Below are 144,179 nucleotides of genomic sequence, written 5' to 3'. Positions count from 1 at the left end.
GATAACATCGCAAGAGAATCTTATTCACAATTTTATTGGTAGGGGCCCTCAATAGTTACTTGCCCTGGGGCCCCACAAACCTTAATCCAGCCCTGATTTTAAAACAAATTCATATAACAAGTGTAATCATATTAAAACAAATGTTAAAACAGTTTTATTTTGATCTCTAAAAACAAATACCACATGTGATTTTTGGGCCTGATTCAGAGTAGTTGAGAAACCCAATGGTTTGCGTACTACTCCGATGTTAGAAGATCGGTGCATGCGTAGGATCTGTGCTGCGCATGCATCGTGCTTCAAAGCTACAGGCTGATTGACAGGACGCTGCCATTTGGGGGCGGGGAGTGGGCGGCACTGGTCTCCTTTCTAAAAAATGGGGCACATTGCCCTGTTTCCTAGGAGCGCTGAGGCCAGGATCTGCGTCTTCCAACGCGGACCTCCTGGCCTCAGCTACAGAGCTGCAAGGGGTAATCTGAGTACTCTCACTGTTACTCAGATTGGCGATGGTGTCACAGAAGATCTGATGCTGCGTGTTAGGGTGCAGCACTCGGATCTGCGAAGCTGTCATGAAGCTTCTATTTACACCAGGCACCTGCTGCTGCATTAGCATATTAGTTGTACAGTATTGTGCAATCGCCTCCCTGCATCTGTCCAATACTGTATAACTCTGAATCAGGCCCTTTGTGTCTCGGGGGAGAGGTCTGGTGTGCCGTTAGAGAGAGGTCAGGGATAGTGGCGTAACTAGGGGGGGTCTAGCAGTGCTTGTGCCATGGGCGCCGTGGCAAGCCCTGCAGAGGGTGTGCTGCCGCCAGGGCATCAAACCCACTCTCCCACCCCCTTCCCCACCACCATTGTGTCCTGTCTCTCTTTTAACAAGCAGACAAGTGTGCCTGCTAGCCTGATACTGCCTGTAGGGGGAGCTGCAACGGAAGTGCGCAGCCCCTCCTATGCAGTCTTCTTCCTGGACTAGAGCTGCCTGTCGTCTGCGCCGGGTGAGGACTTGGACTGAGTTTTCCTCCCCCGCTGCTCCCTCTCCCACAGGTGAGTTACTTCTAGGGGGGGATTCGAGTGGATGGCTAAGCTGCCGTGCGGGGCTGTCGGCGGCTGGATGGCTAAGCTGCCGCGGGGTTGATGTGTCGGCGGGTGGATGGCTAAATTGCCGCAGGGGGTGTTAATTGTTGTGCCGGGGGAGGGGGTATGGGGGTGGGGGCTGCTTCGTGCATTTGGGTGAAATAAGTGCGTGTATCTGTATAATGTGTATGTGTCTGTGTGTGTGTCAGTGTATGTGTCAGTCTGTGTATATATGTGTCTGTGTGTGTGTCAGTGTGTGTATATATGTGACAGTGTATGTGTCAGTGTGTGTATATATTAGGGATGAGCAGGTTCGGATTTCTGAAATCTGAACCACCCCCGAGCACCCCGATCTGAGTCGTATCCGAGTCAGGCTCGACTTTTCCCGTCTGACTCGGCACTGAAATCGAGGGAAAACATCATCGTCCCAACTTCCGGATCTCGCGGGTTTTGGATTCTATAAAAGGTCCCCGCGTCGGCGCCATTTCTCACTTCTGTGGACAGTGAAGAGGGAGGGTGGGAGTTAGGGCTGGCTGGGCTGTTTTGTGCTGCTGTTGTCCATAGGGGCTGGCTAGGCTGTGTTGTGCTGCAGTCATAGGGGCTGGCTGGACTGTGTTGTGCAGTGTCCCATAAAGGCTGTAGTCCTAGAGGGGTGCTGTAGTGTTGTCCAGGGGGTGATCTGTGCATCAGGGGTGCTACCCCAAAGTGCACTGCAAAAAAATTTTTTTTTTTCTGTGTTTGTGAATTGTGTGCGTAGTAGCCGCACGTGCATCAACAAAGTAACGCCAACCTTGCGCCTGTGTCATAAGTAAAGGGCCTGCTAATTTGACCGTTAAAGGGTGTTGTAACCCCCAAAGTACACTCCAAAAAAAATAAGAAAATATATTTTTTTGTGTTTGTGAATTGTGTGCACAGTAGCCGTACGTGCATCAACAAAGTTGCACCAAGCGTGCGCCTGTGTCCCATAAGTAAAGGGCCGGCTGGCTTGTCCGTTAAAGGGTGCTGTAACCCCCAAAGTGCACTCCAAAAAAAATAAGAAAATATATTTTTTTGTGTTTGTGAATTGTGTGCACAGTAGCCGTACGTGCATCAACAAAGTAGCACCAAGCGTGCGCCTGTGTCATAAGTAAAGGGCCGGCTGGCTTGTCCGTTAAAGGGTGCTGTAACCCCCAAAAGTGCACTCCAAACAAAATAAAAAATTATTTTCTGTGTTTGTGAATTGGCTGCACGTGCATCAACAAAGGAGCAGCGCCAAGCATGTGCCTGTGTCCCATAAGTAAAGGGCTGGCTGGCTTGTCCGTTAAAGCGTGCTGTAACCCCCAAAGTGCACTGCAAAAAAAAATATTTTTTTGTGTTTATGAATTGTGTGCACAGTAGCCGCACGTGCATCAACAAAGTAGCGTCAAGTGTGTGCCTGTGTCATAAGTAAAGAGCCAGCTGGCTTGACCGTTAAAGGGTGCTGTAACCCCCAAAGTGCACTCAAAAAAAAAAAAATAGATATTTTTTTGTGTTTGTGAATTGTTTGCACAGTAGCCCCATGTGCATCAACAAAGTAGCGTCAAGTGTGCGCCTGTGTCCCATAAGTCTGTTAAAGGGTGGTGTAACCCCCAAAGTGCACTCCTCAAAAATAAACAATTCTTTTTTTCCTGTGTTTGTGTGCGAAATGTATGTGCAGTAGCCGCACGTGCATCAACACAGCAGCAGCGCCAAGCGTGCGCCTGTGTCATAAGTCAAGGGCCGGTTTGGACATCTGGTCGTGCCAACAATGTCAATTTCTGACATGTCTACTGTCACTGCATATGATGCTGCCACCACTGACAGAATGGTGGTGGAATTATTTTCTGTGTTTGTGAAGTGTGTGCACTGTGGCACGTGCATCAACAAAGGAGCAGCGCCAAGCATGCGCCTGTGTCATAAGTAAAGGGCCGGATGGCTTGTCCGTTAAAGGGTGCTGTAACCCCCAAAGTGCGCTCCACAAAAAATAAAAAAAAATTTTTTCTGTCTTTGTGAATTGTGTGGGCTGTAGCCGCACCTGCATCCTCAAAGCAGCAGCGACAAGCGTGCGTCTGTCTGTAAACGGTGGTGTAACCCCCAAACTGCGCTCCAACCAAAATAAAATAATCTTTTTTTCTGCGTTTGTGTGTGAAATGTATGTGCAGTAGCCGCACCTGCATCCTCAAAGCAGCAGCGACAAGCCTGGGTCTGTCTGGTAAAGGGTGGCGTAACCCCCAAAGTGCGCTTCAACCAAAATAAAATAATCTTCTTTTTTTCTGTATTTATGTGTAAAATGTATGCGCAGTAGCCGCACCTGCATCCTCAAAGCAGCAGCGACAAGCATGCATCTGTCTGTTAAAGGGTGGTGTAACCCTCAAAGTGCACTCCACAAAAAATAAAAAATTCTTTTTTTTTCTGTCTTTGTGAATTGTGTGGGCTGTAGCCGCACCTGCATCCTCAAAGCAGCAGCGACAAGCGTGCGTCTGTCTGTTAAAGGGTGGTGTAACCCCCAAAGTGCGCTCCAACCAAAATAAAATAATCTTCTTTTTTTCTGTATTTGTGTGTGAAATGTATGCGCAGTAGCCGCACCTGCATCCTCAAAGCAGCAGCGACAAGCGTGCGTCTGTCTGTTAAAGGGTGGTGTAACCTTCAAAGTGCGCTCCACAAAAAATAAAAAATTCTTTTTTTTTCTGTCTTTGTGAATTGTGTGTGCTGTAGCCGCATTGCATCCTCAAAGCAGCAGCGACAAGCGTGCGTCTGTCTGTTAAAGGATTACATCCGTGACAGCATCCAAGTAGGCATGTCAGACAGTCTGTACCTGTACTGGCAGGAAAAAGAGGCAATTTTGAGGCCCCTGTACAAACTTGCTCTATTTTACCTGAGTTGCCCCCTCTCCAGTGTGTACTCCAAAAGAGTGTTTAGTGCAGCCGGGAACGTTGTCAGCGAAAGGCGTAGGAGGTTGCTTCCACAAAATGTGGAGAAGATGATGTTCATAAAAATGAATTATCAACTCTTCCAGTGAGACCAGCCTCCAGAACGTACAGAGGGACCTGTGGTGGTGGATTCCAGCGGGGACGAATTAATACTCTGTGAGGATGAGGATGTACACAACACTGAAGAGGGTGAGGAATCGGTGGATGAGGAGGATGAGGACGACATCTTGCCTCCGTAGAGCCAGTTTGTGCAGGGACAGATTAATTACCAGCTTGTTTTGTGGGGGCCCAAACGAACCAATCATTTCAGCCACAGTCATGTGGCAGACCCTGGCGCTGAAATGATTGGTTTGCTAAAGTGTGCATGTCCTGTTTATACAACATAAGGGTGGGTGGGAGGGTCTAAGGACAATTCCATCTTGCACCTCTTTTTTTTCATTGCATTATGTACTGTTTGGGGCCTAGTTTTTCAAACTGCCATCCTGTCTGCCACTGCAGTGTCACTCCTAGATGGGCCACGTGTGTGTGCCGCCCACTCATGTCGCTTAGCATAGTCATCCATCTACCTCGGTGCAACCTTTTGGACATACAAACACTATTGTGAGGTGTGAGGTGCTCAGAATAGACTGGAAATGAGTGGAAATTAAGGTTATTGAGGTTAATAATAGCATAGGAGCAGAAAAACCCACAAATTCTGTGATTTGAGCTGTTTTTATGCTTTTTTTAAAAAAAAATACAGATCCAAAACCCAGAACCCAAAACACGGAAGGGTGGTTTTGGCAAAACCAATCCAGATCCAAAACACGAAGAAAGATCCAGATCCAAAACACGAAAAGTGGCCGGTGCATGCCCCTAGTGTATATATATATATATATATATATATATATTGTTGATTTTAAAATGAACCTCTATATACCCCTGCCTATACCTTCTAAAATCCTTCCTATAAACCTCTAAGAATAATGCCAATTTGCGTAAATAAAGACAGGAGTGGAATCTGTGGTTCCAAAGCACAAGTATTATTCAGGTAAAAGTTCAGTCAGTTACACGCAATTGATACATACACAATTTAGGTGTAAAAGGAAATTATACAGACCCAAGTACAGTATACATACGCTGCGCCTCCGGACACGGAGATAGGCATCAGTAAGAGACCCTCAGTTCATACAGCATTCAGCATGGACTAAAAAAACAGTATCCGGGCACACATATTTATCCCCCCCCAGACTAAAACAGGACAATGGGAAAGTTTCTTGCTGATGTCATTGGTTCCCAGAGGAGAAACATATGTTACAGCACATTTAACAGGCTGGTTCAAATAGACTCTCCCTGCCTCTAACAGCAGGGGAATCTTTCTAGTAACGCCCTCTGTAACATTCTAACATTTAAACACTTTGTTGCTTGTAAGTTCTGCGATCCATAACTTGAGTTTGCATGATGCGATCTCTCCACCGATAACACCAGAATGCTGTAAAAAACGTACGCATCGGAACAAAACCAAACACAACTTGCTTATCATGTATAATACCTTAGTTATCAAATACCTTTATTTATCATCATTTAATCTAACTAAACCAACTTAAATCATACATTTTGATGCTTATTGAACCATATGAGTGAATATGAAATGTGTGGGTATTCAGGGTTTGGTATAAAGACGTATTAATATGTGTATGAAGAAGGGTGCAGTTAACTCTCACTGAGTGAACATTTTAGCAGTGTGACATGCTGGGCTAGATAGTTCTACATGCCTTCTGTCAGCAGGCCCCCACTTGTCCTGTGTTCAAAGGGAAAAACCTATTTTGTTCTCCTAGACTCTTGTGTGAAATGCAAATGTATTATCACCTCAAGCTGTGAAGTTTGGGGCCATCCTGTCTAGGATTCAGACAAATCCAATTGTGTATATCAATGCCTGGATTATATTACAATTGCCACAACTTTACTTTATCTGCATCCAGGGATTCCCAATTTGTATGTAAAAATACCCATTGTCTATTTCTACTTACTTTTACTCAGAAAGCTTGTTTTTCCAGTTGCCCTTGGTAGATTAACATTGCCATCTGTTCTTAGCTCCTGAGTTGTAACTTGAAATGACGCTGGTCATAAAATGGAATCTAGCTGCCATTTTCAAGATGGCGTCGTGCAGGCTTCAATTTTAAACTGATCTTGTCTCAGCTAATAATCCAGTTTTGACAGTCCACCCTTTGATAGCGAACAACATGCTATCACAATCTGCAATTAGAATAAATTTAGGCTTACATTTACATATTAGTTGGTGTTATTATGGGATGGCACAAGGTGGTTTTTAATACATAATACATAAGACTACTATTATATGCACACCACGGATCTTGGAAGATCATGTGAAAGGTGTGGGAATGCACCACTTATAATAGCAGTCTTGAAGGGGAATTGAGACTTTACATTGTCTGAGGTGTTCTATAAATAACATCTTAATAATACATTCTATGCATGTCTAAATATAATACATTCAACGATTGTATTTCTTAGCTCAGGGTTGTAATGCAGTTCTGTATCTACCTCGGTATTCATACTGGCCACTATCATGATTTCATTCTTTCGTTTTACTCTATTTTTTTTTTTACATTTTCCACACTTCAACACAATAGGAACACACCGGTCGCATCATATTTCTTTTGCCTCTGTGTTCTTATTGTGTGTGAAGATAGCGTGACGGTGTGTTTTTATGTATACCCAGCATTTCAACATGTGTGAGGGTCATAACTTCTGGAAGTATTTTTCCCAAATAACATAACAATTACAATACTAAAATTGGTCAGAAACTCCCCTGATTGGCATTGCACTCCTCCTGACTCCACTCCATCAGCTCCGCCATCAGCTCACATCTCCTTTATCGGTCCCCCATCACAGACACTGAGTATCCCCAAACAGATCATCATGACAAAAACTCTGGAAAGAAAAAGAACTAGGATGACAACAGCAGACCACTCCATTGCTGGAAGCACTGATCTACACATTTCTTTAGTTCAGATATCTCACCGTCACCTTTTTAATCCTTCCAACACAAGCTCGCAATCGACAGGTTCACGTTATCGGCCTTGTCTCTGCCTTGTATCTCCACTGGTTGGTTAACCTCCCTATAGTGAGTGGAATGGACCCACGTATCTTCCCCGGCCACCCTTTGAGGATGCTGTATCGTCAGATATGAACCTTTCCACCGATCAGCCAAACGACCTTAGCTAAAAAATTTTTTGGATCATAACAAATTCTTCCAGATTTGACATCATGACAGTTTGCATTAGACAAGTTAGTTAATAACACTTTCAATTTCGGTTATTCTCATTCATCTTCATGAGACCCTGCACAGTAACCTCATTATCATATTTTCACATGAGGCTGCCTGTTTGAACAGTATCTCAAAGGGGGGGCAAATAAAGGAAAAGACAGTCTGGGATAAGCTCAGTGTTGTTACCCATCATCTTACACATGTTCTTGGAAACGTCACCTGTAAAATAAGTCCCCCTATTATTTTTAATAATTCTAGGGATATAGTATCTGCATACAGGTTCCTGCGATTAAATCTTGTTATTAATAGCTACTGCTGTAAGTAATGCCTGTGCCACTGGGTTGGGTAGTATTCCGAATAGTCGACCTCAGCCTGGCATGGCTGCCGTTTATCCTTAGCAACCTTGTGTCCTATGAGTGGGAAATAAAGCACAACAGTTTAATATCATTAATACATGACCTAAAATACAACAATAAATCGTCCACATTTACATTAGAATAGATACATTGGCAGGTTGCAAAGATTGTAAACAGTCATATAAGGCCTGGGAGAAGATACTGGGGTTACCTATGAACCCATGGGAAACTCGTGTTCCTGTGTGGTGTTCTTCACTTTGCAGTACTTACTTATGTGTCCCACTTGGTGACAGTTAAAACATAATTTTGAACGGGGTGGATGAAAAGATTGTTGTGGGATTTGAGCAAGAGGGAAAGATGGTGGGTATGGGTAAGGATAGGGAGGGTAAGGATGTGAAGGATAAGGGTATTGTGGGAGGTATGAAGTTTGTGGGTAGTATGGGGCCTGTGGTTGTGTATGATATGTGGGGTAAGGATGTGTTTGCTGTGGTGTGGGATTGGTGAGGATGTATAATTGTTCAGGTGCAGGTGTGTGTGTGGGTGCAGGTGTGTCGGTTGGCTGTGATGTTATTGTCATTCCTTCCAGAGCTTGGATACTGACAGCCATTAGTTTTTCACTCTGGGTCTCTCTCTTCTTTGTGATATTTTTATCATGTTCTATGGCAGACTCTATGAGGTTATCTATTGTGAGTCCCCTCCAGCCAGGTTGTGAGGTCTGAACCCGAATCTTTAAATCATCTTTCAGACCGTCCATGAGTACCGTGACTATCATTCCCCTGTGGTGAGTGCTATCTTTAATATCTTCTATCCCAGTGTACTGGGTAATAGCCTGCAGAGCACGGTCGCAATAGTCTTCTGCAGTTTCACTCTCCTTTTGCTTAATTGTGAAAATTTTGTTCCAGTTAACTACTACTGGAAAATATACACTCAATTGAGTCACAATGCGGGAAATGTTACCTTGGTTTACTTGGTCTGTTAAGGGAACGTCGCCATCCAATACACAGTCCGTGATAAATTTTGTCACGTCGGTATTGCGTGGCAGACAGGCCCTTAACACCACACACCAATCTTTATTAGTGGGCTCATGAGAACTACCCAAATTTCTCAAAAATCTTTGACATTTGGCTAGTTCCTTTTTGGGATCGGGGAAATCATTTATGATGGAATTTAGTTCTGCTCTTGTCCATGGACAATGCATTACTACTTCCCTCGTGGGCACTACACCGTTTGCATCCACATTTCCATTCGGAACAGTTATTATCCGAATGGGATGCAGACCGGCAGCGTTGCTACCTCTGACCTGGTTACCTGGCTGGGGGTTTAATCTGCTGCTGCTATGTATGGTATTTACAACTTCCTCTATGGGTGCAGAGTGTGTTAACACTTCCCTTGCTGTTACCGATGGAGATGGCGGCACCACCCGTGATTGTGGTGATGCAGCATCTATCATCTGCACAGCATGGGAAATGGCAGACATTACAATAGGCTCATCATCCACATCATAAACATTTTCTTTATGGTTGCTTAAGAGAAGGTACAAATTGGTTGTTAAATTTTTATGGGTATTTTTGGTAACTGTACTTGCACCTCCATCCACATAAGGTGGGGGAGGTGAGCGTGAACTGCTTGCAATACTCTCCACTACGCTACCTTGCCGCACATGCGCGCCATTTTGCGGCTCGCCCGTATTGCAATTTAGCGTCGCGGATGTATTTTCTGGCAATGTGCTCACGACGCTAGTTTGTGTTGTTTGCACATTTTTAATAAAGATTTAAACTGGTGAAAGACAATCTAGATACTCTCACTTACCTACGGAAGAAATTTCTAGAAGCCCCCGCTCACCTACGGAAGAAATTCTAGATGCCCCGCTCACCTATGGAAGAAATTCCAGATGCCCCCACTCACCTATTATCTCTCAGCTCACAATCACACCTAGTGCGGCTCAACTACAATGCTCAAATATGATTGAACACTGCAGTCACACTGAGAGCTGGTCCCTAACAAAAATAACAAACCATACACCTGCTCTCTGTACTGAACGGTAAGCTGCTTACCAAGCGGCTAGGCTAACCCTTGCACCTAGCCCTTAAGGATCATACGATACCCTTAACTTTAGGGAACAAATTACCCCTACCAATAATACACTCACTGTTACACACTTTTTCCTGCGCAGAAAAATAAACGTTAACCCAGATATTGGTACTAATTGAAAAACGTAAACCTCAACGGCTTTGTTAAAACACGTGGCAGCAGAACCGGAAGTGCGTATACGCTTTTGTGCGACCAGCCGCATACACAATAATGCGACTACCGCACAACCGTATAATGACTTTTTAACTGCGTACGCAAAAAATGCGTCCCAGCCGCGTACTCAATACTGCGGCACCCCTCTAAGCGTTAGGTTCTATCAACAAAGGAAAACAAACGTTTTCCTTTCTTGTCCCTAGATTCTAGTCAGCTTCCTTGGCTCACACGAAAACGGATAGTGATCTTTCAGCACAAAGCGGTTACAGGAAAACCCTGTATGTGGCCACTCCACCCTTTGCTGAGATATCGCTAGACGTATGTGCCATGTGAGTAGGTAAGTGACTTCACTGGATAAGCCCCCATCTGTTGATTTTAAAATGAACCTCTATATACCCCTGCCTATACCTTCTAAAATCCTTCCTATAAACCTCTAAGAATAACGCCAATTTGCGTACGCAGTCTGACCGCAAATAAAGACAGGAGTGGAATCTGTGGTTCCAAAGCACAAGTATTATTCAGGTAAAAGTTCAGTCAGTTACGCGCAATTGATACATACACAATTTAGGAGTAAAAGGAAATAATACAGACCCAAGTACAGTATACATACGCTGCGCCTTCGGACACGGAGATAGGCATCAGTAAGAGACCCTCAGTTCATACAGCATTCAGCATGGACTAAAAAACCAGTATCCGGGCACACATATTTATCCCCCCCAGACTAAAACAGGACAATGGGGAAGTTTCTTGCTGATGTCATTGGTTCCCAGAGGAGAAGCAGATGTTACAGCACATTTAACAGGCTGGTTCAAATAGACTCTCCCTGCCTCTAACAGCAGGGGAATCTTTCTAGTAACGCCCTCTGTAACATTCTAACATTTAAACATACATAAGACTACTATTATATGCACACCACGGATCTTGGAAGATCATGTGAAAGGTGTGGGAATGCACCAGTCTTATAATAGCAGTCTTGAAGGGGAATTGAGACTTTACATTGTCTGAGGTGTTCTATAAATAACATCTTAATAATACATTCTATGCATGTCTAAATATAATACATTCAACGATTGTATTTCTTAGCTCAGGGTTGTAATGCAGTTCTGTATCTACCTCGGTATTCATACTGGCCACTATCATGATTTCATTCTTTCGTTTTACTCTATTTTTTTTTTTACATTTTCCACACTTCAACACAATAGGAACACACCGGTCGCATCATATTTCTTTTGCCTCTGTGTTCTTATTGTGTGTGAAGATAGCGTGACGGTGTGTTTTTATGTATACCCAGCATTTCAACATGTGTGAGGGTCATAACTTCTGGAAGTATTTTTCCCAAATAACATAACAATTACAATACTAAAATTGGTCAGAAACTCCCCTGATTGGCATTGCACTCCTCCTGACTCCACTCCATCAGCTCCGCCATCAGCTCACATCTCCTTTATCGGTCCCCCATCACAGACACTGAGTATCCCCAAACAGATCATCATGACAAAAACTCTGGAAAGAAAAAGAACTAGGTTGACAACAGCAGACCACTCCATTGCTGGAAGCACTGATCTACACATTTCTTTAGTTCAGATATCTCACCGTCACCTTTTTAATCCTTCCAACACAAGCTCGCAATCGACAGGTTCACGTTATCGGCCTTGTCTCTGCCTTGTATCTCCACTGGTTGGTTAACCTCCCTATAGTGAGTGGAATGGACCCACGTATCTTCCGCGGCCACCCTTTGAGGATGCTGTATCGTCAGATATGAACCTTTCCACCGATCAGCCAAACGACCTGAGCTAAAAAATTTTTTGGATCATAACAAATTCTTCCAGATTTGACATCATGACAGTTTGCATTAGACAAGTTAGTTAATAACACTTTCAATTTCGGTTATTCTCATTCATCTTCATGAGACCCTGCACAGTAACCTCATTATCATATTTTCACATGAGGCTGCCTGTTTGAACAGTATCTCAAAGGGGGGGCAAATAAAGGAAAAGACAGTCTGGGATAAGCTCAGTGTTGTTACCCATCATCTTACACATGTTCTTGGAAACGTCACCTGTAAAATAAGTCCCCCTATTATTTTTAATAATTCTAGGGATATAGTATCTGCATACAGGTTCCTGCGATTAAATCTTGTTATTAATAGCTACTGCTGTAAGTAATGCCTGTGCCACTGGGTTGGGTAGTATTCCGAATAGTCGACCTCAGTCTGGCATGGCTGCCGTTTATCCTTAGCAACCTTGTGTCCTATGAGTGGGAAATAAAGCACAACAGTTTAATATCATTAATACATGACCTAAAATACAACAATAAATCGTCCACATTTTACATTAGAATAGATACATTGGCAGGTTGCAAAGATTGTAAACAGTCATATAAGGCCTGGGAGAAGATACTGGGGTTACCTATGAACCCATGGGAAACTCGTGTTCCTGTGTGGTGTTCTTCACTTTGCAGTACTTACTTATGTGTCCCACTTGGTGACAGTTAAAACATAATTTTGAACGGGGTGGATGAAAAGATTGTTGTGGGATTTGAGCAAGAGGGAAAGATGGTGGGTATGGGTAAGGATAGGGAGGGTAAGGATGTGAAGGATAAGGGTATTGTGGGAGGTATGAAGTTTGTGGGTAGTATGGGGCCTGTGGTTGTGTATGATATGTGTTTGCTGTGGTGTGGGATTGGTGAGGATGTATAATTGTTCAGGTGCAGGTGTGTGTGTGGGTGCAGGTGTGTCGGTTGGCTGTGATGTTATTGTCATTCCTTCCAGAGCTTGGATACTGACAGCCATTAGTTTTTCACTCTGGGTCTCTCTCTTCTTTGTGATATTTTTATCATGTTCTATGGCAGACTCTATGAGGTTATCTATTGTGAGTCCCCTCCAGCCAGGTTGTGAGGTCTGAACCCGAATCTTTAAATCATCTTTCAGACCGTCCATGAGTACCGTGACTATCATTCCCCTGTGGTGAGTGCTATCTTTAATATCTTCTATCCCAGTGTACTGGGTAATAGCCTGCAGAGCACGGTCGCAATAGTCTTCTGCAGTTTCACTCTCCTTTTGCTTAATTGTGAAAATTTTGTTCCAGTTAACTACTACTGGAAAATATACACTCAATTGAGTCACAATGCGGGAAATGTTACCTTGGTTTACTTGGTCTGTTAAGGGAACGTCGCCATCCAATACACAGTCCGTGATAAATTTTGTCACGTCGGTATTGCGTGGCAGACAGGCCCTTAACACCACACGCCAATCTTTATTAGTGGGCTCATGAGAACTACCCAAATTTCTCAAAAATCTTTGACATTTGGCTAGTTCCTTTTTGGGATCGGGGAAATCATTTATGATGGAATTTAGTTCTGCTCTTGTCCATGGACAATGCATTACTACTTCCCTCGTGGGCACTACACCGTTTGCATCCGCATTTCCATTCGGAACAGTTATTATCCGAATGGGATGCAGACCGGCAGCGTTGCTACCTCTGACCTGGTTACCTGGCTGGGGGTTTAATCTGCTGCTGCTACGTATGGTATTAACAACTTCCTCTATGGGTGCAGAGTGTATTAACACTTCCCTTGCTGTTACCGATGGAGATGGCGGCACCACCCGTGATTGTGGTGATGCAGCATCTATCATCTGCACAGCATGGGAAATGGCAGACATTACAATAGGCTCATCATCCACATCATAAACATTTTCTTTATGGTTGCTTAAGAGAAGTAATTGGTTGTTACATTTTTATGGGTATTTTTGGTAACTGTACTTGCACCTCCATCCACATGAGGTGGGGGAGGTGAGCGTGAACTGCTTGCAATACTCTCCACTACGCTACCTTGCCGCACATGCGCGCCATTTTGCGGCTCGCCCGTATTGCAATTTAGCGTCGCGGATGTATTTTCTGGCAATGTGCTCACGACGCTAGTTTGCGTTGTTTGCACATTTTTTATAAAGATTTAAACTGGTGAAAGACAATCTAGATACTCTCACTTACCTACGGAAGAAATTTCTAGAAGCCCCCGCTCACCTACGGAAGAAATTCTAGATGCCCCGCTCACCTATGGAAGAAATTCCAGATGCCCCCACTCACCTATTATCTCTCAGCTCACAATCACACCTAGTGCGGCTCAACTACAATGCTCAAATATGATTGAACACTGCAGTCACACTGAGAGCTGGTCCCTAACAAAAATAACAAACCATACACCTGCTCTCTGTACTGAACGGTAAGCTGCTTACCAAGCGGCTAGGCTAACCCTTGCACCTAGCCCTTAAGGATCATACGATACCCTTAACTTTAGGGAACAAATTACCCCTACCAATAATACACTCACTGTTACACACTTTTTCCTGCGCAGAAAAATAAACGTTAACCCAGATATTGGTACTAATTGAAAAACGTAAACCTCAACGGCTTTGTTAAAACACGTGGCAGCAGAACCGGAAGTGCGTATACGCTTTTGTGCGACCAGCCGCATACACAATAATGCGACTACCGCACAACCGTATAATGACTTTTTAACTGCGTACGCAAAAATGCGTCTCAGCCGCGTACTCAATACTGCGGCACCCCTCTAAGCGTTAGGTTCTATCAACAAAGGAAAACAAACGTTTTCCTTTGTTGTCCCTAGATTCTAGTCAGCTTCCTTGGCTCACACGAAAACGGATAGTGATCTTTCAGCACAAAGCGGTTACAGGAAAACCCTGTATGTGGCCACTCCACCCTTTGCTGAGATATCGCTAGACGTATGTGCCATGTGAGTAGGTAAGTGACTTCACTGGATGAGCCCCCATCTGTTGATTTTAAAATGAACCTCTATATACCCCTGCCTATACCTTCTAAAATCCTTCCTATAAACCTCTAAGAATAACGCCAATTTGCGTACGCAGTCGGACCGCAAATAAAGACAGGAGTGGAATCTGTGGTTCCAAAGCACAAGTATTATTCAGGTAAAAGTTCAGTCAGTTACACGCAATTGATACATACACAATTTAGGAGTAAAAGGAAATAATACAGACCCAAGTACAGTATACATACAGAGATAGGCATCAGTAAGAGACCCTCAGTTCATACAGCATTCAGCATGGACTAAAAAACCAGTATCCGGGCACACATATTTATCCCCCCCAGACTAAAACAGGACAATGGGGAAGTTTCTTGCTGATGTCATTGGTTCCCAGAGGAGAAGCAGATGTTACAGCACATTTAACAGGCTGGTTCAAATAGACTCTCCCTGCCTCTAACAGCAGGGGAATCTTTCTAGTAACGCCCTCTGTAACATTCTAACATTTAAACATTTTGTTGCTTGTAAGTTCTGCGATCCATAACTTGAGTTTGCATGATGCGATCTCTCCACCGATAACACCAGAATGCTGTAAAAAACGTACGCATCAGAACAAAACCAAACACAACTTGCTTATTATGTATAATACTTTAGTTATCAAATACCTTTATTTCTCAGCATTTAAACTAACTAAACCAACTTAAATCATACATTTTGATGCTTATTGAACCTTATGAGTGAATATGAAATGTGTGGGTATTCAGGGTTTGGTATAAAGACGTATTAATATGTGTATGAAGAAGGGTGCAGTTAACTCTCACTGAGTGAACATTTTAGCAGTGTGACATGCTGGGCTAGATAGTTCTACATGCCTTCTGTCAGCAGGCCCCCACTTGTCCTGTGTTCAAAGGGAAAAACCTATTTTGTTCTCCTAGACTCTTGTGTGTAATGCAAATGTATTATCACCTCAAGCTGTGAAGTTTGGGGCCATCCTGTCTAGGATTCAGACAACTTGAAATGACGCTGGTCATAAAATGGCGTCTTGCAGATTCTTGTTTCTAAAATGGAATCTAGCTGCCATTTGCAAGATGGCGTCGTGCACACTTCAATTTTAAACTGATCTTGTCTCAGCTAATAATCCAGTTTTGACAATATGTGTGTCAGAGTGTGTGCGTGTGTGCATGTGTGTATATATATGTCCGTGTGTGTGTATGTGTGTCAGTGTTTGTGTGTATGTGTATCTGGGTCAGTATGTGTCTGTGTGCTGAGAGACAATGCAGGGGAGAGCTGATTGCATGTCTGAGAGATGACACAGGAGGTGGAGGTGATGTTGCACTGAGAGATGATGCGGGGGGAGGTGATGGTGCATTGAGAGACGACGCAGGGAGGTGATGGTGTGTAGAGAGATTTCGTGGAGGGTGATGGTGTGGCTGAAAGATGACACAGTAGGGAGATGATGGTGTGCTGAGTATTGACGCAGGGGGGGTGGTGACGGTGTGCTGAGAGATGATGCAGGGGGTGATAGTGTGGCTGACAGTTGACACAGGGGTGGAGGTGACGGTGTGCTGAGAGACGATGCAGGGGGGGTAATAGTGTGGCTGAGAGTTGATGCAGGGGGGGTGGTGACGGTGTGCTGAGAGATGATGCAGGGAGGGAGATGATGGTGTGGCTAAGAGACGATGCAGTGAGATGATGGTGTGGCTGAAAGACGCAGGGGGAAGGAAGTTACACAGGGGGCACGAGTCTGGTTGAACCGCTGTTGTATGATGATGACCATATTAATATTCCTACACAAACAGGCATCTTCCGGACGATGTGACCTACATGAATATTAAATACTGACTGAAGACGTCGTCGTCCCAGGGAGGATGTATTTCTTCAGAGCTTTCACATTGTAAGAATCCACCATATAAGTAAGGTGCATATGGAATGGAAAGGAATGTGGTGTTTCATGTTGGCACGCCCCATTTTCACTAGCCACGCCCTTCCGGTATGTGACACGCCCATTTTATTGGTAAGCAAAAAAAATGCCCTGGGCTTCGAAGACCCTAGTTACGCCACTGGTCAGGGGTGTCACGAGAGGAGAAGAGGAGGTTGGGGGTGCTGCGGGGGTGCTGCGGGGAGGAGTAGTGGCAGACTGTCAGATGCACTAAGGGCAATAACAGGGGAGGAAGCCGATGGGAGAGGAGAGAAGCAGGAGGGGTGAGAACTGATTAGCACCGCCCCTTGCGTGTCACAGTGTGACTGCCAGTGTTTTACTTGGGGGGGGAAGGGTGTCAGTGGGCGGGGATTCTGCTGGACGGCTGCAGCCTGTCATAGGGAAAAAAGATTCATGTCTACAGGCGCAGCAAGCAGTTTAAAAAGTATTAATATGTGCTGCAGCCCCGTTTTATCTGTCCATGATGCTCGGGCCCAGGGGGGAAGTCGAGGAAGGCATGTGCCCTGGGCACCATGGCAGGCCCGGTAGAGGAGAGCACCACCAGCCAGGGGGCAGCGTACTTGGAAGTCCCGTTATAGAAGAAGCATCCCTCGGCAATGTAGCTTCCTGCTCTGTGAGTCCCGATATCTCCTCTCTGTGTCCGATCACATCTCCTTCCCTTAAGTCATATTCATATTTCAGTCATAGGGCAGTATTCAATCAGTTTCGCACCCGCGGTAAAGTTTCGCCCGCCGGACTTTTCACCTACATCGCGTATTTTAGCGCGGAAACTATCGTGCGCATCCCCGCTATTTGCCGTATTCAATTTCAAAAGACGCAAAAACGGAGACACGCGAAGTCAGAACAGGCGAAAAGTGGTTGCAGAATCGGGGAAATCAGCCTGAACACCCCAATAAGCTGCAGAAACATTGGGGATCAATGTAGTAGTGCCTGATTAACCCTAGTAAAACTGTTTGGGGTACTTAAGTTCGCACAATTGCCACTAATTAGCGTAAAGCAGTGTTTTTTGGTGAAAATAAGTAGTCCTGTCAAATTTGGGGTACATGAAAATTAGGGGTGAGCGGGTTCGGATTTCTGAAATCCGAACCCCCCCGAGCCCCTCCGATCCGAGTCCGATCCGAATCAGGCTCGACTTTTCCCGCCTGACTCGGATCTGAAATCGAGGCAAAACGTCATCATCCCGCCTTCCGAGTCTCGCGGGTTTTGGATCCTATATAAGGTACCCGCGTCGGCGCCATTTTCTCACTCGGCTGTGGACAGTGAAGAGGGAGGGTGGGAGTTAGGGCTGTGTAGTGTAGTGTAGTGTAGTGCTGCTGTTGTCCACTACTTCAAAGTCCATAGGGGCTGGCTGTGTTGTGCTGTGCTGCTGTTGTTAATAGGGGCTGTGTCCACTACTTCAAAGTCCATAGGGGCTGGCTGGACTGTGTTGTGCAGTCAGTTCTCCATAGGGGCTGTGTCCACTCCAAAGTCCTGTGCAGTGTCCCAGTCCTAAAGGGGTGCTGTAGTGTTGTCCAGGGGGTGCTCTGTCCATCAGGGGTGCTCCCCCCAAGTGCTAAAAAAATTATATATTTTCTGTGTTTGTGAATTGTGTGCGCAGTAGCCGCACGTGCATAAACAAAGTAGTGCCAAGCGTGCGCCTGTGTCATAAGTAAAGGGCCGGCTGGCTTGACCGTTAAGGGTGCTGTAACCCCCGAAAGTACACTCCAGTCCAAACCAAAAAAAAAATTATTTTCTGTGTTTGTGAATTGTGTGCGCAGTAGCCGCACGAGCATCAACAAAGTAGTGCCAAGCGTGCGCCTGTGTCATAAGTAAAGGGCCGGCTGGCTTGACCGTTAAGGGTGCTGTAACCCCCGAAAGTACACTCCAGTCCAAACCAAAAAAAAAATTATTTTCTGTGTTTGTGAATTGTGTGCGCAGTAGCCGCATGTGCATCAACAAAGTAGTGCCAAGCGTGCACCTGTGTCATAAGTAAAGGGCCGGCTGGCTTGACCGTTAAAGGGTGCTGTAACCCCCAAAGTACACTCCAGTCCAAACCAAAAAAAAAATTATTTTCTGTGTTTGTGAATTGTGTGCGCAGGAGCCGCACGTGCATCAACAAAGTAGTGCCAAGCGTGCGCCTGTGTCATAAGTAAAGGGCCGGCTGGCTTGACCGTTAAGGGTGCTGTAACCCCCGAAAGTACACTCCAGTCCAAACCAAAAAAAAAATTATTTTCTGTGTTTGTGAATTGTGTGCGCAGTAGCCGCACGTGCATCAACAAAGTAGTGCCAAGCGTGCGCCTGTGTCATAAGTAAAGGGCCGGCTGGCTTGACCGTTAAGGGTGCTGTAACCCCCGAAAGTACACTCCAGTCCAAACCAAAAAAAAAATTATTTTCTGTGTTTGTGAATTGTGTGCGCAGTAGCCGCATGTGCATCAACAAAGTAGTGCCAAGCGTGTGCCTGTGTCATAAGTAAAGGGCCGGCTGGCTTGACCGTTAAAGGGTGCTGTAACCCCCAAAGTACACTCCAGTCCAAACCAAAAAAAAAATTATTTTCTGTGTTTGTGAATTGTGTGCGCAGTAGCCGCACGTGCATCAACAAAGTAGTGCCAAGCGTGCGCCTGTGTCATAAGTAAAGGGCCGGCTGGCTTGACCGTTAAAGGGTGCTGTAACCCCCAAAGTACACTCCAGTCCAAACCAAAAAAAAAATTATTTTCTGTGTTTGTGAATTGTGTGCGCAGTAGCCGCACGTGCATCAACAAAGTAGTGCCAAGCGTGCGCCTGTGTCATAAGTAAAGGGCCGGCTGGCTAGACCGTTAAAGGGTGCTGTAACCCCCGAAAGTACACTCCAGTCCAAACCAAAAAAAAAATTATTTTCTGTATTTGTGAATTGTGTGCGCAGTAGCCGCACGTGCATCAACAAAGTAGTGCCAAGCGTGCGCCTGTGTCATAAGTAAAGGGCCAGCTGGCTTGACCGTTAAAGGGTTCTGTAACCCCCAAAGTACACTCCAAACCAAAAAAATATATATTTTCTGTGTTTGTGACTTGTGTGCACTGTGGCTGCACGTGCATCAACAAAGGAGCAGCGCCAAGCGTGCGCCTGTGTCCCATAAGTAAAGAGCCGGCTGGCTCATTTCTTAAAGGGTGGTGTAACCCACAAAGTGCACTACTCTCCAGCAAAAATAAAAAAATATTTTGTGTGTTTGTGTGCGCTTTAGCCGCACGTATATATATCAATATAACATAAATGGAGGACCAAACTTTCTCCGATAAAAATAAAATAGGGAAAGATCAAGAACCACTTCCTCCTAGTGCTGTTGCTGCTGCTGGGAGTTGTTCATCATCCCAGAGAGGAAGTAGGAACATCACTACTTTTACTAAACAATTGACCCTCCAACAGTCCCTAGCGATGAGGATGAAGTACGACAGCAGTCATCCTGAAGCAAAACGTATAACTGAGGCCTTGACTGCTATGTTGGTGTTAGACGTGCGTCCGGTATCCGACATTAGTGCAGTGGGATTTAGACAATTGATGGAGGTAGTGTGTCCTCGGTTCCAAATCCCGTCTAGATTCCACCTGCATCCTCAAAGCAGCAGCGACAAGCGTGCGTCTGTTAAAGGGTGGTGACACCCTCAAAGTGTGCTACACAAACAATTAAAATATTGTTCTTTTTTTTTCTGTCTTTGTGAATTGTGTGGGCTGTAGCCGCACCTGCATCCTTAAAGCAGCAGCGACAAGCGTGCGTCTGTCTGTTAAAGGGTGGTGACACCCTCACAGTGTGCTACACAAACAATTAAAATATTGTTCTTTTTTTTTTGGTCTTTGTCAAATGTGTGGGCTGTAGCCGCACCTGCATCCTTAAAGCAGCAGCGACAAGCGTGCGTCTGTCTGTTAAAGGGTGGTGTAACTCTCAAAGTGCTCCAAAAAATAAAAAACTATTTTTTTTATGTGTTTGTGACTTGTGTGCGATGTAGCCGCACTTGCATCCTCAAAGCAGCAGCGACAAGCGTGCGTCTGTCTGTTGAAGGGTGGTGACACCCTCAAAGTGTGCTACACAAACAATAAAAATATTCTTCTTCTTTTTTCTGTCTTTGTGAATTGTGTGGGCTGTAGCCGCACCTGCATCCTTAAAGCAGCAGCGACAAGCGTGCGTCTGTCTGTTAAAGGGTGGTGACACCCTCAAAGTGTGCTACACAAACAATTAAAATATTGTTCTTTTTTCTGTCTTTGTGAATTGTGTGGGCTGTAGCCGCACCTGCATCCTTAAAGCAGCAGCGACAAGCGTGCGTCTGTCTGTTAAAGGGTGGTGACACCCTCAAAGTGTGCTACACAAACAATTAAAATATTGTTCTTTTTTTTTTGGTCTTTGTGAAATGTGTGGGCTGTAGCCGCACCTGCATCCTTAAAGCAGCAGCGACAAGCGTGCGTCTGTCTGTTAAAGGGTGGTGACACCCTCAAAGTGTGCTACACAAACAATAAAAATATTCTTCTTCTTTTTTCTGTCTATGTGAATTGTGTGGGCTGTAGCCGCACCTGCATCCTTAAAGCAGCAGCGACAAGCGTGCGTCTGTCTGTTAAAGGGTGGTGACACCCTCAAAGTGTGCTACACAAACAATAAAAATATTCTTCTTCTTTTTTCTGTCTATGTGAATTGTGTGGGCTGTAGCCGCACCTGCATCCTTAAAGCAGCAGCGACAAGCGTGCATCTGTCTGTTAAAGGGTGGTGACACCTCAAAGTGTTCTACACAAACAATTAAAATATTGTTCTTTTTTTTTCGGTCTTTGTGAAATGTGTGGGCTGTAGCCGCACCTGCATCCTTAAAGCAGCAGCGACAAGCGTGCGTCTGTCTGTTAAAGGGTGGTGTAACTCTCAAAGTGCTCCAAAAAATAAAAAACTATTTTTTTAATGTGTTTGTGACTTGTGTGCGATGTAGCCGCACTTGCATCCTCAAAGCAGCAGCGACAAGCGTGCGTCTGTCTGTTAAAGGGTGGTGACACCCTCAAAGTGTGCTACACAAACAATAAAAATATTCTTTTTTCTGTCTTTGTGAATTGTGTGGGCTGTAGCCGCACCTGCATCCTTAAAGCAGCAGCGACAAGCGTGCGTCTGTCTGTTAAAGGGTGGTGACACCCTCAAAGTGTGCTACACAAACAATTAAAATATTGTTCTTTTTTTTTCGGTCTTTGTGAAATGTGTGGGCTGTAGCCGCACCTGCATCCTTAAAGCAGCAGCGACAAGCGTGCGTCTGTCTGTTAAAGGGTGGTGACACCCTCAAAGTGTGCTACACAAACAATAAAAATATTCTTCTGCTTTTTTCTGTCTTTGTGAATTGTGTGGGCTGTAGCCGCACTTGCATCCTCAAAGCAGCAGCGACAAGCGTGCGTCTGTCTGTTAAAGGGTGGTGTAACCCTCAAAGTGTGCTCCACAAACAATAAAAATATTCTTTTTTTTTTTCTGTCTTTGTGAATTGTGTGGGCTGTAGCCGCACTTGAATCCTCAAAGCAGCAGCGACAAGCGTGCGTCTGTCTGTTAAAGGATTACATCGGTGACAGCATCCAAGTAGGCATGTCAGACAGTCCGTACCTGTACTGGCAGGAAAAAGAAGCAATTTGGAGGTCCCTGTACAAACTGGCTCTATTTTACCTGAGTTGCCCCCCCTCCAGTGTGTACTCCAAAAGAGTGTTTAGTGCAGCCGGGAACCTTGTCAGCGAAAGGCGTAGGAGGTTGCTTCCACAAAATGTGGAGAAGATGATGTTCATAAAATGAATTATCAACTCTTCCAGGGAGACCAGCCTCCAGAACGTACAGAGGGACCTGTGGTTCCAGCAGGGACGAATTAATACTCTGTGAGGATGAGGATGTACACACTGAAGAGGGTGAGGAATCGGTGGATGAGGAGGATGAGGATGACATCTTGCCTCCGTAGAGCCAGTTTGTGCAGGGACAGATAAATTGCCAGCTTGTTTTGTGGGGGCCCAAACGAACCAATCATTTCAGCCACAGTTGTGTGGCAGACCCTGGCGCTGAAATGATTGGTTTGTTAAAGTGTGCATGTCCTGTTTATACAACATAAGGGTGGGTGGGAGGGCCCAAGGACAATTCCATCTTGCACCTCTTTTTTTTCTTTGCATTATGTACAGTTTGGGGCCTAGTTTTTCAATGCCATCCTGTCTGCCACTGCAGTTTCACGCCTAGATGGGTCACGTGTTTGTGCCGCCCACTCGTGTCGCTTAGCATAGTCATCCAGCTACCTCGGTGCAACCTTTTGGACATAAAAACACTATTGTGAGGTGTGAGGTATTCAGAATAGACTGGAAATGAGTGGAAATTAAGGTTATTGAGGTTAATAATAGCATAGGAGCAGAAAAACCTACAAATTCTGTGATTTTAGCTGTTTTTATGCTTTTTTTCAAAAAAATACAGATCCAAAACACAAAACCCAGAACTCAAAACACGGAAGGGTGGTTTTGGCAAAACCAATCCAGATCCAAAACACGAAGAAAGATCCAGATCCAAAACCAAAACACAAAACACGAAAAGTGGCCGGTGCACACCCCTAATGAAAATGAGTGCAAGCATCTTTTAATGTCTGTAAAGTGAACTTTTAAATAAAGTGAAATTATACCTGCAATCCCCAAAACACTTGACCCCTTCTTAGTGCACCCCCAGAACCTTATTTTGCTACTTTGCGAACTTCTCCCCCCAATTTGCACTTTTTTGCCTCCAAATTAAAAGTCATTTTTTGGGGTGTTCTTCAGTTTTTTTTTTAGGAAACTTTTGACGCAGTTGTCCATTGGGGGCCTGTCCCAAGGGTTCTCAGTGGTTTCCCCATCTTTGCACCCCCAAACTAAAACTTTGCATTTCTTTTCTCCACCTATTCAGAGGCAAATTGTTTATTACATTGACTTTCTGCGTACACGAAGAGCGGATGGAATACAGTGATACTTTTTCACAGCTCTCAACTTTTCACTTCTAATTGAATACAGCCCATAGGTGGGAATTGAACCTGTCACTTCATGATTTTTGGTCAGACAGCTTACCAATAGGCCATCTGCTATTAGAAGGGAAGTCTGAATTATAGATATATCAAGCTACTTCACATTCTTTATTTTCATATTAATCTGAATTACAGTCATACGTAGGATTCAAACTTAGCACCTCATGCTTTGCAGTCAGTCACCTTACCAATGGAGCCACCTGCTACTACAGTGCAAGCATAGGCAAACGCAGGGGGGGGGGTTCCGGTTGCCTGGAAACCCCCCTCCCCAACCCACACCATGACCACAATAGAAATAGTAAAATAGAATTTTACTAGTGCTGCATGTCCTTCTCAGTATCACAAATGAAATAATTAGCACCACCTGTGGATCTTTTAACACGTGTTAAAAGATCCACAGGTGGTGCTAATTATTTCTTGTTAGCCAGTAATAAATACACCTGTGCACCAACTAGGAGTTCTGGAAACCATGCACTGTTAGGGGTGCACTGCTATAGACCATCAATAGGGTTAATTATTAATACCATATAATAATACACTATCCAGTGCATGATGAGACCAATATCTACATATATGTCCAGGGCAGTGCTAGGTTCTTCTGCTGCTCCCCCAGACTTGCTCCAGTGCTCTGGAATGGAGACCACATCTGAGATAAAGACATTCAGCTCAGACAGGATGGCCCTACTGCCGTATTTAATGGCTTATTGTGATCACTGGTCCTGTATATGCTGGAATTATGACACACAATACACTTTGTATGATGCATATTAAAGCTGGTTAAGTGCTAATTGTGCCCTCTTCATGGACTGGCCACACTCGCTCTAAAATCAAGCATTTGGAAACCCCCCTCTAGAAATCCTGCGTTTGCCACTGAGTGCAAGCCTGTGATTTCTAACTATATCAAACTACTTTACATTCTCCATAATCTAAAATACAGTCTTACCTGGGATTGAAACTGGAATGGAAAGGAATATTCCCAGAGTGACGAGAAGTTGTGGTGTATCATGTTGACACGTCCCCATTTTCCAGTGGCCACACTCTTTGTGGCATGTGGCCACGCCCATTTTTTCCACACACAGTTGGGGGGTGCCATTTCTCATCTTGCCCTGGGCACCACATACCCTAGTTACGCCTCTGCAAATTGGATTGCAAAATGATTTTGCAATGCGAATTCGCAAAGAGAAAACGGCAACTTGCATCTCGCAATTCGCACCTAATTGGATTGACCCCTATGTTACCCAAATGTAACCACTGATACACATTGTGCTCTGTTGGCCTGATTCAGCAAGGATCGCAATTGCAAAGCTGCATGCAGGCAGCTTTGCAATTGTGATCCTTGCAATAATGCAAAAGCAGCAGGAGGCTGCATTTGTGGCTGGGATCACCATCTCGACCATCGGTGGTCAATGGTCGCAATGGTGGATGGCGCTGGGCGGTCCTTACTCAGGCTGGCCGGCTTGTGAGCCCAGCAGACTGCGTACATCCATGCAGTCCCTGGGCTGGCCACTCCCAGAAAACAGGGCGGACACGCCCCGTTTCCGGGAACGCTGGCCGACCTTGCCCCCGCACTGCCCCTTAAATGCCTCTGCCTGTCAATCAGGCAGAGGCATTCAATGGCTTGCGTGCATCTTAGCAGGACCCATTCTGCACACTCGCCGGCGAAGGTCATGTGATCATTGGACGCATGTGCAGAGTGGAGTCTGGACGTGTCCGCGAGATCATGACACTCGCTGGACTGTGATGCCGTCCCGTAGACTAGCTCAACATCGGCGTCTATAATATGAAGCGTGCGTCACTTCCGGTGGATACCTCTTGCATTCCACAGTGAGGAACGCATGTAAAGTTACTTGTAATGTACAGCGAAGGCAGCTACTGACATCCCCTGTATTAGGAAGTATAGAAGGGGATGTTGGAAGAACTCTGGAAATACCAGTAAAAATACATTTTGGAAGTTTTAAAGTGATTTATTGTCCTTAATAGATGACTCCGCCCCTTATAGGAGGGATACTTGTTCAGTAGGTATATAAGTCCTAGGGCCCTGTATGTTACACCTTGATAAAGACTACAAGTTGAAACGCGTTGATGGAAGGGTCTGAACAAAGGGTGACATACAAGGAACCGATTGCCTGCTGTGGAACGGTCCGGACTGTGTTTCCACATCAGGTTTAACACCTTTTTTTCCATCTTTTCCTTGTTTTTCACCCATATGCTGGACTATGGTTTTAATATTATTTTTTGATTGTAAATGTGTATCTGAACTACTCCTTCCTGATGAGACCCCTTGTTCATTTACATGTATTATTGACCTTGATGGTGCATGGGGAGGAGAATTAATCAGTAGAAGGAGAGAATGTTCCAAAGATTTTAAAGAAACCTTTATGAACACCTCAACACATGCTTTACTGAAAGTAGGGTATGTCCCTCTTTGTTTGGAAATTTGCCACATGGGAGTTGAATATCACCCTGAATATCACAAGTGGGAGAAGGTGTCCTTCGTATAAAGATACCATTATAGGAGTATATTTCTGTTGTACAGAGTGGGTGTGGTACGCCCTATCATCTGAGATACAACCCAGAAAAAATCCTTCCCTGTTGGAAATAACATACTACACTATTGGTTTCCTTTCCCTATCTTCTCGCCCCTCTCTGAGGATCATCTATCAGAGGGATTTCTGAGAAGAATTTTTGGGACACACACAGGAAAACTTTTCCTTTCATAGATGAATTTATGGACTAATCAGGAATTGTTGTAACTATACAACACTGAGCTGTTATTTGGGGGTTTTAAAAAAAGCTTATGATAAATCATTGAAAATAGATAGGGAGACTCTACTAATTTCCAAAAAAGAACATATGGTAAATGGTGGTGATCAAGGGGCACCCTTCAAACAGACTGGTTCAGAACTACTGTTCATTTAAAAATATAATAATAAATCTAATCAAATTAAAACAGCGCTAACAAAAATTTCAATATACTGAAGGAGGATCCAATATTGAACGGTTCAATTGATTCTAAGATCTAAGAAAAGTTGTATTTAAGACAAATAAAAATCTTAAAAATATCTTAGCACCAAGTGTCCCTAAAAAAGCGAAAATTCAGAATAACAGTATAAGGCCAACATGGTTACCTGCATTCACCGAAGGTAGTTATAAATGTGGCAAAAATAGATGTATTACATGTGAGTATATGGGGAACAAGATACATGAGATCACTGCATGTTACAAAAGAGATGTTTAAAATCCGAGAGTTCATTAACTGTGATACATCTTATTGTATCTATATATTGCAGTGCCCTTGCAGCCTGCAATATGTGCGTAGAACTACCAGATCGTTAAAAACCAGATTTAGAGAACATAGACTTAATATCCTGAAGAAGTTCAACCTTCATAGTGTATCAAAACATTTCTCTTTATGCCATAATGGCAATCCGCTAGGTTTGACTCTCATAGGAGCCCAACATATCCCTAATACCAAACGGGGGAAGATAGATATAGGACCTTGTGTGCTAAGGAAGCCTTTTGGATATTTCCATTACAAACTTTATTTCCTCTAGGACTCAACGATAATATAGACTTTGAGTCTTTTGCATAGGGTTCAATGTGGTGTGAGTACAATCCATCTCAATATCCATTATGAGTTGTATATTAGGATAATTAGAAATAACACACAATGTTATTATGATGTCGTTAGCTTTAAACATCCAATATGGATTAAATAGTGATAGGATTGGGTATATATAGGTTTATGTTTTCACTATACTTACAATTTGCTAGTTTCTACTTTGCATTCCAACGTTCTATTTCTTATAATTACTTATTAAATTGATGTGTTTCAACTACATATGAGGGAGACCCGAGTTCTATTCTCAGTAAGGGGCTAAGGTATTATCATGTTAATTTTTTGTTATTTATATTGGATTCTTTGCATTATATTGAATACAGATACAATTGGGTACATATAATTACATGTTTTTAATATACTTACTATTTGTTATCTAGTTTCTGTTATCCATTCCAATGTACTATTCAATATAAATATTCACTAAGTTGATGTGCTAACTAAAAGGTCTCTGGAAGTGTAGAGGAAAGGTTTCAACTACACATGTGGGAAACCTGAGTTCTATTCCCAGTAAGGGACTTAGGGGGAGTATTAATAAAGCTTGGAGATAAATATCACCAACCAATCAGCTCCTGTCACTTTACAGGCTGTGTTTGAAAAATGACAGTTAGGAGCTGATTGGTTGGTGCTATTTATCTCTCTGCAAGCTTTATTAAATCTCCCCCTCAGACATTATCATGTTTATTTTTTGTTTTATTTATATTGGCCATCTTTTACTATATGCGATTTTCTCTAATTAATGCACACCTAGCTCGGATAGAATGGAGGTAGTGTGTCGAACTTGAATGTATGCAACATAGGTTCAAATATAGGTCAGGTAGAATTATATTTATTTTGAATGTCTATATTTATCTTGTTTATTTTTTTCTTTCTGTATTTTTGTCTTTATATTATAATAATACCCAAGATACAGTGATGTTACAAATAGTTGTCTATTGAAACATTTTATAGCATATACAAAAAGTGATGTTATAGTGAATGTGTTTTTTATTACTATGTCCAGGTTTTAATGCAGTTTGTCCAGAGCAGCTAATGATCCAACTGGATAAATCTGGAGTGACGGGTGCTAGCAATAATTACTCAATAACAAAAGAAATGCTGGTATATAAAGAGCACTAGTTTGGAAGTCCTTCACTCTTTGATATAGCTCCCATAATAGGAGCGAAACATGTCAGAATAATAGGACTTCATTGCTTCTATTGTGTGGACTGATCTAAAGGACCCTAGCTATATTTCTACGGACATGTTAAAGATCTTACTACTCAATACCTGCATACTACGTCAGTGCTGACATCACTCTGATAAAGCCCATAAACAACAGATGGCTGGAGACCTCAGCTGAACACTGCCATTAGCTCCGGAGAGCCAGGTAACAGTGTGAGCCCTCTATACGCTGGGACAGTTCCTATTTATGTTCACAACATTGCGGCTCCATAGATTGTGGACTGTGGATATCATATTGTTTGTCCCAGGAGCACCTGTTTTTACCACACTTCAGGTGGGTTCAGATCAAGAGATCCCAGATGGGTGAATTTATATACTGAAATCCATTTATTACAGCTTATGGAACGTTGATACATAAAGGATTCTCCCTACTACACATCTTTTTTTCTGGATAATGAATTTTTATGGAACTCTTTTTTTTTTTCATTAATTCCCCAGTGGAATATTAAAATGTGTATTGTACTGTCTTTTTTGAATATAGGAATTGATTATTAGAAAAATTCATGTGCAATTTTTTTTTATTATTTGTATATTCAATGTTTATAAATAATCACAAAGGTAATTAGATAATAATTATATAAAAATAATATAAAATCAAACAAATTGTGAATAAATTTTTTGAAAATAACATAAAGAAATAAGAATAAATAGAAATATCAAGAAGGGGAAAGGGAAAGAAGGGATGTAGGAAAACACATATGTGCAATCCTTTTTATATATGCATTAGATTTATATTATATATTTTTAGATGGAATAAAATTGTTCCCTTATTTATATACATACCTGTGTCTTGGTGTCAGTTATTTCTGCCATAGTAGACTCTTTTTATAAGCGCATTACCAATTTTTCTTTTCTGAATATTTTCTAAGCACCCTGATGAAAAGACTGCAGAAATCTTGAAACGTTGGAATAAACACCAGATTTATTGTTATAAGAGGTCCGAGGAGTGTCGCATCTTCCTTTCGGCATGGGACACTCTCTATCTATTTATCTATCTATCTATCTATCTTTCTCCAATCCATCCCCGATTTTGGCGGGACAGTCTGGGATATGAGGGAAGAGGCATCGGCTGCTGTAGTGATATGGTAAGGAGGGGGGCTTAGACTGCTGCAGAGACACCTTTTTGGATTTACCTCCTCTCTGGAAACCTAGGCGCACTTCTTGTTTGCAGAGTAATATTCCAAGGAAAGGAAGGCACACATATAAAGCGCACTGGGTGAGTCATCTAGGTACACTGGTGCAATGCTACCTTGTTTTCATCGAATGCGCTTGGTAAATGACGTCTTGAAGTATAACACAAGTCAGTGTTAAAATTCAAATTTTGGGGCCTATATATCAAAGCTTGATGAGAGATAAAATTGTGAGAGAAAAGTATTACCCAATCAGCTCCTAACTGTCATTTTTCAAACACAGTCTATAAAATGTAAGTTAGAAGCTGATTGGTGGGTGATTTATAGCTCACAATTGTTTCTCTCATCAAGCTTTGATACATAGGCTCCTTTATCTCTACACAAATCCTTTCCATTCACTCCTCAGCTGTGGGCCAATCCCTGTTCTACAGTAGTTCCACTCATGAACCAAATAAGTTTAAAGTTTCCTGAGTGTTAAATGATCAGACTCTGAATTTTATCATGTAACTGAGAGATGTGCTGACATTTCATACAATGTTTGTACCCAATACAACCACAAACATAATAAGGCAACAGTATGAGAAAGAGCAGACAGACAGACTGAGAATTATCACATCATTGTATCCTACTCAGATATATATCTGCACAAGTTTGGGGATTTGTCAGTTTGCAATCTAAATACGCCTAGCAGTGGGAAAAACCAGGCTGTATTTTGAGCAAAATGACCTTTCCACATGATACAACCCCATAAACTTTTGTTTTTAGAGATGAGCAGTACTCAGACTGGGACAGGTCCCAGAACATGTGTGTACAATTAGGCCACTAAACTTATAAACTGCTGGATTTTAAAGGAAGAAATTCCCTAATCAGCAATTTTTGCAAATGTGTACAGCAGCCAATGGGTCTAGAGAAAATAAATCCAAAAATAGTTAGTGTAGTTTTACATGGATTGCTTGTTACTTCTTCATGAGGATATGTGGCTGTACAGTATAGCGATCATTTGTTGCTATTTAATGCAGGATGAATGGTGTCCTGTTCTATACTCACAGTGACAAATGTGCTCAGGGAGAGAATAACCCACCAGCCATTTCTGGGAACACTTTTCTATAAGATAAATGTAATACTTGTACCATACACCACCTCAGAGATTGTGCAACGGCTTTTAAGGTAACAATGCGTACAGGGGAAATAAAAGAACATTTATGGATAATTGAGTTAGCCATCTGATAAAGCTTTTAAATAGTCCATAAACAGCAGGTAGAAAAATACAAGATTAGGAAATACAGGGCACGATTCCTCATGGATTGCATTTGCAACAGCGTACGCAGATGGTGCGTTCTGCACATGTGTAAGTACCGCAGTGTGCAGGTCAGTATTGTGATCGCACTGTGATCACGTATGCAGATACAGAGCCATCGCAGAGTGAGTGACGGGACGTCAGCGTTTGGAGGTGGTGATGGGGGAGTGGTCGGAGAAATGCAGGTGTGTCTGTTCATTTCAGCGTTGTTGCATGGGCGTGCATAATTAGCCACTGCGACGGCATACGCAGCTTGTGTACTCACTGCGTGCGACGAGACTTGCAATTTATGAGACAGGTCAGACTTGCTGTAATTCTGTGTGTGTCCAATGTTACTTGATGTTCCCGATGTGTACGCAGGATTGCGACTTCTTGCGGATGTGAGAAAGCGGTAGTGGGTGTCTCTAGGCTGACTGAGCATATTTTCTCAGCAGAACTGCATGCGATCGCAATAGCAATCCGTAATGAATCAGGCCCACAATCCATGTGTATAATGGATACTTGCCTACTTTTGCACTTTCTTCTCCAGGAGAAGCCCAGAGGAGAAATGGATCTGACTGGAGGTGAGGGCGGGGCCCAGTGCTACGTGTCACTAGGCACTGCCCCTTTGCGGGGAATGCAGCATGTAGCTGGCCACTCGAGGTGGGGGTTGGCAATATGATGTGATTTTCATAGAAACAAATCCTATTGACCCCTCCCTGTTTACCCACGATTCATGACATATCTTCCCTATTATGCCCACTGCTAGCAAGTGGGCAGGATGCAGAACGGGCACCTCTTCATCCAGGACAGCCCGCAAATTTCTGCAAATTCGGGAGTCTTGCAACTTCCAGGAGAATAGGCAAGTATGGTATAATGTTGCTAAGGATGTAAGCTAATGTCACCGCTGCTGCAAATTTGTATGCAGAGGCTGTGATAAATATGCAAGTGTAGCCACCAGGATTTCTATTGAGACACCCAGTGGTGGCTTTGCTAAGCCAAGCAACTGCGTACAAAGACCCAGCATCGGTCGCAGATCACTCGATTATCGGAGTTGTAAGTAATCATATGGTGACTCAGAATGGCTTCCGGAACGCCGCAGCCATTTTTAATGCGTACAAGATTGAAGTCGCAGGCTGAGACCCCCCCAAAATGGCCGCGACATGCCTGTGTTTGAGTTGTCACCCCCCCCATTGCCTCCCACAAATGGTCCCTGCCTGTCAATCACTTTGTAAATAAATGCTCCCTGCAATGGTAATGGAACTTGACGCATGTCAGTGCCACTCAGACACATGCGCAGATAACTGATATAAATGCTTAACTGCATGGACATTGGTATTGCCTCCATCTCTGAATCAGGTACATAGTGCAAAGAAAAATAATATATATGTGCAAGTTGTAGGCAGCGACAAGATGTCATCAGTGATTTAGCTCTTAGGGATCTATGTACTAAGCAGTGATAAGTGACAGAGTGAAAAGTGATAAGTCTGTGATAAGTGCCAGCCAATCAGCTTCCAACTGTCATCTAACAGGCTGTGTTTGAAAAATGACAGTTGGGAGCTGATTGGCTGGCACTTATCACAGACTTATAATTTTTCACTCTGTCACTTATCACTGCTTAGTACATAGACCCCATAGACTTAAAGCAGCAATTTTTAAAAAGACAAAACCAGGTTGGTCATACGTATATTTTATTAAGGATAACTGTTTCAGGTGGGTTCAGATCAAGAGATCTCAGATGGGTGAATTACCAGAAATGATACTTAAACAAACAAGTTGAATATAAAAGTGTAAATTTATTATAATACTTGGCCACAATCGTCGATTAATTTAGTAGATACAGCAATCACATCAGCAAATCCAGGAGTCCTTCTCTCAGCATCTAGAGACTGGATTATGTTCAAACGTCCTAGCACTTCTGCAGTCAGTGTTGTTCCAGGAATAAGGCTGACTCTACAATGACAAATTACAGTTTATATAGGCTGCTCTCTAAGAGATAAACTCCCGAATAAGCATTTTAACAGGTATAAAGGTAATTTTTAGAAATATACATAAATATTAATAGACAGTAGGGGGCACTGTTGCCTCAATTATGAATATTGGAAATAACATCTCAATAACAAGTTTTATGGTGTGTATTTTGGATTAACTGAAGGTACACAATGTTTAGGATTAAGTATGTCTGGTCACATAACTAAACAGTGATCTTTGTCCTTTTTTAGCTTCTCTGTCAAAAACTCCTTAAGGTTAGCTTATACATAGAATATATATACATATATATTTCTCCATACCTGTCCCTTAAAATACACCATTTATATTTGTATAACAAACCACCATTCTTAAACGTGTATTGTATACAAAACAAAACATATACATAATTACAAAATGACATTATGAACATAAATGAAACTGCTGATTGACTATAGTCAGTTGTATAACCTGACATTTGTAATAACTAGCTATCATTCTAACGCATGTTGACATATACTGGACTTTATCACAATCTGTATATGATGCAAAACCGACTGAGAGTACTGAACAACAAAATGGCTTGGAAACTCCATTTTGTTCACTCCTGATACAATAACCTATTATCTGTCCTCTATAAACAAAATAGCTTGCTGAAAGCTGTGATTCCCTTAAAATTGAGAGAAGGTTTATTGGCCGGCCAGGCTTCGCTCCATTAGTGGGGAAGTTTGTCTAATGAGGACATGGACTTTCAGTTGGGTCTCGTTATTTGCACAGCCTTTTATGAGGATGTCCAATTAATTGACAAATCTAGACTTAATGCATGTTAGCATTCTGTTACTTTAGATATATCAAACCATGCCAACTAGTAGGTGTTGCCCAAATAGCAAATGGCTGTGATGATCACAATATGCCATCTGTGTATATGACCACACATTTTAAAAACCTGTGACATGGCACGCATCAATGCCAACTGTAGAAATTACAATGAGGCTACATCATGCACATTAATCAGGGCATATCATGGGCAAGCGTATAATTTCTGAGGTAAGGCTCCAACAGCACTACAGTACAAGGGGAAATTCAAAAAATAATAACTAGATTGTGTAAGGAAAAAAACCTAGTTAGTGACAGCACAGTAGTATTTTTTATCATTAGGCCATAATTAAAATAAACAGATGACAGGGATACACCCCACAACATGTAGATAACATGTATCCTAGGAAATACTAATAATCAGGGCCGATGCAAGGTTTCCGGGCACCATAGGCAAATCTTAAGCTTACCCCCCCCCCCCAAGACCAACCTCACTACTTTCCTCCCATGCCACGTGCAGCCTGCCAGCTACTATCTCACATATCCCTGTGCCCAGCAGCTCATTTCTCTCATGCACATCTGCCCTCCAACATTTCCCTCACATGTACATATGCCCTCCAACATTTCCCTCAAATGCACTTCTGCCCTCCAACAATTCCCTCACATGCACATCTGCCCTCCAATCCGGTTCCTGCTCCTCTCTCATATGCAGAGATAGTTAGAGCCATTAAAGAAACAGTGGAACCACTACTGCAAAACCAAGCGGATAAATTCATGGGAGCACTGGCGGGTATTAAGACACAAATGTCTTCTATCTCACAACAAGTGCATGAGAATGAAAATAGGATCGGAGTCAACTTTCATGATCTTTCCGAACTAAAACAACAAGTTGCTACCATGTCGACCACTCAACAACAATTACTATCAAAGGTAGACGATCTGGAAAATAGGTCCAGACGCAACAACCTGCGACTTCTGGGTCTTAAGGAAATGATTAAAGGCACTGATCTCACTAAATTTTTCAAACCGATCTCCCTGAGCTACTCGGCATCTCAGCTGAACTAAATAATTTTGAGATCGAACGAGCACATAGATTAGGTCCCTTTCGAGATTTTAACACCATACGCCCTAGAGCTGTTATCTTCAAGTGCTTAAATTTTCGTCACAAGGATCTTATATGGTCAACTGCTCGACAGAAGGGCCCTCTTCAGTGGGATGGCCAACGTATCCTCTTGTTCCAAGACTACTCCGCGGAGGTTGCCAGAGCACGCAGAAATATGTCCCATGTCTGTTCTCAGCTCATCAAATCAGGGACTCGCTTCGCTCTCCTTTTCCCAGCTAGACTTTGCATTTTCTCATCTCAAGGCCCTAAAGACTTCACAGAGGTTGCTGACGCCCAAGCTTTCCTTAATGAAGAAAAAGAGTCCTCAGATCCTTCCACGATGGATCATAATGACTGATACAGGAAAGGTGTCCCATACCTATTTTGATGCTTTTATCAGGTTTTACCTTACTCTTCAAAATATGTTTATAGTCCGATTTAGGATTATACTTACATATATACTTGTGATGTTGCTTTACAGTTATTATTAATATTACTGTTTTTTTTCAATAGGCTGAGATCAATGACCATAGTTTTGGTTATATGTTTGCATTTGACTTGCAATCTTTGCACATATGTGTTTATTTTTATTTTCTTTTTACGTCTATGTCTATCTGTCTATTTGTTCTTTTACATTGTATGAATCACGAAGCTCATGACCTTTATAGCTTGTTTATGATTCACACTAGGGCCGACATTCATATTATCATGAACATGCTTAGTTCCAACCGGTATTATGGGGAGTACATTAACATTTATACTACACTTTTTTACTATTTGCATTATCTAATTTCCACATCTTGCGATGCCTTCCCACCTTAGGTTTTGCACCTGGAACGTCAGGGGGATTCACTCACCAGTGAAAAGAAAGCGCATACTGACATATCTTAATAAGCTTAAATCCGATATCACTTATTTGCAGGAGACTCATTTAACTCCCACAGAACACGCCAAGCTAAACACACTACACCACCAGGTATTGGCGTCATCATCATTTGGTTCTAAGTCACGTGGAGTGGTAATCCTAATACGCAAGGGTATTCAGTTTGATATTCATTCTTCTGATGTAGATCAAGGGGGCCGATACATTCTTATGGATGTTACGCTAGACGGCACTAGATATTGTTTATGTAATGTTTATGGTCCCAATATATATGATAAATCTTTTTTCCTAGGATTGATTAACAAATTATATTCTTTTGCAGATTCTAAGATTATTTTAGGGGGTGATTTCAATCTGGGTGCTTCCCCAACCTTGGATAGGAAAACTCTATCTCATTTCTCCCCCAAACAACCAAAAATAGGTTTAAATTATATGGCCAAAGAATTTAATTTATTAGATGTGTGGAGAATGAGACACCCCACTGATCTGGAATACACGTACTACTCAGCCACCCATAACGCCTTTTCTAGGCTTGATTATTTTTACTTATCTAACTCAATATCCCCAATGATTATTGATACATCGATTGAAACTATAGCTATTTCGGATCATGCACCGGTGTGGGTAGATGTACAGGGGAAATTCCTTTTGGGTTCCCACTCCCAGTGGCGATTTCCGGCAAAATTAGCCTCATCTCTTAAATTTAAGTCGATGCTAGAGTCCGCTTGGGCCAGTTACGAAATGAACAACCAAATACATAATTTAAAATTTAAACTGCCAAGGTGGTGATAAGGGGGGAAATTATCTCCTTTATGACAAAATATAAGGCTGAACAGGACGCCACTTATAGATCTGCACAGACGGCCTTAACATCTGCATTTCAAGCTCTAAAAGCTTCACCCTCACCGGTGACTAGAACCGCATATGGTGAGTGCAAGTTACACTTTGACCAAGTCCTCACTCAAATGGATGATAAATATGTATATTCAGGTAAATTACATTTCTTTAGATACGGCAATAAACCTAGCTGACTCTTATCAAATATGCTGAGAGGAACCAAGCCACATAATAATATTGCAGCGCTCAAAGATGAAAGCTCTGTCATACAATTCAATGGCAAAGATATTGCGAATATCTTTTTCCGTTACTACCAAAACCTCTACTCCCAAGACCCAATAGATATCACTAAAAAAGAGGCTTTTTGGGATTCACATATTCTGCCACAGATTTCATCTATACAGGCTGATATATTGATTGGCAAAATTACACATGAAGAGGTAGACCAAGCTGTTAGATCTCTCAAGACGTTTAAAGCCCCAGGCCCAGATGGTCTGAGTGGGGAGTTTTTCAAAATATTACGACCCCAAATCACAGAGACTTTAACCAATGTATTTAACTCCATAATGGATAGTAAAATAATCCCTCACTATTTTAATTCGGCCATTATAAAAGTTCTGCCGAAGTCGGGCAGAGACCCCCTTTTGCCTTCGTCATACAGACCCATTTCTCTACTTAACGTAGACTATAAATTATTGACAAAAATTTTAGCAGAGCGGTTGAAGTCGATTCTCCCGTCCATCATACACCCGGACCAAACCGGGTTTATTTGTGGCAGAAACTCTGTCACAAACATTAGGAAGGTCCTTACGGTGCTGCAGTCTCTGCATATGGGCGAGATGGGTGATCCCAGGTTCTTGCTGTCTTTAGACGCAGAAAAAGCATTTGATCTGGTAACCTGGGATCACCTGTTTGAGTCTCTGCATCGGTTCGACATACCCACCCTTTTTGTTGAGATCATACGGTCCTTATATACTTCTCCCCTTACTCAGATTCTCACTAATAGATATTTGTCACCTGTATTTTGTACACAGAGAGGGACGAGACAGGGTTGCCCGCTCTCTCCACTTTTGTTTGCAATTGCGCTAGAGCCATTGGCGATAGCAATAAGACAGGAAACGGAGGTAAAGGGTATGACTATCAGAAACCAAACATGTAAATTGTCTTTATTTGCAGACGATATGATGCTTTTTATATCCGATCCCCTACGATCCATCCCTACACTTCTGGATCTAATTACCACATTTGGCTCATTTGCAGGTTATCGCATCAATGTGAGTAAATCTGAATTGCTCCCTATTGATGCAGCTACATTTTTAGCCACATATCCCCACATAGCCTCTCTTTTCACAATTGCAACACATAAATTAAAATATTTAGGTATATTTATACCAACCCAATTATCCTCTCTATATGCTTTTAATTTCTCTCCATTGCTAAATAGATTAAACTCCCAACTCCAGAATTGAAAGATCTTAAACTCTCTCTACTCGGACGAGTAACTGTAATAAAGAGTGTGGTGTTCCCGAAACTAGCCTATCTTTTACAAACTTTACCCATTACTTTAACGAAGGCGGATGTACTGAAGTTTACGCAGATCTTCTTTACATTTATTTGGCAGTACAAGAAACCCAGAATGCCGCGTTCCCGGGCTTATTTACTGAAAAAAAATGGAGGGCTGAGCGTCCCAAGCATCTCTGCCTTTGCAAAGGCTGCAATATTCCGATATATAACTGACTGGCTGTTACATACCGACAACTATACTAATCCTGACTTGGAGGAAGCGTTATTTCACCCATATGCCCCAGCAGCCTTGTTACACACCCCCAAAATACACATTCCTAAGATATTTCGCTCTAATATTTTATTCTGGGACACTTACACTACGTGGCTGAAGGTTAATACACATCTGAGGAAAAATCCTTTTTCGTCCCCGTACATCCCCTTATGGGGTAACCCATGTTTTCCCCCTTCACTTGACATTCCTCTTTTTAAAATGTGGAATCAAAAAGGAATCATGTCCATCAAAGATGTATTTGATCCGGGTGGCAATTTGTTCTCCTTTGTACAATTACAGGATAAATATGACATCCCTCGTACACAATTTTTTATGTTCCTACAAGTACGTCATTTCATTCAATCCTTAGATAATCCTTTATGGATCTCAGTTAACACAGACACAATGGGTTGCATTCTACTTTTATGTCGATCAACCAAATTCAGAATAGCTCATTTATATAAATACCTGATTGAAATTCCTATACATGCTTGGGCAGCAGTTGTGGAAGCTTGGCATACAGAGATACCCGAATTGTGTGACTTGGAGCCATTTATTGTGAATCTGGATTGTGTTTTACCCTGCCTTAAGTCAGCGAGACTTCAAGAAATTCATCTTAGAATTTTAAATCGTACATATATGTCTCCGGCCCAACGGAGACATTTTGTGCCACTGGAGGAGGGAAATTGTGTGAAATGTGACTGCTCTAATGCCTCTCTCTCGCATAACCTCTGGTACTGCAGAAAGATCCATAGATTTTGGAATAAAATTTTGTATTATCTAAATAATACGATACATCTTAAATTATCCAAAAATGCGGCAGCTCTTATTTTCGCAGAATTTTCAATATGGGAGACTGAGTCCTCCTTGGACTCATGGAAACCTGCTCTGAGAGTCATGGTTACAGTAGCTAAACAACTTATCCTTAATTACTGGATCTCGAAATCAGCACCTACACTAACGGAATGGAAAACTGCGCTGCTGGAGGTTATTTATGCAGAGAGACGTATGGCTATCTTTCACAACGAAAGAGGGGTGCAGATTTTTTCCAAAAAGTGGGAACCATACGTACAATGTTTACCGGTCCAGATTCAGATTAACATATGGAAAGTCTTTGATCACACGGAATGGTTTATGCTAAGAAATATCACTTAAAATGACCCCAATTGTTGCTATTTATGTGTCTCTCTCTGTGAATCCCCCCAGACAAGGTATCTCTCACCTTTTGTCAGTGATTTCCCCTCTTATTTCACCTTTCTTTCTTCTGTTTCTTTTATTACTTTATTCTAACTATCCCCTTTTTCTAATATAATCCTACATTGATGTAGATTATATTGATGTAACGATTGACTGATATACCGAAGCTGATGTGATAATTTGTTAACTCAAAATTCAATCTCTGCTTATACTGGCTCTATAAGTTGTATAGTTTGAGCGACATCGATTGTATATTTACTTGCATTTCTATACGGTGTACTATATCGATTTTTTATACAGTATTTGTAATTTTGTAATTTTCTATATTATATTATATTCAAGTACTTTGTTTCTTTGTACTTTGACATAATTTCAATCTATATTTGTACTACTTTCTAAAAAAGTTTGAAAAGATTAACAGTAGTTTGTATATTGTTTGTTCCAAGAAACAGACTAGTCGCTTATCAGATAATTTTATTTTACTTAATTCTTGGATTGTGCAATGTATAATTGTTTTATTGCTGTTCAATAAAAATATATTTAAAAAAAAAAAAAAAAAAAGTTACGTTGACATTATATGTTACGAATACATTGTAAACTTGTGCTTCATCAAGTTGAAGTATACTGTAGCTTCCCTGGATGCAAGATGTGTGCGTCCAGTTTATTGTTCTCTTTATGTGTCTGGACATTTAAATGTTCCCGGCGCTGATAATTCTGGTTGTCAGAATCCCAGTAGGCTGGAAATCCCTATGCATGCAGGTAAGTATTGTAACCCTAACCCTTACCGACCTTTTCTGTAGCCGAATCCTAACCCTCCCCTCCCACAGCCTAACCCTCCCCCTAGTGGCAGTGCCTAACCCTAATAATCACTGTCCAGATCGCAGCCATCAGTATTCTGGAGCCGGGATTCTGACTGCTGTTGGGAATCTGACAGCTGGCAGTTTGTACGCTAGGATACCGATTACATCCCCTTGGATGGTATCTCCTGTAAAAATATTTGTAACTTTTTTCATTTAAAATGCTTTGTGTATAATGTCAAACTTCTAAAATACAGTGATCTAATCTTATGCAAATAAATAAATATATACCATGTTTCAAATGAGATATGTAATGAGCTTAAATGACCCCTAGTGACCAAGTCAGGCATAGCAGCAAGATAATGCAAATGATAACAAGAAGAATTACATTGAGAAGTGTAACCACAGCACTTCCTGCTCTAGTCAAGCTGACAATCTAATTTCATTACAACAGAATTGACTTGTTGGTTAATGTGCTCAGAATTTATTTGATACTTGATTTGATTATTTCCCACACACAGTAACCTTGCATTTAATTGTTACATGTTTCAATCTATCAGTACACAACCAAAGGGAAAAAAGATGAATATAGTATATTACCCCACAAAACACTATAATGACAATTCAAGGTCACCTTACCACAGCAAACTAAGATTTTGCTCTTTAGACCTTAGGAGAATTATTATTTCTTAAGAGACTGTCACTTTCTATGGAGGATGTGGTCAATATCCCAACCGCGGGGATTCCGGCAGTTGTCAGAATCCCGGCGCTGGCATGCAAACCGCCGGAATCCCCAAGGTAAGTAGCAGGGTTAGGCACTAGGGGGAGGATTAGGGTGCGGGGAGGGGGAGGTTAGGTTCAGCACTAGGGGGGAGGTTAAGTTCACGAAACTGGGGAGGGAGGGTTAGGATAGGGACAGGGGGAGGGTTAGGATAACTACTGAGAGGTTTCTGTATCCTAACCCTGTCGGGATGCCATAGTCGGGATTGTGACTGCCGGGATCCCGAGCGCAGGCATCCCATACCCAACCTGTTCCATCGACCAACAGGCTTGTGACGAGACCCTTGTGGTAGGGTCTTGGCCCCCGCAAGCCCGAGTGAACTTCCTGCTCTAATAGAGCAGGAAGTTCACTACTGACATCACAAATTATGTCAGTATGGCCGCCCACAAATGGCAGGCATTCCTTCGGGAACGCCTCCATTTGTCCAGCCACCCCCTTCCCTGCCTACAAAATGGGGTGAGCTGTCGATCAACATTGACAGCCGCCCCGTTTTGTAGCGAGCCCCGGAGCAAGTGAGGTTCTCACTTGCTCCGGGGCTCGTGCGTGCGCACTGGCTGACCATCGACCGGTCTGAATCAGGCCCACAGTCTCATGTGAAATACCCCTCAGTATCTGTAGGTAAGTCACGGCACTTCAGGATTTATAGATACACACACACATAAAGTACAGTAGATGATAACCTTGGCTTCTAATAACTAATGACCACTCAGAAAATAATAAAGTGAAAATAATAAAATGTGGTGAACCAATCTATAGTGAACAATAACTGCACTCCCTAAAAGTGATAGGACGTTTTAGGAAGTCTAAACGTCCTTTTTTCAAGGCTGCATACAGAACAAAAACATACTAAAGCCTTGAAAAAAAAGACGCCTAGACATCATGGAACGTCAGCTAGCGGGTAGTGAGCCGGTTCTCTCTTGTTTTGCATTAACCATTCACCATGATACTTGCAATTAGATCTTGTTAAGTTTTTCATGTGATGCAATTTATAATATGAAAAGGTGTTTCTGGGTGATGCATTTTTATCACAAGATCCACAAGGACTGCTGATTGTTTGATACAATTGACTGTTATACCTTTGGATAGGAATGGGTTTGTAATCCCGGCTGTCAGGATGCCTCCTGTCAGAATACCGACAGCGGCATGCAGATGGTTGGTATCCCGACAGGGGTCGGTTAAGTATACTTACCCTCCCCCCTACCACCCCCTAACCCTCCCTTCTTGTAGCCTAACTATAACCCTGCACCCTAACCCTCCCCGATAGTGCCTAAACCTAACCCTCATCACCGCCCAGTGGTGCCTAACCCTAACCCCCCCAAAAATCTAACCCTAACTCTGCTCCCTAAACCTAACCCCGTCCCCCTGCACGCGGCTAACGCTAAGGGTGCCCCGGACTTACCTCGTTCGGGCTGGCGTCCTTCGGCGTTCTGGCGTCGGGATTAAATTAGGCGTTGGTATTTCGACACCTATCTTAAGTCCCTTGTCAGGATTTCGATGACGCAGCCGGTCTCATAACTACATCCCCTTTGGATAGTGTTGCACTTGCTGGATATGATCTATACTTCTGTACGGCCGCAGTCACAAACACAATATAGGCATGCCGCATATGATTCTAATCATTAGAAGCTGCTTGTGCGTCATATTCACTTAAATTTGCGAATAAGACACATTTGACAGTAAAAATTTGCACAACAAGAAGCTCGGCACTACTGAGTCACGCCACGGTAAGGCTCGCTGAGAAGGACTGTTTGATGCACAAGGCAGTAAGATGTATGTGGACACATCTGCAATCTTCTTTTATTCGGGAATTCCTGGAGGTCTCATGTTTCAGATTGTCCCCTGAAAGCAATAAATAATTACGCTGTTTCCCCACCCAACAATATAAATCCACCCTAAGGGGTATATTTACTGAAGTGCGGGCTTTTAGAAGTGGAGATGTTTGTCCATAGCAACCATTTGGATTCTAGCTATTATCTTCAAGAAGGTGCTAAATAAATGTTATGTAGAATCTGATTGGCTGCTATAGGCAGCATCTCCACTTCTAAAAACTAACACTTTAGTAAATATATCTCTTAGTCCAGAGTGTGGCACCGCTGGATACTATAGCCCCTGTTTGCAGGGCCGGATCAAGGCTTGTGGGGTCCCCAGGAGAACTAAGTTGTGGTGGCCCCCTCCAATAAAATGTACACCCTGCCACTATGTCCCTTATCTTCTTCCACAGTGTGCCCCCTATATGATTACTCACCTCCTGTGGCCAACTCCTCACACAGAGACTCTACAGCACCCCCGACTGGGAACAGGTGACTCTGGGTACCTGTTTTTAGCATTTGCAGGGCCACACTGATCCAGAGTCTGGGGATGCGTCTGTGTGGGGACCCCGCAGCGACCGCTCCTGTCACTCCCCCCACCTCTTAATCAGGCCCTGCCTGTGTGTGAATGTGTAGGGTCCTAAGGTAAGTCGCTGTCACCATGTCACTAGATTTCCCAGTCAGACAGGAGGATGGTAAGGTACCTGCTTCTGTTATTGTTTGTATTGTGACTGAGGTCTATTTACTAAGCTATGTTAGGAGATAAAGTGAACAGTGATAAGGTACCAGCCAATCAGCTCCTAACTGCCATTTTTCAAACACAGCCTGTGACAAGGCAGTTAGGAGCTGATTGGCTGGTACCTTATCACTGTTCACTTTATCTCCTAACACAGCTTAGTAAATAGACCCGTATCATTGAGGAATACAGTATCAGTGTGTTAGTGATAGGTTGGTGCACTACTCCCAGCCTGTGGTTATCATTGTTGTTCCATCGGGTCACTTAGTATTGTACGCACAGTGAAAATAGTTACCTGTAATTGATTTCAGCATGCGTGGAATGAATATGACACTTACAACTCTGTAAGCTATATATTTATGACGATGTAGGTGTATTTTGTTAAATACTAGGGAATTATGACATCTAGAGAATATATAGGTTGGCAAACCTGAATACAGGAATGCTGAGTCATTGTAGGGCATGTTTTATCCATTGTCTGCGTATAGCTTGCATCAAGGTTATGAGTGATGTTCCTTTCAGTTGTTTGAGTTTTGTGGTTAGAATATACAGTGCATCCGGAAAGTATTCACAACGATTCACTTTTTCCACATTTTGTTATGTTACAGCCTTATTCCAAAATGGAATAAATTAATTTTTGTCCTCAAAATTATACACACAATACCCCATAATGACAACGTGTAAAATGTTTTGAGATTTTTGCAAATTTAATAAAATAAAACCACTAAGAAATCACATGTGCATAAGTATTCACAGCCTTTGCCATGAAACTCAAAATTGAGCTCAGGTGCATCCTGTTTCCACTGATCATCCTTGAGATGTTCCTACAGCTTAATTGGAGTGCACCTGTGGTAAATTCAGTTGATTGGACATGATTTTGAAAGGCATACACCTGTCTATATAAGGTCCCACACTTGACAGTGCATATCAGAGCACAAACCAAGTATGAAGTCCAAGGAATTGTCTGTAGACCTCCGAGACAGGATTGTCTCGAGGCACAAATCTGGGGAAGGGTACAGAAAAATATCTGCTGCTTTGAAGCACAGTGGCATCCATTATCCGTAAATAATGGAAGAAGTTCGGGAACCACCATGACTCTTCCTAGAGTTGGCCGGTCGTTTAAGCTGAGCGATTGAGGGAGAAGGGCGCTAGTCAGGGAAGTGACCAAGAACCTGATGGTCACTCTGTGAGAGCTACAAGCATTCCTCTGTGGAGAGAGGAGAACCTTCCAGAAGGACAACCATCTCTGCAGCAATCCACCAATCAGGCCTGTATATTAGAGTTGCCAGACAGAAGCCACTCCTTAGTAAAAAGCACATGGCAGTCCACCTGGAGTTTGCCAAAATAAACCTGAAGGATTCTCTGGTCTGATGAGACAAAGATTGAACTCTTTGGCGTGAATGCCAGTCGTTATTTTTAGAGGAAACCAGGCACCGCTCATCACCAGGCCAATACCATTCCTACAGTGAAGCATGGTGGTTGCAGCATCATGCTGTGGGGATGTTTTTCAGCGGCAGGAACTGGGAGCCTAGTCAGGATAGAGGGAAAGATGAATGCACCAATGTACAGAGACATCCTGGATGAAAACCTGCTCAAGAGCGCTCTTGACCTCAGACTGGGGCGACGTTTCATCATTCAGCAGGACAACGACCCTAAGCACATAGCCAAGATATCAAAGGAGTGGCTTCAAGACAACTCTGTGAATGTCCTTGAGTGGCCCAGCCAGAGCCCAGACTTGAATCCAATTGAACATCTCTGGAGAGATCCGAAAATTGCTATGCACCGATGCTTCCCATCCACCCTGATGGAGCTTGAGAGGTGCTGCAAAGAGGAATGAGCGAAACTGCCCAAAGATAGGTGTGCCAAGCTTGTGGCATCGTATTCAAAAAGACTTGAGGCTGTAATTGCTGCCAAAGGTGCATCAACAAAGTATTGAGCAAAGGCTGTGAATACTTATGTACATGTGATTTCTTAGTTTTTTTTTTTTTTTATTAAATTTGCAAAAATTGCAAAAAAAACTTTTTACACGTTGTCATTATGGGGTATTGTGTGTAGAATTTAGAAGATAAAAAATGAATTTATTCCATTTTGGAGTAAGGCTGTAACATAACAAAATGTGGAAAAATTGAAGTGTTGTGAATACTTTCCGGATGCACTGTATGTTAAAAGCTAGGATGCCATGTAAATGTGCTAACATTGCTGCCAATTTCTGTTGTGTGTGTGCTGATGTGCCATTTTCCACCCAGAAACGCCAAATTACTCCACTCGTGAAACAGCCTACTGTTATTATTGCTTCAAGTTGGGTGAACAGGACAAACCCTGGGCACCTCATATTTGCTGCAATACATGTGCTGTGAATATACGTGGATGGTTGAATAGAAAGAGGACGTTCAATGCATTTTGACATCCCAATGATCATCAATGCAGCATGTCACTCGAAATCCACTTTGTCGACTTCTTCCCTGACAGCTGCAGTGCAGTGATCAATGAACACGGCGAGCGATTCCACCAAGACATTTCAGCAATGGAATGAAAATTATCAGGGTAGGTTGGAACGCTTCTATGCTTTCTGACTGCTGTAGGGCAGTGACAAGAGATGCCCCAGAAGAGGAGGACAAGCGACAAGCAAAGGGAAAGCACGTTTATGAATAGGCCATTATTTGAGATAGTACTTTCGGTTGCTGTATGTTATTTAATTTTCTGTTCATGTTTGCAATTGATTGAATTGAAAATTGTTATTTATGTTGTATCAAGAAAATATCAATTATTTTAAAATTGCTTTTCACTACGACTATGTTACTTAAGTACATATAGCGCTAGTAGTGCAGCTCAAAGACTAGAACTAATAAAAACATTCTGAGGTCATTCAATTTTCTTGACCCCATATTAGTAAAGTATCACTATTTTTAGAAAGCAAACAAATTAAAAGTATTTCTTTGTTGTACAGTGTTAATTGCAGGAACTCAGGAGCTCATTCAGACCAGTTTGCAGCGCAGCGCACTTTCGCAGCCGACATGGGCCGGGTATGCAAATTCCGCGATCGCACGACCAGGCTTAAGAACGCCCTATATGTCTTACAGAGAGACGGCAGAGTGAGCGCACGCCGGTGTAATGACGCCCACTTTTCTTTCTTAGGACACGTCATCTCCAGGAAGTGTATGATTAAACAGTAACATCGAGAGCCATCGGAGCTGTACGCAGCCCTTGAGGTAGACCCTATCTCGCCGTAAGCACTGCGATCACTGCAGGCTGACATACAACCAGGTGACGTGTACAATGACGCTGCAATGCTAATTATGTACGCCTAAAGAACAGCGTTTTGACGCTCAGATACGCCTGCGTTCAATCATCCACTCCCCCGTTTTCCTGGACCTTCCCGTTACCACCCACAAACAGCATTGTCACTCAAAGTAGCGTTCAGTGTTTGTGCTACGAGCGCACGATTCTCGTTTGTAGTGACTGGCTCACGCACTGCAACGCAGACGGGTGACTATCGGCCATAGCGTGCTATCGCGACCGGGTCTGAATCAGGCCCTGAGATTGTGACCAACTGTCTATCAACTGTCTTGACAAGAGTACCATCGGTGAGCGTAATCTGTGTTGTTTGTTATCCCTACCCCCTTTATTTTCCTTGGGGGTTTCAAGTGGTGCATCCACATGTTTTACACCGGAATGTAGTCAAGTCTGAGGCCAAAAGTGCCAATTATTATCTTACACTGACCCCCCGTAGGACATCCAGACTTAGCTCATCTGTCTTCCTTTGCAGGGTCCAGACATCAAGATTTTCCTCATCTACATCTTGTAGCCGTGTTCCAGGACCGTCACTACATTGGTGGCTTGAAGGTGAGAGCGGTCAGGGGAAAGGTAAGCCGCAGACTATGGCAGCAGGCTTACACCACCCTCCATGCACCTCTCCCAGGAGTATACCTCATCTACACTCTCCACCAGATGGTTAGTGTAAAAACCTTTGGTACGGATTGGCCCAGTCACTGGACCTGAAAGCTGTCAGTGGACCACAGTCAGAATATGATTTGTGTGAGTGTTATACCTCATCTCTAGAATGATGTTTTCAATCTGGCATGTAGGTATTACATGTACATAAGGTGCCAAGGGACTAAAACCAATTTTTGCAGTATCACCATCTTTTTTTTTTTATCATAGCTGACCAACAATATTTTTGCTCCCTCCTCACTTACCACTCAACACTTTGTGGAATGTTTATTTTGTTTTATTACGGTTTCCATTATACTATCCATGTCTTCCTCCAGTCTGTCTCCTGTAATGGAATACCCCATTTCTACAATATAACACTTCTTTAGCCCTTGGTAAGTCCTCTATGAGATCATACATTCTCCAGTTCAGGGTTAAGCAACGTGTAACGCTCCAGCTGCTGTGGAACTACACATGCCAGCATGCCTTAACAGCACAACTGTGTCAGGGCATGCTGGGATGTGTAGTTCCACATCAGCTGGAGTGCTGGACCCTGCCTACCCCGGCTAGTTTAACATTTCTATTTATCCTGCTACATCCAGTAAGTAGGACTAACGAAAATAAAAAGTATATGTAGTGATAACAAGAGAAATATTTTCTTTTAAAGTTAAAGGTGACTTTATTGCACTGTGATAAACCACTATGTTTCTTTTAAACTGTGCAAGGTTTTCCACTATGTTCTTGGGTATTTCTAGCAGGCCATGTTTTCTTTGAACATATCCATTCTTATACGCTCCTTTCCTTAGAAATAAACTGAAGAGTATATCTATCGGAGTGGTGGCATTGATAGGTGGAAGCCATCATACTAACGGTTGAAAATAAAATATGCAAACTTTAACTATAATCAATTTGAAGTTTTCTATAACCACATCATATAATAAACAAAGGGCCTGATTAAGAGCTGGGAATAGAGAGTGAGATATCTCTCTCAACTGATCATCTTGGTGAAACCATGCTGCGCTGCAGGGGGGCAGATTTAAAATGTTCAGAGAGATTTAGATTTGGGAGGGAGGTGTCCAAACTGACATCTATTATTGTAGAGTAATAATAAAGCCGTGCAGTATTTGTGGGCTTACATGTAAAAAAATGTATGCATTTACACCCCTTGCATTGCAATATGTTTTGTCCAGGTACACAGTTAAGTGCCTTCTCTTTCTCTATTCTCAACTCTGAATCAGTCCCAATGTGTGCTGATTACAATTCATTGGTGAACTTAAGAAGCAGAACATAAAGGATTGTTTAAAATAAACAAACACAGTTTGTGGCCCTTGACTCAAATTGGGTACACACTGACAGATATATTGATCGGTCAATATATCTGGTGCCCGTGGGCTAATATGTACCAGCGATATGTCTGATTTCGTTCACAGACATATTGAGTCGGCTGTGCTGCACAGCCGATGGACAGATATATCTGCAGACATATCTGTCCATTGGCAAGTGTGTACGGGCGATCAGCCGCCCACACACAAGCAGCAGTAGCCGCGGGGAGGGACCCGCAGCTGCCTGGAAAATGATGGTTGTTCAGTGTATATGAACGACCATCTACAGATATCTGCAGATCACTCGTTCCGCAGTTATGTCTGCTACGTGTGTACTAAGCTTTACAATATGTGGTTTATGTTAGAAAATATATTGTACATTTTAAAAAAAAAAGGGCTTTTCGCACAATGCTTGAAAATAAAACTTTGATTTGTTTAGAAGCACGGTTTATGGTGTACAATATATTGTTTCAGGCTTTGTAGAGTGGGTTGCACATATAAAATTATTATTGCAGTTGTGCATTAGATTTAATATCCACCGTATTGTGTGTATTACTTATATTACATGTGTTCTCAGTGACAAGATTGGCTGACCACAATGGACAGTTTGTTGTAATGTACAGCTACAAGAGCCTTTATCAGATCTGCAGACACACATCCTGTGATAGACACTGAACTATATTGTGTAGGAGAAAATGTTCCAGTTCGTTTTAAGACTGTTTTAATTCTTTGCATATGCTGAATTGTTTTTAGTAAGAAATTATGTGTCATGTTAGGTGGCTCACATGGTACAGTTCATCCGGAAAGTATTCACAGCGCTTCACTTTTTCCACATTTTGTTACGTTACAGCCTTATTCCAAAATGGAATAAAGTCATTTTTGTCCTCAAAATTCTCACACAATACACCATGACAACATGTAAAAAGTTTTTTTTTAGATTTTTGCAAATTTAATAAAAAAAAAGAATATCACATGAATGTAAGTATTTACAGCCTTTGCTCAATACTTTGTTGATGCACCTTTGGCAGCAACTACAGCCTCAATGTCTTTTTGAATATGATGCCACAAGCTTGGCACACCTATCTTTGGGTAGTTTCACCCATTCTTCTTTGCAGCACCTCTCAAGCTCAATCAGGTTGGATGGGAAGCGTCAGTGCACAGCCATATTCAGATCTCTCCAGAGATGTTCAATCGGATTCAAGTCTGGGCTCTGGCTGGGTCACTCAAGGACATTTACAGAGTTGTCCTGAAGTCACTCCTTTGATACCTTGGCTGTGTGCTTAGGGTCATTGTCCTGCTGAAAGATGAACTGTCGCCCCAGTCTGAGGTCAAGTGCGCTCTGGAGCAGGTTTCCATCCAGGATGTCTCTGTACATTGCTGCATTCATCTTTCCCTCTATCCTGACTAGTCTCCCAGCAGTGTTGATGCCACATGCAGTTGGTCACTATTTTAAGTCTGTGCAGGCGTCTGAGTGGCACTGCGCATGTATGCTGACGGTTACAGCAGGGAGAGACAGACCGAATTTGTACCCAAGAGCCGTGGATTTCAGTGGGCGTTAGGCAGACAAGGGCGTGCCACTCACAGAGACGGTCTCTACAGACACAGGAGGCCATGTTCAGACACAGAAATAGCACCTGTCATAGGGCTGCTGCAAGTTCCATGGTGCAGCTATAGACACACAGAGACTGATTCGCGCTGCTACACTTGGGCATCTCAGTATGAACCGAATCGGTCACGGCATTAGCATAGACGCAGCTGCATCCACCTCGGAATCAGCCCATGAGTCTTTTACATTGGCTGTGGATCACCATTGGATTGCAGAGCACAAGTGCTATTACATATTATCTAATAGTTTAAGGACTGGTATTTAGCTGGTCCACTCAAGGACATCACTTTCTTGAGTGACTAAGCGATGCCGGCATTTGCTGTGGCTGCAAGTTTTACATCATAGCCGCTAGCTTTGTAAATAAAGCCCAAAGTATGAAACTTCAACTGAAACATTAAAGGTCACTCTATTAATTAAAAAACTGCCCTAATACAAACAATGATATCTTCCCAGAATCCTTTGTGTGTCCCATGAACTGTGCTTCAGTGTAAAAGTCACTTATGAACCGCAAAACTGCAGAGCAAATGATTTAGTTCTGCTACTATTGAGCCATTACATGGGGACACCTGGATTTCTAGCAGAAATTGCAGCTTGCTCAGGTGAGCTGAAGTGTCACTGGCCAATGGGAGGACTCGGGCTCATTATGGAGTTTCTTGCTGTGTGCCAATAAGGGCATCAGTGCACCTACTTCTGACCAACATATTCTTGCGACAGTAAGGACAGTGAAAATATACTTGCACAATGCAGCATTGGGTGTCCATCATTTTTGCAATTTCTAAATGAATCATTATATTATATAAATGAAATACAGATTATAGCATATTACTTTTTATTGTGATTTCTGTAATACCTCCTGTATAATGCGTGCATTGATATCAGTATGTGTACAGTAAACACCCATAGACACAGGCTGGAGTCCCAGCTATTGAACGGTCTCTTCCTTGACTCTCCACTCTCACTGCAGCAGTAACACGATCGGGGACTACTGTACAGCTGTGGTGGAGATGGAGTTGGGGAGAGAACGGCATATTAGGTAGCTGTAACAACGTTATGCATTTGTGTTTTGTTAAAGTTCACCTTTTTGTTGTCAAATGAGCAAAATAAAATAACACCAAATCTCCTGTTACTAGTATTTGTATAATCACACTTAGGGGTTTATTTATGAAGCAACAGGTTTTCAAACCCAGCACTTCTGATCGTTTTTATGCCCATATTTAAAAGAGCAGTGCTTTTACTAGCTACAAACTGCTAGTAAAAGCATTGCCCTTTTAAATATCAGGCATAAACACGATCAGAAGCGTCGGGTTTTATAATCCAACAGTTTGTAATTACACCTCTCAGCGAAATGCCTTACGCCGAACACCCCCTTTTTCCATGGGACTGGCTAATACAGTCACCATCACCATAGGGCCATATTCAGTTAGGTACTTAAAGCCCATTTCTGCGGAAAGGTATCAACGGTGACATCATTTCGCCAGGCGAAAACTTATCCCCGTATTCAATTCCAAAGACTCTTCGCCGGTGCGGAAAGTCAATGCATTGGAATAGGCGAAAAAGATTCGCCTATGAAAGCTGTTGAAATAAAAGTGCAGAATTGGGTGGTTTTGGGGTGCAAACTTGTGGGAACCACCCTGCACCCTTGGGACAGTCCCTCTAAAAAAGGTTAAAAAAATATTTAAGAACACCCCAAAACATGACTTTAAAAAAGGGGGCGAAAAAGTACAAAGTTGGGGGACAAACTTAAATCTAGTGAAATAGACTCCCGGGGGGTCCCCAAGTTTGCCCCAGGTGTTTTCAAGTTTGCAAGTGGTTGTGGCAGGTGGATTTTTGTATGTTTTTTTTAATACTTCAACTTTAAAATATGCCATCACCCATTTTCATGTACCCCAAATTTGCTGATACAAAAAACAGCAAAATGCTATTCTTCACCACTTGTGCAAAGAGGCTAATTAGCAGCTATTAAGATCTTTAAGTACCACAAATAGCTTCAGTAGACCTATTCGGGGGTATCTATAGTGATCCCCAATTCAGTGCATCTTTTGGGGGGGGTGTCAGGCGGATTTCCCCAAATCTGACAGGACTTTTCGCTAGGTCCGATTTCTAATTGAAAACGGGGATAAGCGGGGACAAGCTCGATACTTTTTCCCATGGAAAACCAGTGATGTTGGTGAAAAGTCCAGCATGCGAAAAGTACGGGTTTTTTCACCTAATTGAATATGCCCCATAATATATGCCTGACATCAGTGGTGTGAAGATCTACTTACAGTAGTAATTTCAAAACCAATATAACACAAGAAAAAAGCCTTAACTACCATCTTCTATACAGTGACAATGTGGTGTCTCTTCCTAAAGCTCACAAGTAATTAGTCTTGATGACATCTTGGAGTGATGTCACCTGACATGAGACCAAAGCAGAGACACTAAACAATTCAGGCACTTTATTACATTAATACACAAACTCCCCAACATAAACATTTCTATAACCAACAAAAGAAATCTGGAAAAAAAAAAAGGAATAAAACAAAACATGCTTTTGTTAAGGAAAATGCATAATAAATAAGACACCCCAACATAAGGGATGACCTCTCCTTGAAAAATGTGTTTCTGTTATTTTCATTAAGTCTTCTGCAAAAAACGTGTTACGGGGAAATTAGCAATTTTCCGTCTGAATACTGTCATTAAAAAACCTTGAAATCCGTAAAAAAAAGTTGTGCAGCATTCCACTACTGAAAAATAGTAACTTTTTTATCAAGACTATTGTATCTTCAATGCTGATGCTCACAGTTGCCCTGGAAAGTCAAGCATTAACCAATACGGTAATAGAGTCTTCATCAGGCTCAGGGAAATACGTTATATTCTGGTGGCGGGGTTCCCCCATCCCTGTGGAGAGAAATGACAGAAGACGACATGCTTGAATTGTTTTTCTATTAGGACACAATCCTGACATGGTGACTCATTTCTGTTACAGTCTGTGTGTTCTGTATTAAGGTGTACACACTGAGGGGGAGCAAGAGCTGGGCAGAATGAGTAATACTAACATGACTAATACCAGCAGCCCAATGGTACAATGCTGATTAACTCTATGTTGTAACTGCAATCCCTGTATAAACAAGAAATGTGTGGCATAATGAAGACACACAGTAAGCATTTTGATAAAGCTCTCGTGTACCTCTTTTACACTAAATTCCCGGGTCTGACCCGGTATTTGGAACAAGACTCCAAACCGGGTCAGACCCGGGACAGATCCCCTTCAGACTGCGGCAGGAATAACCATGGTCGGTGCCGTTCACACTGCAGTGGAACTGGTCTGCCCGCGCTTGGAGATGACATCATCTCCAAGTGACATAAAATCCAGGGGGGCAGGGACTGTAGAGCGCTGCATAATATGTGTAAGCTTGTACACTGCACTGGGGCAGGGACTGTAGAGCGCTGCACAATATGTGTAAGCTTGTACACTGCACTGGGGCAGGGACTGTAGAGCGCTGCACAATATGTGTAAGCTTGTACACTGCACTGGGGCAGGGACTGTAGAGCGCTGCATAATATGTGTAAGCTTGTACACTGCACTGGGGCAGGGACTGTAGAGCGCTGCATAATATGTGTAAGCTTGTACACTGCACTGGGGCAAGGACTGTAGAGCGCTGCATAATATGTGTAAGCTTGTACACTGCACTGTGGCAGGGACTGTAGAGCGCTGCACAATATGTGTAAGCTTGTACACTGCACTGGGGCAGGGACTGTAGAGCGCTGCACAATATGTGTAAGCTTGTACACTGCACTGGGGCAGGGACTGTAGAGCGCTGCATAATATGTGTAAGCTTGTACACTGCACTGGGGCAGGGACTGTAGAGCGCTGCATAATATGTGTAAGCTTGTACACTGCACTGGGGCAGGGACTGTAGAGCGCTGCATAATATGTGTAAGCTTGTACACTGCACTGGGCCAGGGACTGTAGAGCGCTGCACAATATGTGTAAGCTTGTACACTGCACTTGGCCAGGGACTGTAGAGCGCTGCACAATATGCGTAAGCTTGTACACTGCACTGGGCCAGGGACTGTAGAGCGCTGCATAATATGCGTAAGCTTGTACACTGCACTTGGCCAGGGACTGTAGAGCGCTGCATAATATGTGTAAGCTTGTACACTGCACTGGGGCAGGGACTGTAGAGCGCTGCATAATATGTGTAAGCTTGTACACTGCACTTGGCCAGGGACTGTAGAGCGCTGCATAATATGTGTAAACTTGTACACTGCACTTGGCCAGGGACTGTAGAGCGCTGCATAATATGTGTAAGCTTGTACACAAGACTGGGCCAGGGACTGTAGAGCGCTGCATAATATGTGTAAGCTTGTACACTGCACTGGGCCAGGGACTGTAGAGCGCTGCATAATATGTGTAAGCTTGTACACTGCACTGGGGCAGGGACTGTAGAGCGCTGCATAATATGTGTAAGCTTGTACACTGCACTGGGGCAGGGACTGTAGAGCGCTGCATAATATGTGTAAGCTTGTACACTGCACTGGGGCAGGGACTGTAGAGCGCTGCATAATATGTGTAAGCTTGTACACTGCACTGGGGCAGAGACTGTAGAGCGCTGCATAATATGTGTAAGCTTGTACACTGCACTGGGGCAGAGACTGTAGAGCGCTGCATAGTATGTGTAAGCTTGTACACTGCACTGGGGCAGGGACTGTAGAGCGCTGCATAATATGTGTAAGCTTGTACACTGCACTGGGGCAGAGACTGTAGAGCGCTGCATAATATGTGTAAGCTTGTACCCTGCACTGGGGCAGAGACTGTAGAGCGCTGCATAATATGTGTAAGCTTGTACACTGCACTGGGGCAGAGACTGTAGAGCGCTGCATAATATGTGTAAGCTTGTACACTGCACTGGGGCAGAGACTGTAGAGCGCTGCATAATATGTGTACACTGTATAAATAACTGTTATAAGATAAACATACTAAAACCTAGACGTTTGCCCCTTGGCAGTAAGGCGACATTACCGCATACATGCATGATGATCTCACTTGATAAGTGGAGTTGCTGCCATAAATTTGGCTGTATCCTGGTAAGCATCCAAGTGAAATTATATTTAAGAATAAAATATATGTAAAGTAAAGCATGTTAGCAAGTGCAGCATGATGTAATAAATGTTTTGTCCATACTATATTGTGGGGAAAACATAAGCACATATTATAACGTTAGCCATGACCATTGGGTCACTGTTTAATTGGAGTTTATGTATTTTGGCTGTGTGGAATGATGGCTTCCATTTCTATTTATAAACAAAAAGTACATAAATGAGGTTCTATCTATTCTATATATCTATCTACTGTATCTATCTACCTACCTATCTCTGGTCTTTGTAAGCTTCATGCAAAAATTCTACACATCTGCTTGTAACATTTACTAAACTATTTAAATGGCTGTCTGAATGATTATATAAAGGCACGGCTGAAAAGCATAGCAAGCAGAGTGGTTTGTTCATATGACACAATGCAATATGAATACAACTGTATTCTAAGTAGATAGTACAGCAGAGCTTAGTAAAAAGGACAAAACAGAACTATATAATATGAGAGAGAGCAATTTCCAGTACAATAACAGAGCTTCCGCTGTGAATCTTGTGTTCGCTGCAGGCTGGAATGAAGACCTGTGCGATGATTGCTCACTATTGGCTGTGACTCCTATGTCCTTCACACAATCAATCTATATACCTATGTGTTTCACTAGTCATTTTTGGGAAAAAAAACATGCATTACAGGTAGTCCCTTTAGAAGTACTGTACATATTTGGAATATATTTTACAGGGACTTGAGCTTCTTATAGTCTTATTTACCATTTGAATAAGTATTGATTGCCGATCATGCAATTGTTTCCTAGGGGTGATAGGGAACATACAGGTGTCTGGCAGCCAGCACAATTCAGCCAAATGAAATCCTCGCTTTAAAAATGTTTGTACATAGTGCCATCTACTGGCAGTATGTAATATTTACACCTGGCATTTTCTCCTCAAATAATCCATTGTTATAATACTGTATGTAATGCCTTCAAACTGATATGTGGGAACATTTTCCCATCATTTGCTATATTATTTAGTATTTCATGTAATCTAGTGTAATTACAGAGATATGAGTGAAGAGTTCTAACACCATATCACATTTATAATGTTGATTGTAGTAAAGCAATATTCAGAGCCGTCCATTCTGGGGAGCTGCTTTCCAAACAGTGGTAACTACTTACAGTCAGGTGCATAAATATTGGGACATTGACAGAATTTTCATATTTTGGCCTCTATTCACCACCACAATGGCTTTGAAATGAAACAAACAAGATGTGCTTTAACTGCAGACTTTCAGATTTAATTTGAGGGTAATTACATCCAAATCAGGTGAACGGTGTAGGAATTACAACAGTTTCTATATGTGTCTCCCACTTTTTAAGGGGCCAAAAGTAATGGGACAAACTAAACAGGGGCAGAACTATGGTAGACAATGGAGGCGCCTGCCGCCGGGCTCCAGCACTGAAGGGGTACCTCCTCAATTGTTCACAACATATTTAACCCACTTAGGGTTGTAATTATATACCCAGAGTATACCGTCACGGCCGTCCCCAATACATGGCACCGCTTCCCGGCACCTGAGAAGCCACCATACACTAGTGGAGAGCTCCGTGTCAGACCATCAGCTGTTGCCTTCTTCTATCTATAGCCTTTCTACATTCGAATTGTTACATTACAGTGTCAGCAGCTGTGACAGGAGGGGCAACAACTTATAGCTTGCCTCCGGGCGTCTGGTATGAATTTATGCCACTGAAACTAAACAAGCCTAAATCTAACTTTCACTTTTTAATACTTTGTTGCAAATCCTTTGCAGGCAATTACAGCCTGAAGTCTGGAACGCATAGACATCACCAGACGCTGGGTGTCATCCCTGGTGATGCTCTGCCAGGCCTCTACTGCAAATGTCTTCAGTTCCTGCTTGTTCTTGGGGCATTTTCCCTTCAGTTTTGTCTTCATCAAGTGAAATGCATGCTCAATCGGATTCAGGTCAGGGGATTGACTTGGCCATTGCATAACATTCCACTTTTTAGTCTTAAAAAACTCTTTGGTTGCTTTTGCAGTATGCTTCGGGTCATTGTCCATCTGCACTGTGAAGCACCGTCCAATGAGTTCTGAAGCATTTGACTGAATATGAGCATATAATATTGCCCAAAACACTTCATTAGTGCCTTGCCGGGGTTAGACAGTCGGGAAGCCGGCGGTCAGGATTACGTCCGTCTGCTTCCCTCGTAAAATACAGCTGATTCCATGACAGGAACCAACTCACTGTTTGTAGGAGCTGAAAATATATGGAGCAGCTCATAGAGCAAATTGGATTCTAGTAATATAGCTCTACATACAGGTTAGTAATCCTCAATATGACAGAATGTCAGAGTTCCTAAGGGTGTAACTGCTTGTTTATCACTTACATATTACACAAACGGTGGCTTGTCTAGAATAGGTGTAAGGTGTGTAATCCCTGGGTTAAGTGGAGGTCCACACCACTCACACTGCATTTACTTACCGGTCTGTCCTGCCGGCTCTCCACACCACTATTTCAGTGATTTATTTGGAAGTATGGCCCCGGAGTTATATTCCTGAAGAAATCGCACAGAAATATTTGCGATTTCATATATACACACACATATATATATATATATATATATACACACACACACACACACACACACACACACACACACACATTAAAAAGTCTGCTAGTAAATGTGTGATTTAGCCGCCTAAAACACAGCATCGATGTTGTTCAATTTAGATTGCATTTAAATTGATTAAAATTAATTAAATCGACCTTTAGTAAGCTTACCCCCAGATGTAGCTCTGGAAAAAAAGAGTTAAGACGTAAATAAACTTGTCTGCAGTGTCACAAACGCTGCTACAGGGATGTGTGGTTCTTGCCTGCAGTGCCACAAGCACGGATACAGAGGTGTGTGCTTCTTACCTGCAGTGCCAAAAGTGCTGCTGCAGGGATGTGTGGTTCTTGCATGTCATGCCATAAGTGGCTGCTGCAGTTGTATGTGGTTCTTGCATGTCATGCCACAAGCACTGGTGCAGGGCTGTGCAGTGGTGCACAGCTGTGTGGTTCTTGCATGTCATGCCATAAGTGGCTGCTGCAGTTGTATGTGGTTCTTGCATGTCATGCCACAAGCACTGGTGCAGGGCTGTGCAGTGGTGCACAGCTGTGTGGTTCTTGCATGTCATGCCATAAGTGGCTGCTGTAGTTGTATGTGGTTCTTGCACGTAATGCCACAAGCACTGGTGCAGGGCTGTGTGGTTCTTGCATGCCATGTCTCAATTGTTGCTGCAGGGGTGTGTAGTTCTCTCCTACCGTGCCACAAGTGCTGGTGCAGGAGTATGTGGGTCTTGTCTGTGCTGGTGCAGGAGTGTGTGGGTCTTGTCCGTGCTGGTGCAGGAGTGTGTGGGTCTTGTCCGTGCTGGTGCAGGAGTGTGTGGGTCTTGTCTGTGCTGGTGCAGGAGTGTGTGGGTCTTGTCTGTGCTGGTGCAGGAGTGTGTGGGTCTTGTCTGTGCTGGTGCAGGAGTATGTGGGTCTTGTCTGTGCTGGAGCAGGAGTGTGTGGGTCTTGTCTGTGCTGGTGCAGGAGTGTGTAGTTCTCTCCTACCGTACCACAAGTGCTGGTGGAGGAGTATGTGGGTCTTGTCTGTGCTGGTGCAGGAGTGTGTGGGTCTTGTCCGTGCTGCTGCAGGAGTGTGTGGGTCTTGTCCGTGCTGGTGCAGGAGTGTGTGGGTCTTGTCTGTGCTGGTGCAGGAGTGTGTGGGTCTTGTCTGTGCTGGTGCAGGAGTGTGTGGGTCTTGTCTGTGCTGGTGCAGGAGTATGTGGGTCTTGTCTGTGCTGGAGCAGGAGTGTGTGGGTCTTGTCTGTGCTGCTGCAGGAGTATGTGGGTCTTGTCTGTGCTGGAGCAGGAGTGTGTGGGTCTTGTCTGTGCTGCTGCAGGAGTGTGTGGGTCTTGTCTGTGCTGCTGCAGGAGTGTGTGGGTCTTGTCTGTGCTGGTGCAGGAGTGTGTAGTTCTCTCCTACCGTACCACAAGTGCTGGTGGAGGAGTATGTGGGTCTTGTCTGTGCTGCTGCAGGAGTGTGTGGGTCTTGTCTGTGCTGGAGCAGGAGTGTGTGGGTCTTGTCTGTGCTGTTGCAGGAGTTTGTGGGTCTTGTCTGTGCTGGTGCAGGAGTGTGTAGTTCTCTCCTACCGTACCACAAGTGCTGGTGGAGGAGTATGTGGGTCTTGTCTGTGCTGGAGCAGGAGTGTGTGGGTCTTGTCTGTGCTGCTGCAGGAGTATGTGGGTCTTGTCTGTGCTGGAGCAGGAGTGTGTGGGTCTTGTCTGTGCTGGTGCAGGAGTGTGTAGTTCTCTCCTACCGTACCACAAGTGCTGGTGGAGGAGTATGTGGGTCTTGTCTGTGCTGGAGCAGGAGTGTGTGGGTCTTGTCTGTGCTGCTGCAGGAGTATGTGGGTCTTGTCTGTGCTGGAGCAGGAGTGTGTGGGTCTTGTCTGTGCTGGTGCAGGAGTGTGTAGTTCTCTCCTACCGTACCACAAGTGCTGGTGGAGGAGTATGTGGGTCTTGTCTGTGCTGCTGCAGGAGTGTGTGGGTCTGAAAAAGCACAAAGTGGGGGGACAAGCATAAAAACTAGCGAAATAGACTTCTTGGGGGTCTGCAAGGATGTGTCAGATGCTTTTAGGATTGCAGGTGCGTTTTTCAAGTTTTTTTAAAACTTCATTTTAGAGACTTTAAAAGATGCTAGCACTCATTGTCAAGCGCCCCAATTTTGACAGGTCTACTTATTTTCACCCCAAAATACTGCTTAATGCCATTCTTCACCACATGTGTAAAGACGCTAATAAGAAGCTATTGAAACAACTTAAGTACCCCACACAGTTTTATTAAGGCTATTCGAACACATCTACATTGATCCCCAATGTTAGCGCATTTTTTGGGGGGTTCAGGCTGGTTTCCCCAATTCTGAGAGCACTTTCTGCCTGTTCTGAATTCGCCGCTTGCCGTTTTCGAGTGGTTTGATTTGGCCACACCTAATGTTTTTGCTATCTCTCAGATGGGTTTGTTTTGATTTTTCAGCCTAATGATGGCTTGCTTCACTGATAGTGACAGCTCTTCGGATCTCATATTGAGAGTCGACAGCAACTGATTCCAAATGCAAATGTCACACCTAGAATCAACTCCTGACCTTTTACCTGCTTAATTGCTAATGAAATAACGAGGGAATAGCCCACACCTGTCCATGAAATAGCTTTTGCGTTGATAGTCCCATTACTTTTGGCTCCTTAAAAAGTGGGAGACACATATAGAAACCATTGTAATTCCTACACCGTTCACCGGATTTGGATGTAATTACCCTCAAATTAAATCTGAAAGTCTGCAGTTAAAGCACATCTTGTTTGTTTCATTTCAAAGCCATTGTGGTGGTGAATAGAGGCCAAAATATGAAAATTATGTCAATGTCACAATATTTATGCACCTGACTGTACATTGATTTGCATGGCACATATAGTTTTAATAAACAATGGAGTGGCTTATGAGTAGACTATGGAAATAACTTTTGCTTTAGGAGTGGAAGGCTGTAGATGAGGCAGACATTCTTGTCTAGTCATTGAATACACCACTCTGCAGCACTGACACAGATAAGGAAGAGAGGGTTTAATTTCACTTTAAGTAAAACAGAAACTATGTAAAACCAGAGAGTTCTTCCATTAAGTGCCTACAAACATTCAAAAAGGATATATAATGCTTTAAAACCAAAGATTCCAATTTGTCTAGGCTGCCATCTTGATTCTTTGGCAAAGCTACAATGATATATCATCAATAGAGTAACAGAGCAGTGACACCCAAATTACCAAAATATTATGCCAACTGTGCTGCCTTTCCCATCAATATAAATGAATACAGCATTTCTCAGACATTGGAACACCGGATACTTTCAAGTCTGCCAGTGATCACATTTATAGCCCTTTCATATGCCTAAACTTTTATTTAGCTTTCATTACTCTTCAAAAAGTAGGCTTCAAAAGATTTTTCTTTTCTTTATGGGCTAAATATTGGCCTTTCCTTCTGTTCTTGGCTAGGTCTGTGAAAGCCTATACCCATAAAAGAGTTTCATGAATCACCCATGTTACTCCATGTAACGCTAGACATATTGTGGACAGCTAGCAGCTAATAAAAAATGTACATGTTGATGATTATTTTATTTTTATGTTAAATTGAGCTGAACGTACTGTAATCTTAAGAAATGTCTAAGCAGGTGAACGTAATGTCTGTGTGGTTACTAGTGGGTGTGGGTTGTATTCCTGCTAAACAGCTGAAAAAGCCCAACAAAAGTGACTATGGAAATGACAGAACTTGGGACATCTGAATTTAAAGTTTTATTTCTAAGCTGCAGAGGGAAAAACATTACTCTTTATACGGGACTTCTGGAAGTTGCCCCATGTTGCTACCAAACACTGATAACCCAATGTAGATTACGGCCATGTTTCTTCATTTGTTCACTACACACATTCACATTGATCACTAGTGTGAGGGGGAGAGAATGTGACTGCAACATATATTTTATGTTACATGGCTGACTCTGGACAACACAAGTCTCATCTCATACTAAAAGGTCTTAAGAGATCACAAGCTCAGATTATCTGCACCCCCAAAGACCAAACATTGGCTACACTGCATGGTCAGGCCACAGCACTATCACCTCTCTCATTGCTACTCTCCTATTCCTAAACAAATCAAATTATTTATAGATAACCAGATCTGCTTTAGATATGAGCTCACAAATGAGCGACAGAGGGTAAATACCATGAAATAGGCACACTTCTTAAAATATCTTTGTTAAATTAAAGGAGTTGTTAGAACCGCCCTTTTCTCCAGCTGAATTAAGCAAAGCTATCATTCAAATCACATTGGGTGCAAGCCCAGGCTCGGATGGGTTCACCATCACTGAAACATTTAAGGAATAACTTACCCAGCTCCTTCTACAGGTATTTATACTGTATATCTGTCTTTTTCTGTTTCTATCCCAAATCCCTGACTCTAGGGGATCCACATTCTGATGCTCCCCATAAAATTCAGACTCTTTACTATGGTCTAGCTATAGGTGAATTTCTTTATACACAGAAACAGACAGATCTCTGGTGCACAACTCCAAATTACTGATAATATATAAATGCAATAAAAATTTTGCAATCAGTAGAGGTTTTTAGCATAATCATGGCCAAGGTTATGGGCCTACCCACCATATCCAGGTAACCTCTTTAGGGTAGGTCCCTAACATACTAGGGTTCAAATCCAAAGCGCAGGACACCCCTAAATCAGCGCAGCCTAACCACCCCAGGGCATTGCCATAGTGAGAAAAGTGAAGTAAAAAATTTCTTTATACATCTGGACCAAAAAATTATTTGTCAAATTTTTTAAGACAAATTCAATTTCCAGGACTAATTCAACTGGGATTTGTTTCAACATTAACAAAACTGTGGACATGACTTTCTCTCAACAGATGCCTGCAAAACTGCTATAGTCAATAGACGTAGAAAAAATGATAAGAGTGAACTGCCGATTTTTAGTCTCTTTAGCTCACCTTAGTCGTAAACGAAGGCGACAAAACTGCTTCATGAGACTGCACTGCTTAATTTGATATATGACACTTCTATATCTATGTCCGAATATATATATAAAAAGTGGTATGATGCAGCAGCCGCTGCTTTTTTTTCCACTGTACTCATCTGCGACTTTGTACATATTTAAAACTATTTCTTCTGCAGTTAAAGTATCAGCTCAGCGTCTCTGGTACAGATTGAGTGGTGTTTTGCTACATCTGCGGTGTGATTAAGATGCAAAGTCGCTACGCTACACAGTCCGGCGCGGCTCACTCGCACCAGGCATCTTGCGCCGCACTGCGTATTGAGGCTAGGGAGTAAATTTACTAAAGTGAGAGTTTTTAGAAGTGAGTTTTAGAAGAGATGTTGCCTATAGCAACCAAACAGATTCTACTTAACATTTAACTAGCACCTTCTAGAAGATGTTTGGTTGCTATAGGCAACATCTCTTCTAAAACTCACTTCTAAAAACTCTCACTCTAGTAAATTTACCCCTAGGTGTGTGAGGACACATCTGTACTTCATCTGCTGCTACAAATAAAGTATTTATTTTACTAATCATACCAGCATATGTATGAACTTTATTCCATACTCCTCTACACTCCCTGAATCACCCATTCCCCATCCACTAACATACTTTCCTACTAATTTATGAACATACAATAATATATTGAAGCTGCACTGGTTGCACCGATAATAAAGTAGGACTAATGGACTAAATGTAACAGGTTTATTACTAACTATATATCATAGATACAGCAAACATCAGATAAATGCCATAAGTGTTAAACCATGTAACCACAATAGAAAGCGCACTGACTAAATATTTCAACATTCTCACCAGTGGTAGCAAGCATCCAATTAATCTCCAGACTGACGGTACTTAAAGATGGTATTGGGTGCCAGACAGGGGCGTATCTACAATGGGTGCAGGGTGTGCGGGGAACACTGGCCACTGGGTCCAGGGGGGCCCCACACCGCACACCCTGCACCCATAAAATTACTCACCTCTCCGGAGTCCCACGTCGGCGCGGGGGTCCGGCGCTGTAAAACGACTGGAAAATGGCCACGGTGGCCATTTTCCCGTCGTTTGCGAATGCGCAGTACAGAGAAAATGGCCGCCGCGGCCATTTTCCCGATGCCCTCTAGAGTGTGCCCAGAGTCTATAACTCCGGCGCTGGCCGCGTACAGCTCAGTGCGCTGCCGGGTGTAGAGGAGGGGGCCCGTGCCGGAGACTGCACACGGGCCCCCTCCTCTCTAGAAACGCCCCTGGTGCCAGAAGAGAATGCTCGCATAGTCAAGGATATACTAATAATTCCCTTGTTTTATTAGTATATATAATAGTGGGTGTGATTCAGGTATGTACGCTAATGTAATTGCAGCTTGTATTACGTACATAGCTGCTGTGCAAAAATCTGCTAATGCATGCAGCCGCCTGGAAATTAATGAGACACCCAATGGATCTTTCCCAGCAGATCCAAGCTGGTGCATCCAAACACGCAGTGGTGGTCGCAGATCCTTCGATAATCGACCATCTGAGTAATCCTATGGTCACGCAGAATGGCAGTGGGAACTGAAACGCTGGCACAATATTTTCTGTGTACGCGATCACTGATGTAGGCAGATACACGTACCAAAAACAGTCACAACACTATTTTATTTTTTCTTAGCATTTTAATTACACCTTTCACCTATGTATTACCCATTAACACATAGTATGGGTTAAAAAGAATAAAGCAAAAACTAACACTTCAGTCTTTCACTGGTGTGCTTCACTGGGGTGGCTGGCCTTCGCCGGCTTTCTGGGGGTTCTGCACCCCGGACTCTGACCAAGTGATAGGGACCTCCGGTATCAGAGACGCCGTGACGCGGCCCGGAGGCTTAGCCATATATTTGCAAATATATGCAACTGAGATCTCTGAAATTTCTACCACCGTGTAGTTTATCAAACCGTATTGCTTATTTCATTCTGAGTACTGGGGGAATACTTTTTTTGTTTCTTGTATAACTGTATTTACAGATAAAGACTAAACTTGAGTATTGAAGAGCTTACCTTGTAAGGCTGGTTGATCTCATCAGTGTTTTCAGGATAGCTCTTTGAAGTGTCAAACTGATTATATTTTCCTCTGTAAAATGAACCCTGCAATGGTCAAAATACAGAGCATAAGTATATGTTTTATACCACTATGGTTTATGTCAACATGTAGAGACATTTTGGGCCTGGTGACTCCATACAGGTTATGCAGGCATATATTTACGGCTCGATTCCCTGTTCTGCCAACGCCAATAAAAAATGCTGATCCGGACATTGATGATCCCCAAACCGACGGTGGATCTGGCAAAAAAAACATGTTAAAAATTACCGACTCGCCAAATCCGACCATTTTCAGGTTGAATTCAGGGAATCAAGATGTTCAACATGTGGTATTTCCGCCGTTGGCAGAAGAGGGAATTGGGGCAGTCTATTGTAGATATATGGGCCCCAATAGTCATACAGACAGATACAAAACACTCCTACATTTGCTGCTTAGTAGACATAAGTAATTTATCTGAGTTGAACACAGCATGTACATTTCATATGTAGATATGAAAATAGGTATGGCAGGCTAACCTGACATACCTACTGTTAACAGTGCAAATGTGACCCTAAAAAAAATAAGCAGACAGCATTACAGAGGAGTTGAATACATGATTTTAAAGTGTTTCTTTCATTGAAAATATCACAATCATAAAATAATTGGCCTGTTGATTTAGCTTTGAAAATAAATGTGTAAAGAGGCGATTTGGTGAGGTGGGGAGACTTGGCTGGAGACGTGAGAAGTAGCACCTTTGCTCAGCTTCTCTCCACATCAATAACCCAGCCGTCAGCTGAAGAGCCTAGGGCTTGATTCACTATGGATCGCAACTGCAACAGCGTACACAGGTCGGCCAATGGTGCGTGCTGCGCAGTGAGCGCGCATGAGTTGGAAATGCGATCACCTATGCAGATACAAAGCCATAGTAAACAGAGGGATGGGACGTCAGCGTTTGGGGGGTGGTGATGGGGGAGTGATTGGAGAAACGCAGGTGTGCCTGTCCATTTAAACATCGTTGTTTGGGTGTACATAAATTAGCCACTGCAATGGCATACACAACTTGTGCACTCACTGCGTGCAACGTGGTTAGCAATTTGAGTAAGGTCAGACCTGTTGTAATTGTGCGTGAGGGGCCAATGTTCCGAACTTATATGCAGGACTGCAAAGTATTACGGATGTGAGATAGCGGTAGTGGCCGTCTCCATGCTGGATGTGAGATAGCGTTGCAATTGCATTCAGTAGCATATTTTCGCAGCAGACCTGCGCGCGTAATCGCAGCCGCAATAGTGATCGGTAGTGAACCAGGCCCCTAGATCACACTGCTACCTCCCTCCTCTGCTTCATACAGACTTGGGGAAGACATACTGGTACCTTCCCAGTGTTGCCATAAGTGCTGTAGAAAACAGAACCTGCATCCGTTGATGTGGTCCAAGGTGCGGAACACATGGCAGCTCTCTGGCCTTATCAGATACATGGTTCACAAATACGCAGCCTAATAAAGCTACTGTAGAAGCAAAGGTTACTAGAAACTTGGAAGGTGTTTGAGTATGCCGTAGGGGATTTTACCAAGTTACTGCAGGCAGAAAAGAGGTGTCCTTCTATACTGGTCAATTTAATGGATGAGCTTAAACAAGACACATTGGGTGTGTGGTTTTGGAGTAATGCTGTGTACACACCTGACCTGTATATTGTTTGATGGAGTGATGAAAGATAGATCTGATCACCCTGCAACACAGCCGATGACAATATATCTAGCAGATATATTGTTTCATGTGGCTGGCTGTACCAGTCTGTCGGGTGTGTACCCAGCTTATGTTTTCTCTGTATAGAAGTCTGATGTTCATGATCTGTTCAAGGCTATAACAGCATATTGTAGTGTTGCAATTATCTGAATTGTATCCACTTGTTACGTGTGCACTTAATAAGTTTCTATTCAAAAAATTACATCGCATCGCTGAAACGGTATGTCGTTGAGGTATGTACCCAGCTTTAGAAGTTGATTGGTTGCTTTGCGCAATTTCTCCATTGTGGGGGTCTATTTACTAAGCCTTGGATGGAGATAAAAGGGATGGGGGTAAAGTACCAGCCAAACAGCTCCTTTCATTTTTCAAACACAGCCTGTAACATGGTAATTATCTCCATTCACTTTATCTCCATCAAAGGCTTAGTAAATAGGCCCCTTTAGCTCTCTCCAAGGCTTGATACATTGCCCCCTTAGAGTTAGAAGAAAATCCAGCTAGAAGGTGCAATTTTGCAGCAGGGTACCTTGAAAATGAGCATGCAGAATGACAGCTGGAAGAGGAGAGCACATCAGAGTTCAAAACTTAATTGCAGTGTTAAAATAAAGCTGTCCTGTATTTGTATGCTGCATGTAAAAAGGTGGCATGGTTTCTCCAACTGCATACTTGCATCTCCAAGCAGAACTTGTCCAGGATTTTTAATGGAGCGATGGTAAGAACATGGTCTTGAGCAGATCGGTTAACAAGGTTGAGCCCGCTCGGCATCCCCCCTAGCCAGCCACTGCTCAACCGCTAATATTACACTACTGTATGTGTGCATTATGTTACAATCACCCTCTTCTTAAATATTGTCAGGCAGGTTCCATAGGTAAGAACTTCTTTTTATGTTTGGTACAGTGTGACTGGTATGTGACTGTAAATGCAGAAATTGTATTTTAGATGTTGGTATTTTCCAGAGAGCCTGCATACAGGATGTCATGTTTATATGAGCTTATTTACTGCAATAGGATTAGGGGATAGGCATCACCTTGTTGACTACATTCTTTTGCAAAATGTGTTGATTTCCCTGCACTTGCTCTAGTTCACAAATGATAGAATGGTCCTTTTCTCACATACTTACATTTTATACCTGTAATGAGGGTGCAGGTTTATATGCTTTGATGGGCTTCACTTCCTTGGACCCTACCTCCATATATTCTGCGCCTGGTCTAAGAATCACCCCTTTCTGGCAGATACTGAAACGTATGGATTTCTTTCTGGAAATGCCAATGATTAAGTCTCCACAGATTTGTTTGGTGGATATTTAATATTTTTCTATGTCAGACTATTGTTAACCCATGGAAATGTGCTGGACATTTGCCATCTGTCTGGATAGAAGGTGTTAATATAGTCATACCATACATATCATACATACCTCAGTAGGTGGTACCTGAGCAAATATAAGCAAGGCAGGGCTGGGCATGGAATGGAGAGTATACTTACAAGATGCTGCACAGCTAGTACTTGAGTTAAGCCTTAGCAGCAGTGTCTGGGTTTATACGTTATCATTTTGTGTGTTTTATATATTATTAAGCAAAATAAAAAAAAAAGTGTGGTTGGGTCTTCACAATTTGCAGCTTTTCTGAAAATAAAATATGCTATTGGGCATGCTTGGGGCATTAAAGCTGGCCCTGAACGGTTGCTCTGGATACTCGTGTACAATTTGTATATGGCAAATGCCGGTATCATTAGCCAGATTGCTGTTTGTATAGGTCATCATTTGATCCTGCAGTGCAGATGGGCAGTCTCTGCACTGTGACCAGGCTGTTCAATGCAGATCAGTGATATTTCTCCCTTCTGTGGCCAGCACATCTAATTGTTTACCTCATACAACTTAAGCGTTAATAAATAATGACACAAAAACTGCTGTGACTAATGAAAAGGCGGAATCCTATATTATATTAATTCTTCCTAGAGGCTAATCCCCATAATGAGGTTCTCCATCATAAAACACAGAAAGAGTCAGCACAGAGTAGGAACCCATGAGGACACTTACAGGTCAGAGCGAGGGTTTAGCTGGTAATCTTATACTGCAGTGAAGGAGTGTAATGTTGTGTATTTGGGTGTAGTCCACAGACTGTCTAACAATCAGATCTACAAATTCAGTTTAAGCTTGCTCAGACCTGAACAGTGAAATGAAAGCATACATTTCCAAGGTTAATTAGCAAAAAGATAAACATAGAACTTCATTGTTTTAGGCTATGTCACCTGTACAAAAACACAGGTGATCTTATGAGGTTATAATACCCCACAGGCAGGGAAGGTGATGTTATGTACTGCAAAGGGAAACATGATTTATTAGTAAGTTAGGTGCTGTTCCAAAGAACACAGGTTTCCTGGGAAAAGTACATGGTAACAGGGCACCTCTGTACAGAATAAACTGGAGTTACAAAACAGGAAACATTATTTTTATTCAAACACTCAAAATATAAAAACTACAAATTGGCAACAATGGTATTGCTGGGTACACACGTAAAGATTTTCTGTCCAACCATCCAACTAGTTGACTGGTTGGAATAAAAATCTGGTAACGTATGGGAGTAACTGATGATCAGCAATTTACTCCTAAATGCCAGAAAACAGATGAAAATGGTCCTCAGACAAGTTTGTTAAATGTTTGATCTAAACAATTGGTTCACACAACAGTTTTTGTCCATTTTCCGGCGTTTGGGAGCAAATTGCTGATTGTCATTTACTTTCATACCTTACCAGATTTTCATTCCAACCAATCAACTAGTTGGATGGTTGGACAGAAAATCTTTACGTGTGTATGCACCTTCAGATTGATCGGAAACTTGCAATGGTAAGATTGATTGGAAAATGATCGGTATAAGCTGATTGGTTGCTATGGGCCACTTCTACATTTGTCCTCTTCTCCACTCTTTAGAAAGTTTGATACATCTCCCCCAGTGATTGAGTTTTAATAGCCACTAATAAGCATTTCCAAGAACCAGGAATGAGTGAGTCTAGGATGTACATGTAGTCAAGAAATGTGACACTACAGGGTCCACACCAGACTATGTGCAGAGACACTAATTTACTAGTCATAAAAGTCACACCATTTATTGCAATGTTTTTATTTTATATGACTGGTAGAGTTTAATAGAATTTGCTTTAGTAAGTGGTCTCACCAGTTTTATTTACCTCAATTTCTATATGCTACTGTCTTGGATCCAATATCATTATTTTTCACCCAGAACTAGTCATATTCAACATCTGAAGCTGCTACAGCTTGTACTGTTAAGCCCATTTCACACATGCAACCCGGGAAATTGTCGGGTTTATCAATGTGGCAAATTCCCTGGTCTCTCAGCCCAACCCTGGTAAGGAGCAGGGCCGTGGACCTGGGACTCCAACCCCAGTCGGCCGTTTTCACACATAGTCTAGGCCCAGGTCGGTGCGTGTGCACCACAGCAAAAACCCGGGTATTTAGACCATGGGCCGTATTCAATTAGGTGCGATAAGTGCAGATATCGTGGTAAATAATCGCACCCGCGATTTTGCAGTAAATTATCGCATCCGCCATAATTGGATAGTGTGAAACAGGCAAAAAGTTTTCACCATCTCAGACCAGGCGGAAAAAAAAAGCAAAATCCCTATTTTTGCCTTAAAATATGGGGATTTCTTTCAGAACCCTTTGGACACCCCCCTAATGATAAGATTACTTTTTTGTAATTTGGCCAAAAACGACCGGTCAAGTTTTAGGTGAAAAAAATAAAATATAGTTGAAAATGGGTTTAACACATTGGGTCTGGTATTTCAGGGGGCTATATGGATGCGGCATGTGTTTTAAACATTGCACGAGGCGGCAGCAGGTGATTTATTTTTAACTGTTTTTAAAAGTGCACTTTTACAACCCGAAAATATACTTGCACTCATTTTAATGTACCCTCAATTTACGTTCAACAGTAATTTCCTGGAAAAAAAGTTGCTTTCTATCATTTTTTCAAATATGCAAATTACAGCCAACCGACGCAATTTAAGTACCCTAAATACTTTTATTACGGCCAATAATACACTTCTAAATAAATTTCTGATGTATGTGCCATTTTTTGGGGGTACAGATTTATTTTTCTACATGTCCTGACATTTTTGCCTGTTAAATTATCGCACCTACCCGTTTTCGCCTGTTTTTCTGTGAAAAACAAGAACACTCATACCGGATTCGGCGATATCGCGCAAAAAATCGGCAGATATTATCGCCGCTAATTGAATATGGCCCTAAGTCTGAAAGGGGTATTAGTGTCACCTTTGAGCTTAATGAGGCCCAGAAGTTTAATTACACAGTTTAAAGCGATTCTTGTCATTGTGGCTCTGCTATTCGTTGAACAATGGCCCAAATTGTGGCTGTGAACCACTAGGGGCGGGGCCACGATTATGCGACTGCGGCACCGCCAGCACCTTGAACATTTTTGCCCCCTGCTGCATTCTCCACGAGGGAGTATGATAAGAGTTAGAAAGTATTTATTCACTCGATTAACATCCAAATGCCAGACTGCAGTTATTTATGTTTTTTGAATGTGTACAAGTGACAGACACATAGTATGTATTAAGATAAAGCAGGAAACTTCCTTCTCAAGCTTCAGTACAAGCAGGATGTCCTACTTTGGTGAAATTATTATTTTGCTGAAACAAGGAAATTAAATTTTTATAGTTTCTGTAATTTTTTTTTTTTTTTTTTTAATGGAAATGGACTAAGGGCCTGATTCTGATATGGGAATAAAGAGCAAGTAACTCTGTACCTGAACAAACCATGTGGCAATGCAAGGGGTGGAAATACATACATTATTTTGCATGCAGGGTAAATAGGGGTGGCTTTTGCATGTAGTCCATAACTATTGAACAGCTTTATTTTTACACTGGGATTTAGATTTCATGGAAAGACCAGTGGCGCCCCTCCCTGTGGTGTCACCCGATGCGGGGAGAGATGCCGTGGTCACGTCACCGTGCGTAGTACTGGGGGGCGGGGTGCAGTAGGAGTGGACTGTCCTGTCTGTAGTGCCGGCCTGGGTCCCTCACAGTGTCATGAGCACTTAATTATGCAGCACCCGACTCCTGTCACTGACGGGGAGTCAGCACCTTGGTGTCACCCCTCAGCGTGTGTGAAACCCGGGTGTGGCCCGCACCCCCCTTGTGACGCCACTGGGATAGACATCTCCCAAATCTAAATCTCTCTGCTCAGTTTAAACCATACTTGCCTACTCTCCTGGAAGATGTGGTAGATTCATGATTTTTCAGGTAGTCCCCCGCACCCCCGGAATAGTGGGTGGATCTCCCGCATGGGGAGATAAGTACCGGGAGTCGCGAGTCCATAGAGAGGGAATCGGACTACAATGAGTTGACAGCATTATTTTAGCCCTGCCCCCTCCTCATAGAGCCACAATGTGGCGGGGCCTAATGACATAAAGAACCCATCCCTTCCCCCCTAAACGGTCAGCTGCATCTCCTCTTCGGGCTTCTCCTTGAGAGGAAAATTAAAATGTCGGCAAGTATGTTTTAAATATGCCACCACCCCTCCTCTCCTTCCTGCCGTGCAACATGGTTAATAAGGTGCACAGTTACATGTTCTTCTTTGCTTTATTCCCAGCTCAGAATCAGGCTCTAAATTGCAAACGTTAATCATTAATCAGCATAAACTACTCTATAATGTTGAATGAAAAACAAATATTCTAAAAAAAAAATATGACAGTTGTGCCATATACTGTCATTTTCTTCATAGTGGACTTGACAATGTTGAGCTAGACAATTTTCATATACTCTTCCCTGATGAAGTCAGGATATTTTTTTTCTTAGTATGGTGAAAGTTCTTTGATATTCATGATGAAGCTCTTGTTTGGAAAAGTACTAATTACATGTGGAACCTCTCACAGACATGTTTTCAGTTTCAAATCATATGAAACAATTTTTTGTACACAGGCCAAAATGACCAATTATGTATCTTGGCAAAAAGGGAGAATACTTATTTAAGCACAAAGACTTTAGTGTGCAAATTAAGGAAAAGCTTTACAGTATATTTTGAAAACATAATATTCTGTATAGATTAGGGTTAAGAATTCCCAAATAAATTTATTTCAAATAAATCATGTAGAAAAAAATATGTTAAAAAATTCAATGAGTAAGGTATACACTGCACTACAAGTCTCAAAGAAGATACATTATACTATACTCACCGGAGATCTGACTGGCTTTCGGAAAGGTGGTCTGGTCAGCCTTGATGTCTTCTGAAATTCTATTTCATTGCTCTGTGGTCTGTAATAGCTGCCAGTAGCATTACTTAAGGACACAAAAAAGACAAGTTTTTGGTTAATATAATAATTTATGTTGTTTAACAAATTAAAACAGAGATCCAAGGTTACAGAAATTATGCAAATTCTCCTAAAAAAATTTAATGATTACAGATTACAACCAATGACGATGAAAACAGTGCTGGAGCTAGAATTGGCATAGTCAGTAAAATAGAAGGTAAGGTAAACTGGGGTGCGACTCACAACACACTAAAGGTGCCCATCCACTAGATGATTAAGTTGAGCGATTGAACGATAACGATCTTTCAATCGTTCATAAATCGTTTGCAAAAATGTCTAAAAAAACCAGCGATGCGCGTGCCCACTGGACGTTTAGACAGCTATCATCGTGCAAACATGCTGGACAACCTGACGATAACGTCAAGTTGAGCATGTATGCAGATGATTATTGAGCCTGCACTGAACGACTACTCGTTTAGTGTAGGCTCATCACAAACTGACAAACGACTGCACGATTACAATGTTGTAAACGTGCAGTCGTTTTCATGTCTGCTAGTGGATGGGCACCTTTAGTAGGAGAGTATAAGGATATAATATTTTATATTGAAGAAAAGATTGTGCTACATGAAGCTCCATATCCTATGTGAAACGTGTTGTCTATTATTTTCCCCTTATTTCGCATCCCAGTTAGAACAATTTCGAATATGTTATTAAAAACAGTTATGGGGCCGGATTCAACCAGCCGCAAAACTGACCGTGCGAGGAAAAGTACTAGTAGCCTCAGACTTTTACGCCCAGAGCTACTGAAATATAAGCCCTTTTGCTTGCACAGTAAATTCACGGCTAACGCACGTTAACCCATAGATTCCGGAGTAAGTGCCCTAGGGGTACTTAGCGCAGATTTCTGTTCGAGCCTCCCTCAGACTTGAACAGAAGTGTGCGCTAAGTGCAGCCTGCGGGCTACAACTGAATAACCACTGCATTAGCCTGCGGCTAATTGAATCCAGCCCATAGTGTAAAATATTCTGCTGCTTCATATTACATTGTATGTCTGGTGTCTTCTTTTCCCTGAACACAGAAAAAAAAGAGATTTGCCCCCCAGCACACTGCAGCAAAAACAATACTTAAATCCTACATGATAATAGCGATTCAGAGGTATTAGTTACATACATTTGCAAATATATGAATAAGCGCCAGGCCAATCGTCAAGGCTCCTCTATACTGGCGTCCCTAGCATTAAGGGGTTCACGTCCGAGAAGCAAGGCACCCCAAAAAAATTCCAACCAAGGGCCATCCCCAGGGCATCACACGAAAAAGGGAAAAAGGTGATAGTGAAGTATAAAGAAAAGATGTGTAAGTATAAATCAATAAGTGTTAATGAAATGAGAAAGAATTAAAATGACACAAATAATATACAAACAAATAGAGAAGTGATAAAGGTATTCTATGTGAATTAAGTGGTGATGCCATGAGAAAGGCCCAGTCAGAACCCCCCCGGGGGTCCCACCCCCAAACGCTCACCCCAAAATAATTATTGCTACATAATGGTAGCACCCACTCTGGGTCATATAATTACAATTGATGTACTGCATGATAACAGTACATATAAAAGCCGAGAGCTAACTTACCTTGGAGGTACCCCAAAAAACCTCCACATGGCACTATAAGCATCAGCACATCCTCCTAATGCTGACTGCCTTCATGCCTCTCCAAACTTGCAAAAAAAATGGTAGTTGCTCAGATCAGCTTAATTGCATAACACAGGTGCTTGTAAAGGGCGGGGTTTACACTGAACACAGAAAAAAAAGAGATTTGCCCCCCAAGGTAAGTTAGCTCTCGGCTTTTATATGTACTGCTATCATGCAGTACATCAATTGTAATTATATGACCCAGAGTGGGTGCTACCATTATGTAGCAATAATTATTTTGGGGTGAGCGTGAGTGGGGCCCCCGGGGGGGTTCTGACTGGGCCTTTCTCATGGCATCACCACTTAATTCACATAGAATACCTTTATCACTTCTCTATTTGTTTGTATATTATTTGTGTCATTTTAATTCTCTCTCATTTCATTAACACTTATTGATTTATACTTACACATCTTTTCTTTATACTTCACTATCACCTTTTTCGTGTGATGCCCTGGGGATGGCTCTTGGTTGGAATTTTTTTTGGGGTGCCTTGCTTCTCGGACGTGAACCCCTTAATGCTAGGGACGCCAGTATAGAGGAGCCTTGACGATTGGCCTGGCGCTTATTCATATATTTGCAAATGTATGTAACTAATACCTCTGAATCGCTATTATCATGTAGGATTTAAGTACTGTTTTTGCTGCAGTGTGCTGGGGGGCAAATCTCTTTTTTTTCTGTGTTCAGTGTAAACCCCGCCCTTTACAAGCACCTATGTTATGCAATTAAGCTGATCTGAGCAACTACCATTTTTTTTGTCTTCTTTTCCCTGCAAACTGCTTTATCTTTAGCCTTCATTCTATCTACATGATTGATAACTTGCCTCCTTCCTTACTGTACTGGGATTGGCTGTTCTACATCAGTGACACTTAAGGACAGCCAAATGCAGCCCAGTAAGGTGAATGGCGATAAGACAAGGCCACTGAACACAGGCAATGATCTCTCACACAGAGAATTACAATAAAACACTATATAAGCGAAAATGGGCTTATTGGCTGTAATAGCTCCCACATGGCAAGCGCAGAATGAACTGCTTATATTTGTCCGTGTGCAGAGCTTTGTTGGTGGACTGTGCCCTATCCATACACTTAGTTTGAGAGCGGCCACTATCATCATCAGGGTGCACTTTATCAGTCTGTATTTGGTGTAAACAGGTGTCTTTATGTGTCTTACTCTATATCAGTGGTGTCTCTCTCCGCTCTGACACCTGGTGCGGGGAGGGCTAGAGCCGACAGAAGGGGAGATGGTCCGCGGCCAAACCCTCGTTCAGCATTCTGATCACTCGGGGGTGGTGGTGGTGGGGGGTGCCGGAGGTGCGGACTGCCTTGTGTGCAGTGCCGGCTCCCTCACTGTGACAGGCGCAGAGTGCTGCATTTAATGCTACAGTGCAGCACGCAGCTCCCGACACGGAGGGAGAGTCGGCACCTTAGTGTCACCCCTCGGCGAGTGACACCCAGGTGCGGCCCGCATACCCCTTGTGACGCCACTGCTCTATATGTCCTGCAATGCTGTCAGCACCCCTTCACTGGACACTTCATTGATGAGGAGGCCCCTTCAGTTACAAGTGGAGATGTATAGGCACGCTCTGCATCAGCCCCATAATGCAGAACTGGAGAGTGCACCTGGCACACAATGACAGAAAGGATGCAATGTGCTTGCAGTGGAGTAACGCTAACCTTTCATGGAAGTCAGCATCTGTGGCATTGCCCTCCTCATAGTGCAATCTCTGCTTTCTTCGTCTCTCAATATCATGCCGTAAATCATTGGGATCTTCAATTACTTTCTGGCTGACCTGAGAAAGGGAGGAAACGCTGCATTTTACATAACTACTTGTAATCTAATAACATGCGCAGGTCTGATGTGTAACAGGATCTTAAACACAGATTTGAAACCTGGACTTTAGGCCCCATAGAAGTGCCCAGCCGAACACTCCGGTAACGCTCAGTGCAATCACGCTGAGCTGAATCCCATTTATAGATTATAAACACTATAGGGCTCATTTACATTCGGACGTACAACAGGTGTTTTTTTTGGCACAAGATACAAGTTTCCGTATTACACATCCTGACTGGCTGATGGAGTATTGATCCCTCTACAGTAGCTGATAGTACTTAGCTGATTAGTATTGTGGCTTACTAAATAAAGTCTCAGACATCTATTTGTATTACTAAATTGACATTTACATTTGGTGCACTACAGTGCAAAACATTGGTTTTTTAAAAGGAAAAAGAAGTTTATATTTAATTTGTATTATGTATCTGTATTTCTACTTAACTACACTGTATATTAAAAATGCGACTTTCACATTTATTGGTAACACATATAGCACTATTATCTCTTCTATATAAACTATTCATTACATTATAAAAGTGTGTTCAATTGTGTAATGTGACTTTAGCATTTACTACTAACACTGGGCCTGATTCAGACCCACTCGCGAGCGGCTGTCCGCTCGCAAGTGGGTCGATGGTCTGCACTGAGCATGCGCACGACGGAGGGAGCTCCGTCGTGCGCATGCGCCAGACACGACGAGCGAAGGACTTTCCTTCGCTCGTTGTGTCCGATCAAAGGGGGCGTGCTGTCAATGTTGATTGACAGCACGTCCCCTTTGGTGGGCGTGCCGGGGGCGTGCCTCCCTGCCGGGGGCGTTCCCACGGGAACGCCTCCCGTCAGAAGCCGGCCCACTGACATCACTAGTGATGTCAGTGGGAGTGATTTTGGCTCTGATAGAGCCAAAATCACTCCGGAGCTTGCGGTTGAAAACCTCAACCGCAGGCTCCGGCTCGCAATTTCGATGGTCGCGATGGTCACGACCATCGCGGCCATCAAAATGCACGCTCGTATAGCCTGTGGGTGGTGACCCACAGCTATACGAGCGTCCAGGAGGACGCTCCATGAAAATGGAGCCCGGCCCTCATGCAGAGCGTGCGCTCTGCTCAGAGCGTACGGGCTCTGAATGAGGGCCACTGTCCGTACTGGTTTGAGCTGTCAGCACACACACTTCTTCCATTGGACGCAGATGCTGCCTTGTGGGTGATCAAGATGCGTCGGACTGAACACATTAATCTAAGGGCCTGATTCAGAGCCGGAACCCTCTGACCAGAGTGCCCTCCTACCTGAAAATGGAGCGGCCTCCTGGCCGCTCGCATAGCTGTGGGTGACCACCCACAGCATATGCGAGCGGCCAAAAACATGGTCGCGATGGTCAAGACCATCGGGGCTTGCCACAAGACCCTGCGGTATGGTCTCGGTGACCGCAAGCCCTGGAGTGATTTTGGCTCTATCAGAGCCAAAATCACTCCCACTGACATCACTAGTGATGTCAGTGGGGCCGGACCCAGACGGAAGGCGTTCCCATGGGAACGCCTCCGTCTGGCAGCCACGCCCACCAAAGGGGGCGTGCTGTCAGTCACCATCGACAGCCCGCCCCCTTTGGTGCGAGACCCGGAGCGACAGCTTGCCTGTCGCTGTCCGGGTCTCGCGCATGCGCACGAAGGAGCTCCCTCCGTCGTGCGCATTCGCATTGGGGTAACATCGACCCGCTTGCAAGCGTCCTGCACTCGCGAGCGGGTCTGGATGACCCCCTAAGTACGCTGTTCCTTGATGGAATGTGTTTTTACATAAGCTTGGGGAGAACTTGCACCCAACTGTAAATGAGCCCTCGTATATACACGGTCTTTCTGATTACAATTCTTTTCTTTTCCCAATTAAAATAGTGCTGCACATTATTCATTTCTAAGTGAGAAACACACTAAAAGCTGGTACACACTGACAGATATATTGGCCAATCAATTGATCGGTCAATATATCTGGTGCCCATCAGCCAGTGTGTACCAGCGATATGTCTGTGTTAACGGCGTCGTTCACAGACATATTGTGTCGGCTGTGCTGCACAGTCGATGGACAGATAAACATGCAGATATATCTGTCCATCGGGTAGTGTGTACGGGCGGTCGGCATGCAGCAGAGGCCGCGGGGTAGGGGGTGGGTCACGCCCCCAGCCAGAAGCAGATGATGGTCATTCAGTGAGTATGAACGGCCATCATCTGCAGATATATCAGTGCAGTGTGTACCCACCTTTAGACTCTGACCTGCCTATTGCAGGGAAAAACAAATGATGTAATGGTATAACACTATATCCTGCTGTGTCATACTAGCAACCAGCTGGAATGGAGAAAACTATTTTTCTAGAACTTCATTTCCCCTACTTAACTTGATAAACCTTAGCGGCAATAATCAGTGATTTGCTGGCTGCAGACAAAGTACAGGCAAGTCCAGGTTCATAAAACATATTCTTACAAAGAGCTTACTGTCAGTTCCCAGTTACTAGGGACACTAGTCATGTCTGATCAGTCATATGACTACGTGAGAAAACCAAAGTCACAAATGGTGTAAGATGTGTCCTCTCTATTAACACTGTACATATACTGCCTAAAACAGCATGTACTCATGTTCTATATTATATATAGGAGTATAAGCAATGCTCTACTTTTCACCACCATAAAATGCTGAACTTGTTAGAAGCGATGTGTTCTGTTCTAAACTGTGTTCTCTATATATTTCACAAATATAAAACGAGTGCTCCAAGGAAAACCAGGTAAATCCAACACAACGACATTACTGACCCAGAGGTTATGTGCATCATTTATTTGTAGAAGTCATGTTTTTAGAAAACTTGTATTTTTACTAGCACAGTTTCATGATAACATTCATGTCTACATACAAGTCTGCACTTTCTAGCGCTACGGAACTAACTCACATTTACCGGAGCGACTTCCGTTGTTTTGTGAAGAGTCTTGTTGTGAAGATCTTCCAACGAGATATCAATTCTCCTGCCACAACAAAAAAATAAATGAAACCAAGAAAACCCCTAGAGGATTTATTAAGCAGAATACGGAGCATGGATTTGTCCTGTGTGAGCATAACAAGATTGCGGTAATTAATTACTGAACAAATGGTTTCCAGGCAATATTACAGAATTTCTCTAATACTCTTAATTGGTTTCTAAAACCTAATTCACACACAATTATTGGTTTATTACATGAAAAGTAATTTCTACTAAGCAAAACATTGATCGTGTGTGGAAGGGAGTGATATTGCTCTGGACCAGAAGTGCAGCTATTGTCTTAGCAGCCCATATTATAGATGGATGGGGTGTAATTATTTGTAGCAGTAACCGTAAATTGGGGCCTAGTTCCCTTCTACGAGGCTGCCAAATATTTTAAAAAAAAATTTCTAGAGACCAGGCTTCGGGTCCACTTACAAATGTTGTCATGGGAACATTCATTCATTTATCGTTACCCCCTGTACTGCGTAACAGAGTACCTTTTGAAGATATGATATTGCATGCTCACTGCTGTATTATATAACATGTGATCATATTATTATACAATGGGACACATTATTATGTTGGGGGACGTGAACATAATCACTTACAGCTGGAACCTAGGAGGACGCTCAGAGCTTCCAGCATTGCAGCCAGTACATGAACAGGGCTGTGCAAATTATAACAGCATAGTGCTCTTTAAAGGCAGGTGCAGGAAAAATCATGTTTTATGTATATATTTTTAACATTATAATTCTGACAGCTAAACTGAAATTCTGACAGTTCACTGAAACTCATTTCCAGAGACGGTAAGGCCAGGTGAAGGCAGAGTGAGCAAACAGGTCCCAGCATGCGATGATGGTAAATAGCTCAGGTCCCTGCGTGCTGCGGCTTGTGCACGTCACACGGACAAATCAGTTTACCTGTGAATCTCAGGATTGCTTTGTGGGGCAGGTACATTAAGGTTCAAATCCTGCTTATTGCTTTCTGCTTGCAGCCTGGAAAAGCGTTCATGAAGGGAGATTTCAGCTGACTGGAAATGGTTTGCTATAAATCAAAGGCACAAAAAATATAAACTATAATTAATTCCATTCCAATGAAATGTCAATATTGTATTTAAATGAATGGCACATACACAAGAACACTTTACAAATATTGAATCACGGAGTCTGATTTTTTTTAATTTAAAAACGTAAATATATTTAGAGCCAATGAAGCTGATAAATCCACACCTTATAGTGAAGTTTATTTTATATTATCCTGTATCTATATTCTATTATAAGTAAGACATGTTGTGTGGTCAATTGACACATCTCATGTATAAGTTACAAGTCCAGGGTGTATGTAGGTGTAAATATCATCAGAAAACAAATATCTTCTCTCTCCCAAGATACAGAGCCAGATGCTGGATTGCTGGAATGTCTGAATGGCACTTATAGCAGCCACAGGCCAAAGGCAGGAGGAGATTATGAAATACATGAACATCTAAACATCATAAGTAATGTATAGAGAGTGAACATGTCATATAGCTGTAGTGATCTATTAAAGATTCAGAACATACTGTATACATTCATAATGTATACCTTCAATATCAAAGACATTTGTAATACACACATCTTTTTATCTATATCTGTTACATAACATATAGATTTTATCTTTTTCCAAGTGCAGCTTAGAGAATGAATGCAGACATCTGATTGGTTGCTATGTGATACCGCATATTTTTGCTGTGCACCACTTAAAATATGTAAGTTGGGCATAGTCCTACACCTATTTATATCTCAGGAACGCCACTGCTAGGAAGACTATAGCCATCAGGCGGAAAATATAATCAATTGTGTAAAATTTAATACATAATACAGATTACGGTGCAAAATTGCTTACTGAGGGTCTGATTCAGCTTTATGAATAGAGTAAGATATACCAAGTAACTGTGCATCTTGGTAAAGCAGGTGGGACAGATTTATAATGTTCAGAGAGATTTAGATTTGAAAACTGACATCTAAATCGCAGTGTAAAAATAAAGCCGTCTAGCATTCCAGCATATGTTGGCTACATGCAACAGCAGTCAGTATTTACTCTACATGCAAATAAAAAATAATGGATGTATTTGCACCCCTTGCACTGTAACTGTTACATGGTTTTGTCTAGGTGTACAGTTACTTGCTATATCGTACTCTAATCCCAAAGCTGAATCAGGCCCTGAATACATGAAAACTATATATATATATATATATATATATATATATATATATATATATATATTACATGTTCATCCTCCTCACAAGTGCACAACTCCAAATTATTGATTGCATATAAATACATTATGCAATGAAATTTTTCAATAAATAGAGGATTTTAGCATAATCATGGCCAAGGTTATGGGCCTACCCACCATATCCAAGTAACCTCTGTAGGGTAGTTCCCTAACATACTAGGGTTCAAAACCAGAGCGCAGGACACCCACAGACTAGCCCAGCCTAGCCACCCCAGGGCACCGCTATAATAAGAAAAGTGAAGTGTAAAGGAAATAGTTAAAAGCAGCCGCAGCTGCATATAAAGAATGAAAATGAAAAGGTGAAGTACATGTATAATAAACAAACAGTGAAGGGTTAAAATGTGTTATAAAAGAAAATGTGTTATAATGCGGTACCCTGAAGCAGATCAACCAAAGCTGTAGTGCAACTTTGGTTCATTTTTGGGGCGTGGGTACCCCTGGAGTGCTTTGGTTAATCTGCTTCAAGGCTGCTGCTGTTGCTCTTAACTATTTTCTTTACACTTCACTTTTCTTATTATAGCGGTGCCCTGGGGTGGCTAGGCTGGGTGAGTTAAGGGGTGTCCTGCGCTCTGGATTTGAACCCTAGTATGTTAGGGACCTACCCTACAGAGGTTACCTGGATATGGTGGGTAGGCCCATAACCTTGGCCATGATTATGCTAAAAACCTCTATTTATTGCAAGATTTTATTGCATAATGTATTTATATGTAATCAGTAATTTGGAGTTGTGCACCAGTGATCTGTCTGTTTTTGTGCCTGCAATAAGTCTCAACGGGTAGCACCTCCCATTATATATATTCAGGGTGTGCAGTCCAGGAATCTTTCCTACATGTTCAGCCTTCTGTTAACAGTCATTCATAACCCAAATGTGTATGTATTTATAAGCATTTCTTATATACAGAAGTCAATGCCAGATATTATTCAACTTCGCACAAGACTTTTGTTTTTCTAATCAAATGCTTAGAAATACAGGTTTTAGAGGAGGTCATATGATACAAAACATCTTACCTTTCACCTCATGGATGATGGTTATGATTTCCTGAGTAAACTCATTGTTTGGAGCATTAATGTCACTTTGCTTGGAAAATTCTAGATGTTCAAACACTGGGCGAAAATCCTCATTTCCACCTATGGCTACTAAGTCCTGAGACATCTGTCTCTCATTGGAAGTTGCACTGTTCCTGAAATGGGGAGAGTGGTGAGAGTAGATATCTCTTCTATTATAGAACAATTTTGCAAAAAAAAAATAAAAAACCTAAATCTAAATTACTTTTAATCAAACACTAGTTAAATTAGGCATCATCATCTTCCAGTTGTGTAGGATCAGCATAGTTACCACCTCTCCTAAATTTCCATTTCAGTCTCCAATATTGTTTTATCATTATAATGTGTCTCCTTGAGTTTTTAAAAGAGGCAAGGATGGATTAAGGCTTGTGGGGGCACCAGGGCAATTAAGTTGTGGGGGCCCCCTTCAAGCCAGAAAGCAGCCTACATAGCCACCCTCTCCTTCCCTTGCCACACAGAACCTACATAGACACCCACCCTCTTGGCCACATTGAGTCTACCTCCCCCCCCCTTCCCTCTAACCACCCCAAGCCTACTGCCCCCCTACCCACACATTTGTAGCAATCAGGGCCAAACTCAGTGTTTGCCACTCCCATTTGTAGCATACAGGGCCAGATTCAGACTGACCGTGTGCGCCCTCTCCTGTTTGTGGCAACCAGGGCTAGGCTCAAAACAGTGATAGTGTGTTTCCCCCCTCCCCCATTTGTAGCAATACCTATGGGCCAGGCTCAGACAGCATGCCCCCACCTCGTTTGTGCCCACTTTCTCCCCCCACCGCGGCTAGTAATTTACACCAACCACTCAAATACTGCAAGCAGAGGCAGACACCAGAAACACATACGGTGTACCTCAGCATGCAGCGGCTCACTCCTCCGTGTGTGTCCCGGATCCTCTCACTGTGCGTGTGACATCATACGAACATACATCATGACGGGTCACACACAAGGGGCACAGAATGTGAGAGGATGTAGGAGCGTGCTGCCCTGGAGCTGGCACCCGGCAGCTGTCATTACTGACAGCTTGCCGGGATTGAGTCAGCCCAGCGCTTGGATATATGGAAAATGCTCTCTCAATGTACCTGTCGGCGGGGCCCCTGGGACCCGCCAGGCCCTAAAGCAGCCGCCCCGGGATTCCGCCACTGCATTGACCCTGTGCGGGGGCCCCCGTGTACAGAGGCCCAGGGATGGCAGCTCCTGTCGCTCCCCCCCCCTTAATCCGGCCCTGAACAGAGGTATTCATATTTTAGACAATCGCAAAATATGCCCAGATATAGATTTCAAGGTGGCCCCTTGCAAGGGACTAGAACAATTTAAACTTTTCCACTTAGGGCCTGATTTAGAGATATACTGTATGCTAATCCAATTAAATCTGCATTTTCTCAAGGATCGCAGTTGCTAAACTATGGTAATACCTTCAAAAGCATAGCCGAGCATAAGGACGCCCACTGCTGCCTACTAACATTGCGAGGGGCTCCTCTGCACAAGCGTAATCACAACAGGACTTTTAATATACTCATATAAAGGGACTTACATCAAAGCACTACCTTTTATAAATTAATATTTGAGCGTTTTACTGTATGTAATTATAATCAGAATGACTAGCTGCAATAAATGTGTCAACCACAAATGTCAACCTTAAAAGGAACATAGAGAGGCAAAACATCCTTCCAAGGACTTCATATAATATGTTCAGGTCCCCTATGTATTGCTGCATAAATTTATATTCTGGAATTAGTATTATATTTGAAATACAATTGAATGTTTTTGTAGAGAAAAAAGTAATTCCTATATAGAATAGATTAATGTGCGTTGTAAGATAAATGAGCATACAAAACAGACTTTATTTTAGTGATCTCACAGTGAAGGGATGAGGGTGGGCAACAGTGAATATTTATAGAGTAATGTAATTGTTTAAAAAAATAATAATAAAAAAATTGTAATTCCCTGGAGCTCAATCTATTGAAGCTCTGCCCCCCTCCCCCCATCACAGTACTTTCTTGTTTATTTTATGGAACAGTTTTGCAATAATAGTACTGTGTCTTTTTGTATGTATATTAAGCATTGTAACGTTATCATATTAAACTAATTTTAATAACGTGCGATCTATTTGTTCTTAAAGAATTAAATGTATCCGCTTTGTTTTCTATATACCTACATTAAAAACCAATAATTGGTTTGTTAACAGTAAACCTAATTAAATAAAGTTGAGATTGTATTTTGAGATAGTGAAGGTAATCCGTTACTACCTGACCTAAGTGCCAGCTTTGAAACCACCTCTTAATGGTGGCAGAACAGAGTGTGAAATATAATTTTGGTGGTTTTTAATCATTTTTAAACAAACCAAGTTTCTTTTACACTCATGTCACACATGCTTAGGTGAGTGTTGTTATGAAAGGTGGCAAAATGCAGAAAGTTGTTGCAGGACAGTAAAGCTGGGTACACACGTAAAGATTTTCTGTCCAACCATCCAACTAGTTGATTGGTTGGAATGAAAATCTGGTAAGGTATGAAAGCAAATGACAATCAGCAATTTGCTCCCAAACGCCGGAAAATGGACAAAAACTGTTTGAACAAATTGTTTAGATCAAACATTTAACAAACTTGTCTGAGGACCATTTTCATCTGTTTTCTGGCATTTAGGAGCAAATTGGTGATCATCAGTTACTCCCATACGTTACCAGATTTTCATGCCAACCAATCAACTAGATGGATGGTTGGACAGAAAATGTTTACGTGTGTATGCAGAATAAGAGATAGTAAAACATAAAACTACAAAAATGCTTGTATGAATGCTGTTATTTTTAATGTAATCACCATAAAAACTGGACTTCACTTTTAAGAATAATGCAATATTATGTACAGCAAATGAACACACTATTCTGCAAACATCTCAATAATCTACTGTAAATGTTCATGAAACTCAAGCATTAAAGTGCATTTAATGACTGTTCGTCATAAATAGTTTGTTGGTAATGTGCACTTCTCCAACTGACAGTTATTCCAAACATTCATGGGATAAAAGAAAATACCTTTTTTGCATATCTTCCCCCAACCTCTGCCTTCCTTCATAATTCCTCTCGCCTTCAACTGCTTCTGGCTTTGATTGCATTTCTTTATAGTTGTCCCAGTGTTCATGGGACGGTCTAGAAAAAAAGGGGCAAGGACAATGACCTCTGTAACCGCTACAGGAACTTGAACACAAAGCACTGCCTAACATAGTGGTTTAGGAAGGCATAGAGATTTGAGGAAGGTTGTAGAATAGTGATAACAACTCTGCAAGTCCTGATGTTAAGTTAAAAAACAACAGCAGAGGCCGTGGTAAGGCAGGAAAATGGCAAACAAAACTTTGTGTAACCCTTTGAGAATTGATTCAAAGAAATGACTATATAAAGGAACTATATGGCATCTCAACATTATAGGTTCATTGTATGCTTTAAACAAAATTATATATATATATATATATATATATATATAATTAGATAACAAAAATGTGTATAATGTATAGCATGGAACATCCCCTTACCTTCTCGACAATTCTTTTGCTCTTTCAGGTCATAAACAGGATCCAAATTGTTGCTGTAAATCTACATAGCAATATACGAAGCCACCCAATCATCAAATACTATATTATGCTTTTCGTCTTGAAATATACATTTCAGTAGTTAGGTTAGATTACTTTGTGCTACCAAAAATGTGTGAGGCGAGAAAAATTTAATGTGACTTCCCATACAAGTGCTGTGTTCTAGAAAGCAGCTGACTTCACTGTTATCATCAAGTAGATGAATCTTACTGTAATGGTGACCTCATTTTCATCATAAACTTCTTTAAAACTCCTTTGTTATTTTTATACAATATTCTAATTTGCTTAAAAGTTGACTTTCTGTATTCTCTCCAATTTAACAGATGGGCTTCCATATTAACAGGGAAATCATCATCATCAAAATGACGGCCAAACATCGACTTAACTGATCCAACATTATTATTCGGTCACACACCCAAAGGAACACATTTCGTCCAATCCTGCGGTCTCTCCATATATATTCATATAAAAGGCTCCTCCCATTTTGTTGTATCATTCTTCTAAACTGTATTTCTGTTACGGACTGTATAGCAGACCTGCTGACATCCAATAAACTCATGGCTAAACACTCCTAGATTGGAGGAAACCAACTTGTAGTTAATTAGGTAAAGTTTAAACAGATGCAGGAGCTTAAAACTTGAATTTCCTCTTCTCAACCATGGTTAGTGCCCGTCACGCAGAATCTGATTTGACAAGGTTATGAATAAACAACATAATTAACTTTGATGACTGTATAGTAGTTAGAATTCTGTTTTTTGAATAATATGTCCATGGCATTTGCAGCACATCACTAGTTTCCACATAACAGAGACTATTTTGATTGACAGAGGCAACAATTTCTGTTCCAGTAAAGTCGGTCACATGGAAACTTTTTTTAAATTTTCCCCTGCTTTCTTTGGGGAGTAAAAACATTTACTCATTCATCAAAATCGTCTAATTAGGTTCCACAGATTAATTGGAGTGTTTAGTCACTGGGCGCAATAACAATTACCAAGGATGATTTCTGCGAAAAATATTAGGCTTGGAAGAACAGTTCATATGAGCCGCACGTCTGTCATGTATGATGGGAGCGTGACCTTTTAAGTAAATATTTTGATGATCCTGTTTTCAGTTCCTTTTTCTTTTTACTTGAAAAGAAGACTTTTAATTTTTTTCAACTCTTTGCAATGTAGTTATTTTCTTGTTCATACAAAACACTACAATGATCTTATTCCTATTAATAGCAACTACATTGTTTCTCCAATTCCACAAAATACTGAATTTTATTCCACAGTGAAAAATTCTGGGTCGTTCAAACGCACTTCAGAATATGTGACTTTTCCCCCGCTTCCACAGATAAAAGAAGCATGAACATTTACCTCTGCCTCACAGAACCCCCTAAAAATATATATTCAAGAATAATATTAAGTAAACACAATACCTATAATTATCTGTCGGATTCTTCAAAGCCAAATTAACCATGATAGTTTCCTTTTCAGGAGTGATCTTCGATATGACTTTTTGGTTTGGAGATTTGGGGCTTTGGTTTCTCAGTTGACGTGGAGGGGTTGGTACCTTCTGGAAATCTTCTTTCCTCCCTCTTTCCTTGTGCTTATGATTTTGGTGCCTCAAATCAAAGTCATTTTTTAAACTGGCCCTATTGTGACCCTTTCTTTCATTGTATTTAGTGGATGGCTCGCTGGGGCATTCAGAGTATTTTTCCCTTTCTTTGCTGCCTATATCCAATAATTTGCTTTGTTGGGAAGTTCTGGTAGGAATGTTTTTTCTTTCTTCATGCCAGCTGCGTTTCTCACTGCAGTCACTTGACAAAATCGGCTCAACTTTTACATAGGATGGGGACCTATGGCTATAGTCATATTCTATTTTTGTAAATTCTCCTGATGGTGTCTGGTACACAATAGGACTGGGAGCTCTAAGATCGGTGTCTTCTGGCCAAGTCTTGTCAGGGTATGGTGTTAATGAATGGTCATCCTTCCAGTGCGAGTTTCTCAGTGGTGGCCGACTGTCAAGTCTCTCTGTTTCTCTAGTTCTTTTAGTAGGTTGCTCCTGTTCTCGGTGATCATAATCATCATGATGCCTGTTGATGTAAATCAATATTACAATTGTGTGTGGAAATAATGTAAGCAAATCAGAAATTCAACAACATGTCCATATTACTTTACAAGACTAGACTAAATTAGTACTGTGCATTTGCAACATGAGCAATAAATTGACTACAAAAATATCTAAAAGAAACAAACATGTTTACAAAAACATGACATAACATGCTCTACCTCTTCTGAAATGAGTTTCGATCAACAAACTCTTTGGATCTTCTTCTGGGTGGAGGCAAATAACGTTCTGTGTGATCTTGATGGTTCCACTGATTTTCGGTTTCACGCCAGTCCCTATCATGTTCTCTATGATATGGACTGTGAAAATTGTCATCTCGTCTTGCAGTTTTAAAACCGTTTGCATCACTATGCGCATTTCTTTCATGATTTCTATGGTTATAAACATTTCTATTGTGGTCTCTGTGAGGAGGATCCTCAGGATAGTTTGTTGGGAATCTCCTATTGCCATCTCCTCGTCTTTCTGGGGAGTGTGTTCTCCTCAGACGACTGGACGTCTCAAAGGGAGATTTTCTTAAATCTGAGGCAAATGAGTCAAGTTCATGTAATTTATCATTAAAGCGATTATATGGAGCAGTTTTACAATTGTTTTGTCCATGTCTGTCATCTTCCCAGTGTATTGGTCTTCTTGGTTCTCTACGGAATCCATCATGATCTTCGTAGTTATCTTGGAAGTGTCTATGTCTCTTGTGCTCTGGACTTCTGTATGGCAGTGGTCTATAAAAATAAATAAATTAATAAAAAAAAAAATATATATATACTTATATATACACACCTTCCGTATTTTCCATAAGCATGAATTCACACCAAAATGCCTGTATGGTTGTCTTTGTGGCATGCATAATATTTTGTGATTAACTTAAATTACTTTGGTGGTGTCTACAGTCATCCAGTCTACAGGTTGTGTTGAGCTATGTCTGCTATGAATTCTTAATCTTGTGCAATGGTTATGTAAGAAAATTGTAAAATGAGTAGCAGTGCTCTCTCTCTTAAGCTGGGTGCACACTAGGTTGACCTGATGGCCGACTGGCCACTGTGCCGACAGAGCGGCCGATTCGTATACACACTTACCAATCGGCCGCTCAACATGTTGTCCTGACGTCACAGCTGGGCAGGCATTTGAAATTGCCTGCCCAGCTGTAAGATCAGTCCCTGCAGCAAGTGTACGGGTGGTGGGCTGCACACACAGCCAGATGCTATATGTCTGAACGACGTCTTTAAAGGGGGTACACAGCCGCCAACGTGCTTGCAATATATTGGTCATTCGATTGAACGGCCAATATATTGCCCAGTGTGTACCCAACTTTAGGCTTTCACATAGTATAAAATAACAATATAAAAACATTAAACATAACAGAACAAAACAGCAAATCATTTAAAATGATTGTAAGCTTGCGAGCAGGGCCCTCTTACCCTTATGTATGTCATGTATGTATGTCTTTTACAACCCAGTATAATGTTAATGTTGATTCAAATTGTAAAGTGCAACGGAATTTGCTGCGCTATATAAGAAACTGTTAATAAATAAATAATAATAAAATTATTACAAATCAATATACAGTATACCAAAACCTGTTAATAACAGATGAATCATATATCTGGTATAAATTATGTATTTGTCGAAACATAAATCCACCCAATATCTTGTCTCATTCACTTACTAAAGGGAAATATTGAATTTTGTGTAGGGAGTTGAGCATTCCTATATTACATCAGTGTGGAACTGGAGAGGAATGGAGGGTGCACTCATTGTCTGAGTGACTGGCAAGTAAGATGTGTACAACTTGGTGGGCTCACGCAAAAGGGTGTGGTTAGAGCAGCAAGTCTGAATGTGAAGAACAGCTAGTATATTTACTAAAGTGAGAGTTTTTAGAAGTGGAGAGGTTGCCATAGTAACCAATCAGATTCTAGCCATTATCTTCTAGAAGGCTCTAGATAAATGTTAAGTAGAATCTGATTGGTTGCTATGGGCAACATTTCCACTTCTAAAAACTCTCACTTTAATAAATTTGCTCCTTTGTTTCTTTCTGTGTGATGGGTACTGCATTTTGAGTTTTATAAGAGGAAAAATGTCTTACTTTACTTTTTAACAATGCTGTAATAAAAAGTCGATGTAAGTAAAATTCCAATAATCCTAGACCAGTGACCATCTAGGAGATTTATGGGCATCTATTATCATAGGATACTATAAGGTTATTGGGAGCAGATATTTTTGGTTGATCATTATCTTGGCTGAATCCAAATGACTACTGACTATCAGTTATGGCTGAGCAGGCAGAATTCACTCTCGCTCTTTCAATCTAGTGGCTAAATAATTACATGTACACATAAGATTAGCACAACTCATACATATTTACCTGGGTTTCCACCTGGGTGACCTTGATCGTGATTTTGCCATACTTTATTCTGTGACCTTAAAAGGAAACCGACAACCCTTAATGATTAACTCATTAATTTAAGGCCTTTTACTTTATTACACACACTTATTTTAGTTTCTGTTCAAAATTGGTTTAAATGTATTTAAAAAAATTAACTGGTGTTTTGAACATATTATGATTAGTAAGTCTAATAATAATAAATCTTAACTGAACGTTGTGGATTTAAGGGGCCTACACACGGTGCGATTTGCAAAAGATACAATCTAGTTTGCGTTTCCCCTTGAAATACTGAACAAACGATATTGTGCCTACACATGGAACGATTGTACAAACGTCTAAACTACTTAGATGGATTGTTAACGATATATCGTTTGCAGCAAACAACCTCACGATGCACGTCCAGGAAAACGGACGGCAAATTATTCATCATCCATCGCATCGTGCAGACACACAAAACGATGTAGGCCAAATCGTGAAAGATAGGTCGATATCTTTCTGCAGGTGCAAGAAATCAGCAAACACGATCAGTGACGGCGGGAGCGCACATCGGCATCGTTACCATCCCCACACATGGCACTTTTTAAACGATTGGTCGTTCCAATCGATCGAAAACTGCCAAATCGTGTAAAAAATTGTAACGTGTGTGTGGGCCTTTAGAGTAATCTTCAGTAGTGTATGGCTCATCACTTATCCCAAGGTGACACACACAAACAGTAATACATGCTGTACATACTGCAAATGTCTACTGATCACACTGCCCTGCAAGAAGGAGTTTGTGCAGCTACTGGAGTATTACCTCACTGGTGGGCAGTGTCAGAGTACTGTGCGCTCTATAGTTAATGTTTTTGCATATTACACAACATATTTGTGTCTTCTTACTTTTATTGGCAATTTCTGTTGAAGTGTCCAAGCTGTCAAGATGTACTCAAAATAGTTCACTTTCTTTACCCGAACACTGCACAATGTATCATTCTTCACGGTCACAAAGTCAGACGTTTCGGTGACAATATATCCACATGGCCCTTATGGTCTTCTAGCACAGCCTACGTAAGAGAGCAGAAACGTTTACTTAAAAAACAAACAGCGATTAAAAGAAAAACTAAATATATTATACATGCAGATGTGTGTGTGTATATGTGTATATATATATATATATATATATATATATATATATATATACACACACACACATATACATCTACACACATACGTACACACACATACATGAACACACACACACACACACACACACACACACTTATTAAGTTAGAAGTAGGGTTTTTTTTGTGCGGCCTCCTGGCCGGTCGCATAGCTGTGGGTGACCACCCACAGCTATTGCGAGCGGCCAGGTGATTGTCGCGATGGTCTCGACCATCGGGGCTTGCGACGAGACCCTTGCGGTAGGGTCTCGTTCCCGCAACGCCCCAGTGAGCTTCTGGCTCTTAAAAGAGCTGGAAGCTCACTACTGACATCACCTCCGTTTGGCCATCCACCCCACCGCCCACCTCCAAAATGGTGCGAGCTGTTGATCAAAATCGACAGCCGCCCCCTTTTGGTGCGAGACCCGGAGCGACCGTCGCTAGCCGGGTCTCGCGAATGCACACGTCGGAGCCGGCTCCGGCGTGCGCAAGCGCAGTGGCCAAACATCGACCCGCTCGCGAGCGGGTCTGAATCAGGCCCTCTGTCCATACCTCACAGTGAATACAAGCATCACTGATAAACTGTGCCTTAGTAGTTGCCAAATTGGAGGAGCTTTTACTATTTGTCCCCTTGGGCATGACAGCCAGATATGTTTTGCTGTCACAGAGAATTGTCTGTATGATATAAATATTAATACTAATGTTTAGGTATATAAAAGATATATTATGTAAAGATTTAGGAAAAATATTTTAAATATTCACATACTGTATGTCCCTGCAGTACTGGAACTTAAAGCCAAAACGTTCTACTAGACAACCATTAGAGTCCATTTTGTCAGCAGTAAATTCACCATCTGAGTAGGTTTTTGGACTAAGGAAGTAGACCTGAGAAACTGGAGGACAAATACATACAAACTCCACACAGACAATGCCCAGCCCATGCCTCCATCGCTGTAAGGACACACCTACTGTACCACCCAATAACTATAAACAGGCTTATATTATAATCATCCTATAAATCAACCACTTTATTATCATGTATTAGGATACTTTTCTGAGACATACTGGAATACTGAGACAGCAGTCTGATACTGCAGCCAACTTAGCGTAATGTAATGACTTCAGTGAGAGGGACAGACTCTAAGCTGGTACTTTGTACCCAAATGGAACAAAAATGTAAGACAAGAGTTGTTTAAAGAAATGAAAACTGCATACTCTGCCTTTTGTACAGCAATGCTGCTGAGTAAGACAAAGGTACTGATAACCCTGTGAAGCTTTGTACAAAAAGTATTATGTGGATTTGCTGACTATCATTTTGCATGATAATGTTAATATCATTGTGGTCCTGCATTTTATTTTCACTTCGCAGAACAGCAATAGAGAGCCTTCTACTCCTATTAATAATAGAAAATGTATTTTCAAATATATATATTTTTTAAAATCATTTATTTAAAATCTTTCATACAGAATACAAAATAAAACAATAGATATATACATATCCTAATGATACAATTCGATCAACAGCCATTTAACACAGGACCATATCTGTTGCGATAGTAAATGCCTTGGACCAGCCTGAGGCAATATGCACATAAGTATAGAAACATGTCAAAAATCCCCATAACTTCAATATAAGTATTATATTGTATCTCAGTAAAAGTTATTCAAATAGCAATACGTCTGAAAAATAAAATGTTGAAACACAACAGTGTTCGAAAACAGTAATAGGAATGGTCATACTGAAATATATATACAGTTAAAAATAAAAAATAAACAGACATACAGTAGGGTAAGACATGAGAACACACAAAGGGGAGGGGCATAAGAAAATGAATTAGACAACCCAGTACTCCAATTCTCAACTTAGTAGATGGTTATAAATGTTACTAATTTACTGAGTAATAATTTACTATCCCTTAAATTACTTCACCTAGCATATATTAGGGTGCCTGGAGCAACTTTCTATGACGTTACCAATACCTGGATTCAAAGATTTGGAACCCCTGGGTTTGTGTGTTCGGATCCAGTGTATCGATATACTGTCCCCATCTTCGATAAAATGTGACCACTCCTTTATCTATATCTGGGGGCGTTTATTGTCTATCATAGTACATTAGCCAGGACATTCTACAGCTTGAACAGTTGGACGAGTAATCGTGGGAAATGGTATGAGCTTTGTATTTTCTGTATCCAGGCTATTATTATGGTTTAATGTGCAAAAGCATCTCAGGTAGTGCTGAATAGAATAAGCAAAATACACCGGGAATTCTAAAAATAACAAATACCTTTGAAACACCTTACCAGGCATGTAGGAAGAGTACTCTGGATGCAGGCGCTTCCAACTTATTTACATAGGATGTCAAGACCAGTAATGTGCGGTAACTTATAACCACCAATCAGATACCAGCTTTAGGACCCTTTACACAAACAATAGTTATCCAGCTTGTAAGTGTCACATTTGCCCATATGTGTAAACACACTGCTAATATAGTGCAGCACAGGGCTCACCGATTCCTATTTGAAAATAGACCTACAATATGCAGTACAGTACATGGGCTTTTGAGAAAATGCATCCCAGATCATTACCGGTAAAAGCCAGTCTACGTTTTCCTAAAACCCCATATATACTGACCACTATGGCTGTGCAATGCTTCATGCATGCTTTAAAATAAATCCAGTTTGTGTAAATAATGACAAAGTTTTGTGCAGCCAGATGAATGAAAAGCTAATATCGTATTATTGGATGTGATGGGCTCCATTTAAAACATTTATAAAATAAGCCCTAAGATGTGGACACCACACAATAGTAAAACTTGCTCATCATCAATATACACTTGCTTTCCTAGGGATTCCCATAAAAGCAGTGGTTTAAGATAAAGGAAACATTTTGAATTCTTTCTTTATGAATCATTAAAAGCATCATTAGGCAGGAAAACTGGAAGATCCACCCAACATGTCATTTTGCTAATTAGGCTTTGGGTTTGCCTTAAGATCTGCAGAGGGATGATTGACATGTCCTAGAGGAAGGGCTGCCTATTATCTAGTACATAGGTTCTCATCGGTCCTCAACATTGTATGTTTTCCAGGTCTCCTCATAGAATCACAAATGAATAATTAGCTCCATCTGTGGATCTTGTAAAACATGTCATTGAGTAATGACTACACCTGTGCTCCTGCTGGGTGACCTGGAAACGTGAACTGTTTGGGGTCCTGGGGACAGAGTTTGGGAACCACTGATCTACTGCATTTTGAAACAAACATTCTAATATCCCATTAATGTAAAATGACAAATGTTGAATAAAATCTCTATTTAAATGCATTATGGAGCTACACCATTACACACATGAGCACGCACACATACACACACTCAACCCCACCACCTCCCAGTCAGTTCCTAGGCTTGTGTTTGCAGTAGTAACACACCATTCTTGATCCATGCTGACGAATCTTCATTGTACTACAATTTTGCTAATTATATTTTACAACTTGTAAATGCCTGGCACACCCAAGAATGTGTTTCCTTCGTGGTTACTTGATAAAAACGACATACACAATTCTGGATTTAGAAGTATAATTAATTCCTGTTGTTGTCCCAGGTCGTAGGGAAGTATAAATTTCTCTCTCGTAAAAGAAAAAGAAAAAAAAAAGGCTTTTTCCAACCAAAACTGATGTAAAGTTGACTGAAGATGTGGTGAAAATTTGCGGTCAAACAAAATGTTGTATAGAATATTTATGGTGGTACAATCTTTAAGTCCTTTTTTTTTTTGCTACACCAATCTGCAGAATATCATTCCACACAGTCATTTTTAAAATACACAATTTATGCAATTTGTAATCTACACTCTGTGTAATTTATGATCTATAAATAGATGTTGATAGTGTTAATTGTAGCACCCTGCACCTGCCACAACCCTTGCAGTTCCGCTTTCCTGCCTGGGGAGTAGCTCTCTGCTCTGGTGCTTCTAGCACATTCAACTGATGCTACAAACTGCTCAGATATAGACCAGAGTGTGCAAAAAGCACCAGAGCATAGAGCGATACTGCAGGCAGGATGGAGGAACTATATGGGTTGTGACAGGTGCAGGGTGCTAGAATGAACACTACGAAGACAACTGCTTTAGCCCTGTGCTATGGTTAATATATAATAAGGATGAAGTCTTGGTGAAACAAAAATAATAGGAAGAATGTCACGTGGAATATCTCTAATGTAAAGGGTATTACGCACAAACAAAATGGCCTCTAAGCTCAGACAGCAAATTATTTCTACTTCCTGTTCTCCAAGAATAAAAAAAAAAAAAAAAAAAAAAAGAGATGCTCCTTAAAGGTTGAAAAATAAAAAATAATTTCTGCATGTTTTATAACACATAAGTCAAAAGTCAGAATCAAAAGGTAGTTGATGTTCATGGCAATTTGGCACTGGGTAAGTTAACATTTATTTTGATTTGCTGAAGCTCCTTGTTTTACATAGATGGCTATAAATCACAGGGAATTTCCAGATATCATCAGTGGCTAATGTAGATGTTAAGGATTTCTTAGTGTTGATGCTTCCAGGACCCCAAAAACAGCTGGCTCTCTCCACACAACAGTAACAAAAAACAAAACAAAAACACAACAACTTGTAAAACAGAAACAAAAAAGAAACCATAGAAAATTTAACAGGATATAGATTTCACACATTAATCAGGATGGTAAAATGTCATAAGTCTTGCTCACTATAAAGCAGTTTGAACTCATCTATTAATTTTAAGATCATGAGGTTTCGGATTGCAAAAAACTGGTTAGATTTGTCAAATCCTACCTTTTTTAAGCTGCATACTTAGGTTTTTTTTTGTTTGTTTTGTTTTTTTTAGAAAAACAATAAAAAAACACCTATATAGTTTATATTTAAAAAAAAAAAAAACCCATTTCCCAATATATATTTAGGAACATTTATGGATTACAAAATATGTTTTATTCAATATTTATATTTCCACTATATTTTACAACTGTCTTAAAACATTTTTTAGTCCTTGATCACTTTGGGCGTGACAGGTGTACATGAAACAACTGTGAAAAATAAACTGTATACAGAGAAATGCTGCCGTTTTAAGATAATTTTTTCCCCAGGCCCAGTAGTGGGCTGCCACAGAGGTGGTGCTTCACATAACTGTTGAGACAATTATTGTCCTGATGAGACAGATATGCAACATATGTATGTGCCTGCAGCTTATTTAAGGGATGTCTTATAATTTTCTTTTACTACAACTTTGACATTTGAAATGACATTTAAGTGTGCTCTATGTTCTCAGTAAAGAACACTCTTATACATTCGATTATTCTAATGTTTTCATGTATACATACACTGTCTTTACATCCACTATCTAGTCTCCCCAATACCCTCGTGTGCATCTTTTTTATCCAAATACAGATGTGCCCTCCTACATCTATCCTCAATACGCCATGCAGCGCAAGATATTACCCGTTTACCTGGGTCCTTCCTGTGTCCAACCCTGGTCACTACCCTGTTGGATTCCCAGGTCACTGGACCTGGGTTATTTTTTTGGCACCCTTACCCACCAGCCGTATACCAGGTAGACCCTGCAATAAACCGGGTTATTAACAGAGTGGAAAAGGGGTATTAATCAGCACAGTCTACTGGTGCAACCTAATCACACTGCAACTTAGATGCATTTTCGGCAAAAAGACTCAAAAAAAGACACCCGACACTAGCAGAGTATCACCGGACCTGGCTTTCTGAGAGGGGCTGTTTGGCACAACTGCAGCAAAAATGTGCGAGTACACAATTCAGTCTGACTTATGTGCCACACAGCTCCAGAATTCAATAACAAAGACATCCAGTTACTTCACAGATCACTTCTAGGCTGCAAATTACTTAGTAGCATCCCCGCTGTAATCGAATTGTGGTTTTCAACAGCAGTGACAGGGTCACAACGACACACAGCCCCTCACCGCTGTAAAGTACAGCAATTTGCGGCAGCGCCATGCTCCCCACCCATAGGACAGAATTGTTCTGGGATTTACCTGGAGAGAGTTTTCAAGTAAGTATTACAAGGAGTACAAATGCATATATTTATTATTTATTTGTATGCATGGTAAATACTGCTTTCATTTGCATGTAGCACACAAATACTGGACCAGCTTTATTTTTAAACACAGTTCAGGTAGCACACACCCTTGCCAACTCTAAAGGAGCGTACACACTAGACGATATGCTCCCTGAGCGATATCGTCTAGTGTCCCCCCTGCAGGCTGTGCTCAATGTCGTTCATGACATTGAGCACACCCGCTGAATGATATCATTAACGATATCGTTCAGCGCCGGGCTCTCTCCCCCATTCCATAACATGCAGCAACCTGACGACATAGTCAGGTTGGCCTGCATGTTAACCCGATGAACGATAATGACGAACGATCCGCGGGAACGCGCGTCGTTATCGTTCATCGTTTTTGTGTTAAAAATGGACGATAAAGTGGCCGACTGAACGATAATGATATCGTTATTGTTCAGTAGTCCACTTTAATCACCCAGTGTGTACGCACCTTTAATCTGTCTGCATATATTACATTTGCCTCGCCTGTACCGTAACATAGCTTTGCAGAAGTAAATAAGCCTGTTTCAGTGATATACACTACAGATGTGTCCTTAAACATCTAGCCTCCTTGAGCGCTAAACAGCCCTTCTAGTCATACCATGCAGTGGAGTGACTCTATTGCGCCGAGCGTCTTTCCGTGCGACTTTTTACCTGCAAATGCGTCTTCTTTGCACAGTGATGCAAATAGTTAGCACACGCAGCTTCAGCTGATTAAAATGATATCCAGCATGCCTATGTTCTGTGAGCGACTGCGGGTGTATCTGCATGCGAAATGCTACATTACAGTGTCAGCGGCTGTAACACTGTAACGTAACGTTTCATATGCAGATACCCCCGCGGTCGCACACAGAATATAGGCATGCTGTATATAATTTTAATCAGCAGAAGTTGGTTGTGCTAACTATTCGCATCGCTGTGCGAACAAGACGCATTTGAAGGTAAAAATGTTGCACGAAAATACGCTCGGTGCTACCGAATCACATGGAGCTCCCGCGTTGTGTAGCGCGACTTGTAGCACACGAAGGATAGATATATGTAGACACATCTGTATATACCATATATACAGGGGTATTTCTGTTGAGATGCAGAAGACTTCATACAACCCCCCCTCTCACTTAAGAGCAGTTATCAGATTCAGTTAGCACCGAGTTGGTTTGTTATGTTAGAAGGTAGAGTTGGTAGTGTTAAAGACCCCCCCCTCCCACCACCACAATGCATGTGTTGTTGTTTGAGTTCTTGCATTGATGGGCTACGCTGATTCCTGGCCGTGCTTTCTATACTGTCATGGCAGGAAACAATGGCAAATTATTAATCTGGGTGCAGTTGGATTTTTGGGTACCCTTCACAGTTTATTATGTTATAAGGTACAGATGGATACCTACCCTAAAGGTGCGTATCCACTAGCAGATAGTGGAACGACAGTGCGAATACAACATTGTAATCGTACAGTGGTTCCTCCTCCCCTGCGATATGTCGTTCAGTGTAGGCACCCTCCCTCATCCCTGAACATTGTCAACATGTTGTTTTCGGCAGATTGACCAGCATGTTCAGGCGATGACTGATGTCGAAAACAACCTGCGGGAGCGCGCATCGCTGGTCGTTTGACACTTTCATGCCCGATTCATGCATGGTTAATGAGTGATTGCACGATTACGATGTCGGATATTAATCGCTCATTAATATCTGCTAGTGGATACGCGGCTTAGTTGTGTTAAAGGCACCCATGGGACAGTCACTGCCCGTACTTCATGTGCTGTTAGTTCTTGCATTGATGGGCTGTGCAGATTCCTGCCCATATCTATATCACCATATAGTTTTTTTTCTAGCAGATGTTTACATTAAATATTTGATCTTATTTAATCCCAATGTATGACTGTTTCTTTTAAAGTTACATTATCATGTTACCAGCACAAACAAAACATATATCAGCCTATAATGGGTTTAATGCCTCCAAAGTGATAGGATTCCTTGCTAGGGAGGTATAGTATTGAAGCACTTCTAGATGTGACACTGGTGATAGATTTAAGGTGCGTACACAACTGCCGAAATTTTAAGCGACTGAACGATATCGTTATCGTTCACTATATCGGCCAGTGTGTATGCTAAAACGATGAACGATAACGACAAACGACTAATGATGCACGCTCCCGCAGGCCGTTGGTCACTGTCGTTCATCGCCCGTACATGCAGGCCAACCTGAGGATATTGTCAGGTAGTTGCATGTTCGGGGATGAAGGAGGGTGGCCGGCACTGAACTATATCGTTCAGTGTGTGTGCTCAATGTCGATAACAACACTGAGCACAACCCCTGTTGGGGACACACTAGACGATATCGCTCATGGAGCAAATCGTCTAGTGTGTACGCACCTTAAAACCAGTGACAAATACTGACATTTCATAACTGAATTCATATTTAATGATACATATGAGGAGGTTTGCTTCTTTTTATTATGTTGCTTAGACACTAATAAATAGACCAATTAAGGAGATGGAGTAGATTTGGCAGTACCGAATCGGATCGTCATGGCCACTGCATGATGCCGTGAATTGCACCACCACACACACATAGTTGCCAATTAGTTTCGCACTGCAGAGGTCCATAAGGGCGCTATGTATGAATACTGATCACTAACGGCCAACAACAGTCACTGTAAATAGCACTGCTATATAACCCGGGAAGAGAAGTTCTAAGCCTAGATGACCCTGCCCACAAACAACACTTATTTTAAGTTTCAGAACACTTGCTTTCATAGTATAACTTGCACAGGATGATTGTGAAAGGGTAACTCCCTGATAGTGTGGTACAGTGAGTGCACAGTAGATCCTTGTGTGTGCTCATGCTATCCTTTACTGAACAGTATTTTGTTAGGGTGACAGTTGTTGTTCAGACCAAGCACCAGAATGTGGAAGAAATGTGATCTAAGTGAATTTGGCCGTGGAATTGCTGACCTGCTGGGAATTTCATGTGCTACAGTCTCTACAGTATACAGGCAGGTCCTTCTCTTCTCTTGTTCTCTCCTTAGCTCTACCAATGCCTCCTCTATTCCTTGTGTTCTGTCTCTAAGTCCTTTCAGCGACCCCGATACTGTATGCTCTCCCTTACCCTGTGTACCGTCTCATCAAGTGCTGAACTAGATAGCGAGTTGCCCCACACTTACCAAATGTCCTAGTCCTACCTATCATGGACTGCACTGACTACACAGAGGTGGTGGATTTTATTGGGGGGGGCTGCAGCCTCGCAGCCCCTAGGCAAAATCCGCCACTGGATACCTATATTCCTAACACCACGCAATATACTTTAACCTGGGAAAGATTTCTGGACTGCACAACCTCACTATATATATATGATGGGAGGTGCTACCTGATGAGACTAATTGCAGGCACAGACACAGACAAATCTCAGGTGCACAACTGCAAATGATTAATTATATATATATATATATATATATATATATATATGCAATAAAATTTTGCAATCAATAGAGGTTTTTAGCATAATCATGGCCAAGGTTATGGGCCTACTCACCATATCCAGGTAACTTCTTTCGGGTAGGTCCCTAACATACTAGGGTTCAAATCCCGAGCGCAGGACCCCCAGCCAAGCTGCCCCAGGGCACTATGGTGGTGCCCTGGGGCGATGTCCGGGCAGTGCGCACTGCACGTGCGCAAGCCCCGGAGCGAAGGAACGCCTGCCGCTTGGGGGCGGCCCCACTGAGTGTTTTAGATTGTTATGGTATGTTGAGGCATAGTTTGTGCACATACAACTTTAGTGGATGCTGATACAGGGCCTGATCAGAGTTGTACACTAATGCAAAATTTTGCAGCTTGGTAAAATATGCTAATGCATCACCCAGCAGAGTTTGTATGGCGATGCCCACTGGAGCCCTCGCAGCTACATACACAAAATGCAGCATTGGACGAAGATCCTCAAAACATTGACTCCTCGAATGAGTCTATTGTCACTCAGAATGGACGTGGTATTTAAGACGCTGGAGTTTTGTTCTCTGCATGCGCGATTGCAGACGCTGGCTAGTACTCTCCCAGCCCCGACACACCCACGTTTTGGTCTGAGGTCTCTGTAACCGCCCACAAAACCGTCTTTCTGTCAATCAACTGCCAGTGAATCCTCACAGCGAGCGCAATTTATTCGTAGCGCGTGCACAATGAGGCTGTGACACATGCACAAACCACTGATAATCGCTCAACTGCATGAACATATAATAGCGTTCAACTCTGAATCAGGCCCACAGTTTCAGTCTTAGGGCCGTATTCAATTAGCGGCAAAAGTGGACGTTTTTTTCGACAAAAAAAAAAAGCAACATTTTCGGAAAAAAAAAAAAAAAACCTGCAAACAAGCGACCCATTTGTTTCATGGCATCATAATGTACACTTTTTCACTACTTTAGTTTGTTTTATATATGTAGCACTTTATACACTTTTAATTATAACCTCCTACTTATGTAGTACTTAACACATAGGCTTTTCTTTATTATTCTTTAACCTTCACTTTAAATCTCACACTAGTGTGATGCCATGGGGCGGTTCTGCTGGGTTGGCCAGGGGGATCCCGTGCCCTGTATTTGTTCCATAGAAGTGTTAGGGACCTGCCTGATGGAGGTCACCTGGATATGGTAGGCAGGCCCATGATTATGGCCATCATGCTATGAACCTCTTAGATGTAATTTAGCAGTATTATTATTATGTTCATCATGGTTAGAGTGTGCACCTGCATTCGTTTTGTTTTCTCCTTGCAGCACTACAAGTCTCAGCAGGTAGCACCTCACATTGTGCTTAGGGTGTGCAATCTAGGGCCCCTCTCCCTATTGATCCATTTGTGATGTCAGTGTCAGAGGTCACTGCAGCCAGTGTACCCACCGATCGTCCGTACACACAGCCAGACGTACCAATATATCGGCAAGATAGAACGGCATTGACTGTCCTGCAGGGACAACCTGTCTGTGAATGGCATCATCCTTGTTGATGATTTAAACTGAATTAAGCTGATCGCTGAAACAGTTAATGGACATAATTGTGGCACCCCTCTCTAAACTCCTCCAAATTATGCCTTTATCCTTTACTAAACTAATAATGTGCAGATGCATTCACTGAGTGATTTTTGCAGTATCTGTAAAATTACTGGATTTATATTTTTCAATATAGCCACTGCCTCCTCTGTTGGCTGTTCCTTCGTTTTAACCTTTGCAGTATTAAAATATACTTTTTATTTCTTTTATAGACCAGGTTGGCCTGCATGCACGGGCGATGGTCGATATCGACCATCCATGCCCGCGCATCGACCATCGTTTGAAGGGGCCAGTAACTGGTCGAATTGAACGATATATGGATGTCGTTATCGTTCAAATCGACCAAGGAACTTTGACCGTGTGTATGCACCATTATGCTGGGTACATACTTGATATATTGTGAGTGCATCGGCGGGTGTGTATACCAGATATGTCTGAACGATGTTCTTCAGACATATCATGTCGGCCCTGCAGCACAGCCAATATAAAATCGATCATCTGGATGTGTATGGACAACCAGCTGACTGCCCGTACAATTGCTGCAGTGACCGCCGACACTGACGTCACAACTGGATTGGCAAATTTAAATGCACGCTGAGTTGTGAGGTCAGGCCAGATGTAGCCAAAGCGGTTGATTGTATACCCAGCGTTTAGTATTCCTTCTAGGCTCGGCAGGGTGGATGTCGCTGGAGGGTACTGCTATGTGCGAGAGTCCAAAAAAGGGGACACTAGTAAAGTGGACGTGTCCTTGCATTACGCCCGCTTCATCACTGTAGGGGGTGTGCCCAGCACTCACTGATACCCCTGTCAGATATACAACCCGGGAAATTTCCTGCTCAGACCCAGGAATTTCTCCTGTGCAAATTCCCGGGTATTTGGTCAAGACTTTCACACTACAGCATCTACCCGGGAAATTCCCAGGTAGACCCCTTTCAGACAAGAGCAGGGTTTTTCTGCTTACCTGCCTCTTCATTGCCGTCTGCTCCTCCTAGCCTATCCCCTCTCTATCTGATGATGATGATGTCATCATTCAGCTGCCGGAAGCCGGCCAACCATAATGCATATTTTTTTTTTTATTATTATTATTTTTCTTTGTATTTCTTTTAATTCCCTGGTGGTCCAGAGGGAGTGCGGGTGGCCCACATTGGCTGGGACCAGTCGGCGATCTCCAGCACGGGTGTCCCCGACGTCCGGCTGGGGTCCTGTGTCGCTGGAGACCGGCATGGCAGGCGGCCCGCTGTGGCAGAGACCCGCCGGCAGGTGTCCACACCATCCGGCTGGGGTTCTCTGTGCACAGCCGGCCGGCGCTGGGAGTGGTGAGCAGCAGCGCTGAGCGTCCTATAGGATGTTCTGCGCTGTCAACTCAAGCAGCAGCGCTGAGTGTCCTATAGGACGCTCTGCGCTGTCAACTCCATGTCAAAGCTGCTTGGTGCTGCCCGGGAGTAGTAAATTCCCGGGTGGCACCATTCAGACAGAAGCAGGGTAATTTCCCGGGACTTAAGCCCCGGGAAAAACCCTGGTCGATTGAAGGGGTGGCTACCCGGGTACCAGGTACCTTTCAGACAGACACGGCTACCCGGGAATTTGGCTGAGGCAGGCCAAATTCCCGGGAATCTCGAGATGTCTGAAAGGGGTATGAGATGCTGTGCTGACCCCAAGCTCTCCCTGCAGTGTGAATAGATGACGTGTCCAAGTGCGCGCAATCTATTCACTCGCCGGTGATTGGATCAGTGGACATTCCCCCCCTCCCGCGGGTGGAGATGGCTGTTTCAGTGGGGCACCGCCATAAGGGCAGGACGTTTTTCAGTGATTTCAAATCGGGCAGGGTGCAGTGCCCTGCCGAAACAGCCTAGCGGGAACCCTAAGCATTACAGCACTCAATCTGCTCTCTCACAGGCTGGTGATCCCTTCCAGTCACTCCCTGGAGGCGGAGCCCTGGAAGATGATCACTCTGGTCTGAGACCGGATGCCTAGCACCGCTGCAGAACTCTGTCAAGGTGTCTCCTCCTCTCCCCTGAACAGGTGCTGCCGCTGTCTGCTGCCAGGTAAGTCTCCAATCCACCTTAGCTGCTCCTAACTGTCCAAACTGTCATTGAAGCCCCCCTTTGGCTCTGTGGCTGATATTTACATTGTCAGCTGCCAGAGCTCTGACCATCCCACAAGAGCTGCGAGTCAGAGACCCTGTCCGGCACTTCTAGCACTTTCCCAGGAGCGCGGGCATTCAGTATGTTCCTTGTCTAGCCCAGCTCTATACAGGGAATATAGTCTCGGCCAGCGCGTTGGTTTCCAGCATCTTCACTGGCACGCAGCTCCTGTATATTACTCACCAGTACTACACATATCAATATCAAACATACAAATGGCCTGACTGATTCATCAATGCCCAGCCCAAACCCCTGGACCTAGACACATGGAATACGGGGAGTATATTCCTTCCATGACGTAAGTACCCAGTAAAAAAGTATTAGGTTGTGACCTGCGCCACAGACTGCAGCTCCGGTCTACCCCTAGGAACACCACTCCTATATTTTACCAAGATGCAACAAAAAAGTATTTGAGATAGTCCACAAGCGCTGTCCTATTTAGGAGGCAAATCAATTGCTTCACCGCGCACAATTTTCCTTTTCCTCCTGATTCTCCCTCTGTAAAATACAGACTGGTTCACACTCACCATGCAACAGAGGCTACGGTTCCCTCAAAGGTTTCTTTAAACTCTATCCTTATGTTTTACCACAGAAGATTTCTCAGTGTCTCTTTCTACCGAGTAAGTGGGCATGTACTCACCACATACTCCTCTTGGTTTGTGCCCATAAAAGTTTCTTTAATTCCAAGTGCAATACTACACTCACACATACTCACCTATATTACTTCCAGTTGTCCCCTTGTCCATAGGGCTCTAGGGCTGATTCTGTGATTTACAGGGAGACCCTACACAAATTTTTCCCTGTAAATCCATAACCAGCCCTGCTTCCCACAGCCCATTGCTGGTTGTACTGAGTACAGGCAGACCCTACATCATTTTTTCCCTGTACTTAGTCAGCCAGAACTGGGTTTCAACAGTCCGGGGCTGGGTCTGTTTTGGGGGGGCCCTCACGTTTTTGTTTTTTTTAAATGTAATTCTTTAAACACTTTTTCAAGGCAGATACATGCAGGCATCTCACTGATGTCTGCATGTATCTGTGTGAGAACAAACTGCTCATGCTGAAAGTGAAAGCATAAAGCAGTTCTAACGTGTCTGGGATTTGCAGTTCGTTTTGAAGGGTGATTTGCCGTTCGATTTGGACATGAACATGCCAAATCGAACTGCAAATCACTGTTCAAAACAGACTCAAATCGAATTTGTTTTGCAAATCGCAAAACAAATCGAATAATAGTAAATGCAGTGAAAAAACGGTTTTCACTGCATTAGATTTGAGAAGAGGTTAGTCACTCCTCAAATCGACCTGTAAATCGACCTTTAGTAAATTTACCCCTATGAGTCCAAATGTAATGCATACACATACAGTACATTAATACATCTTCTATGGTGCAACTGAAAAAAGTAATCTGAAATAATCTCAAGGCTACTCCAAATATCAGTATAACAAGGGCACTCATCAGGTATAAAAAACGGAAATAAAAGATCTATAGCTACATCTGAGAGGCATAAAATTATACATCCATAGCGCTCCCGCTAGGCTAGGTTTTAGCGGGGCTCCGCGCCCTGCCGGATTTCAAAAAAGCAGAATACACCCTGCCCTTTTGGTGGCGTCCCGCTAAAACAACATGGAGGATGCCGTCCCCACCCGTGGGTCGCAGTGTCCCGCGGATGGGAAAAAACAGCGGTGTAGCACATGGTATCTATTTACAGAGAGAGGAGAGCTTGGGGGCAGCCCGGTATAAGTGCGGGTCATGCGTCCCAGGAGTGATGAAGGGGGGCACGTCTTAGAGACATGCCCCCTTTTCTCGTGGCCAAGCCACCTTTTCGGGAGCGTGCGCTGAAGTGACCTTTCTAGATAGGGTGAACACTAATCCATATGTAAACAAGCCCCAAAGTAGTAAGATCTACTTATTGATAAATATACACTGATACTTTTCAGATAATGCATGTAGCCATTGGGATAATTGTGCCTTATAACCAATACAGGGAAATTATCCTATTTGAAGGTATATATCTGGGGTTTTTTTTTTTTAAATCACAGCCTCATAATGGGAGTAATGTGCAATTAGGGAGATAGCTAGACTTTTCAGAGAGATTGCTACTATTTAAAGGAGTCCCCTTGACAATCAGGGAGAGTTGGAAAGTATGCTGTATATATGTTCCAGCATGAATCCATATATTAAGGAAACTCCAATAATGTATGTCAGGGAATTTCATCAAAATGAACAGCAAAAGATAAATAAATCCAGAAACACTGAGGGCCTGATTCAGAGCCTAACGCTCTGACCAGAGCGCTCGCTCTGAATCAGTGCCCTCCTACCTGAAAATGGAGCGGCCTCCTGGCCGCTCGCATAGCTGTGGGTGACCACCCATAGCATAATCGAGTGGCCAAAAAGATGGTCGCGATGGTCAAGACCATCGCGACCATCGGGCTTGCGACGAGACCCTGCGGTAGGGTCTCGCTGCCGCAAGCCCAGGAGTGATTTTGGCTCTATCAGAGCCAAGATCACTCCCACTGACATCATTACTGATGTCAGTGGGGCCGGCTTCAGACGGTAGGCGTTCCCATGGGAACGCCTCCGTCTGGCAGCCACACCCCCGGCACGCCCACCAAAGGGGGCGTGCTGTCACTCACCATCGACAGCACGCCCCCTTTGGTGCGAGACCCCGAGCGACGTATTCCTCGCAACGTATTTCTGCAAAGGACAAATGCATTTTCATGGGGGAGGTGTGCAGTAATCTTAAATCAGCAGTATATGAAAGTAAGATCATTCTATTACAATAACCCATAATATTCTTCACTCTTTATGCCAAACACTGTCAAACATAAAGTAAAACTTACTACAATCAAAACATTAAGTTGGTCAGTCTTACATCTATTAATACAGCCTGTGGGTGCCGTTCTCACCCGTGGACTGTAGTGTCCTGCGGGTGGGGAAAATAGCGGTGCAGCGGTCGCCTCCAGCGAATGCGCCCAGCATCTATTCACTGAGATAGGAGCGCTTGGGGACAGCCCGGCATGTCCGTAAGTGCCGGGTACTCCCCAAGAGTGATGAAAAGGGGGCGTATGTCTTAAGACACACAACCTTTTCTCGCACGTGCAGAAGTGCCCCTTTAGAATGAACACTATATTGATATATGGGAAATTATCATTCCCTGTATTCAATATAGAGTGCAGCCTGAAGTAGCTAGAATAGCATTAATAATGTTTTGGTGAGTGCAGAGTATCAATTTGTCTTTGTTTATAACAGGGGTGGGGAACCTTTTTTCTGCTGAGGGCCATTTTGATATATATAACATTATTCGTGGGTCTGGTACAGGCCACGCCCCCTTCGTGAAATGTCACACAGGGGAGGGCCCACAATCACCGGTGATTACTGAAATGCCCAGAGCATCCAGAGGATGCCTGGGAGCTGTAAGGGCAGCGGTGTGGCCATCTGAAGCATCCTAAGGACGCTTCTGGCAGCACTGCTGCATACATTTTGGCTGCAGGGTGCTATTGTAGGCACCTTGCTAGCCAGATGAGGCAAGCAGAAAAAAGCTCCGAGGGCCAGACCAAATGATTCCAGGGGGCCTTATACGGCCCCCCGGGCCTGAGGTTCCCCATCCCTGGTTTAAAACCTTATCTTTTTCCGCATCAAGAGGCTCAACAAATCTTGATATTCTGCGTGCTGACGAAGGGACTCCTAGATTTTAGCATTCAGCTGAGGCCGTTATTCCAGGGTAGGGCGTGTGGGGGAATAGATTTCTGGGAACTACCATTTACATTGCAGCTGCTTTGTCAAACTGTAAAACTTTTCCATAAGTCACAATGAAAATCACATCAGGATAAAAATAGGTGTAAATAGAAAACTTATGTTTTTACATTAATACACTTTAAGTACCTTGTAATTTCATAATTGCCAATGGTTATAAAATGATGGACAGGTATCATGTCCTAGATCTGTAGAGTTTGCACACACACACATACAAGTCCAGATGCCCAAATGCACAGTGCCCTTGGAAATATTTTCCAATGTTGGCAACAAACTGGGCACACAGAACTAAAATCCCCATTATAGCATCTGCAGTTCTCACCAGTAATTCTATATCCTACAGATCATTGCAAGTCAGCAATCTGCACCAAGAGTTTGCACATCCGCTATCATGTTCATAGCTTGATGAATAAAATTGCTGACAATGTCTACTGTCTACTTCAGAGATGGGGGAACCTGATACACTTTAAGCATGTGCAACCCTATAGCTTTCATAAAGTCTGCATATTACCCAGGGGAGGGCCCCTCTTCTCTGGCAGCGCAGCAGACTCTGGATTCCTGCACTGTGCATGCGCTGGTCTCTGGGAACATGGCACCTGTGTTATGTTCCTAGAGACTTCTCTACTGCGAATGCGCAAATCTCTGGGAAAATGTCCACCAAGCCATCTTCCCAGTGATTTCTGACTGCAGCACCAGCCAATGTGGGACTCCAGGGAAAAATAATTGTATGGAATCAGGGTGTGCTGTGTGGGCTCCGCACACTCTGCAACCATTTTATAGATATGCCAATGATGTTACCCATAGTATTCTACCTCCATATGTGGGGACAGCAGTTATATCACATGACCATCCCAACAATAGGCAGTCAAAACTAAGGGGATTTTCTGGCAAGTTGTGTGGGGTGTTGTAGTCATTTTTTGGGGGGGGGTTTAATTACTCTACACTTAAGTAAATAAAAGGAAAAAAAATACTATAAGTGTAGAGTAATTAAAGAAAAAAAAATTACTACAACACCTCACACAACTTGCCAGAAAATCCCCTTAGTTTTGACTGCATATTGTTGGGAAGGACATGTGATACAACTGCTGCCACCACATATGGAGGTAAAATTACTAAAAATTATAAAAAACAATAAAAGGTGTTGCCCATAGTCAGAGTATAGCTATCATTTCTCTATCACCTTCTAAAACATAATAACTTGCCTATGATTGGTTGCTATGGGCAACTCCTTCAGGTTTTTCATTTTAGAAGTTTTATTAAATCTACACATCCACCCTAAATCTTACGCATCCACCCTGTGAAGATGTATCAAACCTCCTAAATAATGGAGAAGTGGACGACAAGGGGAGAAGTTGCCCAAAGCAACCAATCAGCTTTTACCTATCATTTTATACAAAGTACTTGATAAGTGCTAGCTAGAAGCGGATTGGATGCCATGGGAAAAAAAAAATGTATCCAGTTCTTCAACCTTTAGGAGGCATACAGTACAGTAAAAGCCAGAATAGGGAAGCTGTGAGGCTAATACCATTAGCATTAAGGCTCTGTTGGAACTTTAATGCTATTACAACGCAGGTTATCTGGCTCACAACACATAGAAGTGTGAGTAATAAGGAGCAATGTCTCCCCTTCTGTAATTGCCCACAATGTGCCCACTAGACAACATCACAGTGAACTACTTATTTAAGCAATTGATTTCAACACAATAACATGATTGACAAAATAACAAACAATGTCTGCATACCCATATAATTATAAAATACACACAAATTCCTGCACTAGCGGAACTTCCTTGTTGAGGGAAAAAACAAAACAAGAATAGATGAGCAAACAGTGGTGTGAGCGATGACTGGTTATAGGAGTGGTCTACAGAAAAATACTTTAGGCATGAAACTTCATTTTCTGACATTTACAACTTGGCATTGCTACTAAAGAGGCATTTCATTACAGGTGTAAGAAGTGGTGTTCCATGCAAGGACGTCAGAGCAGGATGAAACACAAGCAAGTTGATACCATATTGTAAGTGCCATTGGTATTTGACTCTCCTTTGGCCAGAGAAAATGACAATGTGCGACTATGAAAACACGTCCAGATCTGATCTGCGAAAAATAACACTATTTGTGGTTTCATAGCAGCTTATACAATATATGCATACTTCCAGCTTAGACAGAACTACATGGCCAAAGACACACAGCCAACCTGACAATTGGTAGTATTATGCTGGCCACACACATAGCGATATTTTACCCGATCTGGCCGATTCTGACACATTGGAACGACAGATCATGTAAAATATGGCCAAATCCTGAGTAAATCGTGAGTCCCCACTCACGATCACGATGCGATGCACGTCCCCGCTGGTCGCACATCGCATGTTCAGATCTGCCGTGCAGTAGGGCAGATCTGACAATCTAGGAGGCGATGCACTGTGAAAGTCTGGATGCAGGAGAGATCATATGGAGATTGGACACCAAATTGTGTGCAGATCGTGTGCAGAGCTGCTGGAGAGAGTTTCAAGGGAAATCGTACACATCGGCTCATCGTGTGCAGATCGCTAGGTATGTGGCCAGCTTCAGACTACACGGCCAAATTATTTGCATAATATACCACGTAACCTAGCCCTTAATTAGGTATTCGAAAGGCCTTAAGATGCTGCGCAAATTCTGGACTCCTGATGGAATTAGCTTTGGATGGCAAGAGGTGGAATTGTGGAATATCTAACTTGTTTAACGGTTTTTGTGTCCGATATGCTACAAACCAAGCTGTTTTACTGAGTGGCATACCATTTTACCTTGAATAAATAAGTGTGGAAACAGTATTATGCCATGCCATATGAATCATTTTAAAATGATTTCAGTAAATATTGTGGAGATTTTCATCCTAGATAAAGAGTGATGTCCATCTCTAACTATCCCCAGATAAGACAGATATCAAATTTAAATTTGGTACAGGGATACTATTTTCTTTTTAATTCTAGGGTGCACATAATGTTTACTGGCCATTTGCAACTGCTGATGGGGGAGAATTCAATTCTACTGCAATTTAGTACATATCAGCGCTAAGACAAGCCGTGATGCAGAATGTCTCCCAGTGCTGAGAGCACTGAGCCCTGGTACGGCGCTGCATTCACCCCATTGTACACAAACAGCGCATTCTCTCCTTTGAAGATTGGATGTGTGGCTCAGAGTAGGTGCAACAACCAAATTCTTCATGGTGTGTAAATGGTTAATCTCAACGTATGTCCCTAAAAATGTGCTCTCTCTACCCCATTATCTAATTTTAACAATCTCGTTTACATCTCTCAACAAAACCTAGTCGCACGTACTCTGTATTAGGAACTTATGTGCAGGAAATTGCTATGTTCTTTACATTACATGTTTAGGACGGAAAATATGAAACTTGGCCATAAAGTGCTGTAATATCTTTTTTCCCACCTATGGTAGGAGGCAAGTAGACTTGTTATACATGTAGCTATAAGCCTGTCAGCCTGTGTACATAAGGAACTATGGTAATCAGCTGCCAGAGGAAACGATTCATTAGTGCGTTTCAGGTTATAATGACCTTAAATCATTAGGATACAAAACTGATTAGAAATTTGATGAGCCTAAATAAAAAAGGGGGATTACAACTAGGTGATACACTTTATTTGGCATGGTGTAAGCGTAATAAAACTATGACATATTTGCAGCTTGGGTGAGAATATTTATTATTATGTTCCTTCTACCTGTTCTTTGATATTTGATACTGCTGCCACGTGGCTCAGGTTAAACAAAGACTAAAAACCAATGCAAAACAAGAGTAGGAAAGAATTTGGTCACTAAAGGAAATGCTGCAACCGGTGAAATCCCAGGTTAAATATTTTGCTAGTGACTTTAATCCTTACTGTCACCAATAAGCATACTCCAAGTATAGTTAAGAGCTGCCCAGACAAGGAGTGTCGTCCAGACAGAACGGTGTAATATAGCAAGCTATCGGTGTACTGATCTCTATGTCATGCTGTGTTTACTGTACACAACTGACAGCAATGAGAGGTGTTATGGACAGGAACATGAGAAAGTGATGCTTCTCTGGACAAGTCTTTACAGAGTTCCAGAAAAACATGCTTCATACTCATAACTCTGCACATACTCTGCCCTAACAACTGAGCTGACATTGGGAGCGCATTAATTGTCCAGTGGGCAAATCTGAACAAACTATATAAAACTGCCTACAATATATTGCAAGCAATTGTTGGAAGGTGGAGCTGCTCACAGGTAAAGTCCTCCCTGATTCATAACTCTACATGTCCAGAACCCTATCCACAGCTCCATCAGCAGCTTCCTGATCTTACCCTCCATCCCAGAAGCCTACCACTAATTGTCACACAGCAGTCTAACCTTTTCTGTTCTACGAATGGAACCATAACCCTAAATCCAGAGTCTAAGCCTAACCTGCACCTTAAGCCTGGTACACTCTAGACGACTTGCAAACGATGCAATGTAGTCAACGATTTCCCTTGAACTCCTGGACAAACACTCTGTGCAATCTAACAAACAACCACACGATATATCTTGCATCATTTGGTGGTTAGATCATTAACTATGTAATGTAACCATATCGCCCAGTCGTTCGGTAGAGCATACACACTGCATGATCTGCGGGGAATCGTTAACGAGATTGACAGATCTTCCTGCATGAAGAGAAGATCTGAAGATGCGATGGACGATGCCACTGTAACGCTTATAGTGCGTACACAGTTGACAATTTGTCGTTCCGATGCGTCGGAATCGGCCATAGCGTTCAAAATATTGTCTAGTGTGTAGGGGCCTTTACTTAGACCAGCAAGGAGAGAGACTGAGGTAGGGTAGGGATTTGTTTGAGTAAGGGGCAGCCCAGAAGAAGGTAAATGTTTGCATACAAATATATTAAGCAAACAGTTGTTCCGCAGTTGTTCTGCTTTTTTGAAGGAACTGTGCCTGCAAGCAATGTTTGCATAAATATACCTGTACACATGCATGTAGGATCCCAATGTGAATGTATGCATTGTCTCATCTACATGAAAAACTCCATGCACGAACAGGCCAGTAATTGTCCAACACTGTAGATACATTTAAACATAATGGTGAACCAAGAATACTACCTGTACAATTTCTAGTATTTTAAATCATTGAACAATCAAAGAGAAATATGCCAACACATAGCCTCCTTGATTCACAGGTGCTACAATTCCATATTACAGATCCAAATAAGTGTTAAGTAATGGATACGCAAATAAAGGCAGGTGCGAACATCAGTGAATGATACAGATATTACTCATGCAAAGTCAAACTCCATTACTAGTGGGAATATCTTACATCACCCAATTTATGGTAAATTTCTTCCTAGAATATGTTCCTATACATGAGTTCTGTGTATATTTACTAAAATAACACTGCTCCTAAATGTATATTGGTCAGCATATAGATGTTCATAGCTGTGCGTCTACCTAGTAAAAGATTAGCTGGAGCAGTGGAGGCTGCCCAGCGAGGCAATTTTCTCAGGGCTCTTACATTTCCCTGGATGAAGATTAGGTGTAGGAGGTCGGTGAATGGGGGGTGGTCCTTCTGCTCATGTCCCAACGAGTATGCCCACTATCAATGGACCTTTTCTGCCAGAGCCTGGTGTTTCAGTCTTGGGGCCAGGAACTATTTTGTAGGATGTGGTATATTTTGCCAACATTCATCATGTCAACATTGAGAATGATGACAAAACCGTAACGTGACATGCTTGTAATGTCGATGTTGACCATGTAGACACTGATGAAATGGCAACATGATTATAATGTCGACAAAACGTCTGAGGTGGTCTAGTGGTGACTTATCTGGTAGGGCGGGTCCAACAGCTCCAACTATGTCTTCCAGGTCCGGCGGTCATCTGATGAAAACTTCCAGCAGCGCCTCCGATTATGAGTATTGTTAACCCTAACCACTACCTCAACCTAACCCTAACCTCCCTCCCATAACCTAACCCTAACCTTCCCTCCTGTAACCTAACCATAACCTCCCCTCCTGTAGCCTAACTCTAACCAACCCTCCTGTAGCCTAACCCTAACCTCCCCTCCCGTAGCCTAACCCTAACCTCCCCTCCCATAGCCTAACCCTAACCTTCCCTCCTGTAGCCTAACCCTAACCTTCCGCCGTTGGCCATGCAAAATGTCAACGCTTCACATGTCGACATTCTGCATGTGTGAACATTTTAACAATGTCGACATCATAACTGTAGCCAATTTTCATATTGTTAGTATGGGATACTGTATACTTGTAATGTGTACACAGTCCTACTGTATTACAGAGAGAAATCCTTTCATTAGTATGACATCACCTTACGGATAGACTGGCCATGTACAGGCAGGTGATTCTTCAATCAGTTTCCTCTGCCAGCCAGCAATAATAGAAATAATAATAATAAAAAAAGATATTTCTCTACTTAATAGTCTTGGTTACAATAACGGAATTTGTTTTTTGAGTGAACCTAATCTTTTAGCAGAGTATCGGGAAAGTGTTTTTATGCCTTGTCTATGTATGTTGCCATTTGTACTACAATTTAAAGGAAACAAAAAAACGATCTATTCCCCCATACTACTATAAGAGAGTCCCATTAGTCAACCCTGCAAAAAAAATGAAAAAAAACAAAACAAATAATTTGCTTGGGTAGATTGGGGAAAAAACAATAGCAAGTTATTCCCAGTGACACAAGCACACCGCAAATATGTGAAAATTGGTCTGGTCCTCCTGGAACAAAATATCTCTAGTCACTGAGGGGTTGGTAGTAGACAGTGTTTTGGCAGAACATTTCTACTGTTTCACATTGTACATTTTCAACATGCCAAAAGTACAATGCAGACAGATTTTACAGGGGCAGTTTCAATACTGTATGACTGCTAACTAGAGGTTTAGGACAAATATACTCTAAAAACAAAATTAAATATGCACGTTATTGTGCATACCCTCGGTCTGACTTCTGGTCGATCAGATAACGATTGTCTTGCATTTTCGATATCGAACATCCAGCACATGCACCAACCCCCCCACCAACTATAACGACCCGTGATTAAGGATCGCGGGTCCCTATAGTAACCAGGCCAACCTGGTCGATATCGACCAGGTTGGCCTGCATGCACGGGCGATGGTCGATATCGACCATCCATGCCCACGCATCGACCATCGTTCAGCCCTTTGAAGGGGCCAAAAACTGGTCGATTTGAATGATAATGATATGATCGATATCATTATCGTTCAAATCGACCAGGGAAATCTGACAGTGTGTATGCACCATTAAACATTAAAAGCCACCACCACCTTTATCTTATTCACTGTTGCACTATATTGCAAGTTCCATTTCTATATTTGGAAAGCAGGCACGCTGTATTTATCTGTGTCCTAGACCGGTTCTGACATCAAGCATAATAGGCCTGTACCAAGTGACAGACAGGGATTACTGCCCGCACACCATTAAGATCAAACATACTTTCTATAGTCAGCAAAAATAAACTTAAATCTATGAGAAAGATTAGTTGACTTAGAATGCTCTATTTAAAAAGTGTGTCTAGTAATTTTGGAGCCTAGTCTGTAATAATGCATATCTTGCATTCTAACTTTATTCAAAAGAATTTAGAAAACACAAAAAAATAAAAAAGGTATTACGAGAGTTTATTGTGTGCTAAACAAAATCACAACCGCAAATGTGAATAGAACTTAGGCCTGAAGATCAGCAAAAATTTAAAACTATTGTCTCAGCCTAATACAATGGTCACCTTTAGGTTATGCGACCTGCACTCATGTCTTCTTATCAACAATACAGTAGGTGACATGTATTTTTACAAGACAGAGTTTTATGACGCATCCATAAAACAACTTGCGTAGGAAACATATTGTAAATATAGAGTTGTGCAGTAGGAGCGGCCTAGCCCAGTTCTACAAGGCACTGTAATAATACAGCTGGCCAGGATGCGTGCATCATGCTATATATTCCCTATTTGCAAAAATAATGCTGGCTTCTGCATCCCCTGCAGTGCAAAATGGTCGCCACTAACGCTATATCAGTCACTTTATCTAATGAGCCACCATTTAGGAAAGCCGATTCAAAAAGAACTCATAATATTATTGAAGCACTCTGTTCCTCATGTCTCAGTAACTATTTCCTAATGAATTATTGGTTGCATTTCAATGAATTATTATTATTACCAGTCATTTATATAGCGCACACATATTCCGCAGCGCTTTACAGAGAATAGTTGGCCATTCAAATCAGTCCCTACCCCAGTGAGCTTACAATCTATATTCCCTACCACATGCTCACACACATACACATTAGGGTTCATTTTTGTTGGGAGCCAATTAACCTACCAGTATATTTTTGGAGTGTGGGAGGAAACCGGAGTACCTGGAGGAAACCCATGCAAGCACAGGGAGAATATACAAACTCCACACAGGTAGGGCCGTGGTGGGAATTGAACCCACGACCTCAGTGCTGTGAGGCAGTAATGCTAACCATTACACCGTCTATGCTGCCCAATATTTATTCAACTCAGAAAATATCCGATACATTTAAGGGGTAACATGCTAAGACTTGTATTAGCACATAGCTTTAGGTCACTGTAGCCATAGGGAATGCATAAATTCATGTATTTCAATATACATGCAATCAATTATTTACGGTGTTTCGCACAATGGAGCCAATAATATAGAAATCTCCCTGGTATAACAATTCTGTAATTAAAATGGATTTTCTAACGCAAGCAAACACATGTAACGAGTGTAAAGGTAACTGCACCACTTGAGACCATATATATTTGCAGTTTTACAAGTGATCACATTTTGTTGTGCTGCAGTTATTTTATTTTTAATGAAATGATACTTGTTCCAGGTCAGATTGTCATTTTTACATACATCTCAATGGAGGTGCATTGTAAATGCAATAAAATAAGCATATGTAAATGCATCTAAACCCATGTCAACTGTATATAAAACAGTGTATAGATAGCCAATATGTTGACACCAGATGGTCGAAAGGGTCAAATAGTTGACATTGATTTTGGTCGCCAGGATCACATTGCCATAAGGTAAACACAAAAATGGTCAACGTATGTGTTTTTTTTTTTAAATTAAGCCCTAATCCTCACCCTAACCCCCCCTCCCCTGGTGCCTAACCCTAAAGATCATGAAAAACCATGTGTCAACCTTTTGACCCTGTCATACCGTTTGCATGTAGGAGTACAGAAGGTGAAGGGAGACTGCTCCTTTCCCCTTTAAATCAGCCTCTGACAAAGATACAAACGTTTATTATGAATTTAGAGAGCTGCATGCATTACTAGTGTTCCCGCTAGGCTGTTTTAGCAGGGCGCTGCGTCCTGCCCAATTTTAAAAAAGCTAAATGCGCTCTGCCCTTTTAGCAACGCCACGCTAAAATAGTCTGCCATAAGCGTTCCCCACTTGTGAGCGGCAGTGTCCCGCGGGTGAGAAAAGTTGCGGAGACCAATCACCGCCCGGTGAATAGACGATGTGCACATAGCATCTATTCACCGTGAGGGGAGAGCTTGGGGGAAGCACAGCACTTCCATAAGTGCTGGGCACGGCCCAAAGTGTGACGGATTGGGGGCGTGTCACAAGGACATGCCCCCTCCCTGGCAATCCACTCCCCATTTTCGGGAGCGTGCACGCCTTAGCCCCGCACAGGAGATGCCCTCCCGTGATTCTGCTCCTTGCCCTCCCCGCTTTCTAGCGGGAACACTAATAAACATACAAAATCAGCTAGTTATGATGTCGACATGTTCATAATGTCGACATGTGAAACGCCGACATTCTGCATGGACCAGCAGTGGAGGGTTAGGGTTATGCTGCAGGAGGGGAGGCAAGAGTTAGGCATTAGGGTGAAGGTTAGGGCTAGGCTATGGGAGGGGAGGTTAGGGTTAGGCTACAGTAGAGGAGGGTTAGGTTGAGGTAGTGGTTAGGGTTACACACTAGGGGGAGGGCTAGGGTTAGCAATACTCATCGCCGGAAGCCCTGCTGGAAGTTTTCGTCAGATGATCGCGGGGCCCAGAAGACATCGTTGAAGGCGCTGGACCCACCTTACCAGGTAAGGCACCTTGGACGCTTTGTTGACATTATAATCATGTTGACATTTCATCGGTGTTGACATGTTAAACATCGACATTACGAGCATGTCACAATATGGTCTTGTTGACATTCTCATGCCGACTTTATAAATGTTGGCAATATATATACACACATACAACACCCTACAAAACAGTTCTTGGCCCCAAGACTGAAACACCAGACTCTGGCAGAAAAGGTCCATTGATAGTTCGCATACATGCGCACGGCATCTATTCCATGTGAGAGGAGAGCTTGGGGGAAACCCAGCACCTCCGCAAGTGCTGGGCACGCCCCCAAGGACACGCCTCCTTTTCAACCTCATCACCCTGCCCTATCTGCTTTCTAGTGGGAACACTACACTAGCTGTACTATGCATGCAAGCAGGGGAGGATCTAGGGCAGTCGCAGAGTACTATGGGGCATATTTATTAATTTTCAGGTTCTAGACTTGATAATTATAATTTCTTATCACTGCTTTTTGTTGCAATAAGAAATTCTATTTCAAAAGCATAAAAAAACAAGGGCTTCAAAGTTATAAGTGATTGTTAATCAGCTCACTTCACGTCTTCAAGATTCCAGCGCCGGTCTGTGCATGATCTGACTGCTGACCACACAAATGCGCAAGTGGAGCGTTTCGTGGAGGGATCCTAAGGATTCCGTTACAGTACCTTTTGCGGAAGGGAGCCCATCTGCTACAAAGGAGACTGTTAGCTACCGGGGCTCACTCCAGAATGCGAAGGAAAATTCGGCAAATATGCAGCCCCCATAGGTTTCTGATTTTGCAATCGAAAATGGGGGAATCACAGCAGATTTCTTCAATATCTCCTGTGTTCCGCCATAGATAAATTTGGGAGATACTTAATACTGAAAATGGGTGTTTTGGGAGATAACCCGCAAATATACATTGATAAATAGGCCCATATGTATTTTGTACTATAGTTGGCCACCTCTCAGGCAACCAGAGCACAGGTATTACAGAGAGGAGGGAGAAGCATAGTCCCCTGTCTCTCAAAGGCCTCTCTATTGCAGGTTACGCGCCTGCATACAAGCATTATGTAAGGTTACATACACGGCAGTCACAATGCACATTCAAATGATGGCATTGTGTTTCTTTCTTATAATCACACCTTAATGTCTACCCTTAGTGGTGGGAGAGGTTGGTGTTATAAAGGGATATACAGTCAGGTCCATAAATATTGGGACATTGACAGAATTTTCAGATTTTGGCCTCTATTCACCACCACAATGGTTTTGAAATGAAACAAACAAGATGTGCTTTAACTGCAGACTTTCAGATTTAATTTGAGGGTAATTACATCCAAATCCGGTGAACGGTGTAGGAATTACAACAGTTTCAATATGTGCCTCCCTCTTTTTAAGTGGCCAAAAGTAATGGGACTATCAACTCAAAAGCTATTTCATGGACAGGTGTGGGCTATTCCCTCATTATTTCATTATCAATTAAGCAGGTAAAAGGTCTGGAGTTGATTCTAGGTGTGACATTTGCATTTGGAATCAGTTGCTGTCAACTCTCAATATGAGATCCAAAGAGCTGTCACTATCAGTGAAGCAAGCCATCATTAGGCTGAAAAATCAAAACAAACCCATCTGAGAGATAGCAAAAACATTAGGTGTGGCCAAATTAACTGTTTGGAACATTCTTAAAAAGAAAGCACGCACCGGAGAGCTCAGCAACACCAAAAAACCCGGAAGACCACGGAAAACAACTGTGGTGGATGATAAAAGAATTATTTCCCTGGTGAAGAAAACCTCCTTCACAACAGTTGGCCAAATCAAGAACACTCTCCAGGAGGTAGATGTATATGTGTCAAAGGCAACAATCAAGAGAAGACTTCACAAGAGTGAATATAGAGGGTTCACCACAAGATGCAAACCATTGGTGAGCCACAAAAACAGGAAAACCAGATTAGAGTTTGCCAAACAACATCTAAAAAAGCCATTACAGTTCTGGAACAACATCCTATGTACAGATGAGACAAAGATCAACTTGTACCAGAGTGATGGGAAGAGAAGAGAAGGAAAGGAACTGCTCATGATCCAAAACATACCACCTCATCAGTGAAGCATGGTGGTGGTAGTGTCATGTCGTGGGCATGTATGGCTGCCAATGGAACTGGTTCCCTTGTATTTATTGATGATGTGACTGCTGACAAAAGCAGCAGAATGAATTCTGAAGTGTTTCGGGCAATATTATATGCTCATATTCAGTCAAATGCTTCAGAACTCATTGGACGGCGCTTCACAGTGCAGATGGACAATGACCCGAAGCAAACTGCAAAAGCAACCAAAGAGTTTTTTAAGGCTAAAAAGTGGAATGTTATGCAATGGCCAAGTCAATCCCCTGACCTGAATCCGATTGAGCATGCATTTCACTTGATGAAGACAAAACTGAAGGGAAAATGCCCTAAGAACAAGCAGGAACTGAAGACATTTGCAGTAGAGGCCTGGCAGAGCATCACCAGGGATGAAACCCAGCATCTGGTGATGTCTATGCATTCCAGACTTCAGGCTGTAATTGCCTGCAAAGGATTTGCAACAAAGTATTAAAAAGTGAAAGTTAGATTTAGGATTGTTTAGTTTGTCCCATTACTTTTGGCCCCTTAAAAAGTGGGAGGCACATATAGAAACCGTTGTAATTCCTACACCGTTCACCTGATTTGGATGTAATTACACTCAAATTAAATCTGAAAGTCTGCAGTTAAATCACATCTTTTTTGTTTCATTTCAAAGCCATTGTGGTGGTGAATAGAGGCCAAGATATGAAAATTCTGTCAATGTCCCAATATTTATGGACCTGACTGTATAGTATGAAGAAGGGAGCACAATTTTCTCTTCTCAACTGTAGTGGATGTTAAATTATTGTAGCAAACGCTCTGTGATCCTTACATTCTGTTTAAATCAGTGATAAAGACATTCATTCTGTAAATCTGACCATCAATGTATGTTCTCTGTAGTGGATGTAGGGAATGGTGGCAGTGGAGGAATTGGCGGCAGTAGAGGGGAGTGTGCTTGGCATGGCCTCGGCTAAGGAGCTACGAGGGCCAATCTCAGCAAACTCATGGTTGGCCGATGGTCTCGCAAATGATCTTAGGACGCAGAACTCGGATCTGCGGTGCCAGCAGGAGGCGTCTTTTCACCTAGGACACCTCCTGTGGCAGTAGCCTATTTTCACATCGCTGCTGGGTCCATTTCTGTGTCAGGCCCATTATTCCTAAAATCTAATGAAACGTTTAAAAATGACCCTTGTATTTACATAATCTGCGCAAACTTTCTCCTCTTATTGTTTAGCAGAATTCATAATAGTGACTGTATGTAGAAATACAAGTATGTTTGTGGGTACGAGCAACAATTTACTGTTTTCTTTTCTGGTATTGGAACTTCCTAGGTAACAGGTTTCCAGATCTCATGAACGGATTGGAAATCCGATAGACTGGACTGCTGTTTGTCAAAGGGTACATAAAAAATTCAAAAGACAGAGGGAAATGTATCAAGCCTTGGAGAGCGATAAAGTGATGAAGTTGCCCGAAGCAACCAATCAGCTTCTGTCATTTATCTAGCACAAGGTATTAAATGGCAGTTAGAAGCTGATTGGTTGCTTTGGGCAACTTCACCACTTTAGCTCTCTCTAAGGCTTGATGTATTCCTCCCCCACCCCCTTACCAAGTCTTTTACATCTTAGGGGCATATTCAATTGGGGGCGAGAATAGCAAAAATCCAGCACCTGCGGGGCTTTTCCTGCTGGTGTGGGATTTTTGCTATTCAATTAGGTGCAGGGATTGTTTAGATATTGAGCGCCAGGAAGTTTTTTGTTTTAGCACCTCCAGAGCAAGTCTGATTTTTCCTAAAATCATTAATTTTAGGAAAAATCAGCAGGACTGGGACCGCAGCGGCACCCCCTGAGGACTAATTAAGCAATTGGATGCTTCCAATTAGCCTCTTTAGTTCTTAATTACTCACCTTCCAAGGGGCTGTCTTCTTCCTCCAGCGTCAGGACCCAGTCTCCTGCAGCAGCGGTTAGTACATCAGTGTGTGTGAGTGATTGTAAGTGTGTATGAGGGGGTATGTGTGTATGTATATATGAGTGTGTGGGTGTCCCGGTGTGTGTGCCCCCCCCCAGTGTTAGTGTATTGTCCCCGTAAGGGACGTTGGGAGAACTACATATCCCAGCAGCCCTTGCGCTTCCCTGTAGCCCCCTTCCGCAGTAACAAGATGGAGGGGAGGTAGGCGTCTTTTTGTTTTTATTGGATACCCGTGGTAATCCAAAATTGAGAGCAAGGGGTGCAAGGTTTTTGACTTAGCTAAACATTGCGCCCAATTAAATATACGCCCCTAAAGCTGCATACACATGGTACGACCTGTACCACCACCGACTTGAAAGATAAATCTTTCAAAGATATCTTTCAGTGAAGTCATCCAGCCACATCTCTGAACAGGCAAAGTTCACAATATCGTGCAAGTTGGCCTACATGTACTGTACGGACGATCATGGATATCGTTATCGTTCAATGCACATCGTTGGTCGTTCCCTGCATAAAAATGAACGATATCATTAATAGATATCGTACCGTGTGTACGCACCTTTAGAGTCTTATGTTATAGTCTGCGAAAGCCACGCACAGGTGCAGTTCTGGCAAGTTAGCCCACATTTCTAAAGCTGCAACAATTTGAAAAACAGAAAACCAGATTGGTTTTGCCTTTTAAATTATTGGCACTTTAAACATACAGGTTAACTCCTCGGAATTGCGCCTGCATCTTTCCGGTTATTACATAAGGCCCTTACAGTGATTGCGCTATGCAAAAAAATTGTGGGTCCCTGGGACCCCTCACTTTAAGAAATTGGGGTCCTACTCCGCTGTTTCTGGGTTCCATCACATATTATTGGGGGTGGGGGCAGGCAGCAGTTGGGGTAGAGCTGGGGGTAAAGGCAGGGAGAAGTTGGGGTCATCAAGAGGGGAGTAAGGGCAGGCAGTGCTGAGGGTAGGGAGGGGGTAAGAGCAGACAGTAGTTGCAACATTGCTGGGAGTCAAGGAGGGGGCTAGGGGCAGGCAGTGCTGGCGCAGTACTGGGGTTCAAAGAGGGGGTTATGGGCTTTCACTGGCATTGCACCAAAAGGATCCCACCACACTGTCAGTACCTTGGATCATTTAAGACAGGGAGACCAGTCTTTCTTGTCACTACTCTGGCTTTCCCATTATCAGTACGGCCCCCACACGTTATACGTCCCACCCAAGATACTGGGCCGGCGGCTGCTATATTATATATCACACACACCTTCCTGAACTTCACATCCTCCATGTCCCCAGGGAGAGTGTAATAGATCTGGAGGTGAGCTGCCCCCTGTCCAGACTACTTTAAGCCACTATTCACCCAAACAGCCAAGGGCACTCTGCCACCTCTCACCTGGGTCCTGGGGAAAGTGATCCAGTGCAGAGCCCTGGGTACGCAGCCACCGGGAGAGTGCAGATGATGGTGCCTGAAGAAAGGGTCTGTCTGTCACTTTATACCCACCCAGCCCCGGCCACCTCTCACCTGAGTCCTGGACACAGTGCCCTCGTGCTGTGGCGGTCGGTAGAGTGCAGACACCGGTGACTGGAAAAGGACCCCACGACACATGGCTCCCCTGACACCTGCTTCTGTTACTTGGAGCCGAGGTGCAGATGCCACATTGACTGGAGGAGGGGGAATAGGAAGTACCGCTTGCACTTCTTATCCAGGGTGCAGGTGCTGCCAGTGCCTGTACGGGAGGGAGGGGGAAATCGGAGGTGCCGCTTGTAATGGGGGGTGGGCGGGGTGTCGGGGGTGTAGGTGCTGCTAGTGCCAATACTGGGGGAGGATCGGAGGTGCCGCCTGTACTGGGGAGGAGATCCGAAGTGCAGTGCCGGGGAGCACATGCTCCAGCTTCTGCCTCTCTGGGTCGGCTCCTCATGCACAGCCCTCCCCTTCTGTGGTGGCGACTTCTGTGTGCTGTATAATCCGGGCCCCTTGTGTCCTCCGATAGCTAGTGGGGGACGGGGTGGGCCGGCATTGGATGAAGAGATGCTGCCGCCCGAAGCGGATTGGTTTGGGAAGATAATGGGTCGGCTGCTGTAGCGCGTCCTGCAGGACCCACTGACTTTTAAAAAGTGAGTCTCTCACTGCCCATAGCGCGTAAATATGTGCTATAGCGCGTATTTTGCAATCCCTGCCCTTAGAGGTGCATATAGCAAGCAGTGATAACCCCTTTTTCTCAGAATTTTTCCAAAACATGGCTTTTTCCGGCTTCTCTAAAACATATTAAAAAGGTTGACAGCGGAGAAATCATATTTCTCCATTGGCGCCTTCGGCTTCGGTTGCTGGCTATTGTGACGAAAAGTTATGGGGCACATACTTAAAGCTGAGGGTGGAGTTATACATTACTTACCAGTTCTATCACTGCTTCCCATCGTCTTCCCTCAAGCGCTATTTAAGAATAAGTTCTCGCGGTCGTGCAAGATTTCGCACATGCCTGCTGGAAGACATTCGTATGATATCAGTACTCATGAGGCTAAAGTAGACTTAAAGGTGCATACACACGGTACGATCTGTACCACCAAAGACATGAAAGATTTCTTTCAAAGATCTTTCAGTGAAGTCATCCTGCCACATTTCTGAACATGCAAAGTTGACAATAACATCCAGATTGGCCTGCATGTACGAACAATCATAGATATCGTTATCGTTCATGTGGGAACGCGCGATATGAACGATATATTGTTGAATAGCGACGTTCACCGACATATTGCGAGTACACAGTGGCCGACGGGCAGTAGATACATCGGCCGATCAACTGATGTATCTGTCAGTGTGTACCCAGCATTAGACTGTCAATGGTCTGCACCCTTGATGGCGCTTATCACCCCTACTCCAGGCTGGGTTTTACTGGTGTTTTACTTATAACAGTGACTTACATTTCTTAGTTTCGTCTGTAAGCAATTTCTTATTTCTTTCTTAAAGCAACATACACTAGAACATTTCATAAACCTGTATATCGAGGCATCATACCCTTACAATCAGTTTATCAATGTAGTGTGTGACATTTGTCTGAATCTGTATACTAAGTGCTACGATGCAGCAGCTTTTATCCAGACCAGGTTTCATTGGACGTGTTGAAAAACTATTCCCGTGTGGGGTAAAGTCGCAGACAAGCTTCTGTAGCACACTGAGTGGTGTTTTGTTGCGTCTGCTGTGCGAATAAGACACAAAATTTAAAACAAAAGTGGCTACGCTACACCGCTTGCTGCAGCTCAGACGCGTTAGACATTTCGCCCTGTATAGCATACTGAGACTTGGGGTATAAGATCACATCTGTATATAATACAGCCATTATGTCAACACCACAATGTTGAATATTAGCAAGTCGACTTAATACATGTTGACACGGTTACAATGTTAACATGCACATGTTGACACTTGCACCATGTTATGTTAGATATGAGAAGTGCATTTAGTCATATTGGGCCGAATTCAATTCAGTGCGATGATGAATAGCCGCGGGAGGGAACTATTCAATACACCGCGCTGTTTGCCTTGTTGGGAATTGGTAAGTCAGAATGCCGGTTCTCGCGGGTATTAAGGCGCGGTCACCATCATTCTCTGACTAAAGTGCCGGGCGCGTGGTTATTAGCGCCGCGCTAAGCAGGCAAACAGCTTTGTCGGATTTCTCCTTGCATCCCCATGAGGGTGCGAGAAAAAATCCTTTAGCCGCCCAAACAGCGCAGTGTATTGAATAGCTAAAGCGCAACGGAATTTGCTACGCTATATAAGAAACTGTTAATAAATAAATAAATAGCTGCGGGAGCACAAGACTGTACAGGCCACAAGCAGTAAAATCAGGGATGGGTACGGGATGCCGGCTCTCGGGTTCCCTGCAGTCAAAATCCCAACGCCAGCATCCCGACAGGGTTAGGATACCGACACCTGTCAGTATGTATCCTAACCCTCCTCCTCTCCCTACCCGGTGCCTGAACCTAAACCCCTAGCGCCTAAACCTAACCTCCCCTTTCCTGCACCCTAAACCTAACCCTCCCCCTGGTGCCAAACCCTAACACTCCCTAGCATTCCCACTAGGTGCACCGCAGAGACAGCCTGCAGGTTCTGTCTCCACCTGTGGGTCGCAGTGTCCCGTGGGTGGTCAAAACGGCGGCGCGGCGGTCACCGCCGGTGAATGGACACAGTGACCACAGAGCTTGGGGGCTGCCCCTGCATGTCCGTAAGTGCCGGGCACACCCCCAGGAGTGACGAAAAGGGGACGTGTCATAAAGACACGCCCCCTTTTCTTTGGACACCCCCCTTTTTTGGCCAGGCGCGCATAGAAGTGCCCTATCTCTAGGTCCGGCGTCATGCCGGACCTAGAGTGAACACGATCTCCCCCCAACCCTGCTAATTACTTTCTGGATGGTGGCGGTTGGGATTCCGGCACCAGTATTCTAAGCGCCGGAATCCCCTGAACGTATCCCATAAAAACATGGGTAGAATTTTTACTAGTGCTCCATGAGTCCATCATTAAATAATTTAAAATGCGGTCTGTAATGTATACAAAAAAAAAAAAATAGCATACAGGAAAGTTACACCTGGAATCTACCTTCATTCCCATAACTTCAGGCACACGCAGCAACAAATGGCTTGGGAAAATCAACAGTGGATTTCATGCAAAGTCTTCAAATGGCACTACCTACAAAGTAAACAGACAAGCGAAACGAAGGGTACGATCTACAGTACGGTGTATGCTCCAACAATCTCTAATATACAGGAAGGACAGTAGGTAAATTAGGCTGAATGTCAGATATTTGGTATAAGAGATATTAAGAACCAAGAATAGACTCAGTTTGTCTAAACATTTTAAGTGAGAACACAATTGTGATCTGTCCCTTTTTTTAAATGCATAGTTTCAACCAAATGGTTTAAAAAAAAATAAATAAAAATGATTTTTTTTTGTTGTTTTTTTTTAAATGCAGTATAATAAAAAGCTTATTATAAGGAATCCCTCTAGTATTATTCCACATTCTTGGTGCTTGTGGTCTTCATTTGAGTGAGCTGAACCAATACAATAAATTCACACTCAGAGAAATAGGGAGGGTGAACCAGATCAGAGAAGTACTAAATCTGCCTAGCATCAGCTAAGACTCCTCAAACTCCTCCCCTAACAATTCTATAGGACAGGAGAAACCACAACTAACATTCTCAATCTTAAAGGGTTAACAACTCTAACACATTAAAGAGGCAATACACAGAAACACCTCATGCTTTAATCTCCTTCATTTTTATTTAACTTCAAAATCTTAAGTCCTACTGAGATGAGTGGAAGGAAGAAAGACTTAAGGCCCCCACACATGGAGCGATATAGCTGCCGATCCGATGGTTTTGAACGATATCGCCGCTATATCGTTCCAGGTGTGAACATGATATTGCCCACTGCGTGCTCCCGTGGGGTCGTCCGCCGCTCCTCCAGATCTTTCTGCATGTTCAATTGATCTGGGGGATAGACGAATGATCCCCAGCAGCGCTATGCGGGTGGGGGAGGGGGGTGCCGGCATATCGGGCGGTCGGCTAACGGATCGCTCCGTGTGTGGGGACCGCCCGAAATGTCAGCCGTCTGAAGCTGATCTATATATCATATATGGTACAGTCCCAGCCAGCTAGATTAGGGGGTTCAGACTCAGCAATCCATGAGTGTGATGGATGGATTTGGGGGCAGTGACCTTTACATAAGGGGGATGCATGGGGTAGCCTGCATTACACCATGCGTGTTCTTGGTCTTTGTAGGATATGGATAAGGGGGATAATCCTGTGTGGGTCTTAGTTCCCAAACCGCCCCTGACTGTGGGACAGTTCTGAGAACCAAGATGTGCTGTATACAGCACCAGACTGCAGGTAGTGCAGCTTAGAAAAAGAAAGCCAACCTCTAAATTAGCCAAGTAGCAGTTGTTTGAGACTCAGAATTTCAACCTGTGATGATGTTCCCATGAATGTCTCTGATTTTAAATTGTATGTAATATAATGATTAGCATTTAATAAATAGATTTTCTATGGCCACGATGCAGCGCTGAATGTAACTCAGCCACAGATGCTCACACTGTACACGCTTACTCAGTCACAAGTGGCGATGTGACTGAGATGTGTGTTACTCTGCATTGCCCGTACTTGCGCACAACTGGTCCTATAGCATACGCAGTGCGAAAAGATACAAGACACACTCCGATAGTGGGCATACGTTCAACTCTGCATTAGTAGTTCAGCAGAAGTTTAATATGTAGCCCTGTAGATTGAAGGGGCTGAGGTAAATCACTACTGTCCTACAGCTGCTTGATTTATAATTATTAACAAAACGTATATATTAGGATTGAGCGAAAGGACTAGACTGTTTTTGTTTGATGGACTGTATATAAACAACCTACTGTACTATGCCATGGTATCTGGTCCAACAAGGCATCACTCATTTTCCACAGAAGCGATTACCCATCACCACAGAGGAAACATCTCTGGAGATGCAGTTACATTGGGTATGTGTGAACAGGCATATACAGTGATGACAGGAGAGCAAGGCTTTCATTTATAACTACAGCTTGTGGGAAATGTCTTGTTATCTTAGGAGACAGGTTCTCTCATGGACTGACTTCAGCGTGAGTGATGGTAATTATACTTTCTGTCAGTCTTTTCATGAATTAGCCTGGCATCATTTCTCACTGTTTTGGGTGTGTCACACGCAGGAACAACATAAGCAACTAAATGAGTTCATGAACTCAGTTAAGACTTCTTTGGTAGTATATTGGAATAACACATTTTATGCTATTAATAGCCCTTTCAGACATCTCGAGATTCCCGGGAATTTGGCCTGCCTCAGCCAAATTCCCAGGTAGCCGTGTCTGTCTGAAAGGTACCTACCTGGGAACACGCCGCCCCTGCAATCGACCAGGGTTGGTGCTGCTTCTGTCTGAATGGTGCTACCTGGGAATTTACTACTCCCGGGCAGCACCAACCAGCTTTTACATGTAGTTGACAGCGCAGAGCATCCTATAGGATGCTCAGCGCTGCTGCTTTGAGTTGGCAGCGCAGAGCATCCTATAGGACGCTCAGCGCTGCTGCTCACCACCCCCAGCGCCGGCCGGCTGTGCCACAGCGGGCCGCCCGCACCCCCGCTGGACCACCAGGGAATTAAAATAAATTTTAAAAAAATTATCATATATAAAAAAAAAAATCTGCATTGTGATTGGCCGGCTTCCGGCTGCTGAATGATGACATCATCATCATCAGCCAGAGAGGGGATAGGCTGGGAGGAGCAGACGGCAGAGAAGAGGCAGGTAAGCAGAAAAACCCTGCTCTTGTCTGAAAGGGGTCTCCCTGGGAATTTCCCAGGTAGACACTGTAGTGTGAAAGGGCGGTCTCGACCAAATCCCCGGGAATTTGCACAGGAGAAATTCCCGGGTCTGAGCAGGAAATTTCCCGAGTTGTATATCTGAAAGGGGTATAAGACTGCATAGTGTTAGAAAAGGAGCAGAAATAGGCAAAATTGCACTTAACCATGATTCTGCCCTTTAATGTTTTTATACATTTGTCACCTTACAAATTAACCCTCACATTTAATATGAACCTACTATTTGATTAGGTTCAGACATGGATCTACATATATTACAGGTTTGGTATATGTATGTGCCCATAATAAGATAGATATCTGTTGTTGGTTTTGTTTGTTTGTGTTACTTGAATTGTTCAAAATGTGTTTCTTATTTGTGATTATGATCTTTCATTTATTCGTATTTTATCAAGTGAACCTGTCCCTTCTATAAACTAAAACAATACACACACACACACACACGCACACACACACACGCACACACGCACACACGCACGCACACACGCACGCTAAAATCTGGTCATTCAATCGGATTAATTATTTTAACCATTCCATGAAAATCCATGAAAACCAAAATGAGGAGAGAATAGGTCTTATGTAATTATATGTAGATGGATTGCTGATTGACAATCTGATTATTTTTTATGGAAGATGTAAATTCAAATGCATTATATTTAAAACGAGTTGTAGTGTGTTATAAATGTGTAACAATGCTACAGCTACTTTACATTGCACATGCACTACTTTTATCTGTCTTTCAATTCAAGATTATAAAATGTATTTAATTAGTGTCCCCACTAGATTGTTTCAGCGGGGGCAGCTCACCCTGACAATTTTAAAACCCTAAAATTTGCCTTGCTCTTAATGGAGGCACACCGCTGATCTGGCCACAGTGTGGGGAAAACCCATCATCTTTATTGCTGGCCATACTCTAGCACGATTTTGTGCCGATTGCACGATTTTAGACGCCTCTTACGATGGATTGTGTGCAAATCGTGCAGTATTTAGGTAGGAATATGATCCGATGCGCGCTCCCGCCGCTCTTATATCGTATCTTATGATCAGACGTGCAGCCCATATTATCCGTCGTAATCGTATGCAGATCATGCCGTGTATTTGTGCATCCGCCAGTCCGAGCGGCGTCATTTGAGTGACATTTTCCTCTATTTAAATCTATTATGATCGCATGTTTTTAGTGAGGCACACGATCGATCGTATCACGACCCGTCGTATAGGGGAGAATGATCGTACATGAGATCATATTTACATTGTGTGTCAAAAATAACCAAAACGTGCAGCCGGCTCTGCCAGGGAGTTCAAGGGAAATCGTATGATGAATCGCATTTTATGCTGATCGTACTAGTGTATGGCCAGCATATGAGTGCCGAGCATGTACCCTAGAATGCTGGAAATGGGGTGTGCTGTGAGGCCACGCATTTTTCGTTGCGGACATTTGTGCTCTGCTTCTTGATCGGCACCCTGCCCAATTATGAGGCTAGAATTACCACTAGCTGTTCAATACTTGGAAATGGATGCCTTTAATAAGATTTATCTACCTATCTATATCTATACACATAATCAAATGTCCGTACTGACTCACTGACTCTTCAACGCCCAACCCAAACCCCTGGACCTAGAAACATGAAAATCGGGGAGAAGATTCCTTCCATGACGAAATTCGGCTCCTAAAGTTGCATACACACTTAACGATTCACTCCTTGAGCATTATCAGTAAATATTTGCAGGGCTCAATGTCATTAACGACATTGAGCCTATACACAGAATGATATCGTTAACTATATCGTTCAGTGACGTCACTGGCAGCATCACTGAACATTCACAACCTGACTATCATCAGTTTGGCCTGCATGTTCAAGCGGGAGCGCGCATCGTTAATGATATCTTGCATACACACCAGACGATATTGTGAACGATAACGATATTGTTCAATCGTTCACAATATCGGCCGGTGTGTAGGCGGCATAAGGGAATGAAAAGCGCAAAAATGTTTCCTCCCCCTGTACAATGTCCTGACTGACTGACTCCTCATGGCTGCAGCACAGTTCAGAATTCAAACACCAACTGTCACCCCAAGTGCTGCCAGACATCACAGCAGTTGGGTGGCTCTCCTATTTGAATAGTGAGGGAAGGGAATATGGACCTTATTCAGAGTCGGTCGCAAGCGCCAATGCGCTCGTAAACCGACTCGATGGTTTGACCTGCACGTGCGCAAGCCACAGAGCGACAGAGAAACTCTGTCGGTCCGGAGCTCGCTACCAAAGGGGCGGCTGTCGATGTTGATCGACAGCTTGCCTCGTTTGGTAGGCGGGCCGGGGGGGGGGTGGTTTCCAAAGCGGAGGCGTTCCTTTCCGAAAGCCTACCGTTTTGTGGGCGGCCGCACTGACATCATCAGTGATGTCAGTGGGGAGCTTCCTGCTCCATCAGAGCAGAAAACTCCCTGGGGCTTATGAGTGCCCAGACTCAACCCTAGGGTCTGGTTGTAAGCCCCGATGGTCGCGATGTTGATCACCATCGCGACCATCAACCTGGTCGGTCGTTAAGCTGTGGGTGGTAACCCACAACTTAACGATCGACAAGGAGGCAGCCGTTCAGGATGCAAGCGGCCGCCCTGATTCAGTGCGACCGCTTGCAACTAACGACCGCCTCTGAATGAGGTCCTATGTTATGAGAGAGGTGAGAGAGGAAAATGTGTTACAACAGCAGTAAGAGGGGAATGTGTTACTATAGAGGTGAGGGAGTGAAATGTGTTAGAAAGCAGGTAAGGGAGGATAATGTTTTACTATAGCAGTGATATGTCTAGTGGAGTTGGTTATAAAATCCCGGATGCCGCTGGCCAGTATACCGACAGCGGCATCCCAACAGCCAGAATCCCGACACCCATAGAAACCCAAGTGTTGTCCTAACCCCTACCCTAACCCTCCCTCCCTGGTTCCTAACCTTAACCTCCCCCTCCTAGTGCCTAAACCTAACCTTCCCCTCCCCGCACCCTAATCCTAACACTCCCTCCCCAGTGCCTAACCCTAAGCCTCCCCCTAGTGCACACTAACCTCCCCCTAACACCCCGATACTTACCTTCGGGATGCTGACGGTCGGGATACTGGTGCCAGGAATACATGGAAGTTGAGGAATTCGATAGGCTTGCATAAAGGTGAGCTTTCCAGGAACGCTTGGAGGCCAGAGGAAAGTCTTGTAGTGCGAGGGAGGGACTTTTATAAAGAGGTCCTGTCCCGTAACAGGGAATACAGGCAGCCAATGTATAGACTGACAGAGTGGAGCAGCAGTAGAAAATCAGCCTCGCCACTGCATTCAAAGACCAGTGGTTCCTAACTCCAGTCCTCAAGAACCCCCAAAAGGTCATGATTTGAGGATTCTTAGCCTGTGAAAGCAGGTGGAATAAATACTGACCCAGTAAAATAGATTAACTCACCTGTGCATGACTAAAGGAATCCACAAAGCATGATCTGTTGTGGGGGGAAGCAATCGGGAAGCCGACTGCCTAAATACCGGCAGCCGGCTTCCCGACTGTCATATCCCGGCAAGAGTGAAATGCCGGGCGTCTAGATGTAGACGCCCGCATTTCCCCGACGCCGGGAGACTGGCGCCCGGCATCCCGATCGTAGTGATGCCGGGCGCCGCGAGCGGACAGCCGCGGGGGGGAGGGTTAGGTTTAGGGCTCCCGGGGGGACTTAGGGTTAGGCACCCCCCCGGGAGGTTTAGGGTTAGGCTAGGGGGAGAGAGGGTTAGGGTTAGGCACCCCCTGGGGGGATATAGGGATAGGCACCCCCCCGGGGGACTTAGGTTTAGGCAGCGGGGAAGGGGGTGGTTAGGGTTAGGCACTTGGGGGGCAAGTTAGGGTTAGGCACCTCTAAGGAGGGTTAGGGGGGTTAGGTTAGTAGATACTTACCTATCCACGATCGGGATTTCCAGCGCTGTCAAGCTTCCGCTGCTTCTAACTCTCCGCTGACGGGAATCGAACCGCCATGCAGCCGGCGGTATTTCATACCCCTTCCGTTGTGGGTACTTGAGGACTGGAGTTGGAAAACAATGAAAGAGACTGTAGGGATGAAAGCCTGATTAAAGTCCCCCATATATCAGCCATCAGAAAACCACAATTGCACAGTTTGAAGATTTGTTGCCCGATTTTAGGATTTCCCAATCTACCAATCTGCACCCATACATTACAGATCTTTTTCAGTGGCTTGCAGATCATTTTTAGCAAAAACAGATCTGCCATTCTTGAAAGGCCCATCATTTTTCTAGTAACGGTCTACAAATCTGCTGATCATCTCCATACATTAGGGGGTAAATTTACTAAAATGAGAGCTTTTAGAAGTGAGAAGAGATGTTGTCCATAGCAGCCAGATTCTAGCTATTATCTTCTAGAAGGTGCTAGTTAAATGTGAAGTAGAATCCGATTGGTTGCTATGAGCAACATCTCTTCTAAAACTCACTTCTAAAAACTGTAACTTTAGTAAATTTACCCCTAGCAATCGATAGCCCCAATTGTTATGTGAAATCCAACATGTTGGACAACCTGATTTACCAATTCCAATCACTTTTTGGATGAAATCTGTGACCTGTGAACCCCATACATTGCAGATTTTTTTATACAAATCTTCAGCAAATTGCAGAATTGTCACAATTGATTGCTGATGTATGGGGGCCTTTAGATGCATGTAACAGGATTTGGATACAGGTGGAATGTGGAGAGCAAAGGGAAAGAATAAAACAGACAGCAAGCTTGAGTGTTGTAGATAGAGAACAGCAGAGGATCTAAAGGTGCCTACACACTAGGCGATGTGGTCACGATGAAATATCGTGTCAGATTTCCCCTTGAACACTCCCCAGCAGCTCCCTGGCATTCGTGGGCACGATTTGGTATTAAAAACTGTCCAATGTGACAAACGATCTATCGTGCCTCCTAACTATTCCAGTGCATCGTGACGGAGATTGTCTGATCTTGCCTGCAGTAGGCAAGATCTGAAGATGCGATGTACGACCAGCGGGTACGCGCATCGGCATCGTGAGTGGACATATTTTACACGATCTGTCGTCCCGATGCGTCGGATTTGGGCTGATCGTGTAAGATATTGCGTAGTGTGTGGGCACCTTAAGATGAGCATTGAGATACCCTTACTGATTAGTGCAGAGTTGGAAAAATGCAAGAAGCCAGTGCACTTCAAACAGCAGATTTTGACTAATGTCAAAGGAATCTCAATTACCTGACTGCTTAAAAGATCGTACTTGGTCCTAGATGTGACTGACTAGCTTTTAAATTCTATATTATGTATATCCCTGGTTTAGTAGTCCTTTACAAGAAAATGATATACCGAAAATGAAGATATCTTAAAATTCATGTGAATACTTGTATGATATCAGATATCCAGCGAATATCTTGCCTAGGTAATTGTGACACTAAGTGGATCTGTCTGGATAATATCAGAAATTATTATAATACTAAATGATCCAGGGAAATATTCAGCTACAGCAGGAATTAAATGCAGCATTCTGCGTACAGGGTACATCCAGCATTTGATCAATCAGTATGTCACCATTTACAGGACAATCCATGCTGCTCTCCTCCCTCCCCAATGAATGCAGAGCAGAGCAATGAACCACAGGCAGCTTGGCAATCACCTGTGTACTGTACATAATTTCTATGGGTATTATGTGCCAGGCATTGTATGCTTGTTCTTTATCTTGCATTTAGTGCAATGGTATTAAACAGGGATCACTACGTTAACTGGAATTTAAGTTACCACTTCCATGAAGTAGTGAACGTTTTATTTAATCTTTAAAGTAAAACATATACTCTCACACATTATACTGATCCCAGAAAGGTATGCTCTCGCAGATTATACTGAACCCAGAAATGTATACTCCCGCTCATTATACTGATCCCAGAAATGTATACTCTCACACATTATACTGATCCCAGAAATGTATACTCCCGCTCATTATACTGATCCTAGAAATGTATACTCTCGATCATTATACTGATCCTAGAAATGTATACTCTCACCCATTATACTGATCCTAGAAATGTATACTCTCACACATTATACTGATCCCAGAAAGGTATGCTCTCGCAGATTATACTGAACCCAGAAATGTATACTCCCGCTCATTATACTGATCCCAGAAATGTATACTCTCACACATTATACTGATCCCAGAAATGTATACTCCCGCTCATTATACTGATCCTAGAAATGTATACTCCCGCTCATTATACTGATCCTAGAAATGTATACTCTCACACATTATACTGATCCCAGAAATGTATACTCCCGCTCATTATACTGATCCTAGAAATGTATACTCTCGCCCATTATACTGATCCTAGAAATGTATACTCTCACCCATTATACTGATCCTAGAAATGTATACTCTCACACATTATACTGATCCCAGAAATGTATACTCCCGCTCATTATACTGATCCTAGAAATGTATACTCCCGCTCATTATACTGATCCTAGAAATGTATACTCTCGCCCATTATACTGATCCTAGAAATGTATACTCTCACCCATTATACTGATCCTAGAAATGTATACTCTCACACATTATACTGATCCCAGAAATGTATACTCCCGCTCATTATACTGATCCTAGAAATGTATACTATCACACATTATACTGATCCCAGAAATGTATACTCCCGCTCATTATACTGATCCTAGAAATGTATACTCTCACACATTATACTGATCCCAGAAAGGTATGCTCTCGCAGATTATACTGAATCCAGAAATATATACTCCCGCTCATTATACTGATCCTAGAAAGGTATACTAACACATTATACTGATCCCAGAAATGTATGCTCTCGCAGATTATACTGAACCCAGAAATGTATACTCCCGCTCACTATACTGAACCAAGAAAGGTATACTCTCACACATTATACTGATCCCAGAAATGTATACTCTCACACATTATACTGATCCCAGAAATGTATACTCGCACACATTATACTGATCCCAGAAATGTATACTCGCACACATTATACTGATCCCAGAAATGTATACTCTCGCTCATTATACTGATCCTAGAAATGTATACTCTCACACATTATACTGATCCTAGAAATGTATACTCTCACACATTATACTGATCCCAGAAAGGTATGCTCTCGCAGATTATACTGAACCCAGAAATGTATACTCCCGCTCATTATACTGATCCTAGAAATGTATACTCTCGCTCATTATACTGATCCTAGAAATGTATACTCTCACACATTATACTGATCCCAGAAATGTATACTCCCGCTCATTATACTGATCCTAGAAATGTATACTCTCGCTCATTATACTGGTCCTAGAAATGTATACTCTCACCCATTATACTGATCCTAGAAATGTATACTCTCACCCATTATACTGATCCTAGAAATGTATACTCTCACACATTATACTGATCCCAGAAAGGTATGCTCTCGCAGATTATACTGAACCCAGAAATGTATACTCCCGCTCATTATACTGATCCCAGAAATGTATACTCCAGCTCATTATACTGATCCTAGAAATGTATACTCCAGCTCATTATACTGATCCCAGAAATGTATACTCACAGATTATACTGATCCCAGAAAGGTATGCTCTCGCAGATTATACTGATCCCAGAAAGGTATACTCCATCTCATTATACTGATCCTAGAAATGTATACTCTCGCTCATTATACTGATCCTAGAAATGTATACTCTCACACATTATACTGATCCCAGAAATGTATACTCCCGCTCATTATACTGATCCTAGAAATGTATACTCTCACACATTATACTGATCCCAGAAATGTATACTCCCGCTCATTATACTGATCCTAGAAATGTATACTCCCGCTCATTATACTGATCCTAGAAATGTATACTCTCGCTCATTATACTGATCCTAGAAATGTATACTCTCACCCATTATACTGATCCTAGAAATGTATACTCTCACACATTATACTGATCCCAGAAAGGTATACTCACACATTATACTCATCCTAGAAATGTATACTCTCACACATTATACTGATCCCAGAAAGGTATGCTCTCGCAGATTATACTGAATCCAGAAATATATACTCCCGCTCATTATACTGATCCTAGAAAGGTATACTAACACATTATACTGATCCCAGAAATGTATGCTCTCGCAGATTATACTGAACCCAGAAATGTATACTCCCGCTCACTATACTGAACCAAGAAAGGTATACTCTCACACATTATACTGATCCCAGAAATGTATACTCTCACACATTATACTGATCCCAGAAATGTATACTCGCACACATTATACTGATCCCAGAAATGTATACTCGCACACATTATACTGATCCCAGAAATGTATACTCTCGCTCATTATACTGATCCTAGAAATGTATACTCTCACACATTATACTGATCCTAGAAATGTATACTCTCACACATTATACTGATCCCAGAAAGGTATGCTCTCGCAGATTATACTGAACCCAGAAATGTATACTCCCGCTCATTATACTGATCCTAGAAATGTATACTCTCGCTCATTATACTGATCCTAGAAATGTATACTCTCACACATTATACTGATCCCAGAAATGTATACTCCCGCTCATTATACTGATCCTAGAAATGTATACTCTCGCTCATTATACTGGTCCTAGAAATGTATACTCTCACCCATTATACTGATCCTAGAAATGTATACTCTCACCCATTATACTGATCCTAGAAATGTATACTCTCACACATTATACTGATCCCAGAAAGGTATGCTCTCGCAGATTATACTGAACCCAGAAATGTATACTCCCGCTCATTATACTGATCCCAGAAATGTATACTCCAGCTCATTATACTGATCCTAGAAATGTATACTCCAGCTCATTATACTGATCCCAGAAATGTATACTCTCACAGATTATACTGATCCCAGAAAGGTATGCGCTCGCAGATTATACTGATCCCAGAAAGGTATACTCCATCTCATTATACTGATCCTAGAAATGTATACTCTCGCTCATTATACTGATCCTAGAAATGTATACTCTCACACATTATACTGATCCCAGAAATGTATACTCCCGCACATTATGCTGAACCCAGAAAGGTATACTCTCGCACATTATACTGATCCCAGAAATGTATACTCACAAAGCACAAAACCAGGCAATCACATCTTTTCAAAATAATGAAAAAGCAAAATGGACTAGATTCAACAACTAAAACCATACAACTGTGAACAAGGCATATGTATCAAAGCTTGAAGTGAGATAAAATTGTGAAATATATATCACCAACCAATCAGCTCCAAACTATAATTTCTTAAACACAGCTTGCAAAATGTAAGTTAGAAGCTGATTGGTTGGTGATATATATATCACATCAAGCTTTGATACATATGGCATATGTGTGATGAACTAACCTGCACCGCACTGTTAAACTAAACTCTGTTGGGAACTTAATTTGGATGCATTCATCCACAGCTGTCAATATCTTCATACAATTTCCATGGACACGTTGGTGCCTGGTAATGCACAGGGTATCCTAACCACAAGTTACATAACTACTGCAAACAATAAAAGTTGACAAAAAAAAAAACTTTCTAAAGTAAACAATGTATAGCATAAATAATAAGAACTGAGAAGTACGTCATAAGAAATGAAATCAGAACAAGAGAAGTGTTGCAGTTAAAAATGGGACTTTGCAACTGTGACAATAACAAACATCTAAGGAAAACTGTCGCCATCTCTATAAATTATGGAAAATGTTATTTATTCTTGTTAGACATCATTCCATGTTTTCATACGCAGAAATTAAGCCCAATACGTAATATAACATGTTTTAATGATGCACTTTCAGAAACAACAACTTCAGTTACTAATACTGACAGCGGTCACAATATGAAATAGGAAAGTGTGATTACTGCTCACATTGTACAAAATGTGTCTCCACAAACAAATAAAACCATTAGTGACCAGGGGTCATACATCAGAATGGAGAACAAAAGAATACTGAGAAATGATGTGAAAAGAGGAGCAAAGAGTGAAATCTTTCTGAGCTGTTTGTGTAGAAGGAAGTGGAGGAGGAGGAGGAATACAAAGGAAATACTAATAATGTGGGCACACAGCATACCAACACTGTGCCTAATGATCTTAGGAGGCCTCGCTCAGCAGCAGCACAAGGTGCTTTACTCTCACTCACCTCTTACTGCTGCTGCTGCTGGCACACACTGCAGACAGGAGATTAGCACCATCCTGCCCATCTGCTGCAATGCTGATATGACCCACTGGCACCAGGGCCCATAAATACACTATGTCACATGTCTTCTCCTATTGCCATGGGTGGTCTCCCGCAATCATCTCTCTTTCTTCCATAAAGTGTACGGTGACCCCTCCCACTCTGACGCCCATCTGAGGGCTCACTTACCTGTGCGGCGGCAGTGGGTGGTCCCTGTGTAGGGGTGCTGCGGCAGTGGCGGTGTACGAGAGAGATTTGGGCAACGGTCACCCCATCCGTGCTGCTGCTGCTGCTGCTAGTGGCAATGCTGCTGCTATCGGCTGCTCAGTCAGTGTCCTCCCCCGGAAGTGAAAGCTGAGCTCAGCCCCAAACTCAGCATGCTGCAGCTCTGGCCGTGGTGGTAGCTCAGCTCAGACTGACTGCAGCGCCCCCGGCCTGCACCTCTATCTGCTCACTATAGCCGGGACAGCATTGCACACAGCCCTCATACACTCATCCTCTCCTGGTAGTGTCAGCATCTGCAGTACCAATGACTGCTATTGTATGTCCTTGAAGATCCTTCATGGGACTGATTTGGGGATACATATAGAGGGGGAAAAGTTGGTTTTCAAACTGTTAGCTGAGGAGGATGCACTAAGGGTTAATATTCACAGATTATATATATATATATGCTACTAACACGTGCACTTTTGTGATGTCCTGAATGAATAATACTATACAGATGTGTGCTAATACAGCATGTGTATATGGCATGAGTCCCTTGTGCCGCAGACACTACTGCAGGTAGTGATGTATTCTTCTTAGTGGAGTTTGCATCTTATTCGCATGGCAGCTGCATATAAAGTCGCTTACACTATTCCAGGCACACGAGATTATTAGTACTTTTCTCACAGAAGAACTGATATAAAATCGCAGGCTAAGCATCACAATGGGGTCTAGTCAGCAATAGTGACAATGTTGCCCAGAATATTATCGGGCAACATCGTCACGATTTTCTTTTAAATATTTAAATTTCTAGAAACTATTCAGAAATATTTTGAGCAGCGACAGTGGTTGCGGTAACACGCTGTCCCTGCGATGTCACAAGGCATTGTTATCGGTCCGAAAACAGTCCCTTCTGCTACTGCGCATGCTGAGTCATGTGCTCGGTAATAGTCTCTGCTTTGAGATGACCACGAAGGGGTAAGTGTATCTCCAGCCTGTCCAAAGTGATTGACGTGTATACAGGCTTTGTATTAGCCTGTATACATGTATATTTATGTAACAGTGTACGAATGATGGATAACGATTTCTGGCGCACAAAAATATGTCTGCCCAATCCTCTTCACTATACCTGCCCAAATCAGGTAAGGAGAAGTGATTCTATTTACAAAGTGGAGGGGATCTAAGGCGACATATGACCATATACCAACAAGGACAGAATATACAATGTAAAAGTAGAGCATTAACCAATTACAAATGTAATGAAGATGGAATTATGGCCCTGATTCAGACCCACTCGCAAGCGGCTGTCCGCTCGCAAGTGGGTCGATGGTCTGCACTGAGCATGCGCACGACGGAGGGAGCTCCGTTGTTCGCATGCGCCAGACGTGACGAGCGAAGGAAAGTCCTTCGCCCGTTGTGTCTGATCAAAGGGGGCGTGCTGTCGATGTTGATTGACAGCACGCCCCCTTTGGTGGGCGTGTCTCCCTGACGGCGGCGTTCCCACGGGAACGCCTCCAGTCAGAAGCCAGCCCACTGACATCACTAGTGATGTCAGTGGGAGTGATTTTGGCTCTGATAGAGCCAAAATCACTCCGGGGCTTGCAGTTGAAAACCTCAACCGCAGGCTCCGGCTCGCAGTTTCGATGGTCACGACCATCGCGGCCATCAAACTGCATGCTCGTATAGGCTGTGGGTGGTGACCCACAGCTATACGAGCGTCCAGGAGGACGCTCCATTTTTATGGAGGGCGGCCCTCATTCAGAGCGTGCGCTCTGCTCAGAGCGTACGGCTCTGAATGAGGGCCTATATCCGAAATGTTACCAGTGCAATCGATGTTAAATATACTTGATTGATATTATTCAATGATGTTCAACACATGTAAATCAAGAAAAAGGTGTAGTAATTAACAATGTAATAATACACAATTCCTTTGATGTGATTAGGGAAAGAGAGTGGCGAGTTCCAATTCTCCAAGAGGTAGAAAAGATCCTTGCCACCGCTAATTAATCTGGTATGGCATACCATAAACTCACTTCAATATAGTGTGCGAAGTACATCAAAAGGTATCTTTATATCACCAGGTGTACGGTCAATGAGAAAGATAACGTACCACAACTCACATATAGAAAAGCCAGGCTCCACCCTTAAAGGTTTCTTTCAAGGTTATTGATGTGATGAATCGCATGGGTTTAGAAGATAAAAAGTAGTTTATTTGATACAAAAAAGAAATGAAAGTTATATGTAAACAGGAATGGATAAAGGAAGTCCTTAAACTGAGTCCAAATCACATTGGAGTAGGAAGATGTAAACAACACGAATATGCTGAAAAGGATTCCCCCAAACAGGTAAACTAAGGTCCGGACTAAGAAAACCTGTTATCAGGAGTCATGCATACCTCCAATCCGTGATCATGAAACAGTCCTTTTAGAAATCCAAGTCCTCAGCTCTCTACACCAACGCCGTTTTGATCTCTTGGGGATCATTTAAAGGTGAAAAATGTTATCTTTCTCGTTGACCGTACACCTGGTGATATAAAGATACCTTTTGATGTACTTTGCACCTTATATTGAAGTGAGTTTATGGTACGCCATACCAGATTAATTAGCAGTGGCGAGGATCTTTTCTACCTCTTGGAGAATTGGAACTCACCAGTCTCTGGGTCTCATTCAGTCCCGGTCGCAAGCGCCGATACGCTCGCAACCGGGTCGATGGTTAGCCCTGCGCACTGCGCATGCGCAAGCCCCGGAGCAAGAGAGAAACTCTCGCTCCGGAGCTCTCTACAAAAGGGGCGGCTGTCGATGTTGATCGACAGCTCGCCCCGTTTTGTAGGCGGGCCGGGGGAGGGGGGTGGTTTCCAAAACGGAGGCGTTCCTTATTGGTTCCTCTTGTTTGCAGGGCTTAGATGTGGCTAACCTCAGATTTATAATGAGGTTTGACTAAACCTTCTCTTAAGGCGAAATATTCAAGAGAAACATTTGAATACCACAGATAGCAATAATCTGAGGTTAGCCACATCTAAGCCCT

At 42.7% G+C, this 144,179-nt stretch overlaps 1 protein-coding gene across 4 annotated transcripts; it reads right to left on the bottom strand.

Moving 5' to 3' along the window:
* Positions 1-52,791: 52,791 nt before the first annotated feature.
* Positions 52,792-141,378, bottom strand: BCLAF3 (BCLAF1 and THRAP3 family member 3). Of its 4 annotated transcripts, none has more exons than XM_088451611.1 (13): positions 141,141-141,376; positions 91,937-92,100; positions 91,037-91,092; positions 88,842-89,396; positions 87,989-88,645; positions 86,018-86,131; positions 82,933-83,105; positions 80,570-80,693; positions 79,587-79,653; positions 76,498-76,613; positions 73,061-73,163; positions 65,091-65,177; positions 52,792-53,248 (listed from the first exon to the last, which is right to left on the bottom strand). In XM_088451611.1, exons 3-13 carry the CDS (start codon positions 91,075-91,077, stop codon positions 53,219-53,221), a joined length of 2,067 nt encoding a protein of 688 aa, XP_088307737.1. In that variant the 5' UTR covers positions 91,078-91,092; positions 91,937-92,100; positions 141,141-141,376; the 3' UTR covers positions 52,792-53,218. The 4 variants fall into 4 exon arrangements, with proteins under 4 accessions (XP_088307737.1, XP_088307735.1, XP_088307736.1 ...); XM_088451609.1 differs by having other exon boundaries at positions 79,581-79,653; positions 141,141-141,373; XM_088451610.1 differs by lacking the exon at positions 141,141-141,376 and adding an exon at positions 140,916-141,083 and having other exon boundaries at positions 79,581-79,653.
* Between the last annotated feature and the right edge of the window lie 2,801 nt (positions 141,379-144,179).

Source organism: Taudactylus pleione, unplaced genomic scaffold, assembly GCF_031769625.1.
Source record: "Taudactylus pleione unplaced genomic scaffold, aTauple2 ptg000026l, whole genome shotgun sequence".
In the NCBI taxonomy this organism is placed as follows: Eukaryota; Metazoa; Chordata; class Amphibia; order Anura; family Myobatrachidae; genus Taudactylus; species Taudactylus pleione.
The sequence above is the reverse complement of the archived record's forward strand: the minus strand, read 5'-3'. Positions and strand labels throughout refer to the sequence as shown.

Coding starts and splice junctions, on each gene's coding strand:
- BCLAF3 (XM_088451609.1), bottom strand. CDS start 91,077: ATGGCAAAATCACGATCAAGGTCACCCAGGTGGAAACCCAG. Junction 89,397..91,036: donor TCACCCAGGTGGAAACCCAG/GTAAATATGTAT, acceptor TTATTTTTATAG/ACCACTGCCATACAGAAGTC. Junction 65,178..73,060: donor GAAAGCCAGTCAGATCTCCG/GTGAGTATAGTA, acceptor TGACCATTGCAG/GGTTCATTTTACAGAGGAAA.